Genomic DNA, 144,179 nt, shown 5'->3' with positions numbered 1-144,179 from the left:
TCTTTGGTTCCCAATTGATTCAATCTCATATATGTAGAGAGAGGAAAAGAAGCATCCAAAATTGAAAAATAGAAAGGCTTGTGCAGAGTACAAAAAGCATTTATTACTTACACATAGGTAAGGATCAGTCAACTGGGGGCAGTTTTAAATTTGATTTTATGCTGACTTTTAATTTTTTCAGCATAAAATCAAATTTAAAACTGCCCCCAGTTGACTGATCCTTACCTATGTGTAAGTAATAAATGCTTTTTGCACTCTGCACAAGCCTTTCTATTTTTCAATTTTGGATGCTTCTTTTCCTCTCTCTACATATATGAGATTGAATCAATTGGGAACCAAAGAAACATCAGAGAGCCACAAGGAATCTTGATATGCCCTGTTTTAACAGTTAAAGTTTGGATTGACCCATATTTTGGTTACATGTCTATAAGGAAGATTTGAGGATATCTTCGGGTTAAAATCCATGATTTAGAGGAAAGTTTTTTATTTATTTACAACACTTGGTGTTATGTTACACTGGTGAAATTGTATTATCACTGAATCTTATAGTGAAAGAGTTTTGTATTTTCACATCTAGCAACTACGTGCTGGATTGGTGCTGAGTGCCTGTTCATGTGCTGCTTTGATTAGTGCCTCGGTGCTTTTTTTTCAATCCCAATTTTTCCAATGACTGATAGGATTTTGGCATGTGAGCCACATCCACTATCTGCCAATGATACATCCAATGGAAATCACAGGTAACTGTCAAGCCCTCAATTTCTGCATATGGTGCAGGGTTTTTGGGTTACCACAAAACCTGGTCATCTGGTCTCCATATTTCAAAATGTGTCCAGTTTCCTATGGGACTAGTGAACGTCCAATTCCATTGTTAGGAAATCTAAAACGTCTGGTACATATGTTGGTTTTATTCTCAAAATATTTTGGTGTTGCATGTGCAATTCTCTCATCACTTCTCCACAATTCTTGGTTTACCAAATACTCTTACCTAAATTGCCTTTAGATTTTACTTACAATGATGTCTACAGAAAACTTCCCTGGAATAGTAAGCCCACAAAATATTGGCAAACAGTCACATAGGAGAATATCTCACAGTAATTATACTGCAATGTTTTTATCAATTACTACATTTCCCTTTAGAGTCTAAGTAGCATACCATGTTTAAAGTCATTTCTCCACTAGAGGTCACAATTGTGCCAAATGATGAAGATCACAGTTGTATTCAAAATCAAGGCAGATTCCATCACTACAATATGCTCTACAGTCAACATGATCATTTATTTATATAATTATTATTTCTATAGCTAAGTGGATATGAAGAATGTCCAGCTCAAATGAGCTTGCAATCTATGAGCTAGTATAATTTCTACACATAAATAGGAAAAATAAATTGCTATGCCTAGCAAGCCCTAGCTCATTGGGGAATATAATCATATGGATAAATAAAAAAGTAGAAAAAAGCAAGTTAATATGCTGCTTCTCGGGTTTATTTACGAAAAAAATAATTGTGAAAATTATGAATTATGATTTTTAAGCTACAGTAGTTAAACTGGAGAAATCTCTAAATCAAGATTTGTTTTGTCTAGTTTTGGCCTATTATTATTATTATTGCAATTTATATAGCGCCAACAGATTCCGTAGCGCTTTACAATATTATGAGAGGGGATTTAACTAAAGTACTTGTAATCCCCAGCATTTACGGTTTAATGGATAAACTCTTTAAAAAGGGCGACAGGAATCAGCTTCTTCCAATAGTTCCAATGTAAAGATAGTTATTTTTACATCTTTACTCAGGAGATTTTAATGAGATTGAAATGGAATAATACATTAAAGGCCCAAATCTACCAATTTGTTCTTACTACATGACATTTTGACAGACATGTTATTACTACACTCTTTATTTGGAGTTTGGATTATTCAATATTGGGTGCATTGTTTGTATTTGCTTGTATGCACCTGTGTTGCATCTCAGAATTTCTTAGCTGAAAACTTTGAGGAACCTGTCTAACCACATAAATTGCTACTTTCCTTAGAGGTATGCAGAGAAACCACCAAACCTATTGTGACTTTCACATTCATTGTTTCCTTGTAATTTGTTAACACAGCCTAAAGCAGTAGCCTTATATGCTTTATACACCTTTTATTTCATCCTATCTCAAGGGCTAAGTATGTGTCAGAAGGTAGAAACCATTGCCAATGCTTGGGATTTAAGTTTGGGCATTTTACGTTTACAGTTCTCCACTCCAATATTATCAAGTTATAGCCACGACTAGGGATCTTTGGATGTGCCGGATAACATTCTCCCAACAGTGAACATTTTGATAGTTGAACATAGAAAATAAAGCAACAAAAAGATGCCAGCGCCAAGTAGTTTTAATCTAAGTCAAGCCAGAGGTAACATATGTGATCACTTACATGCTGATGTAAATATGTTTCTGCTCAACATTACAAATAATGTGAAGAACATGCAGATACTGCAAACAAAGCCGAAACTAAGGATCGAACCTGGCACCTTTAGATCTTCAGTCTAACGCTCTCCCAACTGAGATATTTCGACTTCCTGTTGATTCAGTGTTTCACTTTTGGATCGGCGAGCATATTCCAAAAAAAAACTAACTCGGATCAAGTTTTGTGACTGCAGAACAGATATTTACATGCTGATGTAAATATGTTTCTGCTCAACATTAGCAATAATGTGAAGAACATGCAGATAATGCAACCATGCTTAAAATTGAATCATGGGACACTGCAACCAATGCCGAAACCCAGGATTGAACCAGGGACCTTTAGATCTTCATTCTAACGCTCTCCCAACTGAGAATTTGTAATCTAAGTCAAGACAGAGGGAAGATATGTGATCACTTACATGCTGATGTAAATATGTTTCTGCTCAACTGAGCTATTTCGGCTTCCCGTTGATGTAATTTTTCGCGTTTGGATCGGCAAGAATATTCCAAAAAAAAAACTAACTCTGATCAAGTTTTGTGACTACAGAACATATATAAGTTGTGCAAGCTTCAACATATACTGATTTACAGTGATTTATTAGAATGTTGAACACACTGATGAGATCCCAATTTCATTGTTGAAGAGGATAACTAATGTGTGGAAGGTTTAAAGCACGTTTCCCAAATAAGAAATATCCTGGTCTTCACGGTAACGCTGTCAAAACTGAGATATTAAAAGAGACAGCGGATCTTAAAAGGTGAGACTAAGTATGTGTCAGAAGGTAGAAACCATTGCCAATGCTTGGTATTTAAGTTTGGGCATTTTAAGTTTACAGTTCTCCACTCCAATATTATCAAGTTATAGCCACGACTAGGGATCTTTGGATGTGCCGGATAACATTCTCCCAACAGTGAACATTTTGATAGTTGAACATAGAAAATAAAGCTACAAAAAGATGCCAGCGCCAAGAAGTTTTAATCTAAGTCAAGCCAGAGGTAACATGTGATCACTTACATGCTGATGTAAATATGTTTCTGCTCAACATTAGCAATAATGTGAAGAGCATGCAGATAATGCATCCATGCTTAAAATTGAATCAAAGGACACTGCAACCAATGATGAAACCCGGGATCGAACCAGGGACCTTTAGATCTTCAGTAAAACGCTCTCCCAACTGAGCTATTTTGGCTTCCTGCTAATGCTGTTTTCGCTTTTGGATTGGTGAGCATATTCCAAAAACAAACTAACTCGGATCAAGTTTTGTGACTACAGAACAGATATAAGTTGTGCAAGCTTCAACATATACTGATTTACAGTGATTTATTAGAATGTTGAACACACTGATGAGATCCCAATTTCGTTCTTGAAGAGGATAACTAATGTGTGGAAGGTTTAAAGCACGTTTCCCAAATAAGAAATATCCTGATCTTCACGGGAACGCTGTCAAAACGGAGATATTGAAAGGGACAGCGGATCTTAAAAGGTGAGACTAAGTATGTGTCAGAAGGTAGAAACCATTGCCAATGCTTGGGATTTAAGTTTGGGCATTTTAAGTTTACAGTTCTCCACTCCAATATTATCAAGTTATAACCACGTCTAGAAACTTTGGATGTGCCGGATAACATTCTCCCAACAGTGAACATTTTGATAGTTGAACATAGAAAATAAAGCAACAAAAATATGCCAGCGCCAAAAAGTTTTAATCTAAGTCAAACCAGAGGTAACATATGTTATAACTTACATGCTGATGTAAATATATTTCTGCTCAACATTAGCAATAATGTGAAGAACATGCAGATAATGCAACCATGCTTAAAAGTAAATCATGGGACACTGCAACCAATGCCGAAACCCGGGATTGAACCAGGGACCTTTAGATCTTCAGTCGAACGCTCTCCCAACTGAGCTATTTTGGTTTCCTGCTAATGCGGTTTTTCGCTTTTGGATCGGCGAGCATATTCCAAAAAAAACCTAACTCGGATCAAGTTTTGTGACTACAGAACAGATATAAGTTGTGCAAGCTTCAACATATACTGATTTACAGTGATTTATTAGAATGTTGAACACACTGATAAGATCCCAATTTCGTTGTTGAAGAGGATAACTAATGTGTGGAAGGTTTAAAGCACGTTTCTCAAATAAGAAATATCCTGATCTTCACGGTAACACTGTCAAAACTGAGATATTGAAAGGGACAGCGGACCTTAAAAGGGGAGACTAAGTATGTGTCAGAAGGTAGAAACCATTGCCAATGCTTGGGATTTAAGTTTGGGCATTTTAAGTTTACAGTTCTCCACTCCAATATTATCAAGTTATAGCCACGACAAGGAATCTTTGGATGTGCCGGATAACATTCTCCCAACAGTGAACATTTTGATAGTTGAACATAGAAAATAAAGCAACAAAAATATGCCAGCGCCAAGAAATTTTAATCTAAGTCAAGCCAGAGGTAACATGTGATCACTTACATGCTGATGTAAATATGTTTCTGCTCAACATTAGCAATAATGTGAAGAACATGCAGATAATGCAACCATGCTTAAAATTGAATCATGGGACACTGCAACCAATGCCGAAACCCGAGATCGAACCAGGGACGTTTAGATCTTCAGTCTAATGCTCTCCCAACTTTGCTTTTGGATCAGCGGGCATATTCAAAAAACAAACTAACTCGGATCAAGTTTTGTGACTACAGAACAGATATAAGTTGTGCAAGCTTCAACATATACTGATTTACAGTGATTTATTAGAATGTTGAACACACTGATGAGATCCAAATTTCTATTGGCAGAAAACCAAAGGCCATTCTAAAATAGAAGGTGTTGACAAGGATGGTAATGACTGACAGAACAAGCAGCCATCAATGGTGAAACCCTAAACATTGATGATCTTAAGGGTTCAATTCATGTTGAAGCCATAACTAGACGACAGGCTAGAGATAATGCCGACTTAAATGTCGTGCAATGGAATCAAGAAGCTCCTAGTGAGGACCTGATTACCAGTCAAAAGAACGATCCCGTCATAGGCATATTCTATAGACATATAGAAGACCCTACTGCCAATCCCATCACAGATGAGGATTGCAAAGATAATGAAGATTTACGAATCTTGATGAGATATAAAGTCCAATTTAGTATCATGGATGGGTTGCTGGTCAGAACTTCTAAACATGGTATTAAACAATGGGTAGTCCCAACTGTATACCGAGGGTTAATGCTCCAACACTCATATGATGCACCTATATCTGGGCATCGTGGTGATAAGATCACATATGAGATATTGCGTGATTATGGATATTGGCCACACATGTTAAGAGATGTTAAGACATACTGTCAGGGATGCTTGATTTGTCCGCAATATCAACCCCATGGTCCAACCCATCGTGCACCACTTCAGAAGAGGGGGGTGTCATTACCCTGGTCTGATATTCAAATTGACTTTATAGGTCCTGTAACAAGATCTTCAAGAGGTAACAAATACTTGTTAACCGTTACACATATGTACACAAAGTGGATAGAGTGTTTGCCTTGTAAAGAGAACACGAGTACCGTGTGTGCCACTTTGTTGATTAATCATGTCTTTTCCAGGTTCGGTCTGCCTCAAAGAATTGAGTCAGATAGAGGTAGTCATTTTACCAGCGAAGTAATTGCTAAGATGTGGAAAATTCTAGGTGTTAAACGAAAGCTACATATTGCATACCATGCTGTGTCTAGCAGGGGGGGGTAGAGCGATATAACCAGTCTATCGTTAATATTCTGAAGAAGTATGTTAAGGAGTCTGGTAAAGACTGGGACATTAAATTGCCCCTAGTTTTAATGGCGATTAGAGCTACACCTAGCACTGCCAGCAAATTGTCACCTTTTGAATTGATGACAGGAAGTAAGATGGTTTTACCACAGCATTTACTATATCGTACTTCGGATCATAACTTGATCAATGCTGCCACTACACATCAGTATATCGAAGATTTGCGCAAGCATTTACAGCATGCGTAAAACTTATTATGATTTAAAAACCACAAAAAAGGAATATGAGATCACAGATCAAGTCTATCTGTATAACTTTGCGTGAAATCAAGTCAAGGAAAATACATTTTTACCTTCTTGGAAAGGGCCATATGTCATCATTGACAAAATTTCCCTAGTAGCGTATAAGATAAAAATTCCTAAGGATGGTGATTTTATTGAAAAGTGGGTTCACATTAACCAGTTGCATGCTGGTCATCCTAAATCTCAATAAGGATTATAGGTGTGGATTCAGACGCAGAAGGGTGGACGACTAACCTGGATGAATGCTTGATTCACATGGTATCGTATGAGGTGAAATGTTGTGATGTGCCATGATCTCATGTACGTTCATGTCATTAACCATTTCCTTGCCATCGAATAACTACATTTTCTAAGCAGGTTACTAGCTTGTTTAACTGCTATAGGCATATTGCTGAGGAGTCAGTAATAAATGTAGTGAGGGATGAAGTTATAAAAATAGAATTAGAGAGAATACACATGTTGATGAATCGTAATAATGTGTTGTCCTAGGCCAAATGATGTCACACTGTTATAAGTTTGTATGCTTAACAAACCTTGAATCATTAGTAGATAAGTCTGAAACGAGTTCCTGATCCGTGACTGTCAAAAGATGTCCAAGAAGGATGTGGCATGTTTCTGGATCGAACTGCTCCTGTGCCAAGAGCTACGGAACGACCCGATCGCAGAGATGGGACCATCCTCCGGCATCCTGATTCAAGAGATACCAGGGTTCATCTTGACAGAGAAGAGGATCCTGACCTGACGTGTGTTCGTCAGCTTGGACCCCAAGATTTCCATTGAAAAGGCATACAACATTTCATCGATGCCGCTTCCTGAGTTACAGACTTGGTACCAGATGCACCTCCAAAGAGCACAGGACCGTGTGCGAAACATCTTGGAGCAAGCCCGAAAACCATTTGTATCCAGTACTATTTTGATGAGCAACCAACCCAAAAGTTTCCTCACCGCCATAATTGTTGCATTAGTTTGTGCCACTGTCGGTGCAGTTGTCGCAACTGGAATGTCTGCAGCCAACTCTATTACTGTCCAAAAGCTGGATATGGAAATCTATGCACTAAAGCAACACATTAACAATATTCATCAGGTGATAAAACAGCCAAGAACACTTCTCCAGGACGTGTTAACTATTTTGGAAGACACAGTTGTTACAACAAATTTGCATTCAAAGTTAATTGCCAAATCCACTGAGTTGCACCAAAGTCATGAACTTCTATTTCTGCATGACCCAATATTGTTCCACACACTTGCTTTTCTTGACGAAGTGCAAACTGGAATGATCAAATTGGCAGTGGGACGCATACCTCTGTATTTTGTATCCAAGGATATTGTTCATGCGATGCTTGCCAGTGTGGATGGAGAAACAATTGAGCCTATGCAATTAAATCTGGCCTTTGAGATGGGGAGCGCTATACCTCTCTTAATTGATCTGGAACGCATGGAGATTTGCTTTTTATTGGCCATACCATATGTAACTCCCAAAAACATTTTTCAAATGAAAACAATTTGCTATGACAATAATGATATTATGGTTGATTGTACTAAGTGTAAAATTCAAAACTCTTAGAGGTACAAAAATGTTCATTCCACGCACGGGCCTATGTCAGTAGAAATGATGTGAATGCACAATATGTCTTGTAACTTCTTTAGTGATTATTCATAGACTAAATTATTCATTGCTATTGATATTCACTAAGGGGGGTTATGTCAGGATATTTATATCGGCAGACATTTTGTGCTAAAATAGAAATTAAAAGTGTATATTGCCAGAGTCACTCAGAACAGAGCAGACTCCATTTTTCTATTTTCAGGCTATCAAAGATAAATAACATTTCTATCCCTTCTGTAACCAGCCACTGAGTCTGAGCTAAGGAATGCATTGTATAAACAAGCCAAATGATAAGCAATGAAGCAGGGGGATGGAATGCTCTGTCTAAATGTTAATGAAATAGAAATAATTCTAAACACAGACATTAGTGACAGAGAAGACAAGTAATTAATATTACTTTCTAAATTTTACAAGGTCCCATTGTAAAGTAAAGGTGAAATTTAGTTTACAACTGTCAATTTTAGAAATGACAACAGGAATTGTCGACGCACTGTCTGGAGAAAATCCAAAGAAACGCTTTGCACTGACAGAAAATTTCAGTTATAGGTAGTCATATAGATAAGCTAAATGACGTCAAAATCGTCATCAGGAAAAGTTAACTGTTTCATGGATAGGAAGGTTTAGTGAGGCGAGACTGCCCTCTATAGACCAAATACCTAAATTGCAATCTGCAGGTTGACCACACCTTCAGTTTCCTATTGGCCTTATCAACTAATGACGTACAGAGAGTCTGGCCCTTTAAAAGTTAGGACATAGGGAAGAGAGAGGTTAGTTAGTTGGAGTTGGAAGAGTTGGAGGAATTTGGGCTTTCAGATTCGGACATGCAGAGAGATCCATGACAGATATTCACTCTGGGACTAACATTCAAACACTCTTGGACCCAACTCAAGAAACATTCCTTGTCACTTAGCTACCTAAGAACATCTGATGAGAACATCTACTTAACTGGTAATTATGCTGGTTTTATTTAATTAACCTAAATTAATCAAAAATCTAATAGCATGATATATGATTGGATAAATCACGGTCAGATTTCAATATTTAGAAATCTTTGTTAACTAAAGAATATATAGTTATGAACATTCCATTCTGCAGGTGGAATTAAGAATAATTATATATTAGTGTGATATTATCACGTGTTAGCATACCGATGTTTTTATCCAGGTGTATTGATTTGCTCTAAATAAGATAAGATATCTTTTTAGGCAAATTAAAATTCGGCTTATAGAATCTGTAGATTATTCTTGTTGGATGGTTCCAGGAAATGATTAATGAGCTGGTTTAAATGTTATTTTAGTAGAAAATTACACGAGAATAGGATAGTATATGCCTAGGAGGATCTAGCCAGCATTGAAAGGGTTACTCAGTTGATCTAAACTGTTAGCCAAGGTTTTATGGCTTTTCGCTGGAAGTTTTACTCTGTGAAGTACCCCCATAAATCTAAAGACAGTTGATGCTGTAGCTTTGATGCTGTTAGCCATTGGAATGTGTTTTAACATTGCCATTGTATGCATACTTATGTTATACTAAATATTCACTGATTATTATCATGCATGCTGCCTAATATTATTATTTTATTTGTCACAATAAATTATATCTATTTTTATAACAAATTGTGATTTTATTTGCATGGAATACATTTCACTTACATGATAACGATCTCTAAGATCTGAGAGAATTGAAATAGTGGGCAATTCTCGACTGTTTAATATTATCATCCCATAAATATCCCCACATCACTGTTGGGAGAATGTTATCCGGCACATCCAAAGATCCCTAGTCGTGGCTAAGACTTGATAATATTGGAGTGGAGAACTGTAAACTTAAAATGCCCAAACTTAAATCCCAAGCATTGGCAATGGTTTCTACCTTCTGACACATACTTAGCCTCACCTTTTAAGATCCGCTGTCCTTTTCAATATCTCAGTTTTGACAGCGTTACCGTGAAGATTAGGATATTTCTTATTTGGGAAACGTGCTTTAAACCGTCCACACATTAGTTACCATCTTCAACAACGAAATTGGGATCTCATCAGTGTGTTCAACATTCTAATAAATCACTGTAAATAAGTATATGTTGAAGCTTGCACAACTTATATCTGTTCTGTAGTCACAAAACTTGATCCGAGTTAGTTTTTTTTTGGAATATGCTAGCCAATCCAAAAGCGAAAAACAGCATCAACGGGAAGCTGAAATAGCTCATTTGGAAGAGCGTTAGATTGAAGATCTAAAGGTCCCTGGTTTGATCCTGGGTTTTTGCAGTGTCCAATGATTAAATTTTAAGCATGGTTGCATTATCTGCATGTTCTTCACATTATTGCTAATGTTGAGCAGAAACGCACTTGTAGGAGGCTTCCCTGGTGGACTAAACATGCTCTATTCATATAACAATGAGGCCCCAGGGAAGCCCTTAATGTCTTACCTGTTCCTAGGACATCAAGTAAAATATGTTCTTATTGAGTTGCAACAGGGTTGCAGCTCTTTCAAACAATGTCCTGTAACACTGCATCATCACCCTAATGAGATCAATCGGTACAACCTTTCAACAAAGGTGAATAGGAAACTTAACCCCTTAAGGATGGAGGCAATTGTCCAGGCTTTAAACCAAAACAAAACCTAGATTTTGAGCTATATATTTGTTTAACTATAATTTACCTCTTCATATTAAGAGCATCCACCCACATTTATATAATTTTATTCAGGATGAATGAGGACTTAATTTCACATCAAATATTATTTGTATTTTTTTTTTAAATCTTTTTTTATTGAGATTTGCGAAGACAAGTAATTATAGGCACGCGGGCCGCTGTATATGCAGGCATTTCAAAAATACAAGTGTATACATTTTACAGGAGTCCAATTACTGTGTTAACTCTCTGATAGTCGCCAATGTGCAGTCCAGAACCACCAGATAGTGGAAAATAGTATATTACCAAGATATGTAGAGCGTTCCCCAGCATTAGCTGCTACCTGAGTTTTCCCTTAGTACAGTAAGTGAGCCAGTGCTATGTGGGGAGTTCAACCCTTCCCTCCACTTATCATTAAAATAAGGCCTGTTAGAAAGGACAGCGTAAAGAAAGAGTGTGTAAGTAGATATGGAGAAGAGAAACAAGAAGGGTTCCTGTACCCGGGCGATCAAGCGCCCCCCACTCCCCCGTGACGCCTGTCTGTCCAAGCATCACACATCACGCGCCATATAAACAAACCATGGTTGCCAGGCCTCCACATGTCTGGAACTCACCCCGAGCAGAGAAGCATGTAGCGCCTTAGCTGCCTGTATATCCTCAACCCTGCACAACTAAGCCTCCTTAGTAGGAATCTCAGTCTTTTTCCAAAAAAACACATTAAGCAAGTGGTGCAGGATGGATTTCTTATAGACCAAAATAGGGTTTGAAGACATGTGTAGCAGAGCGAGCTCCCCCAACCACTCAACCGAATTCCCGAGAAGATCAGTCACCTCCTCCCTCACCATGTCCCAAAAGGGGGCAATTGCTGGACATTCTATCAGCCTGACATCTCCAGCAAGTGGGTGGCACACTAGGTAATATCCTGTGGAGGAGGGTCAGTGTCCTGTACCAGAACAATATTAATTTGTAGTTAGTTTCCTGGTACTGTGAGCTGATAGAGCTCTGGTGTTGCCACACTAGCACTTTGTCCCATTGTGTTGCCAAAAAGGATTTACCTATTAGTCCTTCCCACTGTCTTTGGAACTTATTGTTCATGGGGCTATTCCCAAACAGGAGGTGTTGATAAAGTGTCTGTATTGCCTTCTCAATCACCGAGCCCCGCCAGCAAAGCTCTTCAAACCATGTGAGGTTCCGATGCAGCTTATCTCTCTGCGGTAATGTATGAACATATTTCCATAGTTGAATATACCGGAGAGTGATCAAGGGAGTTCGCTGTCCACCCTCCAGTAACACATCCAGTGCATGGAGCTGTCTGTCCCATAACGCCCTATGAATAGGGATGTATTCTCCTTCCCATAGAAACGGCCAGGCCGATGGTGCTAATCCGCCACCAAGTTTGATATTATTAGACACCGCAAGAGAGGGCTAGGCGTAGGTGATACCTGAGGTAGTTCAGGTACAGCCCTCCACATACGGAGCATTTGCGCGACTGGCACCATCTTATCTCTGTTCTCCATATCCTCCGATCCCCACAGTCACACAGCTGAAGACACAGGCACTTCCATACTACTCCTGTCCAATGTTACCCATGGTTTTTGTGGGGATAGCAAATGCCAATCCAGTATATTCAAATGCCAATCCAGTATATTCTGATATTTTTTAAAGTCAGGTAAAGCCAGGCCCCCCCTATGTCTGGGCAAACAAAGCAAATCATGGCGCAGGTGGGATCGTTCCCCCCGCCAAACATTTTCAAAGAGGAGAAAAATGTAGCCAGTGGAGTGAGAGGGACTGTCTGGAAGAGGTATAACACCCTCGGGAGCACGTTCATTTTAACTACAGTGACCCTACCATGCCAGGACACATGGGGGTATGACCATTTGCGCAGATCTGCCTGTATTGTCTTCAATAGGGGGAGAAAATTGCATTGATAAATCTTGCAGGTCTGCATAAGCAGCGACCTTTTGTTCCACCCCTGCAAGGCATAACCTCGAATATCAAGATTCTGGCAAAGCGCCTGAAGCAGGGGTTCCAAAGACATGGCAAAAAGCATCAGAGAGAGCGTTGCGAACGTTAAAGTCAGCTGTTAGAGCTCCATTCACCTGCACCGATGCATGAGGCTTACTATATAGGGCAGCCACCCAATTGAGCAATCTCGTGCCCAATCCCATATACTTCAGTGTGGCCATCATATAGGGCCAGTTAATGCGGTAAAAGGCCTTCTCGTCATCAGTTGACAACAGGAGCATGCGTTGTTTCATCTTTCTCGCATGTTCTTAAATAGCAAAAAGTCACAAAATTCTGTTCCGTGCTTCATGCACAGGGATAAAACCAGTCCGTTCCGCATGAATCAAATGTGGCAAAACCAACTGCAATCTAGTCGCCAAGACCTTTGTGAAAAATTTAGTGTCAACATTGAGCAATGAGATTGGACGGTAGCTGCCACAGTGTTCAGGGTCCTTTCCCGGCTTAAGCAGGACCGCAATTGAAGCCGCCAATGATTCTGCTCCAAACCCCCCCATCCACTACTGCATTCAGATCTTTCATCAGCTGCGGTATGAGTGCTGCCGAAATCATCTTATAATACCCAGCAGAAAACTCATCTGTATCCGGTGCTTTGCTAACTTTAGTCCCTTTCAGGGCAGCAGATAGTTCTTCTTCAGTGATTGGACCATCCATTTCCTCCGCCACTGCAGAAGATATGGTTTTTGTAACATACGTCCGCAAGTAGTTATCGACCAATGCTGATCTATTCGTGTCCAATTTGTTTGGCTCGTACAAGTTATACAAAGAACTATAGAAGGATCGGAATTCATCTGCTATATCATTCGGGAAAGGTGACGTCCGCCCAGAAGACAGCCTCAGCTTACGAACCTGTGTACATGGAAGTGGCCCTTTCAGTAACCGTACAAGAAACGTGTCCCCTGTGTTCGCGTGGGCATAAAAGAAGTCTTTAGAGTGTTGGAGTGATCGAAGATGACGATGCGTGAGGAGTTCCGTCAATTGGCATCTGGCCTGCAATAATTCCCTGTAAACGTCCACCATTTGCATCTGCTTGTGTTTAGACTCCATGAGAGAGATGGTAGTGTAAAGGTCAGTCATCTGCCGAAGCATCTCTTTTTTTTTTGTAGATGCTATGCGAATGAGCGTGCCCCTGATAATGCTCTTGTGAGCTTCCCATATCGACATGGGAGATGTGTCAGCCATCTTATTGTCTTGAAAATATAGGTCCAAGGCTTGTTTAAGTTGTTTCCCTAACTGCAGGATCCTTAAGAAGTGACTCATTGAGCCGCCAAATCCTGGTTGAAGGCCGAAATAATGGGGATTCGAGCGCTATTTGGACTAGGCCAAGGTCTGACCACGTCGATGGTCCGATGGTTGCTCCCAGGAGGCATGACAAACTCTCTTGTCGAATGAACATGTGACAAGACCAATCTCACCACATTGCATTGGAGGAGCCTGGTTGCCCGCCTGCTGCCTTTGGATTATGGACCGGCAGTTAAACAGTTAATTTTACTGTGCAGAAAGATTTATTCCTTCCTTTCTGCACAGCTGTTCGGTAGATTGTATCTACTGAACAGCCTTTTTTCAACCTCCCCAGAGCCATGGGAAGCCGGCCGGCGCTGTTAATGGGCCACCCAGAAGCTGGCGTGTGCCCTCCATTTACCTCCCTGAAGCCGCGATTAACCGCGGCTTAACGAGCGTGTGCCGCAGCTTAATTGATTGCTACTGGGTGGTCGCGGTTACACCTAGCCGCCACACGATGGCGGTGTTCTGGAGCTCCCCGGGCAGCCAGTGCTTTTCTGCCCGGCTTTCATGCACTAGAAGCGGACACATTTGCGTGCAAGCACCGCTGAGCCTCCAGCCCCTGGTTCTAATTCGTACTGATTTAACGAATGCATGTAAAATCGGTATTTTATGTTGGAGGAATGTTTTAACCCAGATAGCTATGCCATGGAGCCTGTTTGTGGAATTAAAGACTTTGGCTCCATGGCAATTAAACTGTATTCGTGTGGTCTGAGTGCCATTCACCTAATAATGTGCACTCAGACCTGAGCTATCTGGGTATATGTTACATGTATATATTTACTGTATCATTTGTCCCATTACATATTTTAAAGTTATAGTCTGTCTTTGTGTCCCCACGTGCATAATGGCGATTTGCCTTTGTCCTGGGAGATAATTGAATTACTTCTCAATTATCTCCAGGGCAGAGGGGAGGAAGCCAGGATGCATTGTGGGGATGTTTTACTTCTGTATGTCCTGAAATGCTACTTGTCTGTCCGTTGTTACAGTCTTCCATCTGGTCCCCTAGGGGAGTGTCCACCAGGTGGGAGACCTGCATTAATACAGGGGCAGGTAGCCCTCAATAAACAGACCACTGCTTGACCCTCAACACGGAGCCTTGTCTCGTTCTTGGGGGGATTCACTGTATGCTGATAGAGACTGATTGCCAGGAGTGTAAGCCGCAGAGGAGCTTTTCCTGTTCGTCTGCTAGCAGCTATTCGTGAGGTTCCAGTTCGGGAGTTTGGAGTGCTACCTTATTCCCTTGTATGCAGTTTGGGAGTTTGGTGCATTCACTTGTATCCAATTCGTGAGTTTTGGTGATTCTACAGTAGCTGTGCCTGTCTTTGAAAAGGGGATTATCGCCTAAACGATTTTAACCCCTTGTCTGCTGAAACGGTCAGTAACAGAACACATAACCAATACGGGAATATCTGTCGTGTAACGCTAAATAGTGTGTATAGTCCTTAACATCTCCAGCAATCTGCCAGTCTCATATCACCCAAAGTTTTGTGAATAGAGTCCAGAGGAAGAGTCAAGTAGTGGATCAAGAGGAGCGTTAAAGTTCCCCCCCACAATCAGATTTCCCTCCGCAAAACCCTTACAATTTAACCATAGTTCCCCTAATGAACTGTGCTTGTCTACGGTTGGGGACATATAAGGAAGCTAATGTATATGTCTTATCGGCAATAACACCCTTCAAGAAAAGGAACCTGCCTTCCTGATCGGTCAAACTCCCAATTTCCTGAAACTGCAGATCTGCTGCCAGTAAAATAGCAACACCTGCCTTACGGGCCAAGGGGTGATTACAGAAGTAGTTAGTTGGGTAGCAACGGTCACAAAGTCTAGGGGATGCACCCTCCATAAAATGAGTTTCTTGCAATAGTGCCACTGACACATGGTCGTTCATCAAAACTTTTGATAAGTGCGATCTTCGTTCCAGAATATTCAGGGTATAGACAGACAGGGGCAACGGGCGATAAGTCATGGTCACACGCGGCTCGGGTCCATAGACACACAGAGAACCCCACTCAAATTCTGTCTCCCACACTTACCCCGGCGCAGGATCCGAGGAAGCACCCACCCCCCGGAGGGAGCCAGGAGAAGTACGAGAAAGAAAAACAGGGTAGAAGGGTCCCCTGATCTCGCCCAACCTCCAAGAGGGAGAATTGAGGGCAACCAGGGAAGCCACAGAGAGTACAATAGAAAGAGAAGAAAAGATGAGTTGAAAGGACGTTCCAGAGGGATGACAAAAAGTGGCTCCCCAAATGGGACAAAATGTGCCCTCGGAACCCCCCTAAAAATTCAGGGGGGACCCATGTGATGGTGAGAGTCACTGGGACCAGACCTGGAAACAGCAACCCACGAACACCCCACCAATAAAAATATACATGAGCTGTAGTGAGGGAAGCAATTCAGACTCCTCTCCGCAGCTATACAGTAACTATATATAGAATCAAGCCTGCCCGAGTGTGCGTCCCCATTAGGCACATAAAAGGAAACTTCAGTAGCCACATAAAAAAAACAGTATCATAATCATACTGCAATCATCAAATTAACAGAAAAACATTAATGATGGGACCCGATCCACCCGCAGGATCCGAGGAAGCACCCACCCCCCGGAGGGAGCCAGGAGAAGTACGAGAAAGAAAAACAGGGTAGAAGGGTCCCCTGATCTCGCCCAACCTCCAAGAGGGAGAATTGAGGGCAACCAGGGAAGCCACAGAGAGTACAATAGAAAGAGAAGAAAAGATGAGTTGAAAGGACGTTCCAGAGGGATGACAAAAAGTGGCTCCCCAAATGGGACAAAATGTGCCCTCGGAACCCCCCTAAAAATTCAGGGGGGACCCATGTGATGGTGAGAGTCACTGGGACCAGACCTGGAAACAGCAACCCACGAACACCCCACCAATAAAAATATACATGAGCTGTAGTGAGGGAAGCAATTCAGACTCCTCTCCGCAGCTATACAGTAACTATATATAGAATCAAGCCTGCCCGAGTGTGCGTCCCCATTAGGCACATAAAAGGAAACTTCAGTAGCCACATAAAAAAAAAAACAGTACCATAATCATACTGCAATCATCAAATTAACAGAAAAACATTAATGATGGGACCCGATCCACCCAGCAAACCCCCCTCCCCGCCCCCAAGGACCCCAATACCTGCGTTTTTACATAGTTCACCAACCCCCCACCCACCCACCAGAGCCCATGTTCTCAGCACAGGGGAGGCAATACGGGGGGATAATAAAAAAATAAAAAATAAATAAAGATAACAAGAAAGAGTTATAAATGTGAGGGAGTGTGCATATCCACTAAACCATGACACATTAAACATTGTCCAACACATTTGTTGTCCCCTCTCCCTTCCCAGCTCACCCTACTCTTATACAATTGTTAAAAGAACATATGCAGGACATTATGTGAAACAGAGGATGGGAGTCGAAATCGTTGCACTCTCAGCAATGCATTAACATGTACTGCCCAGGGTATTATTATGATGTTACCAAATATGTCAATATATACAACATATACATGAAAACATAATCAAAGAAAACGATATATAAAAAGGAAATAGCAACACCACCCGATATCCTGGTAAGCGTCCCCGGATACAACAGAGTCAGGCATGCGGATAACAGGGCCGGACTGGGGATACAAAGCAGCCCTGGAAAAAAAAATCTATGCCAGCCCCATAAGTCATTGCGCCATATATTGTCGCATGTAATATGTAAGGATATGTCTTGCCACCCCAGATAATAGAGTATATATATTGCTTTTTCTAATATAATATATTGGTCCTTTCAGAGTAAAACATTTAATTATACAGTAAGCATACTCACATGCAGACACAGACAATCTCACTGACACACACAAGCTCATTGATACACAGCCTCATAGACAAACAATTTCACTAATATACATAAGCTCATTGACATAAAAACACAAGCTCACTCACTAGCAGGCACACACACACACACATACACATGCAAGCAAGCAAGCTCACTAGCAAGCGCACACACACACAGCTTAATGTAGTGGTTCTGGTGTCTATAGCCTGTCCCTGCAGGCTTTTGAATGTAAACACTGACTTTGCAGAGCAAAGGCCGTGTTTACATTGCTTCCTAGTGACACCTCTAGTGACAGACACTCAGACGGTCACTAGAGGCGCTTCCTGTGTCAGTGCGGATTGGCTGAGATCATCAAGCTTGATGATCTCAGTCATAGAGGCCGAGACCAGCACGACGTTGGAAAAAAAAAAAAGGTGAGTAAAACATTATTTTTAAAAACACACACAGACACCACGACTGACACACACACACACCATGACAGACACACACACACACACACACACCATGACAGACACACACACACACCATGACACAGACACACACACCATGATACAGACACACCGTGACACAGACGACACAGACAGACACACAGCGTAACACAGACAGACACACACACAGCGTAACACAGACAGACACACACACAGCATGAAAGAGATAGACACAGCATAACACAGACACACACACTGCATGACACAGACAGACACACAGCATGACACATACAGACACACACACACAGTGTAACACAGACAGACACACACACAGCATGACACAGATAGACACAGCATAACACAGACACACACACTGCATGACACAGACAGACACACAGCATGACACAGGCACACCACATGACACAGACAGACACACACACAGCATGATACAGACACACACACAGCATGACACAGACACACACACAGCATGACGCAGACACACAGCATGACACAGACAGACAGACACACACAGCATGACACAGACACACACACACACACAGCATGACAGACAGACAGACACACACACACAGCATGACAGACAGACAGACACACACACACACACAGCATGACAGACAGACACACACACACACTTTTTGGTACCTGTGGATGGGCAGACTGATTGCTGTGCTGGCGGCCACAGGGAGAACTTGAAAGGCGGCCGCAGGGGAAGCTTTTCATGAGGCCACTGGGGGAGCAGGCTCTTCTGTCTCTGCTCCCCCTCCCTCGCGCGCAGCTTAATGAGACCAGAGCCGGAATATGACGTCATATTCCGGCCCCGGTCTCTTTCTAGCGCGCGAGGGAGGGGGAGCAGAGACAGAAGAGCCTGCTCCCCCAGAAGAGCCTGCTCCCCCAGCGGCCTCATGAAAAGCTTCCCCTGCGGCCGCCTTTCAAGTTCTCCCTGCGGCCGCAGGTCACCCCGGCCCCAGGTGCCGACGGCCCACCGGGAAATTTCCCGGTATCCCGGTGGGCCAGTCCGGCCCTGGCGGATAATGTTGATGGCACTTCCAATCATCAGGTGCGCATAAAAAGCCCAACCCGAGGTTGGACCAAGGAGAGCCTCCATGCGCCTGCCACCCAACAAAATAATGCAGGAGGTGTCCCCCATTAGATAAGCCCCCAAAAAACAAAAGAGAAAAAAGAAGAAAAAAGAGAGAGGCAATCCCATCCCATATCATAGTAGGCCCCCCTGGCATAACCTAGTAAGGCTCATGATGGTGCCTCCAAACGTCAGGAGCTTAGTAAAGGCCCAACACGTGGGTGGATCATGGAGAATCTCCACATATCCACCACCCAAATAAATGGAGAAACAAACAGAGTGGAGTAATGAGAAATGTACCTCAGGCCCGGGGTGGTCACCATAGAGTCGTAGGTGGGTGCACGCAAACAGTCCACTCTGAAGACTCAATCCCTGGGTACAGCAGGTAATGGGCGTTATCGGGGCGGAGATCCACTTCCACAACATCTGGGAGCTCTCTGCGGCCGAGGCCTCTGCTCCAAGGGTCTGAGCACCCAGTTGATGACAGTAGTGGGGGGCATCCCCATCTCTTCCAGGAACTGTGGAACGTCTTCTGGCCATTTTATGGAGGCCCAGCCATGCTGATGTCGTGCCAACAATGCGAACGGGAACCTCCACTTATAGTGGATGTTGCGGTCCCGCAAGGCTGCAGTCACAGGCCTCAGCATATGCCACACTTCAAGCATAAGAGGAGAGAGGTCATTGTACAGGGATACCTGAGCACAGTGGTATTCCCATGTGGGTCTATCACGGGCCTTTCTCATTATTGCATCCTTGACTGGGAAGGAGTGCATGCAGCATATGAGATCCCGAGGTAAATTGTCATCTGTGCAGGGTCTTGCGACTCTATGTGCCCTTTCAAATTCAAACTGTGCTGGCGCAGTAGTTGTCAGAAGCACCCTGAACAACCCGGTGAGCGTCTCCTCCACATTTTCCTCCCCATCCACTTTGTCTACCCCACGTACCCTGATGTTACTGTCAGGATCGGGTCAGGGATCCAACACGCAGAGTACAAAGAGTAGCAGATACGTATACCGGTCCTTAGAATGGCCGGACTGAACGTAACTACAATAGAATGGTCAGAGACAAGCCGAGGTCGAGGGAACGAGAGGACAGGTAAGCGAGAGACAAGCCGGGTCAAGGATAACAGAAAGGCAGGAGAGTAAACAACAAAGCCGGGTCAGAACCAAAAGACAAGTGAATAACAAAGCACTGTGTGACTAGGCGGACTAGAACCACGACAGGGCAATGAGTGAATGAGAGAGCCACTGTTAAGTATCCTGGCTAGGGAGAGAAGACACGCCTCCGGCGAGTCCTGATTCGTCTCCCGAGATTTGAGTGACAGGACGTTCCGGGTTGGCGTCATGACGTCTACCTCCGGTCCTCCTGTTATAAAAGGAAGTGACTCCCTCGCGGCCGGCGTTAGCAAGACCGAGTGAACCGCGGGAGGCCGAGGAGACATGCCGTCCGGACGGATAAACTTCTAAGTCTCTACCTCTCTCAGAGGTAGAGACTTCAGGTACCCTGACAGTACCCCCCCTCTCAGATACGCCCACCGGGCGGAAGGAGCCGGGGCGAGATGGAAAGCGGGAGTGAAATGCCCTGCGAAGACGAGGAGCATGAACATCCTCTTGTGGTACCCAACTCCTCTCCTCAGGACCATATCCCTTCCAGTCAACTAAATATTGTACTCGCCCCCGGGAGACACGAGAATCAATAATGGAGTTAACCTCATATTCCTCCTGACCCTCCACCTGAACAGGGCGCGGAGGGGCGATTGTGGAGGAGAATCTGTTACAGATTAGAGGTTTCAGCAATGACACGTGAAAGGAGTTCGGGATGCGTAAAGTAGCTGGAAGAGCTAGACGATATGCCACTGGGTTAATTCGAGTCAAGATCCTGTAGGGACCAATATAACGAGGAGCGAATTTCATGGAAGGAACTTTAAGACGAATATTCCTAGTACTCAACCACACTCTATCGCCTGGAACAAAATTCGGAGCCGCCCTTCTACGTTTGTCAGCATGTTTCTTAACCAGTACAGAATTGTGTAGAAGAATCTGTCGAGTCTGATCCCACAACTTCCTCAAATTGGCCACATGGACATCAACCGACGGCACTCCTTGGGAAGGAGAAACCGGGGGAAGAATAGATGGATGAAAGCCATAGTTCATGAAGAAGGGGCTTGAATGCGTAGAGTCACAAACGAGATTGTTGTGCGCAAACTCCGCCCAAGGAATCAAACCGACCCAATCGTCCTGGTGTTCGGAAACAAAACAACGTAAGTATTGCTCAATCTTCTGGTTGGTTCGTTCAGCAGCTCCGTTAGACTGAGGATGATAGGCGGACGAAAAATTCAATTTGATGCCTAATTGAGAACAGAACGACCTCCAAAAACGTGAAACAAATTGGGAGCCTCTATCAGAAGTGATCTCCGAGGGAATCCCATGCAAGCGAAAAATCTCTTTAGCAAAGACTTCCGCCAATTCAGGGGAAGTCGGGAGTTTAGGCAAAGGTACGAAATGTGCCATCTTGGTAAACCTATCGACTACGGTGAGGATAACAGTGTGTTTTTTAGAAACAGGCAGATCCACAATAAAGTCCATTGCCACACAGGACCAAGGTTTGTCAGGAATTTCCAGAGGTTGTAGAAGGCCACAAGGAAGCGAATGCGGTAGTTTAGTTTTAGTACAGACCACACAAACCCCGATAAAATCCTTAATATCCTTCCGTAACGACGGCCACCAGAAATCCTTGGAGATCAAAGAATACGTCTTGCGAACACCCGGATGACCAGCCACCTTACTCTCGTGAAGACACTGTAAGAGCTCCAATTGGAGTTCAGGAGGGACGAAAAGTCTGGAAGCCGGAGTCAGTCCAGGTGCCAGATGCTGCAAGTTCCTTATCTGACCAAGTAGCGGAGAATGAACTTTGAGAGTAGTGTTAGCGATAATGTTACACTTGGGTACTATAGAGGACAAAACCGGCTCAGATACGGCAGCAGGTTCATATTGGCGAGATAAGGCGTCGGCTTTAGAATTCTTAGAACCTGGCCTATATGTGAGTACGTAGTTGAAGTGAGTGAGAAATATGGACCAACGAACCTGTCTAGATGATAGTCGTTTAGCCTCTCCAATATAGGATAAGTTTTTATGATCTGTCAAAATAGTAACAGGATGCAAAGTACCCTCCAATAAATGTCTCCACTCCTTCAAGGCCATTATAACCGCTAGTAGTTCCCTGTCACCAATGTCATATCTGCTTTCAGTACCTGACAATTTTTTGGAAAAGTATCCACAAGGATGTAATGGTTTATCTACACCCAACCTTTGGGACAGAACAGCACCTATACCTGTCTCAGAAGCGTCAACTTCGAGTAGGAAAGGTAGAGTAGTATCAGGGTGAACTAAAATTGGTGCGGAAGCAAACAGCTCCTTGAGTGTCTTAAAAGCCAGAAGTGCTTCAGTAGACCAATTCTTAGTCTCAGCCCCTTGTTTGGTCATATTGGTGATGGGAGCAATGATAGAGGAGTATCCCTTAATGAAACGTCTGTAGTAATTAGAGAAACCAATGAATCTCTGGATAGCCTTGAGGCCCTTAGGTAAAGGCCACTCTAATATGGATTGGAGCTTCTCCGGGTCCATTTCAAACCCTTCCCCAGAAATCACATAACCAAGAAAGGTAGTTTGGGATTGGTCAAAGCTGCATTTCTCTAGTTTGCAGTATAAGCCATGCTGAAGAAGTTTGTGTAAAACCCTTCTGACTTGTCCGTGATGAGTCTCAATATCCCTGGAATGTATAAGTATATCATCAAGGTATACAATCACACAGTCATCTTGAAACTCCCTAAGAACCTCATTAATAAGGTCCTGAAATACCGCCGGGGCATTGCAGAGACCAAAAGGCATTACAGTATACTCATAGTGCCCATATCGAGTATTGAATGCAGTTTTCCACTCGTCACCGTCGTGGATTCTCACCAAATTATAAGCACCTCTAAGGTCTAACTTAGTGAAAATTTTAGAACTTTTTAATCGATCAAAAAGCTCGGTGATCAAGGGAATCGGATATACATTTCTGATGGTTATCTTGTTAAGGCCTCGGTAGTCAATGCAAGGTCTTAAAGAACCATCCTTCTTTTTAACAAAAAAAAATCCAGCCCCAGCAGGAGAGGAGGATCTTCTAATGAACCCCTTGTCTAGGTTTTCACGAATATACTCTTCTAGAACTAAGTTTTCATTCGTAGACAAAGGGTATACATGACCCCTGGGGGGCATGGTACCAGAAAGTAAATTAATTTTGCAATCAAAAGGCCTATGTGGTGGTAAGGTATCAGCCTTTCTTTTGTCAAATACTGCCTTTAAATCTTGATACAAGGACGGTATCTGTACTTTGGTAGAGTCGGTAGCGTTATTAAGTGAGTTGACACTACAAAGAGGTGACACTTTCTTTAAACAATTCTCTTGACAATTCTGACCCCACGAAACTATTTCCCCTGATCTCCAATCTATAACGGGGTTATGTCTCTTAAGCCAGGAGTATCCCAGGACTATGGGAACAGAAGGGGATGAAATGAGTAGTAGGGATATTTCCTCCTTGTGTAGAATACCAGTAGTTAAGTAAAGAGGTGTGGTCTCCCGGAAAATCACAGGCTCAACTAAAGGTCTACCATCAATGGCTTCAACAGCCAAGGGTGTCTTCCTTAACTGGGATGGGATAGAGTGTTTGGTGAGAAACTTTTGGTCGATAAAACTCTCAGCAGCGCCGGAGTCTATCAATGCCATAGTCTCTAAAGTTCCCTTCTCCCAAGTTAAAGAGACCGGTAATAGGAGTCTATGTTCTTTGTAGTTATGAGTAGAGGACAAAATCGAAACACCCAAGGTCTGTCCTCTAGAGAAACTTAGGTGCGAGCGTTTCCCGGACGGCTGGGACAGCTCAAACGTACATGACCTCTGGCCCCACAATACATACACAGTCCCTCTCTTCTCCTGTACTGTCTCTCCTCCTCTGAGAGACGAGTAAGGCCTAACTGCATAGGTTCTGAAACCTGTGGATTTTTGGTTTCAGAAATTTGAAATGATGGTGCTAGTCTAGAGGAAGATTTAGCGGTTCTATCTCGAGTATACTGTCTCTCCCTTAGACGTTCGTCAATACGAGAGATAAAGGAAATTAAGTCCTCCAGGTTCTCGGGAAGCTCTCTTGTCGCTACCTCATCAAGTATTACATCAGATAATCCATTTAAGAATACGTCTATATAGGCCTGTTCATTCCATTTTACCTCTGCCGCCAAAGACCTGAACTCTAGTGCATAATCCACAAGTGTTTGGTTGTCTTGTCTAAGGCGCAACAGTAATCTGGCTGCATTGACCCTCCTGCCAGGAGGGTCAAAAGTTCTTTTAAAAGCAGCTACAAAGGAATTATAGTTATAGACTAATGGATTATCATTCTCCCACAATGGATTAGCCCATCTCAGAGCTTTCTCAATGAGTAAGGTAATAATAAATCCCACTTTTGCCCTATCAGTAGGGTATGAACGGGGCTGTAGCTCGAAATGAATACTGATCTGGTTCAAAAAGCCACGACACCTCTCAGGAGAACCAGCATAACGTACAGGTGGGGTAACTCGGGAAGAAGCACCTACAGTAGCTACCTCTAGCCCCGAACCCACAGAAGAAGCAGACGTATTACGCATCTCCTCAGGTGGATTAATAGGGCGAGACAGCAGCGCCTGTAGTGCTAGAGCCATCTGATCCATCCTATGATCCATGGCGTCAAACCTAGGATCAGGAGAACCAAGCTGACAATTTGTACCTGCAGGATCCATGGCCCTGTCGTAATGTCAGGATCGGGTCAGGGATCCAACACGCAGAGTACAAAGAGTAGCAGATACGTATACCGGTCCTTAGAATGGCCGGACTTAACGTAACTACAATAGAATGGTCAGAGACAAGCCGAGGTCGAGGGAACGAGAGGACAGGTAAGCGAGAGACAAGCCGGGTCAAGGATAACAGAAAGGCAGGAGAGTAAACAACAAAGCCGGGTCAGAACCAAAAGACAAGTGAATAACAAAGCACTGTGTGACTAGGCGGACTAGAACCACGACAGGGCAATGAGTGAATGAGAGAGCCACTGTTAAGTATCCTGGCTAGGGAGAGAAGACACGCCTCCGGCGAGTCCTGATTCGTCTCCCGAGATTTGAGTGACAGGACGTTCCGGGTTGGCGTCATGACGTCTACCTCCGGTCCTCCTGTTATAAAAGGAAGTGACTCCCTCGCGGCCGGCGTTAGCAAGACCGAGTGAACCGCGGGAGGCCGAGGAGACATGCCGTCCGGACGGATAAACTTCTAAGTCTCTACCTCTCTCAGAGGTAGAGACTTCAGGTACCCTGACAGTTACACAACCGGCCTCTGTTGTCCAAATCCTCCAGATGGCATCTCATGGCAAGTAGCATCCCACCTTGATGAGCCACCACCGTGTCAGAGGGTTCAATATGGGCCGAATGGGCCTCAGCCAAGCGCTCCAGTGTGTGGATGCAGGCCCGCCACCTCCGCCCGCACCGCTTCATGAATTGTGGTCATGAGGAGCTGAAGGTCGGCCTTGGTGGTCCTCAGTTCTTCCCCAATACTGTCAAGTGCCGTGAGGTCGGAACCCGCTGGGGAGGCCGGTGAGACTGGCGCCATCTTGGGGCTCTCCCCTCCTCCACATGCCCCAGACGGCGTGTGAAGGAAACCGTCCATAGATCCGGTATGAGGTCCTGGCTGGGAACCTCCCGTGGTCTGGGAAGGCTCCGGGCGTTGGGTACGTCCCATTCTAGGCTCTGTGGCTATATTATTAGTACTGTATAGGGGACAATTGGAGCCCAAACAATGCCCCCACATCAAATAAAAAATAAGAAATTATATTTTCCAAGTTTTAATTGTGAATGTTATAATACTGTTAGCTTTTACTATAATTCAGTATTTACACATTGCAATTTGCCAGATTTGTTCACTGGGCTTATGTTGCTTTTAAACATTTTTGGGCTGCATATGGCAGCCCAGGAATGAAAACTATCCCCATCATGGTATACCATTTGCGAAAGTATACAACCCAGGGTATTAAAAATGGGGTATGTCTAGTGTGTTTTAGTAGCTATTTAGTCACAAACCCTGACTAAGTTTAGTGTTCATATTCGTTTTTGTCATTTTTCAGTGCAAAAATAGGGACAAATATATTACAAAAATGAACCAAATGTTAGCTTCTCATTTAATCCTTTTTCAGGCTTTTGAATCAAGTTCATGTATCCAGAATATCTCTATATTAATCAATAAAGTTCCACGATCATCCACTCATCTTGGTTTTGGTATATGGTCTATATCTATAAACTTCAAGGATAATAATGGATGACGAGATCCAAAAAATAAATAAGAGGACATTGCTCAAACATATGTCAACATACAGAGATGGAACAACAGATAAACCTGTGGCCACAGGTTTATCTGTTGTTCCATCTCTGTATGTTGTACATATGTTTGAGCAATGTCCTCTTATTTATTCATATAGGGCTGTTTCCATTTTCTATATATATATATACCAACTAACATGAACACATCAATTTATAGATTACGTGATCAGTTTTACATGTTATATCTTATGGTGTACTTCTTTCCGGCATGAGAATGAGTGAAGATTTTCATCCTGGACATAAATCACCAACGTTTTGTTGCGGGTTTGACTAACTTTGAACTGGGTTCATGTGGACCAATAAGTCTTGCAAATTCCTATTTAGATAAAAAAAAAATATCCTTGTGACTAATGGAATTAATTACCTATCCTGGGGAAAGACCTGACCAGGGACTGAAACATCAACATCTCTGTACAGACTTGCATTTACATCTGTGAAGGAATAAAGAAAATATACAAGACCTTGAGTACCGATATATCTATGTAAAACTGTAATTAAGGCAAGTATCTAGCACCCAGCATAAAAAGTGTGTTTTGGCAAGAGTGCAGGTTTATACAGTTAATTATATACATATTTCCTGGCCTTATCTATGGCAGCACAACAATAGGGTAGCTCCTCCCTATCCCTAATTAGACAGGATCCTAATTAAAATAAAAGGTATAAATACCCCCTCCTTCCCCTCTGGCCATCAGTCTTTTTTGTTCCTGTCTTATCCTTATAGGACAGACTCTGTCTCATTATAGAAATTTTAAAAAATAAGTTTGGCTTATCTGAAGGTCATTACCCTCTGACCCTCTGCCAGGGAGTTCAGCCTCTCTTCCATGAGAAGTCTCAGGATACAGCCCAGACTAGGGGAGAACTTGGAATAACCTTAATGGTAGCAAGTATGTTATGTTTTCCCTCTGTTCTGCAGTGACCAAAGGGGTAGCAGGGTTTGGCATGCACATATTACCCGTCCAACCTTTATTTTACAGTGTTGGCATATGTAATATATTCTTCTAATACTTTATTTTGTATTTTACCTGGTTGATCCCACTGTTATTTTTGTTTACTGCCCTTTGCAGCAGTTTAGCCATTTTGGCCATGCCCCTCCAACATTTGCAAGGCTGTTCAGACAATTACATTATTAATGTATCCTGTTTCAGGAGTTTATGTTCATCTTCCCTATTGATCCTGTGGGTTGTAATGACATTTTTGGCATTGTCACCATGTTTTGCACCTTTTCTTGATTGTACTGGGCTTCTGTAGCCACCAGGTTTTCAACGTCCGGCTCATGCAAAAATATGACAAAAGTGAGAATTGACCAAGTAAGAGTAATAGGTAAGCCATTCCCATTTTTCGTTACATCTGTGTAGTTGTTGGTTTCTTCTCAAACAAAAGCATGATATTAATTATTCCCTATCATGATAGTTATATGGGAAGTATCTATGGGAAGTATCTATGGGAAGTATTCTATGGGAAGTATGGTCAATTCTCCTTGACCTGTCTGCGGCTTTTGACACTGTTGATCATCAACAGTTTCTTCTCATCCTCCGCAATATCTACAAGATAATACAAGATATTGCTCTCTCCTGGTGCTCCTATTACCTCTCCCAGCGCTCTTTCAGTGTTTCTTTCTCTGGATCTGCTTCTTCTCCCCAACTCCTCTCTGTTGGCGTCCCCCTAGGCTCAGTCCTTGGTCCCTTACTGTTCTCCATCTATACTGCCTCCCTTGGTAAACTCATTAGCTCCTTTGGCTTCCAATATAATTTCTATGCAGATGACATGCAAATCTGCCTGTCCTCTCCTGATCTCTCCCCGTCCCTCTTGACTAGTGTCTCTGACTGCCTCTCTGCTGTTTCTAACTGGATTGCTTGCCTACTTCCTTAAACTAAACTTGACCAAAACTGAAATTCTGGTCTTTCCTCCCTCAAGTGTTGTTACTCCTGTGTCTGTCTCCCTCCAAGTCAACGGTGCTACCATCAGCTCCACCACGCAGGCTCGCTGCCTAGGTGTTCTCTTTGACTCCGACCTCTGTTCAATCTATCGCCAAATCCTGTCATTTCCATCTCAAAAACATTGCGCGCATCCACCCCTACTTAACGCCAGATGCGACTATGGTGTTGGTCCATTCCACTGTCCTTTCTCGCCTTGACTACTGTAATCCGCTTCTCAGTGGTCTTATGTGCTCCCAACTTGCGCCGTTACAGTCCATAATGAATGAGGCTCATCTTCCTGTCCGCCAGCACCTCCCATGCCTCACCCTTCTGTCAGTCCCTACATTGGCTTCCTATAAAATATAGAGCTCAATTTAAAATTCTGGTTCTTGCTTTCAAATTTCTACATAATGCTGCTCCCACCTATCTATCCTCCCTTATACACAAGTATGTCCCGTCTAGGCCCTTACGATCTGCTGAAGACTTACGTCTATCTTCTGTCCGTACTCCCACCTCTGATGCTCGCCTTCAAGATTTCTCGAGGGCTGCACCGTTCCTGTGGAACTCGCTTCCCTCCTCTGTTAGATGCTCACCCAGTCTCCACTCCTTCAAAAAATCGTTAAAAACCCACTTCTTCATAAAAGCGTATCAATTAAACTGTTTATAGCTCCCAACTGATTCCTCTTCTGCAACTGTCACTAGTCAAATACTATCCTTACCTTTTGTGTCATTTTACCCCACTCCCTCTAGCATGTAAGCTCATTGAGCAGGGCCCTCAACCCCTCTGTTCCTGTGTGTCCAACTTGTCTGGTTACAACTACATGTCTGTTCGTCCACCCATTGTAAAGCGCTGCGGAATTTGAAGGCGCTCTATAAATATCATAATAATAATAATAATAATAATAATAATAATAAGTAAATCTTCTGGCTTCTGGATTATCTAAAGTGAAGTCTCCCAGCAGTTCCTATGCAAGGCATGTATGAGAGAGCACTAGAGGGGAAGTGTCTCTGCACAGATTGACTGAAAGCAGCACTAGGACCCTCCACCTCTTCTCCAGAAATTATGGATTAGATCAAGAAATTGCTCAAGGAATCATGGAGACTGTGGAAACTTACAACAGGCCAAGGTATCCTGATCCCTATGTATATTCACAAAAGAAACGTATTCATTAGGATTGGTCAGAAAAATAGAAAAGGCTGACAGCACAATGTAGAATTTCTCCTCTTTATCCTTTTGTAAACACTGATGCTTGCTCTTGGTACTCTGCTCCTAATGTGGATGCTGCTGTGGTAAGGCTGGCTAAACACATCACCTTACCCGTAGACAATGCAGGTTCTCTAAGAGACTCTATAGACAAGAGAATGGACTTGATCCTTTTCTAAAGCCTATGTGGTAGCTGGCACATGCTTTCATCCTGCTGTGGCCCTAAAATTTGATTATCGGACCCTTAAAATATGGATGGCAAATTTGGAAGGTGACATCAGAGTCGACATATCACAAGACATTAAGCTTGCAGTACTCTTCATCTCAGAGGCTTTGATTGATTTGGTTAATGCCTTAGCCAGGAATACGGCTCTCTACGTTTCTGCTAAGAGGACTCCCTCGCTTAGAACTTGGACTGTAGATACCTCTTCCAAAAAAAAAAAAAACAGTCTCTGCTCTCTTCCTTATCATACAGAAATACTTTATAGCAGGAACCTGAACGGGTATAACAAACAAGTGTGCCATGATCTCAATGCCATACCTATGTTATGCTTGGTTGATATCATGCTTGACTTTGCCGTCATGGCTTAGCAAGCTGCTATGTTACCTTATGCACATCAAAATAAAGAATTTCAAAAAAAGTATTTAAAGTGGATCTGTCACTTTGCATAGTTTGCAAAGACCCCTGAAAGTAACAGATCCGGTGTGGGTTTGGTAGCTGTGGCAAGTTTTTCTTTTACAAGCTGTCCATCACAGCCGCCATAATCTTTGTCTTGAAGATCCTCTTTAACTTCTGGAGCTTCAGTTGCCAGGAGCTACATTAGTGCTGTAGTCTTGCGCATGCATGAGAGTACAACACTGAGGTCTATGGAGAATCCTGAAAGTCCTGAATCACACAGCTGTTACTTGTTGCAGCTGCTGGGATTGGACAAAACTTGACGACAGAGCTCCCGACGTTTCTTTGTTTTCTCAACCTTAGGCTTGTCCATAAATCAAAGTAGCCCTAGAAATTCCAGCTCAGTCTTGATTAGTATTTCATGTCTGATATTATGGAATACTTAAAAGTGACAGAACAGCTCTCATCTAAAATATATCTCTATCTTTATCTTAGCGAGTAATTTGGCTGACATATGAAAAGAAAAATATAAGCATCCTGTAAACCAGAACTCTGTCATATTTGCCATAAGAATATCTAATTTGTGAAATTTGTTCCTCTGGTACAATTCATTTAAATGATCTCACTGTGCATGTTTTGCTTGTTTTCATGGATTTGACAGAATTAATCAAATCTCTTCAAAATGAGCTGATCCAGCATTGAAGTCAAAAGGCAATCAGTACACATTTGTGAGCGACAATCTGCTCCCGCCAAACCATTCTGCAATACAATAACACACCCAGATAACACACATTCTAGCAGCAAACCTGCAAACAGAAGCTCTGATGTGCACACAAATGAATAAATGGCTATTTGTATACTACAAGTCTGCCAACATCAACTAAAACGTCTTGGTTTTGTTTCTTGCTTTGTAACAGGATAATGGAAAGTGAAAATACATTATAAGTGATATCAGTTGTCACATGTAGTGCACTAGGACTGAAATTACACTTTTAAAAAACAGAAAATTACCTCTATTAAAATGCAGGTTATCAAATCTACACAAATGCAATTGGTCTTTTAATGTTTCTAGGTAATGTGTCATGTTTATTTTCTTGATGTTTACCAATCTTTCTGTACTAGAACAGTTCTCCAGAAACAGTGATCCAGATGATCTGTATGTATTATTGCGTGTGGGGGGGCCACTGTGTGAGTCTTTGTTTGTGTGTATGGGTCAGTGTGTGTGTGTATGGGTCACTGGGTCTATGTATGTGTCATTGTTTGTATCTGTCAGTATGCATGTCAATGTGTATGTGTGTCAGTAGGAATGTATATCTGTGTATGTGTCAGTATGGGTGTGTACAGGGCCGCCATCAGGGGGTGACAACCGTGACGGTTGTCATGGGCCCGGCGGTCCTGGGGGGCCCGGACTGCTTTGGCAGTCCAGGGCCCCACAATTACACTCTGCACATATATATAGCGATCATCGCTATATATATGTGCAGCCGCGGGCCCCCCCGGCTCCCTGTATTTGCAGAGGGGGCCCAGCGGACTGCAGGAACACTTTCCAGCATTTCCCTGCGTCTAACTCCCGCGAGATGTGCTGTCGGTAGAGCGTTGCCATGGGTTACCATGGCAACGCTCCGCGCGGCGCGCACACCACATCTCGCGGGAGTTAGACGCAGGGAAATCCTGGAAAGTGTTCCTGCAGTCCGCTGGGCCCCCTCTGCAAATACAGGGAGCCGGGGGGCCCAGAATGCCACCGGACCGGACCACCAGGGATCAAAGGATCTTCCCCCCTCCCTGAACAAGGTAAGAAACAGGGAGGGGGGAATACCTTTCATTACATTACATACATACACTAATAAACACACTAACACACACACACACACTGTATTCATTACACTAACACACACACTGTATTCATTACACTAACACACACACTGCATTAATTACACTAACACACACACTGTATTAATTACACTAACACACACACTGCATTAATTACACTAACACACACACTGCATTAATTACACTAACACACACACTGTATTCATTACACTAACACACACTGTATTCATTACACTAACACACACACTGTATTAATTACACTAACACACACACTGCATTAATTACACTAACACACACACTGCATTAATTACACTAACACACACACTGTATTCATTACACTAACACACACTGTATTCATTACACTAACACACACACTGCATTAATTACACTAACACACACACTGCATTAATTACACTAACACACACACTGCATTAATTACACTAACACACACACTGCATTAATTACACTAACACACACACTGTATTCATTACACTAACACACACTGTATTCATTACACTAACACACACTGCATTAATTACACTAACACACACACTGCATTAATTACACTAACACACCCACTGCATTCATTACACTAACACACACACTGCATCCACAACACTAACACACACACTCTGCATCCACTACACTGACACACACTATGCATCCACTACACTAACACACACACTGCATCCACTACACTGACACACACTCTGCATCCACTACACTGACACACACTATGCATCCACTACACTAACACACACACTGTATTCACTACACTAACACACACACACTGCATCCACTACATTAACACACACAGTCCATTCACTTCACTAACACACACGGCATCCACTACACTAACACACTGTATTCACTACACACACACACTGCATCCACTACACTAACACACACACACTGCATTCACTTCACTAACACACACTCTGCATCCACTACACTAACACACACATACTGTATTCACTACACTGACACACTGCATTCACTACACTGACACACTCTGCATTCACTACACCGACACACACTCTGCATTCACTACACCGACACACACTCTGCATTCACTACACCGACACACCCACTGCATTAATTACACTAACACACACACTGCATCCACTACACTAACACACACACACTGCATCCACTACACTTACACACACACTCTGCATCCACTACACTAACACACACACTCTGCATTCACTACACTAACACACACACTCTGCATTCACTACACTGACACACACACTCTGCATTTATTACACTAACACACACACTGCATTAATTACACTAACACACACACTGTATTCATTACACTAACACACACTGTATTCATTACACTAACACACACACTGCATTAATTACACTAACACACACACTGCATTAATTACACTAACACACCCACTGCATTCATTACACTAACACACACACTGCATCCACAACACTAACACACACACTCTGCATCCACTACACTGACACACACTATGCATCCACTACACTAACACACACACTGCATCCACTACACTGACACACACTCTGCATCCACTACACTGACACACACTATGCATCCACTACACTAACACACACACTGTATTCACTACACTAACACACACACTGCATCCACTACATTAACACACACATTCCATTCACTTCACTAACACACACGGCATCCACTACACTAACACACTGTATTCACTACACACACACACTGCATCCACTACACTAACACACACACACTGCATTCACTTCACTAACACACACTCTGCATCCACTACACTAACACACACATACTGTATTCACTACACTGACACACTGCATTCACTACACTGACACACTCTGCATTCACTACACCGACACACACTCTGCATTCACTACACCGACACACACTCTGCATTCACTACACCGACACACCCACTGCATTAATTACACTAACACACACACTGCATCCACTACACTAACACACACACACTGCATCCACTACACTTACACACACACTCTGCATCCACTACACTAACACACACACTCTGCATCCACTACACTAACACACACACTCTGCATTCACTACACTAACACACACACTCTGCATTCACTACACTGACACACACACTCTGCATTTATTACACTAACACACACTCTGCATTTATTACACTAACACACACTCTGCATTCACTACACTGAAACACACTCTGCATTCACTACACTGACACACACTCTGCATTAACTATACACACAGCATCCACTACACAAACATCCTGTATTCACAGTACACACACTACATCCACCACACATTTAAACATTCTGCATTCACTATTCAGAGACACTGCGTCTAAAACACACACTACATCCACTAAACACATTGCATCTAGTACACACAAAAACTACATCCACTAGACAAACACACTACATCCACTACACACACTGCATCCGCTACACAAACACACACTCTGCATTCACTGCACAAACAGTATCTAATACACACAAACACTACATCCATTACACACATTCTAATTCCACTATACACACCACATTCAGTCCTGCATCATTGTCTGCGGACTAGGTAAGAGTCCTGTGGGCGGACTCGTGGGTGGGCCGGGGGGGGGGGGTGGGGCGGGATGGGGCGGGGGGCCCAGACCTTGTGCTTTGTCAGGGGCCCCAAAATTTCTGGTGGCGGCCCTGGGTGTGTATCTATGTGTGTGTCAGTGAGTATGTGTATCTGTGTCAGTATCGATGTGTCAGTACGTGTGTGTATATGTACGTGTGTCAGTGTGTGTATATTTGTGTGTCAGTATGTATGCATTAGGACAACCCAATAGGAAAGCATTAGGATAATCTAGAAATTTTAATCTCCTACACTGGTAATAGTCTTCTATAGGAGCGTCCTTTGTATGAATCTAGTTAATTTTGAAGAGCCTGCAAATAAAAACTTCTAAAGCAAGTTAACCTCCGATTTAAAAGGAAACCATTTTTTTTAATGCTGACTGTGTCAGTGACAGCCATTAGAGATTTTTTTCTAGGGCTGCATAAACAGAAAGAAAAGTGATATAACATCTAAATGGCAGAGAACTGAGCAGTGAGACTTCCTGGCATGATCTATACACCCAAACTACTTCATTAAGCTAAAGTTGTTTTGATGCAAATAGTATCTGTTTAATGCTAGTAAGAATAAAACAAAGGTAATTCAAGCTATTCAAGCATGATCCCTCCTCCCTTATTGTTGTTTAAAAATAAATACATTAAAGCATATGAAAAGCATTTGCGAACCCCCCCTCAATGGTGACCTCGCGGCGGGAGGTCTGGTGGCCAGGGGAATGTAAAGGTGAGATTTACTTACTTGAACCGACATCTTCCTTCGTCTGCTCCTTTTCAGCTGCTGATGGTTAAACGCACATGCACAAGAGTACAGCATTAAGGTCTATGGAGGGTTCCACAAGACCGAATGGTCCTCCATCAACAGAGTCAATTCCCTCCACACAATTCCCTGGTGATGGCTGTTGAGATTGATCTACCCTGAGTCTAAGAAAGTCAGGCAGAGGAGAAAAAGAGAGAGACAAAATAGTCCCTTTCACAAAGATTCTACCTTTATGACATATTCACTTTTCCGAGTGGGGAGGGCGGTTATAGGGCCACTTTAACATGCAAAAATATATGTTTTGCAGGATTCTGCATCTTAACCGCGTCTCCTCTGCACCTGTGCCACTTTTCTCTTTCTGAAATACATTCTTATTTATAGTGGCTGTACCTGTTTATACATCCCTTTCAGTCCCTCCCTTCTATGCAGCATTTCTCCTAAAATGCAGTTGTAAATGTCATCAGGAAGCAAACAAAAAAGTTATTTGTCTGCTTTCAGTACAAAACCCATGATCTGAGTGGGACTGAGGCTTTGCATAGAGAGCTTGAACACTATTGTGCTGGGTAAATTATGTCTAGCAGTTTAGACTCTATAGACAAGAGTGAGAGGTTCCTGGTTGCTCATCATAAAATGGAGTAGCTCAAGGCAGATGATGTAATGCATTGGAAACTGTTATCTTTCATTAATTTAGATCAGTTGTTTCTGCACATTATCTATACAAAAAAAATCTATAAAAAAAGAAATATCAGTTTCAGATTTTTTGTAAATCTTTCTTTTATTATGGCACATGCGTTATGGGGTACAGAATAGAGAGAGGAGGCATTGCAGGGTAACACAGGTTAATAGTAACAAGAAGGTACATAGTGCACTCTGCAGAAAGATTGCCATATTTTGTGTTTTAAAGAACATTGGGGTACAAGCTTGATAACAGTAGTGAATCATGTTAATTCAAAGAGGATACTTGATGTTTAACAAAACTAGTATAGTAGACATATTTGTACAATCAGTAACCGTCAGATTGAAAGCGACCCTATTCGCTGCTTCTGGTTAGGCTTGGCTCTCAGGGTTTGATATACAAAATAACATCGCAATAAAATGATAATGAGAATAATTGTCATTCCCGAAGATTTAACAATAGGTTACTGAGCTGGTTACGTTAGCCATGCTAGCCCAAGTATACGTTTGATGCGCTACTCGTGAGGAGGTTAAGTATGGTGAGAAAAAATGTTTCATCTGGATGAACTGGGCGGGTGGCGTTTACCCGTGCTTAGTTAACTGCGCTAGTGCAACTCTGGGGGATAGGGTGAACTGTTGTGATTTACAGCATGCATATTAATTGCGCTAGGCTACCTGCGCTGAATTATAAGTGTGAGCATTTTGAATCGCTTTAAAGGGTTAACCTAGGTCAGCAACAAGTTATACGGCATGCGCGTGTTGTACATGGTAAAATGCTAAGCGAGATACACATTATTAATAGACATAACAGTACATTGCATCAAGATCGGTTGTCTGTCTCAGAGAGGTCAGGCATGAAGTTTATCAGGACATAGTCCATTGCAACTGCGTAGCTGCGGTGGCGTGGCAGCGGTCTAGGCCGCCGTGCAGCAGTGATAGTTAATGAGAGTCACCCTATGCCTGCAGTCGGCATTGGCAAGGCACATGTTGAATAGTCCCAAGTGTAGGAAAGGTCAGCACAGGGCGCGGGCCCCCTCCAGCCCCAGGCCCTCTTTGAGGGTGGCATCTTCTGACCACTGGCTGGATGTCTCCATGAGGTCGAGGCAATCCCATTGTCGGTGCAGTTGGTGCCGGATCTCTTTCGCCGCCAGCGGCGGGCGTTCCTCCTGCAGGGTGGCCGATGCTTTGGGGGTATTACCCTCCTGGCCTCCGGCCTGGGCGGGCTGCGTGTTTTCGCGGTTAGCCTGTGGGTATTTGCTGTGCCCGGAGTGGGACATCTCTTCCCCGTGTCTCTCGCTCCATGCTTGCGGCCTGGCCTTGGTCGCGGCTGTGCTGTTCTCTGCACACCGTGAGGTCGGTTCGGTCGGTATGCTGCCGGTTCGGGTGGCTTGCTCGCCATCGACGCTTGAAGCCTCTGCTCCAACCTGTGCCAGAAACTTGCAAAAGGCTGCGTTTATGCGTTGGTGGATATCGCAGAGCTCCCCTGTTTTAGGTAAGCGGTTCAATACATGAGGATTGCTTGACGCCGCCATTTTGGATTTACCATGCGGTAGGCTGTCTTGATGTTGCGGTGTGCAGGGCTGCATGCTTTGGTTGTGCTCGTTAATCCAGTCGCTTGGTTTGGACCGAGATGTCCCCCATCGGTCCATAGGGGGGGGGGGGGTAGGAGTTGACTCTATCGAGGGATCTTTGTCCGGGTCGGTCAGGCTGGGGAGCGGCCGTCTCCCTGCCGTCCGATCTCCGGTAGGTCTCTGGGTGTGCTGCTCGGTCTCCGGGTGATGGCTGGTCAGAGTTTGGTACCGGGCGGTACCCCTGAGTGTCCCCAACATATTAGGAGCCTTCCAGTTGTGCTCGTGGCGATATTTGGGGGGATTATCCCCGAAAATTGTCGGTTGTAGCGGGAGCCGAGGCACAGCACGACCGCTCTGTCCGGACGCTAGGCTCCGCCCCCCCCAGTTTCAGATTTGTGCATCCCTTAAGGGTTGCCTGATATATATATTTTTTTTATTTTTTTTAAAAAGCTGTGGATGAATATGTGTGTGTACTAACAGGATATGAGTTTATACAGCCAGAACTCTGCATAGCTTAATATTACTACCATTAAACTATTTAAAACAAATGTCCCAAAATGAGAGCTGAGACCACCTAACTGCAACCAGTGAACTAGTATAACATTTTTAACATTCTTTACACACATTTTTGCACACATGATCACACATAAATGTTAACAATAATGGATATGTGAATATTTCTGATCTATAACGTATTCAAAGAACATATGCAGCCACTGGCTAAGTATACAAGTTTAGTAATCTAACATATCTATTTAATGGTAATGCAACTCTAAACCAGATGGTATGAGGAAATTGCATTACACAACAGCATACTCACTTTTCTGAATCTGAAAATTCAATGTTAGTTTCCGGTTAGATTTTTTTTTTAAAGTATTTTTATTTTTACTTATTTTATTATTCCTAAGGTAGCAAGTATAATGTCATAAACGATTATCCATGATACTGAGACCCACTTAAAGGGTCAAAAGGCCTTTGCTGTGCTTCATTATGGGCAAGGCCTAAAGTAAAAAATGTCAGTGAAGCTGAGTTGGTGTCCAATTAGTTACTGTTACTGTTCATAACGTCTCTCAGGGATGAGTTACCCTTAAATTGATGTCAAAAGATCAAATATAGTAGGAAATATGTTCCTATGAGTTAGGACTACTGGTAATGGAAAGCGTTACAGCTGAATCTTCCCCCGAAGGTGCAGTTCCTCATGCCAATGTTGTTCATACTAATAAAGCTGCAATTGTTTGTTTTCTCTTCTGGGGCATGGTGTTTTTTTTGTTACCAGACCAGTGTTTTCTTAGGTTAGGAAATATACTAATTTACTCCATAAATGACTGTCAAAATATATATATTATCTCAGATCTGCCAACCAAATGGTGAGTCCTGTTAGACTGAGGAGAAAAATCAGGGTAACATTTTAATTAGGACCAGGGGGCATTCCCCAGCCTCATCTCCATCATTATGACTTCTTGATGTACAAAAGACAACCTTTGTTTTTAAATTTGTGTTGACTGCATATAAAGTCTTATTGGTTTACAAAGCTCAGGAATTAGGCGTAGTGGCACAAGGAATGAGATGTCTCCTAACATTAATGGTTTATTGATTTAATAGGTGGAAACACGTATTTTCATTATTACTAGAAAAAAAAAATTGGATAATGGCAGCACTCATTCTACTATAGCTACATCAATTTTGTTCAACTTTTCAAAGAATTAATTGGCTAAGAGTATCAACCAATTAATTTTCGGAAACGTTGTGCAAAATGACGTAGCAAAAGAAGGATGAGAACTTTAGCCACATGACATACCTCCCAAGTGCTCTAATTTGGAGGGACAATTTTGGGCCCAAATCACTCTGACCCACTTTTCTATTCTCATGTCCCTCTTGTCTAGAAGCTCCTCATTGTTGTTGAACAATATAAAAGAGCTCCACAGCAATAATATTCCCAGTAATGTACCTTTAAACTACAATGCATGTGTTTAGAATTCAGTCTGTGTAAGTAAGATAAATTGTTCTTGTTTAAAATTATATTTTTATTGCATATACTGTTATTAATCACCTAAAACTTCTCAGAATAGCCATAAAACCATACAACCATACAAAGCATAACATTAAAGGACCACTATAGTGCCAGGAAAACATACTCGTTTTCCTGGCACTATAGTGCCCTGAGGGTGCCCCCACCCTCAGAGTCCCCCTCCTGCAGGGCTCTGGTGTGAGGAAGGGGTTAAACTTACCTCTTTTTCCAGCGCCGGGCGGGGAGCTCTCCTCCTCCTCTCCGCCTCCGATCCTCTCTTGGCAAGAGCTGCGCGCGCATTCAGGCTGTCGCATAGGAAAGCATTTACACTGCTTTCCTATGGACGCTTGCGTCCTCTCATTGTGATTTTCACAGTGAGAATCACGTAAGCGCCTCTAGCGGCTGTCAGTGAGACAGCCACTAGAGGATTTGGAGGCTGGATTAACCCTATTATAAACATTGCAGGTTTATAATAAAAAGGGTTAATCCTAGCGGGACCTGGCACCCAGACCACTTTATTAACCCCTTAAGGACCAAACCTCTGGAATAAAAGGGAATCATGACATGTCACACATGTCATGTGTCCTTAAGGGGTTAAGCTGAAGTGGTCTGGGTGCCTAGAGTGGTCCTTTAAAGTGCCCCTCTTTGTCTATTAGAAATTTAGGAAGGTAAGACATAATGAAGACCGGAAGCATAGCAGGTCCCGGGGGATAAGGTGGGCTGTAGTGGTTATGGAGCTTAGAGCACCCCTTTAACACTATCATTTGGATTGCATTCACTAAAATGTGAAGTTTTAGTGAATAAAGCTATTTGGATCGTTTCCAGTTTCTTGTTAATACCTTAGAGTAAATTGCAAACCACTGTAAAAAGGGGCTATATAAATGCTAATAATAAACTTAACATTATTTTAGGTCATCCATTTTCACTAGACGAAAAGTGTTTTCAGTTACAGCAGAGAAAAGGGTTCTTTTATAGTAAGTTCAATAAAGATGTGCAATTTTCTGCCAAAGCTGTCATTTTATCAGATACTGTAGTTATGTTTAAAAAATAAAAAAAAAAATTCTTTTTCCAAAAAATACATTTATTTTTTAAACATAACTACAGTATCTCATAAAATACAGATATAATTAATATGTATAACAACATGTTGGTGATCCAAGGAGAAATCGGATTGCCATTGTGAAGTCAAGAGGGAATTATTTCCCTTTTTTGGCATAATTGCCCATCACTTCAGATTGTTTTATTTATTTATTTTGGGGGGCGGTGGCAGGGGTGGGGGGTTGCTCTCTTATGAACCAGCAGCAGAAATGATGTAACAACAGAAAAAAACAGGTTACGCCTAACAGAATAATGCTAAGTTGTAATACATCAAAAAGCAATATGTGTTATAACAATAGTGTAAATAGTAGGAAACAATATATATATATATTGATATAAAATATGAGATTTCTGGCGCTTGTTTAGGACCGATGAGGCGGCTTGAACTTCCCAAACCAGAGTTTCTTTTATCTGGCCGTGAGTAGATATTGTATAGAAGGGATGCAGGGAAGCAGCCCCTTAATGGTATCCTCAAATATAAGAAGGGGTGAGGTAGTATGGAAAACAACAAGCAGAATATAGTTCAATCATTCAGGTGAATTAAATTAAATAAATAAAATTTTCTGGAACTTATGATCATCTCCAGATGTGTATGCCTGGATGGTACAATCCCCATCTGTGGGTTTGTCTGTGGTCATGGTCCTTTGATGGAGAGTATTTCAGGGCCAGTGGATGACTTCTGACAATAATCGTTTGGGGATTGTCCCCTTAAGTGCACAGTAGTGTTACAGCAGGAGTTCAATAAAACAGGGCTTTTCAAAGTGAGCAAAGTGTGTATGATATCTCCAGAAAATTGTACGTTTATTTATTTTATTTAATTCATCAGAGCTATTAAAATACTACACTTTATTCTGTTCCTTATTTTGTTGTTTTCCATATTACCTCACGCAGTGGTGTATTTTGGATCTGTGCTGCACTTGGCATGACGGAACTCGGGCACCCCTTATTTAAATTTGCCCCACCACACTGTCAAGGACACACCTCTTCCTGTTAAAGACTAACACACACTTTGACTGACAGACATACACTCTCAGATATACTGACATACACACACTCTCACTGATTTGACACAATCTGACAGGCACACACAATCACTGACAGTCCTTAAATAGGATTTAGAATGCAGCATATAAGAATTTGATTGGAATTGTTTGTAGAATTGCAACAATATTTAAGTAGTAACAGAGTCCTTAATTACTTGAATAGGAAGTAACATGCAGCATATAAGAATTTGACTGGAAATGCTTGTAGAATTGCAATAGTAATTAAGTAGATATTTCTTTTGATAATTAGAAGTAGATCGATTAAGAAAAAAATAGTGATACTTATGGTTTTCCAGGAATATCCCAAGGATGATGTTCTTGAAGAGTTTAGTCCAGCTGTATTATTAAAGAAGGTTCATCTTGTTTGATAGTCTTGTGGAATTCCAGTGTCAGTCCTGGTCTAGGAAAAGGAGATGGCAGTGTGGTTGAGGTCCAAGTATTAATTTCAAGGAGTTGGGAAGGCAGTAGTCAAGTTTAACAGATCCGGTTCTGAACACGAGAGGTGAAATGCCGGCAGCGTGTTGTACGAGATTTTCAGTATACAATGAAGTATGTGGGAGCTCAGCGTGGTGTCCGAGGATAGGACAGAATTATTGAGCACTTTGAGTTTGGAGCGGCTTCCTTATAAGGCAGGTAAGTATAGCATCACATAGATGGGTGGAGCTTACTTCCGAACGCAGATGTAACCTCGGGGGAACGGAGTCTCTGTAAGTTATGACAGACACACTCACTCACAGACACACACTGACAGACACACAGGCTTATTCACAGACACACACTGACAGACACACACAATCACTCAGACACACATTGATCGACATACACTCACTCACAGACACACACACACATACACTGACAGACACACACACTCACAGACACACACCCACAGATATACAACACAGACTCACTGACAGAGAGACACACACACTGACAACAAGACACACACACAAACACTTCCCCACAACACTCACAGATAAAAAAAATTTAATTTAAATTTAAATCCACCAGCCTCCTTTCCTTGGGGAGAGCTAGGTGGATTTTTTACCTGGGGTCCAGTGGGGCTGCTGGCCAGGCTGTCTGGGCAGGAAGGCAGGTGTGCAGGCAGGCGGGCGGGCAGCCAGGTAAGGTCCAGGCAGGACGTCATATTCTGGCTCCTGGCATCACTCTGCGAGCTGAGCAGGGAGAGCTAAAAAAGCATTGCTCCCTCGCTGCCTGCCTGGACCTCAACTGGCCGCCTACCCCGAGGCTAACAAGGCAAGTTTGCCTCGTGGCAAATACAACGCTTACTTCACCCCTACTTGGTTTGAGGATACCATTAAGGCACTGCTTCCCTGCATTACTTCTATACAAAAGTAAACAATATATGCTAAAAGCAAAGCAATTTTCAATAAATAATAAACAATTGTTATGAATAATATTATTACAATAATAAAATAATAATAATAATAAAATAGGATATACTGAAAATAAAAACAGTCCCAAAGTAAATTACTTTCCTTAGGGAAACCAAATTAAAGCTTCTTATGGTAGCTTGAATTCGTAGCTACCGATAAAAGAAAACAAAGACAAAGAGGATCCAATAGTGCAATACGACAAATCAGATAAAACACACACAACACATATACATGTGATTGCCAACTCACATGGAGTGAAGTTAAGACCAGCTCCAGTATATGCAGCATACAGTATTATGAATCCCTAATTATGGATGTCTAGATGTCTGCATCATGGTCTTCAGCAACAGCATGGTGATAATGGACAGGGCTGCCACCAGAAATGTTGTACTTTGTACTCGCTATGTATATATGCAGATTGAAGGGCTGGGGGCCCGGGCATGCAGTGGATTACCTGTGTGCTCCGGGCCCCCCAGGACCGCCGGGCCCGTGACAACAGTCATGGTTGTCACCCCCTGATGGCGGCCCTGATAATGGAGTCCATACAAAATATGATAAAGAAACAAAATAGTGCTCTCAACCTAGGTAGGTGTAGAGAAGGTAATGAAAACCTTACTTACAATTGTAAGAGCAGTCAGACCACTCTCTGTATATAGTGTGGGTGGTACAGAGAAAAGGCAGTGTTTACATTAATGCCTAGGAACACCTTGGGTGGCTGTCACTTATAAAGGGTTCAGTTTCTCCATGCTCTGCATGGAGATGCTGACATTTTCTTCTCAGCATTGATTGATGCAGCAGAGCATTTTGCCACATGTGCGCATTAGCCTCACCATGCTTTCCAATGGAAAAGCATTAGATTGGATTAAATTGACAATTCTGATTATCTCAGCCAAGAGGGAACGGTCCTGCGTGGGTGGACATGTGCGGGGATTGGGGAATAAAGGCAAGTTTTTACCTTTATAAGGGAGGTAAGGGGGGGAAGTGGTCACCTAATGTATTTTTAACACTATAGTGTCAGAAAAACCTAGGATTAAGGCAAAGTTTTTGGTATAGACTTTAAATGCTTAAATATGGGGAGCTTAAACTTGAGTTTCCCTAAGTTTATGGTTAGGGAAAGAGATTTTTTAGAGAATGTGGTTTTAAAGAGTTAATTGCAAAGTAGTAAGTACTCATCTTGCTATGTCTTCTGTAGTCCAGCCAGCCAGCGCATCACACAATGCTGGTGGTGGTAATGATTATATCACTCATTAATCCACCACTACAGATATACAGGGTTATTCACTAAAATGAGAATTCAAAGTGAATTTCAAATTTAAGGCCAGAGTAGTCAAACTAAAGAGATCATGTTCAGAGCCTCCAAGAAGGTCAATTTGCAGTGTGCAAATTGTGCAGCAACAAAGTGAGTTCTAAGGGGAGAGTAATATATCATCTCTCTAGTGTCAATATGCAGAGACTAAATCTGCAAAGGCACCACAAGGCAGAAGAAGCAGAAAAAGGAACTACTAGGGCAGAGAGCAAGTCCACTGGTGCTGTATCTGATTCTGCACAACAACCTACCAGTGATAGGTCTATACTACCTCCCTTAGGCAGAGTGGGGGGCATGTTGAGGATAGGTAGTGTAGTGGACAGGGACAGTAGGACTCCTCATCATCTTAAAGGTGTGTTTACTCCTATGCTTGTGCAATTGTTTTTGTTTTGTTGGATTTCAAATAATTACCCACCTGATTATCTAATCGCTGTAGGGATAGCTTATTTTGCTGATGGGAGGGGAGCCCTTTAAGCAGATGATACAGGCCCATGCTCTGGAATTTGTTATTCCCTTGTGATTCACTTTCAGCAGGAACATTGTTTTATCACTGTACTGTTCCTGAGTGCTGATATTGCCAGCTGGCTAAGTCTGTAGGTCAGTAGGTACTATTCACCAGAGATTTATGGAGTGCTCCTAGTGGCCATCATGCCTTCTTCTCCTTGACAACACTCTGGGGGAAGTCCATGATGCCTGGGTATGGTGTTCGTAGTGAAGGAGGTCCAACTTTTGCAGCATGCCGGGCTGGGAGTGCATCTGTAGGGCAGCACAGTTATCAATCTCTCCTGCTATATACTGAAGAGATGGAAGAAAACCACACCTCAGATAACATTTTGCAGGTAATCAGATGAATAGTGGCAAATTAGTTGGGAGAGCAGGCAGGCACCAATGTGCACTTGGGTTTCGTGGTCAACAACAGAGCTGCTAATATGGTTAAAACTCTATAAGATGGTTCATTTGTAGGTGTTTGTGATTCTGCACACATCCTACATCAGGGGAGGGCTGGCAGCCTTAGGCCTGGGGGGCAAAACCAGTCAAGTGGCCCATTGCGCTACCAAATCAGTTCACCATCCATGCCCACCTTTTTCTGGTTTTATAACGGATATTGATGTTATGCTAATCAGTAGCTCTTTGCCATACCCGCTCCTTCACGGCTCTGACTTTCAATGTTGTCAGAGCACAGGCTGAGAATCTCTGAGCCTGTGCTCTGACTCACTAACTGAGCGCCGGAACCACGAGGGAGAGGATATGATCTGACTGCACCTACTGCTGGTGCGCACCAGTGGACCACCAGCGAATCGTTTAAATTAAATATGTTGGTGTACCCAACTTGTGAGCTGTGTTGGCCGCCGGGCGCCTCTGTTGTCATGGCACCCTGCGTGACCGCACAGCTTGCCCACCCCAACGGCTGGCCCTGCTGACACACACTGATGTTACTACTTAGACATCCCTCAATATTAATACAGAGATGAGAGTAAACACCAATAAACTGTGGAAACAGAGCTGATCCCCCCAAATTTATAAAGGTTTGCTTAGAGGATTTATTCAAGATTAAATCATGCCTCCTCCTCTCTCCCCCATGCACTGCTCTGTAGGCTGGGAGGAAGTGAAGAGTAATCACAGTCTCCCAGCACAACGCCACCTGTGGCTGCATGGGGAACAGCTGTTTAAGGTAATGCTTGCAGGACGGCCAGCTGCCGCAGAACCTCTTTGTTTCCGTCTCTGCAAAGGGCTCCAGGCACTGCTTGTTGTGAGTGTGAGCCACTGTAAATTAGGGGCAGAGGGCACTTGCACTGCGGTCAAGACAGGTCTGGGCAGGAGGAGAGTGCAGTGCAATCAGTGCACTCCCCTCCTGTGGGTCACCAGTAGACTGGTGCACCTGCCCAGGATCAGAGCCAGTGCAAGGATTTTTGCCGCCCTAGACAAAATATAAATTTGCCGCCCCCCCATGTGACATCACAATGCCCCACCCATATGATCTGCCATATGAACTAACGCCAGTGCTGCACACAGTGTGTGTTTACATTAAAAAGCCTGCAGGGACCAGCTATAGACACCAGAACCACTTCATTAAGCTATAGTGTCCCTTTAATGTGAGGTAAATTATAGATTAGTGTCACTAATAATATACTAGACTGCCTACTTACAATTAGATGAGGATGATGATGGGCTGCAGTTTGGCTCCACTGGTCTGGTATAGAACAGGACCTCTGGAGGCTGTTTGCAACTGTGGTCACAAAATTCAACGTTCTGGGAGAATTGGAAGCAGCTCCATTTTTTGGGGGCCTCTTACACAGCTCAAGGTCTGGGCCCCAGTGCCTGACGGTGAGTATGCCCATAAGGCCCACTCATAAGTCCACTTATATGTTCCACCCACCCATGAGCTCGCTCACAGGGAGTGGAGTGTGTAGGGGATGTGTTATGTGTTATCTAATATGTGTGCTTATGGTATGTAGTGTATAGGGATACCAGTTTGTGCAGGTGATGCAGTGTGTTTGTGTGTAGTGGAAGCAGTGTGTATTTGTGTATAAGGGATGTATTATGTGTTTCTGGTTGTGTGTGAGGGATGCATTGTGTGAATCTGTGTTTGTATGCGTAAGGGATGCAAGGTGTGTGTCTGTATGTGTGTGCATTGAGTGTAAGAGATGCATTGTGTTTCTGTGTGTATGTAAGAAAAACAGTGTGTGTGTTTGCATGTGTGTAAGGGTTTGCATTGTATGTTTCTGTGTATGTATGCAAATGATGCATTGTCTTTGTGGGTTGCATTGTGTGTGTGTGTGTAATGGATGCATTGTGTGTTTCTCTGTGTGTAAGGGAAGCATGTTCAGTTTCTGTGTATGTATAGGAATGCATTGTGTGTTTCTGTGTATGTATAGGGGTGCATTGTGTGTTTCTGTGTATGTATAGGGATGCTTTGTGTGTGTGTGTGTGTGCGCGCGTAGTGTTAAAGAGCTCCCTGTCTTGCCCCCTGTCTTATAGAGCTGTCCCTTCTGTCCCTTAGAGCTCTCCCCTGCCCCTTAGTGGTCTCTCCTCTCCCCCACCCTCCCCTAGCGGTCTCTTCTCACACTCACCCACCCTCCCTGTGCTCTTCTCATCCCCCCTCCACCCTCCCTGTGTTCTTCTCACTCCTCCCTCTGTGTGTTCTCACCCCCCCTGTGTTCTTCTTACCCCCCCTCCTCCCTGTGTTCTTCTTACCCCGCCTCCTCCCTGTGTTCTTCTTACTCCCCCCGTTCTTCTTACCCCCTTCTTCTTATTACTCCCCCCTTCTTCTTATTACTCCCCCCTCTTCTTACTCTCCCCCCTCCCCTCTTCTTACTCTCCCCCCTCCCCTCTTCTTACTCTCCCCCTAACCTCTTCTTACTCTCCCCCCTCCCCTCTTCTTACTCTCCCCCTCCCCTCTTCTTACTCTCCCCCCTCCCCTCTTTTTACTCTCCCCCCTTCCCCTCTTTTTACTCTCCCCCTCCCCTCTTTTTACTCTCCCCCCCTTCCCCTCTTTTTACTCTCCCCCCTTCCCCTCTTTTTACTCTCCCCCCCTTCCCCTCTTTTTACTCTCCCCCTTCCCCTCTTTTTTCTCTCCCTCCTTACCCTCTTTTTACTCTCCCCCCTTCCCCTCTTTTTACTCTCCCCCCCTTCCCCTCTTTTTACTCTTCCCCCTTCCCCTCTTTTTACTCTCCCCCCTTCCCCTCTTTTTACTCTCCCCCCTTCCCCTCTTTTTACTCTCCCCCCTTCCCCTCTTTTTACTCTCCCCCCTTCCCCTCTTTTTACTCTCCCCCTTCCCCTCTTTTTACTCTCCCCCCCTTCCCCTCTTTTTACTCTCCCCCCTTCCCCTCTTTTTACTCTCCCCCCTTCCCCTCTTTTTACTCTCCCCCCCTTCCCCTCTTTTTACTCTCCCCCCTTCCCCTCTTTTTACTCTCCCCCCCTTCCCCTCTTTTTACTCTCCCCCTTCCCCTCTTTTTTCTCTCCCTCCTTACCCTCTTTTTACTCTCCCCCCTTCCCCTCTTTTTACTCTCCCCCCCTTCCCCTCTTTTTACTCTTCCCCCTTCCCCTCTTTTTACTCTCCCCCCTTCCCCTCTTTTTACTCTCCCCCCTTCCCCTCTTTTTACTCTCCCCCCTTCCCCTCTTTTTACTCTCCCCCCTTCCCCTCTTTTTACTCTCCCCCTTCCCCTCTTTTTACTCTCCCCCCCTTCCCCTCTTTTTACTCTCCCCCCTTCCCCTCTTTTTACTCTCCCCCCTTCCCCTCTTTTTACTCTCCCCCCCTTCCCCTCTTTTTACTCTCCCCCCTTCCCCTCTTTTTACTCTCCCCCCCTTCCCCTCTTTTTACTCTCCCCCCTTCCCCTCTTTTTACTCTCCCCCCCTTCCCCTCTTTTTACTCTCTCTCCCCCCCCCCTTCTTCTTACCCCCTCCCCTGTAGGTGGCCGAGCTGCACTCCAGTCCGCGGTCCCGGACGGAGTGATAGGAAGGTGCTCAGTGTGCACCTTCCTGTCAGTCCGGCCGGGTACAGGAAACAGAAACTCCTGTTCCGCGCGGAACAGGAGTTTCTGTTTCCTGTACCCGGCCGGACTGACAGGAAGTGCACACTCAGTGTGCACCTTCCCATCACTCCGGCCGGGACCGCGGACCGGAGTGCAGCTCGGCCACCTACAGGGGAGGGGAGGGGAGGGAGGGGAGAAGCAGCTGCAGCCGTCTGAGCGCTCTTTACAGAGCGCTCGGCGGCTGCAGCATTTAAAGGGCCGGCCCGCCACGGCCGGTCCTAAAATAATTTCGGGCGGCCTGGGGGGCAATTGCCTCCCTGCCCCCCAGCCCAGCCCGCCCCTGTCCTACATCTTATAGAGAAGACTGCAATTATTGATTATTGCAGTTGGATTGCCGTGCATTTCCACCATAGTGTAAAGACTCACCAGCTCTTAATGCAAGAGAGAAAAGGGCTTCCCACACGTCTACTATGACAGGCACCCAGTCAAACTCAGCTTAGTGGAAATAATTTTGGATCAGCAGAGGGCAATCCATAGTTGACCTTCTGACCAATTCATTGGCTGTACAGTAATTGGGCAGATACTGTCAGCTCTTAAGCTATTTAGTGATGTGGTAGAAACATTGAGCCACAGTAATGCAAGTTTGGGACAGGTCATTTCCTTGTTCACCTGCCACATAAACAAAATGGCTGACTTCTTGGTGGAACACTAAAGATCATTGTAGCAGTAGTGGTCAAGAGGTTGAAAGATGTAGTGAAAGCTTGGGAGCAAGTGAAGCACCAAGCAGGTAAAAGGACACAGAATTAAGGTCAGACATTCTACATACTGGATGTGTTTCTGAAAGGTTTGTTCTCAGGGTGAGGTGAGTGTTTTGTCAAATGCTCTGTGCCCATTTTTTTTTTTTTTAAATTTAAACATGCCCTTGTTTCAAATGAAATTACTGCTGCTGATGCTCCCTAATTTTTAAAATGCCTTTGTTCTAGTGGTTATGCCTTGCTTGCTTGCTGAACCTCATTTTTCCACCATGCACATGTCTACTGGCAATCTTGTCCTCAATCTGTCATAGAATGCAAATTACACCTTACGGAAAGTCATGACATGAACTGCAAGATTAATGGAGCAAAAATTGAAACACTCTATGTTGGAAGGGAGGAGCAGAAAAGCTGAAACGATTGCTAAAATAAACCCCACCAGGTATAATGAAATGCATGCAAATTACTGTAGTTCAAAATGTTTGAACATTAATGGTACGCAGCATACATAATCATGATCTTCATGAAAAATTTTAAACTTAAAAGAACTTTTATGATCAAATAAATTTTTATCCATAATTTTATTATAAGCAAAACATACGTTATAAATAGTAATTCTAGGAACATTTCTTTTCTACGTCCCTCGGAATGCCCTAACCATATTTTGCAGGTATGTGATTGTTTAGAAATGTAATACTGTAATTTTATATTCCATTTTATATGCCAAGGAGGGTATTCAGCAGTAACAATCAGATTGCAAATATTTAAAAATAAAGATGAAATAACAGAGAAACAAGTGTGATTGTAGTCATTTGGGTAAATTGAATTCTCTCTATGTCCTTGAAAGAAAGAGTACATTGTACTATTCTAGAATTCACGTTATTGGAAGCTCAAGCCACAAAGGTGTCATTCGAGGCAATCACTCACCAGTGATCAAAATGACTGACAGTTAATGATATAATCCTAACTTTGAGAAAGGTGACCACTGATATTCCTTTTAACACAAGATTCTCATTGAAAGGTCACTGTAAGAATCTCAATAACCTGTGCTCAAAGATAAGTCTGAATAACCGTTAATTTACTATTTATTTTTTTTACCACTCACATCTTAACCTACATGACCATTCCCCCTAAATAATGCATTGAACTAACTAAGCGGAGACAAATCTGTTTCTAGCTCTGAATGGTATACTTACCCACATACTAAATCTCAAACAAACCCGAACTGTCACTAAAACTGTCCATTCACCAATGAGGCAGATATGCACAGCTGGAGCATGCAGTGTTCACCCAAGCTGTACAAATACTTGGATAGTTCCATGTGGATGTGATAAGAGATTTAAAAGTAAGTATTCAGGCCAGGGACAAGTTATCTGCACTACAATAATCTGTAATAGGTGTGTGCTTGAAGTGCATAACTCCCGTCATTGGGAGGGAGTTGATTTAGGGCCTGTCAGTGCTGTAGCTTGTTTACTTGGAACACACAAATGAGAGACCTAAAAAGAGGATTAGCCAATATAAGAAATAAATGCATGCCAGGCTGACTGGCCTCGTGCTGTCCAGCCCCAAAGAGGACAGAAGATATTTGGCATGCTCCATGGGTTCTCAAAGGAGTTTGCACTTTATGGTGATTTTGCCTCTGGTTTTCTCAGTAGTGGGATACTAGGGCACAACCCAGTAAGTTGGTACAGGAACCTGAATTCAGTGCCAATAGAATGCCGTGCCTATACAGCAGAGGTGCAATTTTGCAAGTTTTTATTTATTTATTTATATTTATTAAAAAAAAATGTATTTTTCTTATGAGAAGCATGACCTTCGACAACATGCCACCAGAGAGAGTGAGACCACCAGGATCTAAAAAGACATACAGGAGTCACTGTATGCCCCATGCTGACAGAGCTTTGACAGATGTCAAGCACTAATTACTGTGTGATCAGCAGAGACAGCATGCAGAAGCTGCAGCGTGAGAGGGAGATCACTCACAGAGTACTCTGTATTGTGTGAACTGGAACACCCCTCTGCTGATGAACTGACATCAGAAGAGAAAATGTCCTATTGTGTGAGGTAAGTGGTGGTATTAGGGGCTGGATTAGGGATAGGCTTAAGAGTAGGATTAAGGATTGAATATGGGTAGGATTAAGAGTTAGGTTAGGGGTAGGATTAGGGGCATAAGTATACATGTGGGGCATTACTGTACTCAGAAATAGTAGCAGAAAACAAATATTGTAGCGGGACACATGTGGTCTGTGAATTTCCCCAAAATAAAATACATTTGAGAAAATACAAAAAAATAAAATAAAGGCAGCCAAACCATTTTACTTCAATAAAGTAGTCAAGGCAAACTACCCCTGTCAATTTAGTCCTGCAATCTAAAATATTCAAATTTAGTAGACAGAACAATGTTTTAATATCTGGGCTAAGCACAGGCTAGCAAATAGAATATACTTCTGTCACAATGACGAGTTTGACTCAGTTGCCACCCAGGTGCTAAGGACAAGACTTATGATAATAATTGATAGGGAGCTAAAACTGAGGCACCAGTTGCAAGATAAAGAGGTGTGTATTTATAGATTTGATTTGATTTGCCATGCCTTTAAAATACATATTTGTAATAAAAACAAAAACCTGGGAAGTAACATTTACCCTTAAGTTTCATTTCTTGAAGTGCTCTGTCATTTTGTTTCTACTGCACAGTGTTAGTCATTGTGATATTCCAGACATCGTGATAATAAACATTCCTTTGCTCTTTCTCAATAATGACTGGGTGGGTACTTGTTTTTTTTTTGGTTTTTGTTTTTTCGTTTTGCAGGTGTAACTGGAAAATAATGGTGTAAACTTTATTCAGACTCCATTTATTTTTTTTTTTTTAATTTGTTGCAGCCTTATGGAGCCTTTGTTTATTTATGTATGTATGTATTTATTTATTTATTATCAATCTCTAATTAGTATTTAATAAAGAAATTATATTCATAATTAAAAAGCAGAAACCAGATTTTTGCAAAATTGAAAATATTTTAAACTGAAATAATACATTGGTATAAGTACTCAGACCCTTAACTCAGTACTTGACTACATCTTCAAGTCTTTTTGGAATGATGTGATAAGCTTTACACATGGAATTTGGGTACTTTTTGCCATTCAAACTCTGTCAGGTTGGATGGGGACTGTCAGTGGAGAGCCATTTTCATGTATCTCCAGAAATGTTAGATTGGGTATGCTGTGTTGGCTGAGTGCTTAGGGTTATTGTCCTGTTAGAATGTAAACCAGAGGCCAAGTCTAAGGTCCTGAACAATCTGGACCAGGTTTTCATGAATTATATCTCTGTATTTTGTTTTGTTCAGCTTTCCCTCAACCCCGAGCAGTCTTACAGCCACCGTCACTGAAAACACACCAAAATATGATGCTATCACTATCATTCTTCACCATGGGGATGGCATTACTTAGGTGATGAGCGGTGTTTAATTTTCTCCAGACATGATTATTGGAATTGAGGCCAATCAGTTCAGTCTTTATTTCATCAGACCAGAGAGTCTTTTTTCTCTCACTATATTCGATGCATTTTTGCAAATTCGAAGTGGGCTTTTATGTGTCTTCTAGTGATGAGAGGCTTCCATCTAGTTAGTCTACCATAAAGGCAAGATAGGGGAGTGTTGCAGTGATTATTGTAATTCTACAGGTTTCTTCCATCTCCACACATGATTACTGGAACTCACCTAGAGTGATCATCTGGTTCTTGGTCACCTCTCATACTAAAATCCTTATTGTACGATTGCTCAGTTTGGCCAGACTCCCAGAGAGTACCAGTTGTTGAAAACATTTTAAGAATTATAAAGGCCACTGTGCTCTTGAGAACCTTCAAAGAGAATTAAAATATTTTTGTAGGCTTCCCAAGATCTGAGCCCCAACACATTACTGTCTCTGAACTCTGCTGTCCGTTCATTTGACCTCATGGCTTCGTTTTTGATATGTATTTACAGCTGTGAGACCTTATAGAAATAGATATGTACGTGCCTTTTCAAATCTTGTCTAATAAATGAAATTGCCACAGGTGGACTCCAATCAAAATGTGGAAACATCTCAAAGATGATCCAAAGAAATGGGATATGTCTGGGCTAAATTTTAAGTGTCAGAGCAAAGGGTTTACATACTTAGGTCAATGTGATATTTCAGTATTTTTATTTTAATAATTTTGCAAAGATTTAAAACATCTGAGTTTTTTTTGTCATTATGGGATATTGGGTGTAGGTTGATTTGAAAAAATAATAATTTAAACAATTGTAGCATAAAACTGCAACATATAAAATGTGGGGAACAACATAATCTGGATACTTGCTGAATGTGATCTATGTAACTATACATGTTTACAGTTTTAGGTAAACTCGTGTTATTCTCGAATTCCTTCTGTGCATATACAAAGTATAGAAGCTGCAATACTTGTTATTTATTTTTGTGTGCCAATAAGAGGATCCTGGTTTGTATAAGTACACTGGTAATTGAGACATAGTTCTTACAGTGAAATGTAATCCCCTGCTATAGGGTTTTCAATAGATTTTATCCTGGCTGAAAAGACAGTGTCGGTAACAAAACAACCAGAAGGGGGCGACCTAGCTCTTCTATGGTCCGGGCAGTAACAGGAGCCCGAGCTGCGGTAGAGGCGTGGTGAGGTGATACAGGCGGGTCTCTGACACAGGAGACTGAGGAGAGGCATGATAGGCGCTCAGAGGAGGAAGCAGGGCACCAGATCAGGGACTGCTGGGGTATAACGTGGGTACAGCCTGCCCTCTGCCAGACACCTGCTAGACACCTGCTCCTCATGCATTGCGCACGGGCTCTCCATCCTGCTCACTCTGCACTAGGGATCGGACGGTGACTCCTCGCCCCCAGCTGCTTGCCCAGGGATTACACGGATATTAAAGAATCTGCCTGTCCCCGCACAGACCGGAATCAATGGGTTTAACACCGGGTGCCGTGTGTGCCATGCTGCTCAGGATTGGCACTGCCTGGCTGCTGCTGTCTGCAGGTAATAAACCTTAACTTTTACTGCAAACTTCCTCCTACCATCACTGGCTGCCGGGGTGTGAGCTATATGAACAGGTGGCACAGTGTGTGCAGAGTATGGGCAGTCACTGGCACACTGCTTGGGGGTATCTACACCATCTATGTATGCCTAAACATTCTATATTTAGAATGACTATTTCATTTTATACATAAACTATATCCAGACTATAAAAACTATATTCTACAGACAATATTTTTATATAAATAAATACATACATTTATTTATTTATTGTTCTGTTTAATTTTCCACCCTTACATATAGACACGTATATGCAACCTATTTATATCTAAAACGCGTTTTCTATTTCTACCTCTTTCTATTTCTACCTGTGTATATTTGTTTGGCTGGGATGGTAGATGTATGTACACACACACTGGCTAGTGATATGCAGTCTAACTTTATACACTTTAGGGAGTGGAACTTGTTGTTCCTATATAATGTAACAGTATACGTTATTACATAATCGTCAACGTCTGTAGTGACAGTGCAGAAGCCAGGATTGGAACAATGAGTAAACGCTTGCGTGTCATCTGTTTGTACAGCACTTGGACTTTTTTTGTTTTAATTGTGATTTGTTTTTGGTCTGTAAATGGGGACAATTACATTAGAGGAGAGACCAACGTGGGACATGAACACTGTTTTCTCCTTCCGCTCTTTGGTAGTAATTCTAGTATTACAGGTCTGACATCTTGATTTCTTTACATTAAATGACTCCAGGGTTTTCAGGGATTTTCGCTTTTTTTTAATTATTTCATAATTGTGTTACATGATGGTAACTTTTAACGTAATAATTTAAGAATGTAAGGATGTTCATTATTGGCCTGATTGTGATAATAGCAGTGCCACACACGTATTCTGCCTGTGTACACGTTTCTTACACATGAAGCACAATACAATGGATTGCACGTGTATTCTAAGGAAAAAAAAAACATCATGTAGACACTGTATTAGGCTACGAGTCTGAATTTTAACTTGATGGACAGCAACAGTTATGAAGTCACTGGGTCCACATAGGTCAATTATTGCAATTATTGCAGATAACATTACCTCTGTCATAATATCACTATCATGACATAAAATCATGTGGTATTAGCTCTGTCAACCAGTCATTATAGTGAACAATCATATTTAACTACCTCTGCCTGCCAATCAGTATAATGAACTAACAATCATACTGTAGTACTACTACCTTTGTCACCCAATTAACAAGCACCATGTTCATTGAAGCTCATTTTATACAGACTTGCTGGACATGTTTTCTCCTGGAGGTAAAAAGACAGTTGGCAAACTGGAGGGCATTCAGATATCAACTTCGTCACTGTTTGCAAAACAAAGAAAATAAAAGACGGCTAACTTTTGATAGAGAATAGGGTAGCAAATAACAGCAATTATTTAGCATATTAATTACTTTACAATGGGTTTAATTTCATACGGTTTCTCTGGTGTGATGGGTTAAAAAGTCTTTCATCTTTCTAATGCTAAATCGACTCACCATTTATTGTTCCTTCTCAAAGTCAAAAAATAAATAATTAAATATATATATAACTTTTGAACTGACAAGATAATGTGAATTTTATTTGAAATATAGGCAAGCTGTAAATACCTGAGTTGGAAATATTCTCAGTTTCGTTTCCTTGTTTTGACATACAATCTGCAATTCCCCTGTTAGTAGGCAACAATTCCCAATTTATTGAATAAATCCCTTGGTAGTTATTTGCTACGTTGTATGTATCCACGAATGTATTTATTGGACAGAAAGCAATAATGGGGTTTATTTGGCTAAACAGTTTATTGGCTTAACAGTGTTGGCAGCTCACCACAGCTCGGCATGTGTATATATTTTTAATTTAATGTATGCTGTTTTATTTGGAGCATGAAGTTGTATTAATCATAGGCATAAACTGGTTTGTAATATAAAGGAATATTTTTTTAGGCAGGTAATAAATTAAAGAAGTCATTTGTGCATCATAAAAGCTTCATCTCATTTAAGTTGTTATGGTGCCTGAAAAATGGTGGCACCATTGGTGGCACAGTCTTGCCTTTAAGTGTTAAACCGTTCTCACACTAAACATGTGTCTTCAGGTGTCGGTCTCTCCCTTTCTTCCCTTTCCATAAGTTGTTATGGTTCCTTTAGGCACTATTTGCACATTTTTAAATGCTGCACTAATAATGTAATAGAAGTACACATAGACGTAGACATAGAAATGTTTATTATTGATGAAGTACGTCTAATGTCTTCTCTTCTGCCCAATATAGGCCTGATTTTATATTTGAAGATAAACCTTTAAAATGATTTAAAAAATTATTATTTAATTTTTTTTTATATATTACATTATGAAAACACTTTAGCTTATATTAAAAATATATCAAAGTATTACAATATTAAAATATTTTTCAAAATATCAATATGTTTTAAAAATGTATCCAAAATTATTAAATAATTTGAAAAGCTTATACAAAATTATTAAATAGTTTAAAAAGCTTATCAAAAATATGAACTCATGGCCTTTAGAATTTGTAAAAGGGTACCATTTCTTAGTTCTGATGAATCTAAGCAAGCAAAAAAAAAAACTTGGAAGTGTGACATATATAAGATAATATGACAAAGAAATAGGGAACATTTGAATATATATATATATATTTAAAAGGTGGGATAAATAGCTATCACATAAACCGGATACAGCAGCAGTTTTGTTTATTGATTGCTGATATGGATTTACAAAAGTGTCAATTATGTAAATTTACGCACTTATAAATGTCCTTGATTCTTACATAATTTACAGAAAATTTTAAGCGAAAATATAGTATCACTCATTTTGCACTATTTCAGGCGGAACCTTAAATATTAACATAAGAGCTGAAATGCTATATTTGTCACAGTACGTGTCACGACTAGGTAAATAAAAGTTATCATATACCCTGCTTATGTATACTTGTAAGAATCCTAATGGCATTTGTAGGAATGCAGCTTCCTTCAACTTACCCCAACTTGGACAAATAATGCCAATATGGAGGCATTATGTACAAAACCTCTGTGCAATACAGGAAATTACAGGTCTCCTACGCAGAATTCAGCTATGTAGTTTATTATTATTATCATTAATAATCTACCATATATTCTTTAGTGCTTTACCATTTTACAATGATGATATCAAACAGCAGATAACTGTCAAACGAATCAGAATGGAATCAGTTTCCCTACCGGGTTAATACCAGCATGGGTAGCAATTTACATTTTGTAGTTAAGTTAGCATATTTTTACACATTATGAGGAGGGTATTTGCTTATATCTTAATTGATGTATTTAGTGTGGGCCTTTATGTTGCATAATGCAAATGCGTCATTGTTTGCTTTCTTTAACAATGATTGTAAAATACTCTAGTTAAAACACAGGAGTTGGGGCAGCAGTAGTCCTTCAAACCACAACTGATTTTTTTTAATAATTAGCATGTCTTCAACATTTTGTACACGGAAGAAGAACCAAAGTTCAGTTTTCCTGGGACAACAATACTGCTTTGGCAAGTGCTGCTCCTTGCTAAAACTTTCTAGCTCGGCAGGCTGAACAATTAGAGAATTTTGAAAGTTAAGTGTCCATATATCTTTTGTCTTAGGTGCTGACAGATATCCCTGAAAATTCTGACATTATTCACATACATAACATAGTACACTATATATATATATATATAGGGTGAGGTAGAGGCAAAAAATGGCTACAAAATTAAAAGTATAAACAAAAAAAATTAGACCGGTGCTGCAGATACTCCACACTGAAGTCCCAACAGTGTATATACAACCAAAAAACAAACAAGAGTCCTGTGCATCCAGTATAGGTGTGCACACCCAGGTGCTACCGCAATTTATTTGAGGACAAAGTTGAAGAAGCAAACATTTCGGGCAGCAGCCCTTTCTCAATGCTAATGTCCTCTACCTGGGTGTGCACACCTATACTGGATGTGCAGGACTCTTGTTTGTTTTTTTGGTTACATAACATAGTACCATCTTATTTTAAGTTTATTTTTGGTTCCCTTTTTTTGTTTTATTAAGATATCAGTATGTGGTCCATTTCACAGATGTGACAAGTATTTTAAGCAAAAAAACAAAACAAAACACACATTTTTGGATAATACTCTATGGCAACACTTGTGATTATATCAAACTGCTTGGTGCTAGAATTTGAGACTCAAGCTATGAATTATAGCAGTTTTTTTCATGTTATTCTAGAAATTCATATATGACTTTTTTTTTAGCAGAAAATCCTGTTAGTTGCGTGACAATAATGCAGCTCAAGTTGTGTGGTATTTCATGGGAACTGTAATATTCTCCAATAGGACCCCAAAATGTATCTGGGAAGTCTATGATTAAGAAAATTGTAAAGGGACACTATAGTCACCAGAACAACTACAACTTATTGTATTTGTTCTAGTTAGTATAAATATTCCCTTCAGGCTCTTTGCAATAAACAATGTCTTTTCAGAATTTTTTTTTTTACATTACAGCCTAGGGATACACCCACTGACCACCACTCTGGTGGCTACTAGAGGTGCTTTCTGGGGCCCTACTGCCATTCATTGTCTCCACCCTCTGCATGGAGACACTGAGCTTTCCTCATAGAAATGCACTGATAAGAAGAGCACTCACTCGGCATTAACAATATGACAATACCAAAGATTGTTAGCACCCATCTGTACAACCATATGATGACAAATGCATGCATTTTGTATTGTTGAAATTGCAAATAAGATGACGGCAATCCAAAAATAAAAAAAATGCATTGATTCAATGCATTTCTATGAGGAGATGCTGATTGGCTAAGGATGTGTTTGACTTGTGCTGACTCTACCTCTGAACTGCCTCCTTGACACTCTCAGTCAATCCAATGCTTTCCTATGGGAAAACATTGTGATTGGCTGAGATCACCACTTCTGATGATGTCAGCCAAGGAGGCAGATCAGTGGCAGAGACAGCAGCAGCAGACTGGAATAAATGTTTTTTTTTTTACTATATTTATGGGGCAAGGGGGGTAGGGTTCAAGGGGGCGTTGATAGTGTTTGTGTTCCTGACCCTATAGTGTTCCTTTAATAACTTGTTTTCAACTCTAGATTTATGGAAAGTTCTTGTCATGTACTATTATTTTACACATTCTATTTATTTTACTTCCTCCTTTATAACACTGAAGAAAAACAGTAAATGGCTGTGGTTATGATGTGGTTATGTAACATGGATAAAACAAGCTTGTTATAAAGCTTTAGATTGGGTAATAGGAAGATTTCATACAGAGTTAAACTATAATGTGTCATGTTGAGGGTAATGCACTCTACTTTAAGTTGTCAACTGACGTTGAAGATAAGATTGCAGGCAACAAAAGTTAGTTGGCTCTGGGGGGTGGAGCCTAACCACAGAGCCGACCAGACGTGCTGTAAATCAGCTCCTACAATAAACGACGAAATCGGGGATATAAACCCTGACAACGGACACAATCTGGAGCCTGAGTGCACTCAGCGAGTCAGGGTAACCACAGGGCAATGAATGCACCAACAAACGAGTCTCACATTGCCCGGGAACCCGAACAACGTATATGGGGCCCACCTGCGACTGAGCCAGGGAGAGACGGCCGCTCTCCTGGTTGGTAAAGCCAGATCTCAACCCCTTCATGCACTCACTTCCATTCCCCCCCTCCGCTGGACCGGTGGGGGTTATGCCGGTCCACACTCGACTCCAAAAACACACAGCCGAGAAGACAACATAAGCATGACCCGGGCATGCTAACCAGCAGGCCCTCAAAGAGAACAACTAAAATGGCGGCCGGGAAAGCAACCCGCATGGTGAATATGACACCATCACCAACACCATGGAATGCACCCCTACAGCAACTAGAGGCGATCCTGTTCCACTTCTGGGACTCACTTATGAGGCGGCAACAAGCAGCCCGACCCATGACACCTTCACCACCGATGAAGGGTGAGCGGAACCGTGAATGTCGGGGAGTGGAGGGAATACCCGTGGGCACAAAGTCGTCTCATCTACCCATCCACGCACAACCTAGCCCACCCGGGCTGCAGGTCATAGGGCGAAGAGCCCACAAGCATCGTCCACACTGGCGGAGGAAGAAGCAACGCAAGCGACGGACAACGACCTGCTCCTCCGTCCCTCCCACAAGTGGAGTAAACCCGGACCCCAGCGGCAACCGAGTTTGTGGCAAGAAGATGCAGGCCTGCACACCAGCCTGGGGCTGGGGGGACACCCTCAATGACACCCGTACTGCAGTGGGCCACAGGAACCCAGCAACTGACACGCACCGCCTATACAGAGAAGGCATCGGGTGAAGGAGAACCTGATGGGGGCCATGTGTACTCGATGATACAGGACACTGTCACACTGCTAGCCCTGCATGCCTTAACATGCTCTAACAGCGAGACTGCGGGCCCTGCCATGTGGTTGGACACACTTGTGGACAATATGATTAATACTATGCATGCCTTATACCCTGCTTCGCAGGTAACATGTTTCGTGTCATGACGAATATAATTTGCTTCCAGCGAATAATTTCTAGAGCTTAGACAGAGTAGCGACACAGACACATGCCTGCCACCATGCCTACTACGCAATCGAAGGCACACGCTCACATGCACTTGAGTCAAACCCAAGGAGCATATATACATCGGTGACCATATTACTTGTTTAACGTATGAGCATTATACTGTACAGACAGGGAACCGTTACATATTGGAATATTATTGATGTTTTTATGTTTAAAACCTTATCTTATAAGCAATAGTCTACCTGTGTGATCCTGCTGGAAGGGATGCGCTAGACACTAATAGAAGACATGTTGCATTTAGATTAGCCCATGCAAAGGTCATACCTGCCTACAATCTGTGAATATCTGCAACGCTGCTTTGGTTGTATTTTGTTATATTTTGTTCGGTTATTCTTGGTACGACTTCAGCTGACTCACATTTTATTTACTTAATGCATGTCTACGAAATTGCATAGTATATTGGTACTTCTTTAATAGCCTATCTAGACAGGCATCACTCTTGGTTATAATATGTTTTTGCTAAACGACAAGACAAAAAAAAATAAAAATGAGGCATCGCTATTCCGGAAATGTAATCTCTCAAAGCTATCAATGTACGAACCTTTTACTGTAAACCATTTATACGTTTCCCTCTTTTTCTTATGTACCCTTTCTTGTATGCTTCAATAAAAGAAAGATTGACAAGTAAAAAAAATTAAAAAAAATAAAGTTAGTTGGCGGAAAGTAAACAAAAGTTACAAGCAGGCATATGATTATAAAAAAATAAAGTAGATAAAATCGAAATGAAAAAATAAAACATGAATTAAATTTGGTCATAGTAAGATAATGGTAAAAATAAATAAATGGGTGTCCATTTTTACTCTCTGACATGGTTATTTACTAAGGTGAGAATTCAAAGTGAATTTAAATTTAATTTTAAATTTCAGGCCAGAGTAGCTGATCTAATATTACAGGTGGCTTATACAATGTTTTCAGTTTGGCTATTTTGACCTTCAATTTGAAATTCACTTTGAATTCTCACTCTAGTGAATAATCCTGACTATGTTTTGTAGGTGGAAGGTGCACAATAAAAATATATCTCTATTTCACAGGGGAAACCAAGAAAATTGTTTATTTCTACACCTAATCCATGTGCAGGTGTTTATATTATAGGTGATCAGGATGCTCCCCCACTTCTCATCCCTTATGTTAAAGGACTCCTCCATACCCATAAAGCACTTTAGTTTTCTGAAGTGCTTTATGGGTGAGAAGTATCCCTTTTTTAACTATAGTTTTTAAAAATGCTGATTTCTATTAGATACCAGCACTTCTGAGGAAAAGGGAGGGGGCTTGCATAATGGCTTTTGCAAACATTTTAAAGATATATCCCAATAAATACATGCACGGAAAGGGGGTATATCTACTAAACAATGTCCCTTTAAACAATTACAGCCATTCACTGGGTCCCTCTTATTTTAAGGGACATTTAATTGACCAATGCCTAATTTTAGTGGAGATTCTTTCTTTGTATCACTCACATGCCGGGTTCCAAATTGCATGCCTTATGCTTCTAGTCTAAAAGTTACTAATCACTGCAAGCCTGCATGGTACTTGACACACCAGAAGCGGTGTATTACCACACATTTCTGCTCATCAGGGCTAAATGTTCATTCACTAATGGCAAGTGGATAAGTGGAAATGTTAAAAATGTATAATACTACTAATAATAATAATAGTTCTAAATGGACAGAAGTGGGTTTGAATAAGAATGGAGGCCACTTTGCGTAAATGGTCAAAACCTCTTTAATGAATTTTTTTTTATTTGGAAATCTGTTAATTAGCTCCCATCAACTTGCATGCAGAGTTATGAAGAGATCATCCTGCATATTCTTGGTTGTATTATTATTATTATTATTATTATAATATTATTTATATAGCGCCAGCAAAATACCGTAGCGCTGTACAATGATACACAGATTGTGTAATATAAATAACATCATGCGCTGTCTACTTGTTTGATATCAGACACCATTCACTCGACTATAGTCTTTCACCCATGTAATCCAAACCAATCCAGGCCTGGTTATTAACGTCTATAATTTGTTGTTATTTTGGTTGTCAAAAGTAATAAAAGATTTGTCGCATCCCCACCGCCTTATCTCAGGATCAAGTCAGCATCAAATCAGCATCTCCTCATAGAGATGTATTCAATTAATGGGGAACGTTCAGTGTCTCTATGCAGCATGTTAGACGCTGAATGCCTGTAAAGCACTGACCCAGGAAGCACCTCTAGTGGCCATCTGAATGACTGCCACTAGAGCTGTTACTAGGCAGTGTTTATACTAAAAAGCCTGCAAGGACAAGCTCTATACCCCAGAACCATGACATTAAGCTGTAGTTGTTCTGGTGACTATAGTGTTTCTTGAATGATTATTAGTGTTTCTTATGTAATGTTATAGCTAAGCTGTTAAAGATCAAGCTTATTGAAAAATGGTTTTACATGTTTTAATGGAACCCTTAAATGTTAGACATACAAACCTGTATTCCTAATGTTTTACTGTCCCTGTCCCTCGTTGTAGAATCCCCCACTATGTATGTGATAAAGATAATTACATAAAGGTTTCAAATGATCTTTTTCCAGTGCTGAAGCTTTTTCGGCGCTGTTTACCTCTCCGCTATAGCTGAACTCCCTGTACCCAAGCTGGGTGCCTCCGCCAAGGAACGCCTCCTAGCTGGAACAGGGGAAAACCTCAGCGCTTCAGCCTCAGTCGCCGTGGTTTGATAGGGTACAAGCTCTATTCACTTCTAGGGACTGGACGACACACAGTCCTGGGAGCTGTAGTCCTTACAAGGACTTTCCTGGCTGAATCCTCCATGAGCTGGAAGAAGGTGCTAAGCAGTGATTAGCCCCTTCCCCTCCCAGTAACTAGACAACACATAGTTCTAGGAGTACAGCTGATTTTAATGAGCCAAACTCTGCTTTTTATGCACAGACCCCAGCAGCGGGGCTCCATGGTATTCAGCACAAGCCCTTCCAAGGAATCTCTGGGCCTGGGAGATAATTGCGTTAAAGACCGGTAAGCTAACTAAGCTTCCACACTCCTCCACAAGTCCTTGGCAAACTTATGTGGGAAGGAGCGTTTGTCACGTCTGCTTTCTGCAACATCATTGAGGAAGTATAGCCAATCCAATGCCGTGGTGGAAGTATAGCCATGCCAATGCCACAGAGGAAGTATTGCCAATCCAATGCCATGGAGGAAGTATAGCCAATCCAGTGCCATGGAGGAAGTATTGCCAATCCAATGCCATGGGGGAAGTATAGCCAAACCAATGCTCCTTATAGAGGAGCATTGGAGACCTTAGGAAAACATTGAATTATTGCTTTCCTATGGAGGCTTCTGTGTCATGTGAATGAATTTAATTCAGTCATTGCAGCAGACACACCTCCTGTGGCTATCAGTGTAACAGTCACTGTAGGTGTGTTTAAGAAGTCATGGTAAACATTGCAGAAAGGCAATATTTCACCTTGAATGGTCAATTGACAGGACCACTGAACTCAGGCCAGGTTATGGAGACTGAGTTGTGCTTATAACATACCGTATATACTCGAGTATAAGCCGAGTTTTTCAGCACATTTTTTGTGCTGAAAAACCCCAACTCGGCTTATACTCGAGTCAATAGTCTGTATTATGGCAATTTGCATTGCCATAATACAGACTGGGGCTGTGGGGGCTGCAGAGAAATGTTACTTACCTTTCCTGCAGCTCCTGTCAGCTCTCTCCTCCTCCGCCGGTCCGTTCAGCTCTTCTGTCAGCTCACAGTGTAAATCTCGCGAGAGCCGCATTTACAGTGGGAGCTGACCGAGGTGCTGAACGGACCGGCGGAGGAGGAGAGAGCTGACAGGAGCTGCAGGAAAGGTAAGTAACATCTCTCTGCAGCCCCCACAGCCCCCTCCTACACAGTGCCCATCCACTGGACCACCAGGGAAGGAGAGCCCCCCTCCCTGGCCAGCTAGCAAGCAGGGAGGGGGGACGAAAAAATTTATATATATTAATAATAGTAAAAAAATAAAAATAAAAAAATAATAAAATAAAAATAATAATAAAATAAAAAATAATAATAATAATAATAAAAAAAATGTAATGAAACAAAAAAAAATATTAAAATAATAATTAAAAAAATAAAAATGCCCACCTCCCACCAAGGCTCTGCATTACACACACACATACACACACACTGCACTCATACACACACTGCACTCATACACACACTGCACTCATACACACACTGCACTCATATACACACTGCACTCATATACACACACACTGCACTCAAATACACACACACTGCACTCATATACACACATACTGCATTCTCATACACACACACTGCATTCTCATACACACACTGCATTCATTATATACACACACTGTAAATAAATATTCAATTAATATAATTTTTTTAGGATCTAATTTTATTTAGAAATTTACCAGCAGCTGCTGCATTTCCCACCCTAGTCTTATACTCGAGTCAATAAGTTTTCCCAGTTTTTTGGGGTAAAATTAGGGGCCTCGGCTTATATTCGGGTCGGCTTATACTCGAGTATATACGGTAGATTTTTTTTGCTTACTTGTAGTATGATACAGAAACTGCAGACCTGCCACACAATAGAAAAAGCTATATTTATTCCAACAAGAGAGCCTGTAAACTTTCAAACCAAGCTTACATAAAGGTGACAATAAGGCCCAAATTCGTACCTAGCCCAGCTATTTTAGCCTAAAATTCCCATGCTAGTTTTCAAAGTTCAGTACTTGTTTTTTAGTGAAAACTATATGTTTTGTTAACACATATACAGTCTTAGTGAGATAGATTGTAATTCTGATGCACAGATTGATGCATTATAAATATAGCATATCAGTGAAGTGGCCTGGGTGACTATAGTGGTCCTGTAAACTATTCATTGTGCAAATGTATATATGAAAACATATACTTGGAATTTGCCTCCTCCTCCTCCAATATATTTCTCAGAAATGGGCAAAGTGACTAGAGTTGAGCCCTGCTGAACTACTAGATGGAGTGGTTGTGGTTCATACAGCTGCCGGTGGATTCTATATCTGCAGTCCTTACAAACTCAGAAGAAATTGTATTGCCTGACATTATGCATCATCTCATGATTGACATTGTATCCAGAATAATACTTTATGGTAATGCTAAAAGTTAAGTTTATTATAGTATTTTGCCTACAATTTTTCAAATAGACAGACTGATATGGCTCCTAAACAGGTATGCTCTACTACATTTTGTACTAATGTGTCAACCCTATAAAATGTTTATTGGTACTTACGATCTCAGATGTGATATTCAATGTACACATAATTATCTTTTCTCTAAATAGTGCCAGATTTGCATTTTTGATGAATATTAGTAATGTGTATTTTAATGCTGCACAGCTTCAGGTTTAACCCCTTAAGGACACATGACATGTGTGACATGTCATGATTCCCTTTTATTCCAGAAGTTTGGTCCTTAAGGGGTTAAAGGGACACTCCAGGCACACAGACCACTTCTGCCCATTGGAGTGGTCTGGGTGCCAACTCTCATCACCCTAACCCTGCAAGTGTAATTATTGCAGTTTTTATAAACTGCAATAATTACTTGCAGGTTAAGTCCTTCCAGGTTCTTAAAACACGAAAAGTGTTTTAAACTACACTGGACGTCCTTACGCTATGCATGAGGACCTCTAGCATCGCTTTCCTATTGGGAGGTCTAATGCCCGAGCGCGGCCATTGCTGCACATGCGCATTAGGTCTCCTCCACCGGCTGACGGCAGGGGAGGAGCGTGAGCAGAGCCTGACCCAGCACCAAGGGACATCGGTGTGGATTCAGATAAGTCACTGAAAGGGTTTTAACCAATTCAGCAACATGGGATAGGGGGTGTGAGGGAGGGGGGTGCAGCAGGATTCTGCAGTACCAGGAACATGGGTTTGTTTTCCTGGCACTGAAGAGTCCCTTTAAGGTATTTTTAGCAACACACTTGCAAACATATCTGTTCTGCAACTTAATCTACAATGCACACATAAACCTTCGGTTACTTCCTGTCCTCTGCTCCAGTTGTAAAAACATGTAAAGATTTACAAAGATTAAGAAAATGTGAGGTGATATACCATGAGTGTAAGGCACAATAAATATAAATACATATGCTTATGAAAATGATGTAAAGGGATAAATACATTTAAAAAAATCACTAAATGATAAGGTACTTTCTCTTGATTATTCTTTTTTGGAAGTTTGTCTAGCATTATTTTTCACCTTCTGTGTTTCACTTACAGAAACCTACACCATTTCCTATGTGTTATATATGGTCCATTATGCTTCTGATAAAAAAAACAAAAAAAAACCTAAATCAATGAAAACCGATTCTGCAAGTTAATGAAATACTAGCCACGGCTGCATTTTAAAGAACTGTGATTACTGATGCAACTCAATTAACAGAGAACTATATGAAACATATATTAAACTTTCTTAGTCCATAAATCCCTTCACATTTAGGAAACATTTATTGTAGAGTTTGTGTTAAACCTAAACTATTTTTATAATCAAATCTCTACCATGTAATATATTAGGGAGACAAAATGTAATACACAGTTAACAGTTTTTATTATACTAACCCTGCTAACATCAGACCCTACCACTTATCTCTTTATAAGCTAAAGTATAGCACAGTGATATAAAAAGCTATAAAAGTCCTTCAGCTGTTAAAATTATGGGGAGTTTTTCCTTGTACCACCGATATGTTCATGCTCTGATGCATGTAATGCATTATCTACAAATAAGGATTTTCTTTTTGCTGTAGCTGTAAAACCTCGTAAGGTTGATATTTTTAACTTGTTTAGACTATTGTTAGCAGTGTACTTTCCTGTATTAATACATGTTATATTTAAATAGACTGTTGTGCTTAAAAACTGCCTTATAGCAGTGAGTTCTGATAAGATTAGAGTCCTCAGTGGATGATTTTCACTAGATCAGCACATGTTCAAAAGACCTGTGTAATCTGAATCTGAACAAGCAAAGACAAAGAGCAGATGATGTAAATGTGAGATCACACGACCTGTGTTTTCTAAACATAAACAAATCCCATAGCTGACTTTGTTTACTAAATACTGAACAAAAGAATAGACTACCAGCAAAAGCAAATCACCTTTACAAAACATTAGGCAGTAAGGAGACATTAAAGGAACACTATAGTTTTATACAAACATATATTTCTGACACTACAGTGCTGGAATGCAGCATTAGGTCATTTGGCCCCCTCTCCAAAGATTAAACGATAATAGCACAGAAGACTGGGCATCTCCTGGGTTCTATAGAGGGCATAATTGGAGCCAGGAGATGCCCAGTTGAATTACTTTTCACCCCACCACCAATAGGGTAAAGGATAGGTTAGGAGCTACTGATTAGGCCTTTTCCTTGTATACGTATTGTTTTAAAAGTTTAGTTTATGTATTTTGTTTTACATTTTTTTAATAGAGAAATCTCTTTATCTGAGCAATTAGGTTTATGTGAGCAGATTGGTACGTTGTGTGAAATGCATGGGTAATTGTCTTCCACCAGTCAAGAGGCAGGTCAAAAACCTCATTGAGTAGAGGTTGGTGTCTCCCTTTATAATCTGTGGAAACTGTTAACAGTAGCTGCAGCTGGTAACCCCCTGTCGCTAATGGTGAGATTTACCAGTTTAGAAACTACCACTATTCGCTAACATTAGCGACAAGCTGTCAGGTAAAAATGTAGCATGAAGGTTGGATATGAGCCCTCTAACATTAAAAAATGCATTTATTTATACTTAACATTAGCGTGTTCCTTCAAGATAAATCATGCACATAAATTGGGGGGTTAGCAAACAAGTTAAAGGACCGCTATAGTGTCAGGAAAACAAACTCGTTTTCCTGGCTCTATAAGGTCTTTGGGTCCCACCACCCTCATGGCCCACCTCCTGCCGGGCTGAAGGGGGAGTAAGGGGTTAATCTCTTACCTTTCTACAGTGGTGGGCTCCCTCTTCCGACGTCATCCGCTGAATGCGCATGCGCGGCAAGAGCCGCACGCGCATTCAATCAGTCCTGGCGTCTTCTCACAGAGAAGCGCGGAAGCGCCTCTAGCGGCTGTCAATGAGACAGCCACTAGAGGCTGATTAACCCAAATGTAAACATAGCAGTTTCTCTGAAACTGCTATGTTTACAGCTCCAGGGTTAACCCTAGATGGACCTGGCACCCAGACCACTTCATTGAGCTGAAGTGGTCTGGGTGCCTATAGTGGTTCTTTAACTATCTTATTAAAATACTGTTTTTTTTTACTATAAAGGAAATAAAAAATAAAAAAAAGGTTTTATATTTCAATTGTTCTTTGCTTTGAAGAATGAAAATGATGCCACACACAAAATAATATCTGTATTTACAGTTTTCCCCTGACCATGCTATTCACTTGGCCATCTAGGTATGCTGTCTCATTATGTATAAGGTCCATTGGGACCTCAGATTTTATTTTTGCCATTGATTTTAACTGATTACCACAACATTCAACCAACAGTTGCAAGAACTCTCAAATACCCAGTTCTCCTTCATCTATCTTCACATGGAAGTTAGAAAGTTCATTGTCAGTGACACTCAGTACACCAGAGACAGCAGATGATTTATGCCCTTGAGAAAGCTTTGTTATTTCCATTCCAACATTCTAGAAAGTCTGACATAATCACCATTACACTAGAGGTTGTGTGTTTTGTTAATGCAGACAGTAATGCTATAATTTTAAGATATATCAGATACAACAGATTAACAAATCTCCATTGTAGAGAAACACAAAGAACACACTATTTTCATGACACTTCACCTCATCTATATTTTTATACTTATGAGCATTATACATATTTTTTCATACATAAAATGTTGAATTGTAGCAGATTGGTTATGCAATACTGCATGCTTTACAATGGCACAATCATTAAGATGCCTTATATGGACACTTCTTACCCAGTGGATTTGCCAACAGAAGGGGGCTGGTAATATGACAATCGGCTTCTTCACATAAGATGAATATCTTCTTGCAGATGCCCAGGTGAATTTATTTTAAAGGGCCCCAAAAGCCCCACATCCCAATGAAGTAGTCTAGGCACAGCGAACCTTTAGTTTTAACCTTGCAATCTAAAACACTGCCATTCAGTAGATATAGCAATGTTATAATTGCATGGTTAACATATCTGCAGTGGCTGTCTTCCTGCCAGCCTCTAGAGGCACTTCTACATTGAGAACCAAGTCAATCCCCGGTTCTCAATGAAATGCTGCTCCTAGAGGAGCATTTGATTGGTACAGTGTGGCAATTTACCAGATATGCATACTCTCCTTCCAATGTTTCCCTGTGGGGAAGGATTGGATTGGGTAAAATCATCAAGATTGGTAATCTCAGCTGAGCAGGGGGAGCAACCGTGGTGATTCCAGCAGGCCACAGGTAGCATATAACATGTTTGTATTACTAAAGCTATAGTGTTCCTAGCAAATAAATCAGGTGCTAACATTTTATTAAGCAATTAATATATAATTTATCATAGAGATAACTAATGAAATGCTTGCTTCATCACTATATTTCTCAAGTCAGCTGTCACTCTCAGTCAATGGATAAACTCTAAATTTGCAAAAAGTGTTATTGCTAATGTGGAAGTATGAAATTCTGCTTTGGCACATCAGTACAGACTTTGAAACTATGCTCACTAGATAGACAGGTACATGTCAAACCATTTACAAAGGGTTTGATAGCAAACTTTTAGACAGCACCTGGGAACTCCTGGCACTATAATTACTACAGCACATTGCAGAAATGGTGGTACTAAGAGTATGCCATTGAAGGACTCCCTTTTTGGCTAAGAGGCAGTTATTCTCGTTTCAAACCGTTTCCATTCTCCTTAGGTTCTGAAAATCATTATTTATGAGTCAAAGTCCTGCTAGTACTTACATTAATTGTTTCTGCACTTGCAATCCTTGTCTATGACACAGCTACTCACTGCAAAAATGTCTACAGTCAGAAATTGTATCATTGCTGCTGATGTCCTTATGTCATGTCATATCATCTTGAAACCTAACGCCTAGAATGAAATAGAAAAAGTTGAACGTCATGACTTATTTTTTTTTTTTATCAGAATTTGCTTATCAAATATATTAAAAAATGTCTCCAGTCTGTACTCACATTGCTAGACACAGTACTCACCAGCAATCATCAATATTAAAGCTGTGTCAGCCCTCAAGTAGTAGATGAGATGAAAATTAAGGATTTCTGACTAATCACATGAACAGCTAAATTAAATATTCCAACTGCTTTTAATGCATAAGATTTATAAAATATAACGTATTATCAGTACGTCAGCACTGCAGATTCAAATTAGCAGACCTCATAGGCAGCAAAGGAGCTGCTGTAATCAGTCTGTACACTAACTGCACAGCTCCCTTGCCACCTAATAAAGAAAAAACTGGTAAATAGCAATGCTTTCCCAAACATCTGCTTAAAGCATGTTACTGGCCCTCCCAGCCTTATGACTTTACTGATTTGCCTAAACGGGTTGAAAGGTATACTGACCGGGGCCTAATTTCCAATCTTGTTGGTAGATAGCTGCTGTAAGCGGTCACAACAGCTGGTAACTAACAAGTAGCAGAGGCTAATTACCAACTGATTTCCAACCTATAGTCACTATTTCTTACCGGATGAATATCTGCTCACAAAGATACTGAACACTCTCCAAGTAGCTGCTTGTTGATCAAGCACAGAAACACATGTTGTGTAAGTTATCACCGTATCAAATGTCCCCAAGCCGGATAAATCAAAGCAGAGTGTAGGCAGACTGGAAGACACAATGGTCTAACACCCACAAAGCTGTAGGAATGGTGGCACTGGACCTGAGGGGAGATATGTTCACATTTCAAAATTTTCCAATTAATATACAATTTATGTTAAAGGATATATTCTGTGGTGGGGGATTCTGTTAAAGTGAATCTGTCAGATGTCAGTGACAGATTCACTTTAAAGGGACACTCCAGGCACCCAGACCACTTATGCCCATTGGAGTGGTCTGGGTGCCAACTCCCACTACTCTTAACCCTGCAAGTGTAATTATTGCAGTTTTTTATAAACTGCAATATTTACATTGCAGGGTTAACTCCACCTCTAGTGGTCACTTCCTCCTTCATAGCACAGGTTTTCTGTGCTAGAGCGTCGCTGGACGTCCTCACGCTGTGTGAGGACCTCCAGCGTTGCTCATTTCCCCATAGGAAAGCATTGAAATTATTTTTCAGTGCTTTCCTATGGGGAGACGTAATGCGCCTGCGCGGCATTGCCGCGCATGCGCATTAGGTCTCCTTGGCCGGTGGACGGGATCAGATTGCCCACCGGCCGACGCAATGAAGAGGAGGAGCGTCGCGGAGGAGGAGACAGCGGCGAGGGACATCGCCGCTGCCTCAGGTAAGTGACTGAAGGGGTTTTCACCCCTTCAGTAACCAGGGATTGGGGGGTGGGAGGGAGAGGGACCCTCCAGTGCCAGGAAAATGGATCGTTTTCCTGGCACTGGAGATTCCCTTTAAAATATAATTTGTATTATGACTTGAGACATGCAAAAGTAAATAGCAGAGTATAGAATGCTAGAGAACACTAAATATTTACACAGGTGGAGCACCAAACACAATTATAGAACTGTTTATGTAAATAATATCTAGATTCAGTGGTGTACCTACCACGGTCGCAGGGGTCACAACTGGATGGGGCTGAGAAAGGGAATGAGACAAATAGGGGGGGGGTGAGAGAGGGAATTATGCAAATGGAGGAGCTGGGGGAATGAGACAAATGGGGGGGACTCAGGGAGGAGCGTCAGAATGAGACACAAGGAGGAGCTTAGGTGGAGAGAATAAGACTCGTGGAGGGGCTGGGGAAGGGACAGAGTCACATGAAGGGACTGGGAGAGGGAAGGAGACACATGAAGGGACTGGTGGAGGGAAGAAGACATACGGAGGGTCTAGGGGTTAATGAGATAACTGGGCGATTAAAGGGGGGGGGGACAAGAGACATGGAGGGATGGAGGGGGGGGAGATGATACACATGGAGGGACAGGGGAGGGAAATAAGACACATTGGGTGCTGTGGAGAATGAGACACATGGTGCAGCTGGGGGAGGGAATGAGACACATGGAGGGGCTGGGGTGATGGAAAGAAACACCTGGGGGGGCCGCAATTTTCGCACCGGGGCCTGGTGGTTTCTAGTTACACCTCTTTCTGGATTATGATTAAACAGTAAAACCTATGGAAAATATACTTTAAATACGGGACAATAGAGATGGATGGGAAACACAACAAAATTAGTTGTGTAATCATGTGTCCACTGGCCATCAACATATAATCAATTAATTAATTGCAAATCTATTCTCCATTTTCACTTTGTTGTCATTTTAATACTATTTGGTGCTAAGTGGATAAACACAAAAGTGTTGCTGAACTTGGTAGGAAGATGGAACTAGGGTATTCAGTAATAGCATAATTTTCTGAGACTAAAAACACACCATATGTTAGGATATAAAATTTCACTTAAACATATAAAAATTATGCTGAAATGTAATAGCTAGGAAGAATAATACAGTGTCAGACGAGATCTTGTTTAGCCACCTGAGAGCAGAGAGTGTGACAGAATATCAAGTGAGTAGTCTGCAGTGTTATCTATGGCGTCAGCAAAGATACTGAACAGACTGTGTAACATCACAATACGTTCTGAAGCAACGTGGCAGTGTATGCAAACTCTATAGTAAAAATATACTCATTTGACATATATTTGAGGCAGTTCGCGGTATCATCAGGAGTAAATATCCTGGGCTAGTTCATTAGACATTCTGTCCTCTGAATTGAGCTGTATTAACTCTGGATTGGAGCTCATCCATACCAATATGAATGGCTGAAAAGAGCCCTAAATAGCTCAGGAAGTGATTACCCAAACAATTCCCAAACTAAGCATGAATAAGTCATTTATTTTCTCTTTCAACATAGTTGTTAACTATTATTATTCTCTTTCAGTATGGTTGTATGAATATTTGTTTGCTCTAACATAAAAATCGCCATTAACTTATTTAGGCTTATTTTATATAAATAACCAGACTTACCATATTTCCTTTAGTAGTTTTTTGTCTTTTGCGGCCTTTAACCCCTTAAGGACACATGACATGTGTGACATGTCATGATTCTCTTTTATTCCAGAAGTTTGGTCCTTAGGGGGTTAAAAACATCTTAAAGCAAATGGTTATGTCTTTGACATATAAATCAATACATTTAAAAAAAATGTAAATGGCCTTTAACTGTGTTTGTGCTCTGTTTTCATATATATTTACATTAAACATTTAACATATGACATCATAATACAGTTCAGACAAGGTAAAACCAGGGCAAACATTGCAAATGATGAGTATAAACAGAAACATTGTTTAATTAAGGACACAACTTCTGGAATAAAAGGGAATCATGACGGAATATATCCGTCATCTGTCCTTAAGGGGTTAATGTATGCTCTTTTATGAGTGTTTTCTCTATGCTTACTGCCGGGTGCAGATGCCAGAGATTTTAACAATGACTGACAGGTTACAAAGATGTAAGATCAAGAGGTGTGGATTCTTAAATTTAATTGTATTTTTCACACCTCTTATATTTGCTAAATGTAGAAATTTAGTAAATATAATACTAAGAATTAAGATAAGTGACAGTTAACCTTTAAATATAATAGAACTCTATATCAAACTCAATCTATTTTTTTTTGGTTTCCTTTTGTATCTGTATTTATTGCTGGGCACTTGTCACTTACGCCCCCTGACCCATTTTTTATCTAAACCATGTAAAAGAAAACTACCTTGAACCAGCTACTGCCAAGTCTTCTCCGATCCTTTCCATGCCTTCTCCATTGTCATGCGGCTTCACTTGTTCCCTCTCTCAGGTGCAATCAAATGTTTCTTGTAGAATCCAATGCTTCTCTATCTGAAGAAGTGAATAAACCACACATGTATATGGCACAAAATCAGCAATATCTCTGTATAAGCAGCATTTCATCTTAAAATGCTGCACATACAGGTTGCTTCCACTTTGAAAAGCAGATGGAGATTGGAGTAACCCTTTAAGAAGAATAATCTAAAAGCGATACAACAGCTACTTTATCTAATGGTTTCTTCTGTCTGAAGACCAACTTGGGCTTAGTCCTGGCCCTAGTCATGAAATCACCTACCAGTGCTTAAACAGAAACTGTAACTTATCTGAAAGTGACAGTCCTTCAATTCCTCACACTAGTAAACACTGTGGTTCTGGCAATGCTGCAATTTTAGAGAAGTAAATCATAGCTATTAGTTTATTGAGAAATTTGACTTCAACTATTTGGCGAGTTGTGCTACACCTGGAGAACCTCAAAATGAGAAGTTCCTTATTGATCATGCCTCTTCCAGGTCAGGAAGGAGTCAGCCTGCTGCTCACATATGCCTGACAAAGTATACCATCTTTAGTAACTTTAAAGGTATGGATTTAAATTTGTTTTCTTTTCTTTGTTTAATTGTTTATTTTTTTTGGTATATTTTCTAATACATAACAGAATTCATTAAAAAATTTAGTCGAATGGTCAGTTTCTGCCAATTGTGTCCTTTAATGAAACATGCCCTAGCACCAAAACATGATGACATGTTTATAAAAATTGGCAACCATACAAAATACAATTTTTAAACAGGCCTCTTAATTAGTTGAAGTTAGTATTCTCGCCTTAGTAAGTAAATGGGAAATTATTCTTGCACAACAGGAAGTACTCTAGTTTTATAGCAGTTTGTCAAAGAGTTTAACATAAACCACTGTTTTGTTGGTAGCGTGCTGTGCAAGAACAAATTAAACACCAGGGGGTTTATTGCAATTATGAAATGCTTACTGCAGAGAGAAAGGTTTTTCATCCATCCAAGGCTTAAGAATCCCAGCCAGCACATTTTGTCATGGCATTAAATATTAATGTAACTATTTCTGTTGGTGGAGAGCATGAAAAGACAGTGACCTGCATTTATATGTAATCCTTGATTTTATCTTGATTAGCTATGAATATCAGTTACTAATAAAGGTGTAGATAAATATATTAGTTTGAAATACCCAGAATGGCTGTGTTGGAGTTTCACTGAAGTTCCAATGTAGTCAAATGATATAGGTAATAATTTGTCTTAGTAGTTTCCCTCCACTTGACAAAACGTGACATGAAGTTTTGTCATTGCCATCATCCATCTCTAGTGTTGGTTGCATGGAAAAAGGCATACAACCAAAAAGAAGCATCTCCATAGACCTCAGTCCTGGGTTCTCACATATGCAGGAAAGTGCAATACTCTCATGTGGGCTCCTGACAGCTGAAACTCAAGGAGCTGATGAGGACCAGCAGGAAGACCATGGTGGTGGGTGCAATGGGCAGGTTTAGTTAATCATAACTCACCTTCCACTGCACCTTGTGGCCACCAGACAGTGTTGGGGGTCTTTAGAAATTATGTAAAGCTCCCAGGGGGAGACAGGGCCATTTTAAACAGTTTTGGTTTATAGATCATGTCTCTCAATGCTCAGTTCTCTGCCATTTGTGAGTGAAATCACTCTGTTTATGCAAACATAAGAATGGGTATGAATATAAATGTGTCAAATTGATCCATATCCATTTAGTTGTTAATTAGCACTTCAGATACCCATGTGAACAGCTACAAAGTCCAAGCACTTCACTTTAGTAAATACTAAGGGGACATGTGAATATAGATTGACTTATGATAATGCAGTATTAATATTGAGCAGCTGAAGAGCAGAATGGCAATATGATTGTATTCCTTTTTGTTACCTTTGTAACAATTTAAAATGAATTTTTAGGTACTTACAATCGTAAACTATGTATAAAGTAATAAACGTATCCTCAATGTTTGTTGCAACTTCAGTAGTTCACACTAGAGAAAAAGAATATTGACTGGTATTATAAAGAGTCCTTCATTTGATGAGGAGGATCCAGTAGAGCATACAAAGGGTTAAAGTGAAAGTCTGTGCAGAAGTGCTACAGTTAGTTCTGTTAGTAGCAGGCAAAGCTTGGAAAGTTAGAGCTATTGGTAAGTCCATACAATTTTAGCCATGGTCAAACCGAGAAATCTGTCCATGAAGCAATAGCAACAGTTTAATGTGTGCATGCTCAATAGCCTCCCAATGCTTTCCTTGGTGAAAACATTGGATTGGCAGATACCGTTAAGTTTGATGATGTCATATAACGGGGCAGAGCATGGGCGGGGCAGCTGCAACGGACCTGTGTGGCGCTGAAAGATAGGTGAGTAAAATCACCTTGCAGTTAGCTGACAGGGGACCAGGAGCCTGAACTATGCTTTCATAGTTATAGTCACATGAATACATGTTTAACAAAGGTTAAAGGGGCACTCTGGATCCCTAAATAAATGTAGCTTGCTGAAATGCTTTATGTGTAAAAGTGTGTCATCTTTTTGTCATTTTACAAAATGCAGATTTCAATACAAAGTGCCATTTTTATAAATTAACCTTGTTACACAATCCTGACTGTCAAAAAAACAGTCCTGTTCGGAGCGCGTGGGGGCTAAGCGGGTTGGGCAATAGACATAGTAGACGACACACAACCGGAACTATAAGAGCTAGAGAGACTAGCGTTGATAACAATACAAAAGAGAAGGTAAGGAGCTAGACACCCCGGCACACATAGCAGAATCAAGGAGAGTCTTCATATTTAAATCTATGGGGATTGTCACGCTAACAAAATAATCCCACAACAGGCGTGTGCTTACTAGGCCACTGCCACTATGCACTGTTACACACATGCGAATATTCAACATGGGACCAACCTTCACATGACTCATACAACTCACAAAAATAAGTCGCACAACTTGTGAATGCAACAACTGATTTCTAAATGTTAAAGCTAAACATATGTAATGCCTCCTAGTATGTCATGTTAATTGTACCCCTGTGCCCCTTCCCTCCCTTTTTACTTTCTGTACCCCTACCACCACCTCTTTTATTTTATTTTTTTTACATTTACATTTATGCCCATCCCACGCATTCTTAAACTCCTTTACTGCGTTCACGTCTACCACTTCAGCTGGAAGGCTATTCCATGCATCCACTACCCTGTCAGTAAAGTAATACTTCCTGATATTATTTTTAAACCTTTGCTCCTCTAATTTAAGACTATGTCCTCTTGTTGTGGTAGTTTTTCTGCCTACCTTTAAGTCATCAGAAATAATCACCCCTAAATCCCTTTCCTCAGATGTTTAGGTTAGGACTCTATCAAATATTCTGTACCCTGCCCTTGCGTTTTTACTTTCAAGATGCATTATCTTGCACTTATCCACATTAAATGTCAGTTACCACCAACTGGCTTATCCCTCCTGGAACATCAACCCTGTTACATATTTTTGTATCATCAGCAAAAAATAGGGTTCATCAAAAATAGAGGATAGCAGTTAAGTTAAGTAACTTGAAGACTGGTGTAAATAAAGAAGTGAATATGTACCCAATTTCGATTCTGGTACATCATTCTGAAACTAAGACTCCTTCTGATGACTTTTGTAAGGGTGATTCTAAAATTAGATTAACAGCTCTATATAGAGGCTCTATCCAAGATGGTTCCCCGGTTCTTTTCTTCAGACCTGCACACTATATATGATGGATTCCTGTCCACTTAAGTGATATTGTTTCACTTAATAATATCACGTTAACACCCATGCAGAATTCATAAAAGGAATTCATAAAAGGAAGGTTTGTCACAAAAAAGTGAAGTGTGAAATGGAAGGTATAGGAAACCCATTTAGAGAAACCATATTATGGTACTTGACACCAAAAATATAGTACATGCATCAAATACAGACACATTGTTAAAGGGAAACTCCAGTGCCAGAAAAACGATCCGTTTTTCTGGCACTGGAGGGTCCCTCTCCCTCCCACCCACCAATCCCCGGTTACTGAAGGGGTGAAAACCCCTTCAGTCACTTACCTGGGACAGCGGCGATGTCCCTCGCCGCTGTCTCTGCCTCCGCGACGCTCCTCCTAGTGATTACGTCGGCCGGTGGGCGAGACTAATCTCGCTCACCGGCCGAGGAGACCTAATGCGCATGCGCGGAAATGCCGCGCATGCGCATTACGTCTCCCCATAGGAAAGCATTGAAAAATCATTTCAATGCTTTCCTATGGGGTTTTGAGCGACGCTGGAGGTCCTCACACAGCGTGAGGACGTCCAGCGACGCTCTAGCACAGGAAACCTGTGCTAGAACCCAGGAAGTAACCTCTAGTGGCTGTCTAATAGACAGCCACTAGAGGTGGAGTTAACCCTGCAATGTAAATATTGCAGTTTATGAAAAACTGCAATATTTACAGTTGCAGGGTTAAGGGTAGTGGGAGTTGGCACCCAGACCACTCCAATGAGCAGAAGTGGTCTGGGTGCCTGGAGTGTCCCTTTAAATATTTTAAAAAATGGAGTTGACCAGTATGAGTTATACATGTCAGTGAGAGGCTTATTAATAAAACTAAACTGATCACATATCTCGTTAAGCAGAATAACCTTCAGCTGTCCTCCAGTTTGGGAAAAGTCAAGTTAATAGTTACAACTGGCATTGCTGAGTAGTGAATGCTCACTATTTATAGACTCCACATCACACCACAGATACATAAAGGAAACCAAGACTATACTCCAGCACTGTCAAAGTGAGGGAGTGTAAGAATGGGAACAAAGTCAGATTTATTTACATGATTAAACAATGAATATCTACAAAAATGAATAAAAGCTAAATGACAACGTTAAAAAGGGTGGCAATTTTTGGTTGAAGGAATATTCTAAGGTTGCCTCATACCCAGAAATGTACATTAGGTTGTGGTTTAAAATTATTTCAAAGTTAACGATTTTGTAATCAAAGGTAAAATAGTTTCACCTACCTGCAGTACTATTTGGGCTTTCTTTTATCTTGTTACAGCCTACGATCTAATTCTACTGGGAAAGTTATTGCTCCTAACTATTATAATTACAATAGTAAATGTAATGAATGAAAATAATCATGATAATTGTAAAACCCTCTAAAGCATTAACACAATGAGCTGTTATAATGAGGACAGCATGCATACTGTGATGGAGAACAGCAAACAAGTCAATGGCTCATTATATTAAAAAGTTAACCTAAATCATGTAGTTGTGTAAACACACTGTTCTAATAGCTTTGGGGGAAGTCCATAATGTAAAATCTTCTGGCTAGAGATTTGGAGGAGAGGTATAATGAGATATAATACATTAATTGTTGTAACTCTATTTGTGGTGGTTTATAGTTTGGGATATTTTGGAACCTTCAAGATGGCACGTGGGATCATGCATGATATATCTGAGAGAATTTGTTTGAAGTTTGGTTTTAAAAGCTACATTTTGCATCTCATCTATTTTTGCATCTTATCAATATCTTACCTCCAAACTGTCTCCAGGTGTACGAAATACCCTAGCTTGGACATAACTAAAAAGGTGAAATGAAATAGGGTGCTTGAGCCCATATGACATCCCGTAAAAGCACTGCTGAATAGTAATGCCCAATTTCATTTATCATGAAATATACCGTTATATACTTTGTACACTTGTGACTTCACAGTTCTAGTAACCGTATATTGACCTGTAGAAGATGGCAGCTTTTTTGGGGCTGATTATGACATGAAATTACATGATAGCCTTAATCTTTTCATAAATGAAAGAGCTAATTTGTAAAGCTGTCCAATTTTTCATTAGAAAATACACTGTGCTTTTAAGACTTGAATGAACACAAATAGTCATTACAGGAAATGATTTAGTCTTATAGGGTCCCCAAGAAAAAATATTAAGGTGGTCAATGTCTAATGATAAATAAATCATGTTCACTTTTTTTTTATAACATATTGTAACGATGTAACCTCAATATATATATTTACCACGTTTGCATGAATTTGTTCAACATGTCATCTAATAAAGATGTCATAGGACAATGGTATCCCTAATTGGTATATACACGCTTTATATGCTAACACCACCATGTTTCTACCTATTGTTTGACCTCTGCATATGCCACATGGAAGAGATCCTTGTAAATTTTACTAAAGTTGGTCACAGAAAAAGGATGCTGCTTTAGCGTGGTTGAAACGTTACACAAGTTAGCACAACAGGACAATACATGAAATGTCAAAGCTTCTCTCATAAGACATTTTTAAATCCTGTTAGTTGAATGTATGTATTGATAGTCAAGTGGTATACACAGCAAACATAAGAAGAACATTTACACTGTAGAACACAAATCAAATTACAATGAGGCCCTAACAAGAGATGGAAGAATCTAAAAATTCTCGTAGTGAAACACCCATAGTGGACATAGAACGCACAGGCTTTATATTGTAACTAACTGATGAATATCGCTGGAATATTGCACTTCTTTACTTAGTTATATGCTTCAGACATATATTACATATAAATATAAACCAGGAAGCGCATAGTGTAAAACTGTTTATTACAATCAGGTTAAAAGGTAAGAATCAGTGCTCACATTGTGTTATGCACCATAAAACTGCTAAAAGTTCACAGTACAAATAATATAGACAAGTGAACTCAGCTAGAATGCCTCACCCAGTTAAGATATTTTTATGTATTTATTTACTATGCAAATCTTTTACCTATGAATCCTTTTTTGCAAAGCACAAACTTCCCTGTAAGTACTGGCTAGTAATCAAACAGATGCTTCTCATAGAGAAGCATTTTACTCTTAATGAACATAATATAACATATTATCAACATTTTAATAATAGTTTAGTACATGTACCCACAAACACTTTTCAAAACTCTGATAACAAACATGAATGATGATGGCCAAAGTCCGATGAATGTGTACAGCACTGCCCTAGAAACTTCTTGTGGGCATGTCCATTGATTGCCCAATGGCGATGAGCACTCTGTGATAAGTAAAACTGGAAATATATCGCTTCGGTACAGAGCTAGTACAAAAGTAGTTTGAAAACTGAGTGGGGATCAGCTTCTACTTTTAATGCATTATCTATAACAGTGGTCCCCAAACCAGTCCTCATGGACCACCAACGAGTCCAGAATTTGTGTGTTTCCCTTTTCTATTCAGATGGAGATACTGACAAAACCTAGACCATTGTTGGCCCATGTGGACTGGGTTGGGGACCACTGATATAAATATAACATCTATATAACATAAATAGGGGCTAATATTTGCCCATAGTCTCCTTTTAATCGTTGTCACTGTGCAATTACTTTGAATAGCCTTTGGGATATTTGGTCAGCATGCACGTTTCGCTTGTAAAATGTAAACTGGTTTGAAATGTTCATACAGTATACCGCGTTATCAATCAGGCATACATATAGGTTTCTGTCCAGTTTAGTATGACAAATGATCATGTCTTATTCTATTTATCAAATGTACAATGAGAATGTATACTTACTCCTTTTCCTCTTTAAATATACGAGGAGCAGTGATATAAAGCTGTTCGTTCTTGGTTTTTTGGTTGAACGTGTAACTATTAGGTGTTACCATAGCAACGTTTGTTGGCCTAATACATTCTAGTGTCAACAGTCATTTGAAAGCCTTTATAAATGCACAAAGATATAATCCATATCAAGATGCTCTTGCAGCAGTATTAATGATTTTACATTTTTGGCAGCAGTAAAGAAAAAAATAGCAGCAAAATGCTGTTTCAAGCTTATAGACTTTTTGGCATAAAATAAAGTACATTTTCATTAGCACTGGCACAAATTTTGTAAAGTATGCCAGGTAATCTTGTGTAATAATGCATGTCTTGTTTTCTCAATAGTCTACATTAGTTATGTTCTTAAAATGTTAACAACTACTCAAAAGTTTAAAGGACCACTATAGTCACCCAGACCACTTCAGCTCAATGAAGTGGTCTGGGTGCCAGGTCCCTCGGGTTTTAACCCTTCAGATGTAAACATATAGTTTACATTGCAGGGTTAATCCAACCTCTAGTGGCTGTCTTCCTGACAGCCGCTAGAGGCGCTTCTGTGACGCTGGATGCAAAATTTGCATCCAGCGTGCAAAACGTCCATAGGAAAGTATTGAGAAATGCTTTCCTATGGACTGTTTCAATGCGCGCACGGCTCTTGCCGCGCATGCGCATTCCGCTCCACTCGGGAGACGACGTCGGAGGGGGAGGAGAGGTCACCAGCGCCAAGGGAGCCTGGCGCTGGATTAAGGTAAGTACCAAGGGAGGGGGGCCCTGATGGTGGGGGTCCTAAGGATGCTATAGTGTCAGGAAAACTAGTTTGTTTTCCTGACACTATAGTGATGCTTTACCATAAAAAATAAAACAATAAATTAACATGCATGTGTTTGACATGCATAACTCTTTGTTGCTTTTAAAACAATACATAGTTTTTGGATTGAGTCATGATCTATATTGTCTTTACAAACTAAATCAATAAGAATAATTTTGTTGTGGGAAAAGGCCTTTTTATTTACATTTTAATGCACATAAGTGTCTTTACATGCACTCAAAGAGTCACTTTCATAAAGCACTTGTTTTGTGTTGTAGTAACCTTTGCTGGCATGCCTCCCCTTTATAAACAAGACAAAAAAACAGATTAAAAAGCATTTTGTTTGTAAAACTGAGCTTCATCATAAAAAAAAAAAGCTTTTTTTTGCACTTTTTTTTCTCTTTATAATTTCATTTAGTCCATTGCTAAGAAATGCAGTATGAAATTTAAATTACAATGTCTGTCTGTGGAAATAGAGTATATAATATGAAATACAATGCCTGTCTGTATTCACTTGTGTGTCAAACTGGGAACTAGACTTGCACTCTACCTTCAAATCAAATGGCTTGGTACTGTCCAACACTGTATATACAAAAAGAAGGAGGAAAACTGGCGTGCTCTCAGTGGTGTGTGTATATATGATGAAGAAGCACACTTGAAGGACTCGAATTCAAACAAAGCACAGACACAGAAGAAAAATTGACGTTCAGTCTCCACTGTTTTATTGTGGAATGCTATGCCACTGTATTGCCTTACAGTTCTATATTGCATTACATGTTAACTATGTAGTGTTAATTTATTTTTATTCTTGCCTTTTCATCTTCGTACTACTCTGATTTTTATGCTACAATCAGACCTCTAATATTGCTTTTTTTGCAACATAATACAAGATACTCACCTCTTTATGATGTTTTTGTAATTTTATTAAAGACACGGAGGCTCATATTATGCATAACTCTTTCTTTATTTCCTCAGCAGCAAAGATAGAGGAATATAAATATTGTCAAAATGAAAGAAAAACTAAACAGGCATAACAGTCAGCCAATCACATAACAGAGGAAGTAGCTATATAAGTCCTGTGTCTCCCACAATCCCCCTCTTTCTTTGCTGCTTCCTCAGACAGCTAAGTATCCATGTTTAGCTCTCTTACTTGTTATACTTTGATTGTGGTATTTCTTGTTATTATTGCCATTTACTGATTTTACTTTGGTATTGTGGTTATTGATGCATCCCTTGTTTAAATGTATATGCATCGTTTTTATTTGTTGTGCTCTTAGTGTGCCTTGGGGATCCCTGGGGGTTTTTCCCCTTTACCGGGAGATTTTTTCTCTCCCTGCCTTTCCCTTGCTCCCTCGCGGGTGCAAACTGTGATTTTTGCCGCGGCCGGTCCTTGCTTCACGACCGCGGCTACGTGCACTTTCCCCTGCCCGCTCACGGTCTTACCGCGCGGGCAGAGTGCACGCGCCCCTTCCCCCGACGGGTGCACGGCCGCGAGCACTCCCTCGCGTGCGGCGGCCATTTTGGACGGACCTCCATGCGGTCTGCCTCCTAGTTGCCGTGCAGTCGGTCGCCTCGATCCCTCCCGGGCACACTAACGGTCTGACTATTTTCTTATTGCTTTTTCTCTGTGGGTTACTCAACCCTTTTTAGTTCCCCCCTGCCCCATTTCGTTAGTCTAGAGTTGGCTCTTGCAAACTATAGCCAACATGCAGGATAGGGATGATGGGCCTGCAGATCCCTCAGGGGACTTTACCATGGAGACTACTGAGAGTGCTATGGCCTCTCAGGAATTTCAAACATTGCTTGAAGCCACTATGGCTTCCTCCCTGCAGAAGGCTATTGCCTCAGCCATGGGGGCTGTCTCCTCCTCATTTACCCACTCCCTGCACTCGATGGTTTTACCTACCGTTACCGCCCCAGCTTCCCAGGGTGGGGGGTCCCCTTCCCCTGCCCAGACAGTGCCTGGGGCACGTAAGGCTAAGGCCAAATCCAAAAATGTCGGCTCCCACTCCTCGATGCAGGTGCTACCTGCCTTGAATGACTCGCTGGAAGCGGTCACTGATAGCGCGCACCCCACGCGCAAAAGAGCCCCTGGCCGGGCTAAAAAGGCTAGACTATGGAAAAGGGCTAGAGCCCTGGATAATGGGTCGGATACCGACCGGAGTGTGGAGGATGAGTCCGACCATATGGGATATGACTCCTTCGATGAAGGTGAATCTGGCGAGGATTTGCCCCTTACGGGCGTGACCCCCTCGGGCTCCTCCGCCATGGCCAGTGGCCACTTATTAGACGCCTCTGGGGACACCAAGGCGATTCTTGACCCGCAGGGTAACCCCCTGTTCGACCCTGATGACCTGCGACACCCCAGGTCCGCTGAATGGGTTCCCCCAGACCATATTGCCCAGTACGTGGCTAAGCGTATTCGCACCCCGCTCTCTAAAGAAGGCCGCAATAAACTGCGCGCCGAATGCCCGAGGCCTTCCCTCCCCGGCGCCGCCGGCAGAACCCCGGATATTGATCCCCAAATTGCCCAATTTCTCAATAAGTCGGGCTGGAAGCCCAAGAAGGGCCTCGACCACTCCCTGAAAGGGTGCCAGGACAAGATCCTGGATACTCTGGGGCCCCTATCTAAATTATACGAGCTTCTCGAAGCTGCCAAATCCGGAGACTCAGTTTTGGATATGGATGTGGCCATTGGATGGGTCCAGCGGGCTATTTGCCTGCTGGGCAATGCTAATACAGCTATGTCCTCCGAGAGGCGTAAGGCGATCCTCCTAAAGATCGACCCTAAACTGGCCGCTATGACGGTGACAGAACCTGACCCGACTGAGGAGGGCTTACTGTTCGGCTCCTCCTTTGTCAAAGACATGGGCTCCTATGTGAAGACCTTTACCGCAATTGATAAGGCGCAAGCGAACATGAAGCGCATGTTCGCGCCCAAGGTTTTTGGAGGGGCCGGGCGTAGCAGGAGCCGTCCGCCTGGCCGCGGTTACAGAGGCTCATTCCGAGCACCCAGGGGTTCCTTTTTTCCGTCACGAGGCTTCCAAGACCCGAGAGCACCCACCTTCTTCCCAGCCAGAGGCAGGGCTTGGGGCTCCAGATACCCCCGCAGTGGCGCTCCAACCAGACGTCCTTACGGTGAGTACCCCTTCTTCCCCTCCCGCTCAGGTTCAGGTAGCGGGGAGGTTAGCCTTGTTTTACCACAGGTGGGTGGCACTGACATCAGATGCTTGGGTACTACAGTGTGTAAGGGGATATCGCCTAGAGTTCGTTTCTATGCCTGTCCAGTTTTGTCCCCCCAGAGAATTGTCTCTTCCACCAGATCAGGACAAGATGATTTCCGCGGAGGTCGTGGAAATGTTGTCCAAGGGCGCAATAGAGGAACTGCCGTTCGCCGCAAAAGGCTTTACGAGCAACTTGTTCCTAGTACCAAAGAAAGGGGGCGGAGTTCGCCCCGTGATAAATCTTCGCCCTCTCAATGCTTTCCTGCGTTACCAACATTTCCAGATGGAAGGCATACACTGCCTCAGAGATCTTTTACGCCAGTCGGACTGGCTGGCCAAACTGGACCTGAAGGACGCTTACTTCACGGTTCCCATTGCTGCGGACTGCAGGGACTACCTGCATTTCACTTGGCATGGCCGACGATGGCGCTTCACCTGCCTGCCTTTTGGTCTCTCTTCGGCTCCTTGGTGCTTCACCAAGCTCTTGAAGCCGGTAGTGGCATTCCTCCGAACCCGAGGGGTCCGTCTCATTATTTACCTGGACGACATTCTGATCTTGTCCCAGTCAAGGGCGGACCTCCTACTACACTTAGAATGGACGACCGACCTTTTACAAGGTTTGGGATTCCTGATCAATTGGGACAAATCGGTCCTGACCCCCGCCCAGTCGATAGAATTCCTGGGCTTCAAAGTGGACTCCGTCCAACAGTTTTTATTTCTACCGGATTCCAAGATGAAGGCCATTCGGAAGGAAATCCGGAGGGCTCTTCGTGTCTCGGACTTGTCAGTAAGACAATTGGCGAGAATTATTGGCCTCCTCGCAGCCTCTATTCAGGCGATCTTCCCGGGCCCACTACATTACAGAGCCCTCCAGCGGCTCAAAGGTTCACACCTTCGGCTGGGTCACTCCTACGAATCCCGGATACGCTTGGACGCGGAATCCAGAGACGAGTTGGAATGGTGGTTGGCACACATGGAGGCGTGGAACGGGAGAGCCATTTTCGGCTCCGTCCCGGACGTAGTGATAGAGTCCGATGCCAGCTTGCACGGCTGGGGCGCTCGTTGTGGAGACGTTTCCACAGGAGGCAGATGGTCCGACGTGGAGAAGTCGTTACACATCAACTGCTTGGAACTCCTGGCAGGGGCATTCGCGATCCGCAGCCTTACCCCAGGGCGGGCGAATTGCTGTGTTCTGCTCAAGATGGACAACGTGTCGGCGGTCCGTTACATAAATCACCTGGGCGGCACGAAGTCCAAAATGTTAGCGATTCTAGCGAAAGATTTCTGGCAGTTCTGCCTCTACAACAACGTCTCAGTGACGGCGGAACACATTCCGGGTCTGGACAATTCGGGAGCGGATTGGAATTCCAGACACTTAAGAGACTCTGGCGACTGGCATTTACACGCTTCAGTGTTCCAGGGCCTGGACATGTTGTGGGGAAAATTCCAGATGGATCTGTTCGCATCTCGGCTGAACACTCAACTGCCGAAGTTCTACAGTTGGAGGCCGGACCCGGCGGCAGTGGCGACAGATGCCTTTCTCCAAGACTGGCCGCAGGGTCACCTGTATGCCTTTCCCCCGTTCAACATGATCGCACGCACGATCTCGAAACTGGTTCGCCACGATTGTCGTGTGGCGTTGGTCACCCCTCTCTGGAGATCTCGACCATGGTTCCCTCGCTTGATGGAGTTGTCAATAGATTTCCCTCGGCTGATACCAGTCTTCCAGGACCTCCTTCTGGATCCGGATGGGAACTCACACGACCTGGTGTTGCAACACCAGTTGCCCCTGATAGCATGGTTCCTTTCAGGGGACCCTGGGTTGTCTCAGACGTTCCGCAGACAACTCTCCTGCTCCTCGATAACGCCTGGGCCCCAGGCACACGAACAGCTTATCGAACTTCATGGAGATCGTGGTCTGGTTGGTGCATGGAACGGGCAGTGGATCCCGTATCTGCCCCTCTACATTTGATACTGGAGTTCCTCACGTTCTTGTTTGACTCGGGCAAGGCGTACCGCACGATTAACCTATCCCGCTCGGCTATTTCAGCCGGACACAGGGGTTTGGATGGTTCCCCTGTCGGCAGACATCCTTTTGTATGTCGCCTTCTCAAGGGTATTCGCCTTGCCCGTCCTCCTCGGCCTCGTTTCTCTGCATTTTGGGATGTCAACGTGATGTTGCAGTTCCTCTCATTTTGGTACCCTAACCAAGAATTGTCTTTAAAACGTTTGTCATCCAAGCTGGTGATGTTACTCTGTTTGATCTCTTGCAAGAGGATCTCTGACGTCAGGGCCCTGGATTGGGACGCCGTTGCATTCACCCCAGAAGGCGTTACTTTTGACATATCCAGGAGGACGAAATCCGCATCCAAGTCGTTTACTTACCCGAGGTTTTCTGGTTGTCCGGCACTCTGCCCAGTGGATTGCGTCAAAGTTTATCTAGATGCTACACGTTCCCTTCGCTCCGCTGATCTGCATGATTTGTTCTTATCTTTTAAGTCACCTCACCGGCCAGTTTCGACACCTACTCTGGCACGTTGGGTGCGTTGGCTACTGTCTTCTGCAGGTATAGACACCTCTGTTTTTACGCCTCATTCTGTACGGGGCGCGATGGCTTCGAAAGCATCCTCAGTCGGATGTCGTCTAGAAGACATTATGCGAGCGGCGGACTGGTCCAGAGAATCGACCTTTCGAGATTTCTATTTCAGACCTATTGAACACATCGCATCTCGAGTAGTGGCACAGCTTTGAACTTGCATAATATGAGCCTCCGTGTCTTTAATAAAATTCCCAGATTTTACTAGTAACATGACGTAAAGTCATGATTTTATTAAAGACACGGAGGCGAGTATTATTCCCGCCCACCCTCCCGGTGTGGATTCTGGGAAATGAGATGCTTCGGTGCTATTCAGGTATGCCTTTCAATTAGGTCTGTATTTATTTCATGTATTTATATCATATATTTGCATCATGTTTTTGTATGATCTTGACCATTTTATGCTGGATCCTAATTTTATATATTTTCTATTCCAGAATACAGTTTTTTGTATGGCTCCTCACGGTTATGTTTGGTAAGTCTACAGTTTTGAGTTTGGAAATTACCATATTTTTCTATCTTTTTTAGCTTGAAGTTTTCGTATTGTTTCCCGTTTCCTGTTTGGATCAAGTGGGACATCGTTATCTTACCTGGTCTTCGGTTTTCGCAAGAAAGAGGGGGATTGTGGGAGACACAGGACTTATATAGCTACTTCCTCTGTTATGTGATTGGCTGACTGTTATGCCTGTTTAGTTTTTCTTTCATTTTGACAATATTTATATTCCTCTATCTTTGCTGCTGAGGAAATAAAGAAAGAGTTATGCATAATACTCGCCTCCGTGTCTTTAATAAAATCATGACTTTACGTCATGTTACTAGTAAAATCTGGGAATTTTTGTCACTATCTGTAGCTAATACCGTTCTGTTACATAGTTGCCATTTTTATTCTCTAAATAACATTGTGATGCTTATGCGTATGCCAGCTAATTCCTGTTAGATTCTTTTCCTATTGAAGCTGATTGATTTCAATCAGATGTTCAAATGACTTGCTAAAATGTGCTTATCTAGTTTTTGGCATATTTTTTGTTCTTTGATATTCAATTTTAAAATGCAAATTGCATTATGTTGGCTTTCAGCACTATTATCATTATCTGTTAGTTCCGTTACTATCATGCACAGTGATGTCACATGTTCAACCTCGGTTTTGTACCCTTTTTTTTTACTTTACTTATTCGATGTATTTCTTGTTTCTTTACTTACCCATTCAACATATTTTCTGTTTGCTTTGCACCCTCTTTTCATCTCTCTCTTTCCGCAACATGACTTTGCAGAAATGGCACCCAGTGGGTCACATTAAGTAAGAATGGAGTCAGCTATGTCTGGTCTCCATTTCCAGTTGACCCTGTAACTTCCCAAAACACCATAAAACCTGTACATAGGGGGTACTGTTTTACACGTGAGACTTTGCTGAATACAAATATGTGTATTTTATTGCAGTAAAAGCAAACAGTATTATGACATTGACAGTTAAAATGTCATGTAGAACTAAAAAAAAAACCACATTTATTTTTTCCCATTTTTTTCATATTAAATTATGTTTCATAGCTAAATATTTGATATTAAATGAAAGCCCTGTTTCCCCTGAATAAAATGATATATAATAAGGGGGGGTGCATTTAATATGAAAGAGGTGAATTACGGTTGGACAGACATATAGCGCAAATGCCAGGTTTTGTTTACGTTTTGTTTTGTTCACAACGTGTACATTTGGCTCCGTCCTTAAGGGGTTAAGGGGTTAAAACATACATTTATAAAAACATTAGCAGGTGTACAAAAGGCCCTGTTTATGACATCACTTGCTGCTCCAGCCTGGCACAGGTCAGAGTATTCTGGTGGTTGCCATCTTCAAACGATCGTATTTTAAAACCTATACATCCTACAGCTAAGAGTTTTATATTGTGAAAATCACAACACCCAGACCTACATTTTGATGCATAGTATGTCTCTGAAGTATTACAAATGAAGGCACAGTCGCAGTTTACAAATTGCCCTTCAAATTTGAGCTGGCTATAGTGGAGTTTCAATGAATGTCAATGGACGGCGTGAGTTGCAAACAAATGGTCAAAAACTACCAGGACTATGGCTTAGCCCTGGACATGTTTAGTGGCAGCAGGGATAGCTGAACGTTTTGATATAATATTTGTGTAGGTGGTCTTGAAAATGAGGGAGTGGTGGCAGTTTAGAAATCATGTCCTGATTTTTCAGCTTTTGCCAGCTCCCACTCTAGTTTTGAACATTTTGCCATTCATTCCTATGGGACCAATTTCGCCACAAGAACGACGATATTCCGTGAACCATTCAGCGAAACGTTCAACAAAGTAATAGCAATCCAATTGGGAACAATCCGCACGTTTTGCTATATTTCTGTCTATGTAGTGTAAAAACTGTGGGAGGAGTTAGGGTGTTAAATTTGGCTATAATAATAATAATAATAATATATATGTGAGATAACATTAAGTGGTCTTGCTATGCAAGAACACTTAATGACACAGCATGACATTTCTTGTTACATAGTTACATAGTTAGATAGCTGAAAAGAGACTTGCGTCCATCAAGTTCAGCCTTCCTCACACCTGTTTTTTGCTGTTGATCCAAAAGAGAAAAAAAAACAAAAAAAACCCAGTTTGAAGCACAATTTTGCAACAAGCTAGGACAAAAAATTCCTTATTGACCCCAGAATGGCAGTCAGATTTATCCTTGAATCAAGCAGTTATTACCCTACATTGAAAGATTATATCCTTGAATATTCTGTCTTTGCAAGTATGCATCTAGTAGCTGTTTGAACATCTGTATGGACTCTGATAAAACCACTTCTTCAGGCAGAGAATTCCACATCCTGATTGTTCTTACAGTAAAAAAACCTTTCCTTTGCCTTAGACGAAATCTTCTTGTAATCTTCTTGTAATATACTTAAGAAAACATCTTAGTCTCATGGACATTTAGAGATTGAAATAAATTAGAAATGGTGTACTGTGGAAAACTTCCAATTTTTTTTATCTAAAGTACATAGCAAATAAAACACAAACACTTATTACTTGTAACTTCTAATTGGAACTGTTGTTTGTCCATTGATTTGTTGGCAATGTAAATATATTGACAGTTAAGCATGTTTTTATCCACTAAAACAGTGCTTATTCATCCTTCTTCTGTTCATCGTGAATAATTTAATATTCCTTTAGCATTCCGCTGAATGAATAATGATAATGTGAAACTGAGCCTAATACTAAGTATCTGCAAGGTTAGAAGATATGTGTTCATTTGTTACTGTAGAAAATAGACAAAATCAAGAAATGAAAACAAAAGTGTCAGCCACTCAGTGAAGATGCAACAGGAATTTTTTTATTACTCTAAAATGATCTGGGAAGTTAGTGAACATTAAAGCTCAGTGGGCTAATGCATCATCAGTAGGATCTGTTAAACCATTAGGGGTCACAGGCTCAAATCCTGGTAGGGTTGACTCAGCCTTTTATCACTCCAAGGCAGATAAAATGAGTACCATTAAACTGGATAAAAGTAACATCCCCTGGATGTTAGCCAAATGTACCATCACCAATATGTACTTGGAAACCAGAGTAAACTGAATGTACAATTTACTGTTTAAGTACATTATTATTATTAAAAAAGGTTTCAGAGCTTCTTGTTACAGTGGCACATACACACAGAAGTATATATTTCATTGCCATGAACACAATTAACATACAGATACATAGTACATAAATTATATCTTGCCAAGATATCCTTTGATTAACATAGATCTGTATAATGTATAAACTATTGGTTTAAAGGAACAGTGAGGGCACCATATCAACTTCATGTAATAAAGTTATTGTGCCAGGAGGTCCATGGTGTTTCCTCACCCATAGGTATTAGGCTGTTCACGAATGGTTTATCCCCAATGTTGGTTGTCCAGTGATGTTTCTTGCTTCCCCCATAGACATCTGGTGTTTGAAATTCAGCTGGAGAAAGCACAGACTGTTGTCGAGCAGAGGTGCCGCTGATTGACTTAGAGAAGTCAACTGATGCTCTAGGCAAGTCAATCAGTAGCTCCCCATTAAATTTAAAAAACAAACAAAAAAAAACAGGTACCTCTTTTATCCCTGAAACTTCAAACTTTGATTCACTTCTTAAATACATATATAAAAGAATCCTAGAATCAACAGAATGAATATTATTTTAACTACGTAGACCAAAAAGACAAGTTTGGCAGGAATTACAGAGATAGCTATTACAACTATTCAATTTCTATTGCAACTATTACATTTTTCTTACCTAATGGTTAATCAGTCAGATGTTTTGTTTTACCATACTACTTACAATGAAGACAGTTTTGATATTTACTGATGTTAGTGACCTGATGTTTTATTTCATCTATCAGAGTTATTCACTACAGTGATAATTCAAAGTGGATTTAAAGTGAATTTCAAATTTAAGTTCCAAAATAGCTAATTGGAAAAATGTGCTTAGTCAGCTATATGGTACTAAAAATTGAAAATCACTTTGACTTCATCTTCAATTCTCATCTTAGTTAGTGAGTAACCCTGTACAAGCATAACATGTGAGCAGCTGTTTGTGCAAGAATGGTTACTAAAAACAAGACCTGCAATATATGCTTTAACATAAAACAATAAAAAAAATTGCTATTGGTTTAACAGGTAACACAAGATAATTTTTATTGTATTTGTATTACCTCCTAATGTTATAACAAGAAATTAAACATATTAACAGGCAAATATATTGCTTACTGTGTGAATATACGCATGCAAAACCTTTTCTGCAGTCAGAGCATTTGTCAGGAAAATTACGAAGGCCTTACACAAAGTATACATTTGCATGAAAAAACAACCTAACTAGCTGATAAAGTATAAAGCTCTCCCTTTTATTGTTTATTGATTTCTTGAGCACATAGTAGTATTTTATTTAACTATTTCTGTGTATGCTTTGTAAGTTCGTATAATTTTCCACATTGGTTACTGGAACCCGTGATTTTGAATACCTAGTATTCCATAATTAATTATATGCTCTAAATGGCAAAGCTTCTGTTATATTTCCAGGGCCTTGATTTTGCTGCTGATAGTTGTACGGAATGTTTGCCGTCTGGAAATTTTAGATGTTGTAATTCCCATTATTATCAGTCTTGCACTGATTAATGACATACTAAATATAACCAACAGATGTGACAATTCCAATTGCTCAGTACTCTGACCTCTGCCTGTTGTACAGTTTGTGATTTTTCTGCTTGTCACTATAAGTGTCTATGATCCTGGGAACATTCCTCTCTCAAGTAACGGTTATAGTAGAAAACTTCTAGTCACATGCCAGAAGTCTTGTTTTATACATATAGATAACCAGCATTATACAATTTAATAGATCATGTTCTTTTAGATTTTTGTCTTTGGCTTTTAGCATCTGACCATTATGTTTGCTGCAATGACCATACTACCATATTTGTGTAAGCAGTTACATCAATATATAAAGCCATCTTTTCCGGAAAGCTTATGGCCTCCCAGATTAACTTCTATTTCACAAACCTGTCTCTTGCTCTCTCTTAAACGGACACGCCTTTCTCTAACTTCCAGTTCTGTCACTTTCCCACCTTGTCGTTTGGTTGATATCCCCCATAATGCCTTTCCTGTAAGCCCGTTTAAGCAGGGTCCTCATCAAACTTTTGTTTCTGTAATTGTTATATATATATAACCCCTATATATTCAGTTTAAGTACTCCATGATGTTGATGATGATTTTTTCTTGTAACTTCAAACGCAAAACTTACTCTTTTACTTTATATAAATATAATCTGTCAGATTGACTGTATGTGAGGTGGGATTACATTTGGATGTGAAGAATCAATGTCAGAATCAATCTATCTATGTAGCTCTCTGACTCTTTCTCTATCAGTCTATCCATCTATTGTGAAATGTGATGTGTTTCATCTTCCAAAAAGCCCACCTTGCATGAAGCAGCTCTAAAAGATGTTTATACAGTTTACTCAGAAAGCCATGGTGAATATGTAAATGAGCACTAGCAGCTGTCACTCTTTTGATTTTACAGCCCAGGTTTCATTACATCACTGCTTGATGTATGGTGAGAGTAAAGCAAATCACGTATAATCTAGTGTATGTAGAATATCTGTATATCATTCTAAAATTCTATAATTTTATTTATCAGGTTTACATGCAGACTCGTCAACAACTGCAAGCCTCACTGAATCTGACCACACCACAGAGCAAGCGAAGATCACGGTTGCGGTTTCTCCTACCACATTACCTATTAGTCCCACCCATGTTTCAGAACCACTTAATAACACCACACAGCCCGTTATAAATGAGAATACCACATCAGTCAAACCTACTGATAAGGACATGACTAACAAGACAGATGCCCTCATAAATACTCCTCATGTTGTAGAAACCACTTCTGTTACCTCTCCAATCACAACAACAGTATCAAGTAATGAGACTACAATCTCACAGAACAATACAACTGCAAATGAATCAAACACGTCGGCCAATACTACAACTTCAGTAAGCGAGACAGTCACTACCGTGTCAGCTACCACAGCTTTAACAATGAATTCAAGTACTGTTCCTTCAGATGAAAGTTCTCAGTTGACTACAACAGAGAGTACAACTAAAGCAGAATCAAACACTGTGCATTCAGTAACTACTGAAAAAGAAAATGTAACTCATACTGTCACCACAACAGCAAATGCAAATATTACAAATACTGCTCAAGTGGACAGCACTGTACTGGTAACATCCAAGACACAACCAACACAGAAATTGCCAGATGCATCTACGAAGAAAGAGGAAAGCAAACCAACCAATGTCCCAGCTCCACCTACAAGTCCAAGTACAGTTACATCTGCCATCAAACCCGTTAACACTGATGGAACTCCTGTTTCATCCAATGAAGAGCAAGTGAAAGCTCTAAGTTCAGGTGAGTAGTGGGAAATGGTGGTGATGTAATTTCATTATGTTTAATTATTTCAAATTATAGAGTAGAATACATGTGTTCGATATGCAAATGGTGCATGCGGACCTCCTTCATTAACGTTGAGCTGCACATGTTATTAATGCTTAATTTCTGCAAAATACATGAAATACTTGTCTTTTTTCAGTTTCACATACACCAAACTCCATTTGTTTGGCTAGCTGCAGTACAAGGATTAACAATGGCCTGCGATGTGGTACCTCGTCATGGCTTTGAATAGTGTATGATGTAGTGGTCATTGTCAGCACTTTTATAAGTAATTATGTTATGTGAGTGCATTGTTTCTTTTCTATGTAGATTGTTTCTTTATATGTATTATATAGGAGCAATGACCAAAAATATGTAGCTGATCCCTGTCACAAGTACCTCATTGCAGGCCCTATTTAAACCTTTTAGAGAGTCCCAGCAAGATGGATATCCAATTTAAGTGGGTTAAACACATAAGAGCTGTCTTTAGTGTGTTATAGAGTAGGACCTGACATTAATGAGTACATTGAGTTTGAAGCAGGCTTCGTTAATGTATGATCATATTGTCTCACTAAATCTCCATTATTTTACCTACATTGCATAAGCCTGCTGCAAGACTAATGTACCCCGTTTTGCTGCCCTCTGTGTCACAAGTGCCTCAATCCAGGGAGATGGATTTTCATTGTATGCGGGTAAAGAGACACCTCAGACCCCTAAAGCACTCAGTATGTGCGAAGAGTGTGTCCTCTTTTTTTCCATTTTACAAAAAGTGCAGATTTCAATAGAAATTGTAATTTTTATAAATTAACTTTGTTACACTCCCATGGCTGCCAGACAACAGGCAGTTTGTCTGTCCTGTTACTTCCTTGTTGGTTCGCTCAGTGGAGAGACACTCGAGAGACAGGCTCAGTTTACCTGTCTTTCAAAGACTTCTTATTGAGATGCATTGGGAAGTTTGTAATTGGACAATCATAAAAAGTATGTGCTGGGTTAGAAGTTAGGAGTAGAGTTTTTTGCTATGAACAGTATCTATAATTTCTTGCACCAATATACCAAGCAATTCCTTTATTTATGAGGCAATTAGTATTTGTTACCTTAGACATGGCTATGTAACAATAAATAACATACATGATAGATTTCATTAACTACACAACATTTACACATATTTACAACACCCTCCTTACAGCAAGGCCCATAGTTTATTTATAAGAGCTGTCAATTTTATCGGAGCTTTTACTTAAGCTTCGGTTAGATGCCAATGTCCATAGTGTTCAGACAGCATACTGTGAAAATGTCATTTAACCTTTGTGGAACTAAACATACGAAACAGGTTTTATTGCGTGACCTCTGTTCAGTTCCTCTGATTAAATATTATGACACAGTATTGTTTTCCCATGACATTCTTACTGCAATTAAAATAGCAAGAATGTGCGTATGTGTTTGTGTCACACAGAAGTATAAACGGAAAAATGAAAAATAATAATAGTATAGCGGACACAAAAACACAACTAGGAATTATTCCATTATTATCCAGTGTTAAGGCTGCCATGGGAAAGAAAGAATTGCTGAGAAAACCACTTTGTAGAGTCTGAGAAACATTTCATACTGTGACAATTAAACTTTACATGAGATTAGTTCAAACTAAAATATGGCTGTGCCCTCCGGAGATTTCTTGGCACCACTGTTGTTCAACAGTTTTTGGCATCATATGATTTTTAACGGCCATGAGTAGATAAGCAGGGAGAGATAGCCAACAGAAAGGAGAGAATATTTTGCAATTGTGTTATCAATAAACTGTTGTTCATGCATCAATGTTCTACTTGTAAATATGCAATTAGAATAAAATCGAGAATTATAGTAAGTCAAAGAAGTCCTGTAATTTGCATGAATGATTCCTTTGGATGGTTTCTCTATAGTGAATGCTTTAGTACCAGGTCTACTGAAGATCTCCATAAAGACCACAGAATTTAATCTTCGAGAAGGTTTAGAAAAATCTGAAATGTCAAAAAGAGCTAACAAGAAGAAACAACATGCTAATAAAGTATTCTACTATTCGATTGGCTATTAAATAGCTTAGTACTTTATATTATTTAGCTAATAAAATACTTTTGCATCATAATGAGTTATATATATATATAATGAAAAAAAATGACCTCATAAGGATGAAACGTTGAGTTTTTTGGGCCTGTGTTAGTAACGTTTTGGTCATTTTGGAAGTCTTTTGAGTGCAGTTGATGCATTTTTTTCCTATTTATAATTCTGCTAGTTAGCACCTAGGCAAACTGCTGTTTATTATTATGAATATATGTGTAGTGATGTCCCGAACAGTTCGCTGGCGAATAGTTCCTGGCGAACATATGCGATGTTCAGTCCGCCCCCTATTACAGTTTAAAAAAAAAGAAAGGGTCCCCCCTCCCTGAGCGGGTGGTGGCCCTAAAGTAAAAAAAAGGGTGAGGACCTATTGTCCTCCCCCATGGCCCCCACCCCTGAGCGGTGAGTGGGGGCCCTAAACACAAACTGGGGGGGGGACCTAATGTCCTCCCCCCTGGCCCCCACCTCTGAGCGGTGGGTGGGGGCCCTAAATACAAATTGGGGGGGGGACCTATTGTCCTCCCCCCCCCGGCCCCCACCCCTGAGCGGCGGGTGGGGGCCCTAAATACCAAGAGGGGGGGGAAACTATTGTCCTCCTCCCTGGCCCCCACCCCTGAGCGGCGGGTGGGGGCCCTAAATACTAATGGGGGGGAACCTATTGTCCTCCCCCCGGCCCCCACCCCTGAGCGGCGGGTGGGGGCCCTAAATACCAATAGGGTGGGACCTATTGTCCTCCCTGCCGACCCCCACCCCTGAGCGGCGGGTGGGGGCCCTAAATACCAATAGGGGGGAACCTATTGTCCTCCTCCCTGGCCCCCACCCCTGAGCAGCGGGTGGGGGCCCTAAATACCAATGGGGGGGAACCTATTGTCCTCCCCCCGGCCCCCACCCCTGAGCGGTGGGTGGGGGCCCTAAATACCAATAGGGTGGGACCTATTGTCCTCCCTGCCGACCCCCACCCCTGAGCGGCGGGTGGGGCCCTAAATACCAATAGGGGGGGACCTATTGTCCTCCCTCCCGGACCCCACCCATGAGCGGTGGGTGGGGGCCCTAAATACAAATAGGGGGGAAACTATTGTCCTCCCCCCAGGCCCCCACTCCTGAGCGGCGGGTGTGGGCCCTAAATACCAATAGGGGGGGACCTATTCCCCCCCCCGGCCCCCACCCCTGAGCAGCGGGTGGGGGCCCTAAACACAAATTGGGGGGGGGGGACCTAATGTCCTCCCCCTGGTCCCCACCCCTGAGCGGTGGGTGGGGGCCCTAAATACAAATTGGGGGGGGACCTATTGTCCTCCCCCCTGGCCCCCACCCCTGAGCGACAGGTGGGGGCCCTAAATACCAATAGGGGGGGACCTATTGTCCTCCCCCCCAGCCCCCACCTTTGAGCGATGGGTGGGGGCCCTAAATACCAATAGGGGGGACCTATTGTCCTCCCCCTGGCCCCCACCCCTGAGCGGCGGGTGGGGGCCCTAAAAAAATGTTCCCCCCCAGGTGACTAGGGGTCCCCAAACCCCTAGTCACCCCCTCCACCCCCCCAAAAAAATGATCCCCCTACCTACCATTTAACTAAGAACCTGTAAAAAAAAAATAACTTACCATTCAATGTTTACTTTCTTCTAAAATCTACTTTTTTTCAGCCCCAAAAAAGGCCAAATAAATATCCATAATAACCGACGCAATAAAAAAAAAAAAAAATGAGTGCAAAAAAAAAAATCCATCTTCACCCGGCGAGGGCTCCGCGCAGACTGACCTCTGCAGGGCGGGGGAAGGCTTATAAAGCCTTGCCCCGCCCTGCAATTAGGCTCAGAGCACTCTGATTGTTGGGTTTAAGCCATCCAATCAGAATGCTCTGACATGTAAATGAAGAGACTGACAGGTAAGTCTCTACATTTACCTGTCACAGCACTCTGATTGGTTGGTTTGAAATCCACCAATCAGAGTGCTCTGTGTCATTTTAGACAGTGTGGGAAAGTTCTGTGGAATTTCCCCACGCTGTGTAATTTGACTCATAACACTCTGATTGGTGAATTAAATACAGGGGAATATTCAAACATTGTTATATAGGGGAATATTCACTAAATACCAAACATTGTTATACAGAGGAATATTCACTAAATGCCAAACATTGTTATACAGGGGAATATTCACTAAATACCAAACATTGTTATATAGGGGAATATTCACTAAATGCCAAACATTGTTATACAAAGGAATATTCATTAAATACCAAACATTGTTATACAGGGGAATATTCACTAAATGCCAAACATTGTTATATAGGGGAATATTCACTAAATGCCAAACATTGTTATATAGGGGAATATTCACTAAATGCCAAACATTGTTACATAGGGGAATATTCACTAAATTCCAAACATTGTTATATAGAGGAATATTCACTAAATACCAAACATTGTTATACAGGGGAATATTCACTAAATGCCAAACATTGTTATACAGGGGAATATTCACTAAATACCAAACATTGTTATACAGGGGAATATTCACTAAATGCCAAACATTGTTATACAGGGGAATATTCACTAAATACCAAACATTGTTATACAGGGGAATATTCACTAAATGCCAAACATTGTTATACAGGGGAATATTCACTAAATGCCAAACATTGTTATACAGGGGAATATTCACTAAATACCAAACATTGTTATATAGGGGAATATTCACTAAATGCCAAACATTGTTATACAAAGGAATATTCATTAAATACCAAACATTGTTATACAGGGGAATATTCACTAAATGCCAAACATTGTTATATAGGGGAATATTCACTAAATGCCAAACATTGTTATATAGGGGAATATTCACTAAATGCCAAACATTGTTACATAGGGGAATATTCACTAAATTCCAAACATTGTTATATAGAGGAATATTCACTAAATACCAAACATTGTTATACAGGGGAATATTCACTAAATGCCAAACATTGTTATACAGGGGAATATTCACTAAATACCAAACATTGTTATACAGGGGAATATTCACTAAATGCCAAACATTGTTATACAGGGGAATATTCACTAAATACCAAACATTGTTATACAGGGGAATATTCACTAAATGCCAAACATTGTTATACAGGGGAATATTCACTAAATGCCAAACATTGTTACATAGGGGAATATTCACTAAATTCCAAAAATTGTTATATAGAGGAATATTCACTAAATACCAAACATTGTTATACAGGGGAATATTCACTAAATGCCAAACATTGTTATATAGGGGAATATTCACTAAATGCCAAACATTGTTATACAGAGGAATATTCACTAAATGCCAAACATTGTTATACAGGGGAATATTCACTAAATACCAAACATTGTTATATAGGGGAATATTCACTAAATGCCAAACATTGTTATACAAAGGAATATTCATTAAATACCAAACATTGTTATACAGGGGAATATTCACTAAATGCCAAACATTGTTATATAGAGGAATATTCACTAAATGCCAAACATTGTTATATAGGGGAATATTCACTAAATGCCAAACATTGTTACATAGGGGAATATTCACTAAATTCCAAACATTGTTATATAGAGGAATATTCACTAAATACCAAACATTGTTATACAGGGGAATATTCACTAAATGCCAAACATTGTTATACAGGGGAATATTCACTAAATAGCAAACATTGTTATACAGGGGAATATTCACTAAATGCCAAACATTGTTATACAGGGGAATATTCACTAAATACCAAACATTGTTATACAGGGGAATATTCACTAAATGACAAACATTGTTATACAGGGGAATATTCACTAAATGCCAAACATTGTTACATAGGGGAATATTCACTAAATTCCAAAAATTGTTATATAGAGGAATATTCACTAAATACCAAACATTGTTATACAGGGGAATATTCACTAAATGCCAAACATTGTTATACAGGGGAATATTCACTAAATACCAAACATTGTTATACAGGGGAATATTCACTAAATGCCAAACATTGTTATACAGGGGAATATTCACTAAATACCAAACATTGTTATACAGGGGAATATTCACTAAATGCCAAACATTGTTATACAGGGGAATATTCACTAAGTACCAAACATTGTTATATAGGGGGATATTCACTAAATGCCAAACATTGTTATATAGGGGAATATTCACTAAATGCCAAACATTGTTATACAAAGGAATATTCATTAAATACCAAACATTGTTATACAGGGGAATATTCACTAAATACCAAACATTGTTATACAGGGGAATATTCACTAAATGCCAAACATTGTTATACAGGGGAATATTCACTAAATGCCAAACATTGTTATACAGGGGAATATTCACTAAATGCCAAACATTGTTATATAGGGTAATATTCACTAAATACCAAACATTGTTATACAGGGGAATATATAGGGGAATATTCACTAAATGCCAAACATTGTTATATAGGGGAATGTTCACTAAATGCCAAACATTGTCATATAGGGGAATATTCACTAAATACCAAACATTGTTACATAGGGTAATATTCACTAAATAACAAACATTGTTATATAGGGTAATATTCACTAAATGCCAAACATTGTTATATAGGGGAATATTCACTAAATGCCAAACATTGTTATATAGAGGAATATTCAATAAATGCCAAACATTGTTACATAGGGGAATATTCACTAAATGCCAAACATTGTTATACAGGGGAATATTCACTAAATACCAAACATTGTTATATAGGGGAATATTCACTAAATGCCAAACATTGTTATACAGGGGAATATTCACTAAATGCCAAACATTGTTATACAGGGGAATATTCACTAAGTACCAAACATTGTTATATAGGGGGATATTCACTAAATGCCAAACATTGTTATACAGGGGAATATTCACTAAATACCAAACATTGTTATACAGGGGAATATTCACTAAATGCCAAACATTGTTATACAGGGGAATATTCACTAAATACCAAACATTGTTATACAGGGGAATATTCACTAAATGCCAAACATTGTTATACAGGGGAATATTCACTAAATGCCAAACATTGTTATACAGGGGAATATTCACTAAATACCAAACATTGTTATACAGGGGAATATTCACTAAATGCCAAACATTGTTATACAGGGGAATATTCACTAAGTACCAAACATTGTTATATAGGGGGATATTCACTAAATGCCAAACATTGTTATACAGGGGGATATTCACTAAATACCAAACATTGTTATACAGGGGAATATTCACTAAATGCCAAACATTGTTATACAGGGGAATATTCACTAAATGCCAAACATTGTTATACAGGGGAATATTCACTAAATGCCAAACATTGTTATATAGGGTAATATTCACTAAATACCAAACATTGTTATACAGGGGAATATATAGGGGAATATTCACTAAATGCCAAACATTGTTATATCGGGGAATGTTCACTAAATGCCAAACATTGTCATATAGGGGAATATTCACTAAATACCAAACATTGTTACATAGGGTAATATTCACTAAATAACAAACATTGTTATATAGGGTAATATTCACTAAATGCCAAACATTGTTATATAGGGGAATATTCACTAAATGCCAAACATTGTTATATAGAGGAATATTCAATAAATGCCAAACATTGTTACATAGGGGAATATTCACTAAATGCCAAACATTGTTATACAGGGGAATATTCACTAAATACCAAACATTGTTATATAGGGGAATATTCACTAAATGCCAAACATTGTTATACAGGGGAATATTCACTAAATGCCAAACATTGTTATACAGGGGAATATTCACTAAGTACCAAACATTGTTATATAGGGGGATATTCACTAAATGCCAAACATTGTTATACAGGGGAATATTCACTAAATACCAAACATTGTTATACAGGGGAATATTCACTAAATGCCAAACATTGTTATACAGGGGAATATTCACTAAATGCCAAACATTGTTATACAGGGGAATATTCACTAAATGCCAAACATTGTTATATAGGGTAATATTCACTAAATACCAAACATTGTTATACAGGGGAATATATAGGGGAATATTCACTAAATGCCAAACATTGTTATATAGGGTAATATTCACTAAATAACAAACATTGTTATATAGGGTAATATTCACTAAATGCCAAACATTGTTATATAGGGGAATATTCACTAAATGCCAAACATTGTTATATAGAGGAATATTCAATAAATGCCAAACATTGTTACATAGGGGAATATTCACTAAATGCCAAACATTGTTATACAGGGGAATATTCACTAAATACCAAACATTGTTATATAGGGGAATATTCACTAAATGCCAAACATTGTTATACAGAGGAATATTCACTAAATACCAAACATTGTTATACAGGGGAATATTCACTAAATACCAAACATTGTTATATAGGGGGATATTCACTAAATGCCAAACATTGTTATACAGGGGAATATTCACTAAATGCCAAACATTGTTATACAGGGGAATATTCAACAAATACCAAACATTGTTATATAGGGGAATATTCACTAAATGCCAAACATTGTTATACAGGGGAATATTCACTAAATACCAAACATTGTTATATAGGGGGATATTCACTAAATGCCAAACATTGTTATACAGGGGAATATTCACTAAATGCCAAACATGGTTACATAGGGTAATATTCACTAAATACCAAACATTGTTATACAGGGGAATATTCACTAAATGCCAAACATTGTTATATAGGGGGATATTCATTAAATACCAAACATTGTTACATAGGGTAATATTCACTAAATAACAAACATTGTTATATAGGGTAATATTCACTAAATGCCACACATTGTTATATAGGGGAATATTCACTAAATGCCAAACATTGTTATATAGAGGAATATTCACTAAATGCCAAACATTGTTACATAGGGGAATATTCACTAAATTCCAAACATTGTTATATAGGGGAATATTCACTAAATACCAAACATTGTTATACAGGGGAATATATAGGGGAATATTCACTAAATACCAAACATTGTTATACAATTGTTATACAATGGCTGCTTTAACCTAGAGTGCTCTTTGTAATTTTACACAGCGTGGGAAAATTCCAAAGAACTTTCCCACGCTGTGTAAAATGACACAAAGCACTCTGATTGGGTGGCTTGAAATCCATCCAATCACAGTGCTCTGTGTAATTTAAACAGCGTGGGAAAATTCCACAGAACTTTCCCACGCTGTGTAAAATTACACAGAGCACTGTGATTGGATGGATTTTAAGCCCACCAATCAGAGTGCTCTTTGTCATTTTACACAGCGTGGGAAAATTCCAAATAACTTTCCCACGCTGTGTAAAATGACACAGAGCACTGTGATTGGATGGCTTGAAATCCATCCAATCACAGTGCTCTATGTCATTTTACACAGCGTGGAAAAATTCCAAAGAACTTTCCCACGCTGTGTAAAATGACACAGAGCACTGTGATTGGATGGTTTTCAAGCCATCCAATCACAGTGCTCTGTGTCATTTTACACAGCGTGGGAAAGTTCCAAAGAACTTTCCCACGCTGTGTAAAATGACAAAGAGCACTCTGATTAGCTTAAACCCACCAATCAGAGTGTTCTTAGCCTAATTGCAGGGCGGGGCAAGGCTTTATAAGCCTTCCCCCGCCCTGCGTAGCTCAGTCTGCGCGGAGCCCTCCATGGGTGAAGATGGATTATTTTTTTGCGCTCGGGTTTTTTCTTTTTCATCGGGTTTTTTTGGCGCTCGGGTTTTTTATTTTATTTTAAGTTCGTCTGGTATGATGGTTTTTTATTTGGGCTTTTTTGCGGCTGAAAAATGAAGATTTTAGAAAAAAGAAGACGTCAAATGGTAAGTTACATTTTTTTTTACAGGTTAGTTATTTTATTCCCCTCTCACTATTTTTAGGGTGAGCGGGGTAGGTAGGGGATAGCTTGTATTTGGGTCGGGGAGGGGGTGGGTGACTAGGGGCTTGGGACCCCTAGTCACCTTGATTGGGGGGAATTTTCATTAAGGGGCCCCCACCCGCTGCTCAGGGGTGGGGGCTGGGGGGGGACAGTAGGTCCCCCCCTTATTGTTTTTTTAGGGCCCCACCCACCGCTCAGGGATGGGGGCCGGGGGGGAGGACGGTAGGTCCCTCCCCACCATTATTATCTAGGGCCCCCACCCACCGCTCAGGGGTGGGGGCCGGGGGGACAGAAGGTCCCCCCCTTATTGTTTTTTTAGGGCCCCCACCCACCACTCAGGGGTGGGGGCCAGGGGGAGGACGGTAGGTCCCCCCACCATTATTATCTAGGGCCCCCACCCACTGCTCAGGGGTGGGGGCCGGGGGGAGGACTGTAGGTCCCCCCCTCTTTATTTAGGGCACCCACCGCTCAGGGGTGGGGGCCGGGGGGGACAGTAGATCTCCCCCTTATTGTTTTTTTAGGGCCCCCACCCACCGCTCAGGGGTGGGGGCCGGGGGTGAGGATGGTAGGTCGCCCCCCACCATTATTATCTAGGGCCCCCACCCACTGCTTAGGGGTGGGCGCCGGGGGAGGACAGTAGGTCCCCCCCTCTCTTTATTTAGGGCCCCCACCCACCGCTCAGGGGTGGGGGCCGGGGGGGAGGACGGTAGATCCCCCACCATTATTATCTAGGGCCCCCACACACTGCTCAGGGGTAGGGGCCGGGGGGAGGACAGTAGGTTTCCTCCCCCCTCTCTTTATTTAGGGCCGCCACCCACCGCTCAGGGGTGGGGGCCGGGGGGGACAGTAGGTCCCCCCCTTATTGTGTTTTTAGGGCCCCCACCCACTGCTCATGGGTGAGGGCCTGGGGGGAGGACGGTAGGTCCCCCCACCACCATTATTATATAGGGCCCCCACCCACTGTTCAGGGGTGGGGGCCAGGGGGAGGACAGTAGGTCCCCCCTCTTTATTTAGGGCACCCACCGCTCAGGGGTGGGGGCCAGGGGGGACAGTAGATCTCCCCCTTATTGTTTTTTTAGGGCCCCCACCCACCGCTCAGGGGTGGGGGCCGGGGGTGAGGACGGTAGGTCCCCCCCACCATTATTATCTAGGGACCCCACCCAGGGCCGGCGTGTCCATAAGGCGGCACAGGTGGCCGCCTTAGGGCGCACCGGCTCTGGGGGCGCAAAATTCCAGTGACCGGCAGGAGGGAAGTGCTCCCTCCTGCCTGGTCACCTCCTGGATCCCCGGAGCTGCTGCGCGGCGTGCGGCTGAAGTTGATTAGGAGGCGGCGAGGGAGCTCTCTGATCTCTCTGACCAGCTCCCTCGCGCGCCTTTTGCTGATGCCGCGGGAGCCGGAATATGACGTCATATTCCGGCTCCCGCGGCATCAGAAAACAGCCTGCGAGGGAGCCGGTCAGAGAGATCAGAGAGCTCCCTCGCCGCCTCCTAATCAACTTCAGCCGCACGCCGCGCAGCAGCCTCACTGGACCACCAATGAGAGACCCACGCCAGCACTCCAGGTAGGGAGGCTGGGTGGGACATTTAAATGTACTTTATTAGTAATTACTTTATTAATTACTGTGTGTGTGCATGTGAGTGTGAGTGTCTGTCAGTGTGTGTGTGTGTCTATGAGTTTGTGTGTGAGTGTGTATGTCAGTGTGTGTGTGTCTGTCAGTGTGTGTGTAAGTGTGTCTATGAGTTTGTGTGTGAGTGAGTGTGTCTGTCGGTGTGTGTGAGTATGTCAGTGTGTGTGTGCGCATGTGAGTTTGTGTGTGTGTGTGTGTGTGTGAGTGAGTATGTATTTTTCTGTATGCCTGTCTGTATGTATGTATGTATCTGTATGATGGTATGCCTCTGTATGTATGTATGTGTCTGTATGCCTGTATGTCTTGTACGTATGTTTCTGTATGTCTCTGTATGAATGTCTGTATATATGTCTCTGTATGCATGTATGTAACTGTATGCCTTTATGTCTCTGTATGTACGTATGTGTGTGTCTGTGTGTCTCTGTATGCCTGTATGTCTTTGTATGCATGTTTCTGTATGTATGTATGTGTCTGTATGACGGTATGCCTCTGTATTTATGTATGTGTCTGTATGACGGTATGCCTCTGTATGAATGTATGTGTCTGTATGCCTGTCTATATGAATGTGTCTGTATGACGTTATGTCTCTGTATGCATGCATGTATCTGTATGTGTGTATGTCTTTGTATGCCTGTATGTATGTATGTATGTGTCTGCATGCCTGTATGTCTCTGTATGTATGTTTCTTTATGTCTGTATGTATGTGCCTGAATGTCTTTGTATGTATGTTTCTGTATGCCTGTCTGTATGTATGTGTCTGTATGACGGTATGCATGTATGCATGTATGTCTCTGCTTGTATGTCTCTGACTGTATGTGTCTGTATGTCTCTGTATGATTATTGCTGTCTTTGTATGACAGTGTACCTGTATGACTTTGACTGTGTGACTGAAAAATGATGCCTGTGTGCATTTTTGTTTTTTTTAATGAGGGTTGGGGGCGCCAAAATGCATCTTCGCCTGTGTAACTAAAAATCCTAGCATCGGCCCTGCTCCCACCCACTGCTTAGGGGTGGGTGCCGGGGGGAGGACAGAAGGTCCCCCCCTTATTGTTTTTTTAGGGCCCCCACCCACCGCTCAGGGGTGGGGGCCGGGGTGAGGACGGTAGGTCCCCCCCACCATTATTATCTAGGGCCCCCACCCACTGCTCAGGGGTGGGCGCCGGGAGGAGGACAGTAGGTCCCCCCTCTCTTTATTTAGGGCCTCCACCCACCGCTCAGGGGTTTTAAAATTCGCCTGCCTTTTAAAGTCTATGGCGGTTCGCCGGGTTCGCCCGTTCGCGAACATTTGCGGAAGTTCGCGAACGAAAAATTTTATGTTTGCGACATCACTATATATATGTATATATATATATGAAGGCAGTGGTGTTCCTTGAAATATGTTAGTGCTTTGGGTGTCCTTTCATAAATCTTATAAAGATTACAAGGCTTAGTGGAACTCTCCTGTTCACAAATGGTGAACACCGTAACGGGATCTCTGCCATGTCATGTTAGTGAGAAAGCTCAATGCTTAAAGGGACACTCCAGTGGCAGGAAAACAAACTGTTTTCCTGGCACTGCAGGTCCCCTCTCCCTCCCACCACCCATCCCAGGTTGCTGAAGGGGACTAACCCCCTTCAGTGACTTACCGGAGTCCAGCACCGATGTCCCTCGGCACTGGTCCAGGGACCGCCCACGCTCCTCCCTCGCTGACGTCATCCGGCGGGAGGAGACCGATTGCGCATGCGCGGCCGCCGGCGGGGTGAGGCCTAATGTGCATGTGCAGCAATGCCACGCACGCGCATTAAACCTTCCCATAGGAAAGCATTGAAAAATGCTTTCAGTGCTTCCCTATGGGGATTTTAGCGTCTAGTAGACAGCCACTAGAGGAGAAGTTAACCCTGCAAGGTAAATATTGCAGTTTATGAAAACTGCAATATTTACAGTTGCAGGGTTAAGGGTAGTGGGGTTGGTACCCAGACCACTCCAATGGGCAGAAGTGGTCTGGGTGCCTGGAGTGTCCCTTTAAGGTTGTAGCTACAGCATTTGATTCTTGACAAAGTTATCTCATAATTTCTACTGACATACTTTCCCTAGAGGATCTGGGGTACAGTGCTATGCATTTTGTGTGAAGATTAACCAATGGCATGTCATCTCAGTTTATGGACAGTGTCCCTTTTTCCTTTTGAGCTATTGTCTCTGTACTATACTTTCACTATTTGTACAGAGATGCAGGGCTGTATTTGCCGCGAGGCAAACAAAGCATTTGCCTAGAGCAGCACTTTAAGGGGGGCAGCATAAAACGCCGCCATAAGTGCCCAGGCAAGTGCTTTGTTTGCCTCACGTCCTGGGGGGGGAGCAAGAGGTGGCCGGCTGGCTCGTAGTGTAGACGGTAGACGGTAGTGTAGAGCATCCTCTGTGCTCTTCCTGCTCCCTTGCACGCCCTTTTATGATGCCGGGAGCCAGAATATGATGTCACTCTGGCCCTAGTGGTGCGCAAGGGAGCAAAGCAGGAAGAGCTCAGTTCCCTCGCGCCTGTCCGCCTACCCACCCACCTAGCCATCCAAGCCCGCAGAAGCCAGCAGCCCCAGGAGTCTGTCCACCCAGCCATTAGCCCCAGCAATGGTGAGTGTATGAGAGAGTGTGTGTGTGGCTGTAAATGTGTGTGCGTGTCTGTCAGTGAGTATGTCTGTGTCTGTTAGTGATTATGTCTGTGTCTATCATTGAGTATGTCTGTGTCTTTCAGTGAGTGTGTCTGTGCCTGTCACTGTGTCTGTCAGTGAGTGTGTCTGTCTGTTAGTGAGTGTGTCTGTCAGTGACTGAGTGAGTGTATGTGTCTGTCAGGGAGTATGTCTGTGTCTGTCAGTGAGTGTGTATGTGTCTTTAAGTAAGCATGTCTGTCACTGTGTGTCTGTCTGTCAGTAAGTGTGTGTGTGTAACTGTCAGTGTGTCTCTGTGAGTGAGTGTATGTGTGTGCCTGTCAGAGTGTGTCAAATCAGTGAGGATGTTTGTGACAGTGTGTGTCTTTCAGTGAGTGTATGTCAGTGTATGTGTATCTGAGAGTGTGTGCCTGTCAGTGACTGTCAGTGAAAGTGTGGGTTGTTTAAACAGTGTGTGTGCACCAATGACTGTGTGTCTGTCAGTGAGTGTATGACAGTGCATGTGTCAATGAGGTAGTGCGTCTGTCAGTCAAAAAAGTGGCCTTGACACGAAGTGGTGGTGCAAATTTAGATTAGGGGGGTGCCTGAATTTAGTTGTGCCTAGGGCAGCACAAATCCAAGATACACCACTGCAGAGATGTGGAATATATTTGCACTTTATAAATACTAGTGATAATAATAACAGTCTGAAAAAAATATATGCTTGTGATACCGGAGAAACTGACGGAAGCCAAGCACAGAGAAGTGGACACAGGTTTCTTCAGGAAGGAAGAGATTCTTTATTCGATTCACCGACCGGGACTCAGAGGGACTAATGTCACCAAAAAACAGCAAAGTCCTGATCATACAGTGTAGGTCCCTTATATAGGCATGTAGCTCCTCCCATAATCAGTTCAACCTACACATACTCTTATCTAATCAACCGAATAGAGACTAAAATCCTGTTTGACCACATGGCTTGCCCAGCACAATGGAGGAGGGGAAATACTCGTATATCCTGTATTCCTACATATGCTCCTTACACTACTGATTGTATCTTAGCTACGTGTAACTAACTAACTGATACATCAACATATGCAAGTGCACATACCACGTGGCAATCTTGTCCTAGTAAATTTATTTTTACTGAGATTCCACCACACTTGCACTGTCCTCACTTTCTGCACAATCTGAACTATATATAGAAATTGCACCTGCAGCGTATTGTATGATAGTGTTATAACAATGCTAGATTTGGAGGTTTTATTAAAGCTGTCAACACTTATCAGCAACTTTAAAGATAGATTTACAGTAATTCATTTTGGGATTTCCCCAAACATATTTACCTGTTAATTTGTTTAATAGGAAAGTAGAAAATGTATTAAATTATATATGAAACTATTTGTGTACAGTTTTCAGACTGAATGCAATAATCTAAATTGTAATAATCAGTCTGAGGAATGTGAGAGTGAATGCTTTTAGTAAAAAGTAATCAAAGCCAAAGTGCAAGCAGATGCTAAATAAATGCAATGACAGTTCAGTAGGTCCCATGTGCCTAGTGGGCGTTGGTTCTGCATGTACTGTTCAAAGGTCCTAGATAGCCTTAAGCAAACCCATCAATTATAACAGTGGCGGAAGAAACGAAGAGAGTGCCCTGGTTCAAGAATTATTTGGCCTACCACAATTACAAAGGTGGCCAAAATGTAGATCCCCATCTATTGTACAACTTCCACAATGCTTTTCCAGCTGGGGATCTGCCATTTGCCCATCCTTGCAGAGTTGTCTTCAGCACTGAGCAGTGTTTGTGTGTTTGATTGTAAGCATATTTTTGTATGGAGTATGTGTATGTGAATGTATGTGTATGTGTGTTTGTATGTAGTGTTGGCATTTGAATGCAGGTATGCATTTTGTGTGTAGTCCTGTTAAATGCAGGGGTGTGTTTATATATAGTGTTTTAATGTGTGTGTTTGTATGCAGTGTTGGTTTTTGGATGCTAGGTGTTTTTGTGTGTAGTGTTGGCATGTAATATATATATATATATATATATATATATACATACATACACACACACACACACACACACTGACACACATGCAGAAACACAGACACACAGATACAAGCACTGACAGACATACAGATACACACTGACACACATACAGATACATACATAAAAACAGTGACACACATACAGATGCACACACTGACACACAGACTGGCACACATACAGATACACACACACACTGAAACACAGAGTTACACAGATGCAAATATACATACTGACACACAGAGATACACACACTGACACATACTAACACACATACAGACACACAATGACTCATACAGATTCACAGACACACAATGATACACATACAGACACACATACTGGTCAAAATTTTAGCCACACTCCAGATTTCCAGATTCCTACCTTTTGGGTGCAGGTGGATGACTTATACTGCTCAAGGCTGTTGGGAGTCAGAGGATGACTGTATTTGTTTGCACACCCCTCCCCTTTGCCTTCTACTTCTTTTGTCTTCCCCTCCTGTGCAGCTCAGTCTGTTAGCTGGGAGGAAGTGATCACTTAGGCTGGTGGTATGAAAGAGGCCTGTTCTCTATGTTAAAGCTCCAGATGGCAAGACCGAGCTTCTGAAGATAACTGTCCATTGGTTAGCTCTAAGTGCATGGGCCATCTGATGGTCCCCCTCGGTGTGCAGTAGTTCCACCACTGAAAGAGCTTCAAAGACTGTATCTAAGCTTATGGGCAGGGCCCTCTCTACCTTTTGTATTTGTCTGAGTTTGTTCTCCCCTAATAGTATAGCGCTGCAGAATTTGTTGGAGCTTTATAAATACCAGTAATAAATAAATAAATAAATACATTTTAAAAGTATTTTTGGGAAACTGAAGTTTAGCACTGAAGTCTGTGTAGCAGCCCATGAGACTGTGAGACCCTCATTAGATCGATATCTGAATCACACAGCCAGCTGTTGGGATTCGACAAAATTTTACAGTGGAGCTCTGCCTTTTTGTCAACTCTTGTCAACCTCAGATTTCTCATAAGATAAATAGTACTTACTTTGTCTTCTAATATCTTTGGAATGTGTTGGAATTTCAATGAAAATTTTTTTTTCGGCCATGCAGTTATAGTGGGTTGTTGTGTTTTTTATTTTACATTTTTGTTTTTTAATTTGTAAACAAAGTTTCCTTTTAGTAATTGTGCCTCTACTTCTTTTACTCACCTTTGAAATTTTCTGTAAAAATTTAATTTGCTGCATGCAAAATTCACTTGATGTATCAAAATACATCAGGCCTCTTTGTGCATTCCCTACAAATTAATGAGTAACCTTAGCAACTGAATTTGTAAATGTGATTAAGTTACTTCAAGATTCAAAGTTAAACTCCATATTCATGTGATGTGTATATAAATCATTGAAAGTATACAAAAAAAACAGGCTTTCAAAACTTTGGTATGACATTAAGGTGATATTTCAGCTCTATAGGCTCCTGTTGAGCTGAGACATTGCCTTAATACTGTACAAAAAATCTCCATTTGAGTGGCTATTCTTGCATATACTAATAATGTAGAATTGACTGCCCTGCTCATTAAGTTTTGGTTTATTTGTCCTATATAGGTACCATGTATCTCTGTGTACACCTGTAGATCCCATCTGTCAATATTATTGTGTTTTTAGTTTGATTGTTTGTTTTGTTTGTTTTGTTATTTTTTTCTTTCTTTCATCGTTGAGATGAATGTACGCACCCTTGTCCCCATAATCCCTAAATATAATAATTTGTAAACACCCAGGCCTTTAACAACATTTAGAATGAGGACTGGAACATTATTTACTGGTAACATGCATTTTGAGAGCATGAAAACCAAGGCACTTCTTCATTAAAACGTTATGCATTTTTTTGTGGTATTTCCAAGGAAGTAGACCTTAATCTCATCATTAGTATACTTCTCGTTCCTGATTCCAAGCAATTCACAGCAAAGGTACATGAAGACAAATTTTGGTTTAACATGAAGATATTCATTTCTTGTCTAATCTCAGTTATTAAATGACAGTGAGAGTGCTGATGTGACTCAATGGTTAAACATTCCGGGAGTGGTTGATGTGGCTGGGTTATCTTGAAAGGAAACTTGGCACTGAGCAGCTACAGTTGCTAATACTAACTTTTCTATTTTTGATAAGTACAGAAGTCTAACTGACCTGATGTTTAACTGGAACAGTGTCTGCAGTGTTGGAGATACAGTATATAAAGTATTATAAATTTCTATTATCAGTTCTAATTTTTATAAACAATTGGAAAGTAATATTCCAGCATATGTTCAGATTAAAAGTAGTGGTTCATTTTACAATGTTGTGTGGGTGTTCCGTGCATGAATACAATGAAAATTGTTTGTTGACCTTATTTCCACTGGTAGGATGTCTACAGTTGAGATAACAAACAGGTCTTGAAGATGATTTTTTTTTTTTCATTTGATTTTTTATTAAACATTTTCGTGCTTGGGTACAGAAATGAAAAGGGGAAGGGAATCGTTTTACAAGCAATGATATTCGTTTGTGTTATATCCAAGTTCCCAAAGGGGAGGGGGTTACAGCATAGCAGGGTATAGCAGTAACATTTGTGGAAACAATTTTTTCCTTGTACAATCAGAACATCAACTTTTCCCGGCAGTGCAATGCCGTCGTGGGTTTTGTATTGCCTTATTCTGTGTACAGAGCTTGCCACTTCGTTTGCTCTCCCTGTCATAACTATTTACATATTTGGTACCTTTATGTCATACTTCCCTTGCTCTCTTTTAATGCTTATGTGTGTGTGTGTCCGTTTTTTTCCCTGTGTTGTGCAGCCGTGATTATTTCAGCTTTTGTTCCCTGTTTGTTCTCACCCCCTTCCCGCTGTCCTTTATTTCTTGGTTCCCTAGGTCTTTATGTCTCGTGGGTCTCTAAAACCTCTTCCCATCTCTCTTTGGCTTGTATTTTATGAGTGGATGTTCCAAATTGGATGTTTAGCTTGGTTTTGTACATTAGATTGGTAGAGATTTGAGACAGTAATTCAGTTCTTTCAGGTCTCGTGGTTTGTTTCCAGGCCCTTGCGATCAGTGTCATGAACAGCAAACCACATTCAGGTTGTAGGGGCGTTTTTGTATTTAGTGTGTTCTGAATGATTTCTCTTTCCAGTATGGTTTTATTTGGCTGTATGTCCACCATACGTGGTACATGGTACCCTCCTCTATCCCGATTGTTTCTGCGGGCACGGTCTTCCATGAGTTTCACGTCCTGTGCATCCATTCTGGCTAAGATGGAGTCCACTGTGCCCACCATGGTGTTATGAGCCGTGTCATAGTCCGCCATCTTGTCCTCCACTCGTGAGGTTCTCGTCCCCAGCTCCTGCACGTCTTTTCTAAGGTCTTTCATTGCGGAATCAAGCTTTAGCAGTATTTTAGCGGACATTTCGCCCAGCAGTGCTTTTAGAGTATTGTGCGTTAGCATAGGTTCTGTTTCCTCCGAGTGCTCCCTGTGGTCCGCCGTGTCGTCTGCGCCATCTTGGGCCTGCTCTTGCGGTGGCTGGAGTTTTGCTTGTCCGGCTCTGGAGACGAAGAAATTATTTTTTTCTGAAATAAATATTTTTTACTGCCAAAAATTATATATATATGGACAACTTGGAGGTCTGTACCTACAAAGTCTTACAGTGATGCAATGTATATATATTTTGGGAAAGGAGAAGGGTAGCAAAAGCGGAAAATGCTCCCTAATTTCTTGTATATTGGTGCTCCTGCAAAGTAATCACTTGACAACTGTCTTTATTAGATTCTTATTAATAGCAAGATATGATCAACTAAATGTCTCCCATAATGGGCAAACAAAAAGATTCCCATAAATATACTTTAGCAGTAAAAAAATCAAAGAAGGGGAAGTATAATGGCTACAGTGTTGCAGTCAGTAGCGCAAGTAAAATAACCCCTTTTGTGTGAGTTATATCCAAAGGGAGGTATGTATTAGAGGACTGCAAAAAGCTCCTCTATATCTTTGTAAAAAAAGAAAAGCTATACGCTAGTCCCTAGTATCCTCCAAACACCTTCGAGGGTGTTCTAATCTATAACTCAATCTACAGACCGATACAGCCTAGTGTGCCATCGCATTCACTGTGAGAACGGCACTGTGTTAAGTGAAAAAAATAATAATGATTAACCTAAGGGTCTAAATACCCATAGTGAAAATGTTTCCCTAAGGTAAGCAAACAAGTGAAAAAAGAAAAGTAACGCGCTGACGCCCGACGAGCGTTTCGGTGTGTAACAACACCTTCGTCAGGGGCTGGTAATGGGTATCTGGTATTGGGTATTTAGACCTTTAGGTATATTGTTTATACCTTTCTTTTTCTTGTATTTTGCACTTCATTGTGGATTAAGGTATTCCACTTTTTGTGTTGAGCTGCTTTTATTCAGGCACTTTAGTATATCACTCACTATCTCAGTAAGGGATAGTTATTGTTTTCTCTGTGTGTTCTTTTCCCTTTAGGCTGTGACATTTTGTAGATTATTATTGTGTTTTCGGGCTTAATTACTCCTTTGAAGCTGTTTTCGGAGCGGAGCTGCTAACACATGCGACCGCTCCGGTTCACAGCAAGGCCACCCATTGAAGATGATTTTGATCATATATATATATATATATAAATAGACAACGAGCTTGAGTTATCAGTAGACGCACAGCTTGTGTTTCCTTTTTTTTTTTACATACTAACCACTATTGACCCTGGCTCTGGGTAGGAGAGGCTTCTAAAGATGATTTCTAAAGTGGCAAAGCAATCTTCTATGTAAATATTCACTGTATAGGAAATACAACCAGGAACCCCCATGGCACAGTATAAAAGAAACCTTTGTGAACACAAAAGTAAAATCTGCTTGCTTGAGATAAAAGTGGGTATGCCAGGGAGAAAGCCCAAACATTAGCTTGTTTTGCCAACTAAAAGCATAGTTCCACCCCTTCTTGCAGTCGCTCTGTTACGCTTTTGACCCACCTTCTCCAGGCTTTGTCAGATTGCTAAATATTTAATTGACATATGATTGAATATTGTTAAGTATTGCACAACACTTATTTGGGGTTTGGATTGTATTTCACTGTTGTGTGTGATTGCAGCTGGCTTGGTTATAAACACATACTGATTTTAGAACAAATACTTTGTTTTGTGCTACCACTTTTTTTCTAACTTTCATTGTTTATTCCCTGTAAGGATTTTGGCCCTCTTCGTGCCTAGCTGTTTTGTTTTTCTTAATTAATTATACAAACTGATTCCTTGAATTGACATTCTATATACTAGTTGTCTTAATACAATAAGCACCTCATTTACCAGGTTCATTTATCTGTTTGTTAAAGTGCTTCACATTAATAAAGTTTTTCTAGATGGGAGAATTAATCCCCCACACTTAAATTGTTTTGTTTTTCTTCTGTGTGGCTCTTAAGGCTTTCTTGTAAAAGAAGCTCAGCTAAATAGAGTCCTTTCAAATTCTTCTCCTATGTTTTTGAATTACCATGCTCTGCCAAGTGCTTCTTAGGAATCAACACCTTGCATAATTGTAGATTATGCTAGCTTTAGTGTACCTATAATCTTAATTTTATTAATGACAGGAGGCGAGTATTTGCTTAAGTCTCTCTTTACTAGAACTCCACAGCAGCACAGAAAAAACAATCAATCAGAAAAAAGTTAGGTACTATAAAACTCCCCTCCCCATGCATCATTTCCTCTTTCAAGCTGCGACAAAACAGAATAAAAGGCAGAGAACATCATGGGGAAGAAACGAAGTCCTAGATACGATGAATATAACGATGTCCACCATCCGAGAGTAACCGTCAAACTAGATAGTGTTGATGGACTGTAAACTGAAACGAGAGAAAAACAGAATCGAACAGGTTGATTATCCAATTAAATGTACTCAGAATAAACATGTAGGTATCCAATGTAGCAACCAAAATTAACCTTAATATGTAGATATCCCAACCCTACTTATGAAAAGAAACACAGACATAATGAACAAGCGACAGGTATCAGAGACAACAAACAGAGTTGCATACGTACCTGATAATCTAAACTATAACATTAAACAAGGGAGGGACAGGAATGGGTGGGAAATACTCGCCTCCTGTCATTAATAAAATTAAGATTATAGGTACACTAAAGCTAGCATAATCTACAATTTTATAACATGACAGGAGGCTTCGTATTTGCTGTTTCAACGCTCAATTCACCAATCCAACGCTGTTTGTGTCGCTGGTATCTATTGCAGGAAATATCAGAGTAATCCTAATTGGACATTCCAAGTTCGATAATTGACAGTAGACGGATAAAAGAAAATGCCAGCCGACGAAGCATCTCAATTACGGAAAAAAGTACCATCCGCTGGTAAATCCATTGTATGTGGTTGCGACTTGTTTCCTAGCAGCCGGTCCATGAGCTGGCAAGCTGACCTATCAGCCACCTTCCTGTAGTTTTTATATCAAAGGTCAAGTTCGGACTTGGGGACGCGAGAAGAAACTGTCACCGTCTCAACTCATGATCCGTAAGGCGGTTCCTCCGATCGTGCCAGGGATATTCGGCGATGCGGTCTTGCAGGTAGATCTCCAATTTCAAGGAATGCGCCCAAGTCCACTACCAAAATCGTATTAGAAACCGAGGAGGAACTTTCGTTCCTTCCTGTCCTACCCGGTGATATGTCTCATCCGAGAATAATTTCATAATGCAGGCAAGAGCGTGGCCAAACTAGCCGTATTCTAAGTGATTCTAAGATTCCAAATGGACTGAGTAAACCTTGAACGCAGTAGAGAAAAGACTCCAAAGGATGTCCATTCAGGGTTCCGAACTGAACTCGTGTGGAAGGACGGTGGTCGACTATACTGGGAATAGCGAATCCTGGAAACCTTCAAAGGAAGGGAAAAGCCAACCGGAACGCAGATATCCATCCAGCAATGCCCTCGTCAAAGAGTGAAAGATGTCTGTAGGAGTCGGGGTACACCAGGTACCTCCGTAAAGTCTCATAGATCCCCTCGATGGTAGTTGAAAAAAAAAAAAGGGGGTAGCGCGAATCCAAAAACAGACGGCTCCCGTGAGGGGTGAATAGAGTATAGACGAAGGGTCCTCCATCTCCGAACCATGTTCACCAGGTATGCGCTCCGATTTTATCCCAAGATCGTAAAGACTGGAGAAGTCAAGACAAACGAGGATTCCTGATTTACGATATGACCCATACGTACGGTTTTACCTTCAGACCGGGCAATAGTCCTTCCTTAATGTTGTTACCCGAGCAAGGCGGTGCCTGTTTGCTCCATGAAGGTCTCCGTATCTCCCGACATCTTGACATGGGGGAAACTTTCTGCTCAGTTTGCTAGTAATGGTCTGGATATCTAAAACAGAAAGCAAACTCTGTATTATATGGTGCCGAATATGCCAAAAACCTGCACTCTCAAAATACCGGAGGACCATCCGTTAGTGTACCATCTCCAGGAGTGTGTGTAAATAAATGGGAGACTCCCCCCCGTTATACCTCTGAGTATTTCTTGCGTGTTTTACAGCAGCCCGGATCCAGTAGATCCATCACGGGAGATAGAATAGTGGGATCTAGTCCAAACATGTAATACTTGCATGACCAGGCAGTCCTCTAGGACGAAGCCAGTAGCGTGGATGGCAGCTCTAATTGAATTCCGGAGGGACGCCCCTCTATGTAGTCATCAATGTCTTGCACAGGCACAAGCCTGTGTGATGAACAAATGGCCGGTACTATAGAGCGTTGAGTGCATGAAAGAGCCGCGCTCTCTACTACTGTGATCGCATACCGTGAGAGCGTCCGGGTGCTAGCCTGAGCGGGCCGCACCCATTAGTAACCAACAGCAGAGTCTACATCCGAGACCGGTTCTCTCTATAAGAATGGGTCCACCCAACTTGTACTTTGTATCCAGCCCAGTATCTGGTTGATGACGAGTGAGGGACTGCGCCCTCTAATAACAAATCAGTATCCGGTTCCATATGAGAGGATTCGCCCACTGCTCCTGAAAATAAATATGCTCGGATCGAGGTGATGGAGGGCCGCACCCTCCTGTGGTGCAAACTAGAGTCCCTAGAGATTCAGGGTGACCAAAACCGTAGGGCGCACCAATTACAAATGTCAGCATAAGGCTGAGGGCAATCTGGGAAACAAGGAATGGAAAACTATCAACCGACTATCCGGATCCCGTGCGCGCGGGGTCCTGGTAGGCTGTTGGTAGTCCGAGGAAGGCTGGAGACGTTCTCCGCAATCCACGAGTGCCCGGGAGGTCGGAGGAGACCAAGTCAGGCCTCACGACGACCCGAGCGAATAGGAAAAGGAAGTCATGAAAAAAACAAAACAAAACAAAAAAGCAACAATAAACGAAGATAAGAGAAAATACACCCATTCTATCTCGGAAGGCCGGAAGGTAAGAAAAGTAAATCCCACGCAGGAAAAAACTACCGAACCTATAGGGACTCCGGGAGGCATATACAGAGTAGATGGTAAAGACAAGGGAAAAACACAGCTTTCTCCTGAAGGAGTCTGAATACCGGTCCCTGCCGGTGCGAAGTTCTCCTTGGAGACGTGCAGTCGCCGGTTTGGAGAAAACCGTGGATGTGTCCGGGGTCTTCATACGAAACTTTGCCCTTCAGGCATGAGGTTTAGGGCCTTCACCCTTCCCGCCATATTCAGATGGCCGTATACTGGTGTCCTCTCGAACACTATGGCAATGGTGTTTGCCCGGACACCTGCCTATCTCCATGTCACTGGTGTGCACTGGGTTTTCCTCAGTGATATTACCCCAGGCCTGCAGCCAAAAGGGGTTCGGTACCAATAGCGTAGGCCCGTCCTTAGGGCATAGTCTCAGCAGGTCAAACGAATGGACACAGAAAGGTTAGCCAAGCAAATAGTCACAGGCATAGCCGGCCATCCAAGTAGGCACCGACATAGCAGGCTATCCAATGGGGCACAGACATAGCAGGCCATTTTATTGGGCACAGGTATTGCAGGCCAATCTTATGGGCCAGACCTAGCAGGCCAATCTTATGGGCACAGACATAGCAGGCCAATCTTATGGGCACAGACATAGCAGGCCAATCTTATGGGCACAGACACAGCAGGCCCATCTTATAGGCACAGACACAGCAGGCTAATCTTATGGGCACAGACACTGCAGGCCAATCTTATGGGCACAGACACAGCAGGCCAATCTTATGGGCACAGACACAGCAGGCCAATCTTATGGGCACAGACACAGCAGGCCAATCTTATGGGCACAGACACAGCAGGCCAATCTTAAGGGCACAGACACAGCAGGCCAATCTTATGGGCACAGACATAGCAGGCCGTTCTTATGGGCACAGACATAGCAGGCCAATCAATGGGGCACAGACATAGCAGGGCATACCCCGGTGTTGTATTCCGACAATAGCAGGGGGTCAATCTGTGTAGAGCCCCCTATATGTGTAATGAAAACCAGGGAACCTAGGGTGAAATAACTCCAATATGCAAACCCCCCTAGGCAGAGGTAATGTGTCTACAGATATACAGGAAACTGTTAGACCTTAATGCTTGTGGCCAAAAATAAGGATATCCTGTTGCAGGAAAACTCAGAAGTACAGGGTGTATTGCCTACAGGCTGATCTCCAGCCCTTGAAGGAATATAGAAGTAAAAATATATAATATATATGTTTGATCACATAATTGCTATATGTCTCTATATGGATATGCACCCTGAGCAGGGTGGGAGGTGGTCCTCCCAGACTGCCAGCGAATTAGGTTGGGGTCTGAATACACCCTGCCTATAGATGGGGGAGGAGAAAGCCCCTCCACAGACCTCCACCAAGAACGGTACTGGCGGGGAAGGAGCTGCGCGTGGGCACACACCCCGCCCCCCCGCGGTCCGCGGGCGGCCGCAGTGAAGCCTCTACGTGGAGGAAACGATCCGACCACCGGGTACTCGCGCTCACTCGCGAGTACCCCTGCGACCGCGTAGAACACACAGGACCCAAGTGGTCCGCGGCGGAGACGGCTGTCGCGAAGCAGCCATGTGGGAAAGAAGATCCGGTCGCCGGGTACTCGTGCTCACTCGCGAGTACCCCTGCGACCGGGTAAAACACACGGGACCCATGGGGGGGGGGGGGGGACGGCTGCAGCGAAGCAGCCACGTGGGAAAGAAGATCCGGCCGCCGGGTGGTCGTGCTCACTCGCGAGCATACCGGCAGCTGGAAAAAACACACTGGGCTGGCGGAGATTAACTCCGCGGTCCCAGATCTCGGGGGACAGAGGAGGCAAATGCTTTGGAGGTAGAAGCAGCGATGAACCGAAGTACAGACACCGAAGAAAAATCCCACAAGGCCTATAACCTACTGCATTTACAGGAAAAAAATCCCATAAGCACAAAACACACTGCATTATAAAAAATAAAATGCCACAAGGCCTATAACCTACTGCATTTACAGGAAAAAATCCCATAAGCACAAAACACACTGCATTATAAAAATAAAATGCCACAAGGCCTATAACCTACTGCATTTACAGGAAAAAATCCCATAAGCACAAAACACACTATATTATAAAAATAAAATGCCACAAGGCCTATAACCTACTGCATTTACAGGAAAAAATCCCATAAGCACAAAACACACTGCATTATAAAAAATAAAATGCCACAAGGCCTATAACCTACTGCATTTACAGGAAAAAAATCCCATAAGCACAAAACACACTGCATTATAAAAAATAAAATGCCACAAAGCCTATAACCTACTGCATTTACAGAAAAAAATCCCATAAGCACAAAACACACTGCATTATAAAAAATAAAATGCCACAAGGCCTATAACCTACTGCATTTACAGGAAAAAATCCCATAAGCACAAAACACACTGCATTATAAAAAAATAAAATGCCACAAGGATAAAACACTGTATATAAAAATAAAATGCCATAAGGATAAAACATACTGCATTATAAAGATAAAATGCCATAAGGATAAAACATACTGTATATAAAAATAAAATGCCACAAGGATAAAACATACTGCATTATAAAAATAAAATGCCATAAGGATAAAACCTACTGTATATAAAAATAAAATGCCATAAGGATAAAACCTACTGTATATAAAAATAAAATGCCATAAGGATAAAAACCTACTGTATATAAAAATAAAATGCCATAAGGATAAAAACCTACTGTATATAAAAATAAAATGCCATAAGGATAAAAACCTACTGTATATAAAAATAAAATGCCAGAAGGATAAAACATACTGCATTATAAAATAAAATGCCAGAAGGATAAAACATACTGCATTATAAACATAGAATGCCCTAAGGATAAAAATATTGCATTTACATGAATACAATCCCACATGGACAGAACATACTGCATAATAAGAATAGAATCCCACAAGGATATAACATACTGCATATAAGAATAAAATCCCCTAAGGATTACAACAATACTGCATTTATAAGGCTAAAAGACTGAATATAAGCAATAAAAACCCAAAGCCACCCACTATAAGCAGGAGGCAGTGGTACTCTGACCTGTACTGACTGCAGAGCAGCAAAGAAAGAGGAAATGATGCATGGGGAGGGGAGTTTTATAGTACCTAACTTTTTTCTGATTGATTGTTTTTTCTGTGCTGCTGTGGAGTTCTAGTAAAGAGAGACTTAAGCAAATACGAAGCCTCCTGTCATGTTATAAAATTAGTAACATCTACTCAGGCTTGCTGATGACTTCAGGGTGACTGAACACAGCATCATGTCCCAAGTATGTGCACTTCACGTGGGAGCCTTACCCGTGTTAGGGTTAAGTATTCTCCTCTGTTACCTCTCCATCCTCACTGTACAGGTGAAGGCAGAAGTTAATATAATATGACATAATAGTCAATAGAAGTTGCCTTCCTGCGCTTTACTGCTATAAAGATAGACAACCTTGCTCCTGCAGACTAGATCACTATCAAGGAGAAGACACCAGATCATCCCAGAGCAATAACAAATTAAAGTATATAGGTGGTTAACAAGTGCTAGGAGTGGAGTTTCACAATGTTCCAGCAGCAATGTAATTTCCCAGTGTTAATAGGTTTTAAACACTCACTGTGAGCAATTCAAATATACAATGTGATGGAGGTCACACTGACAATACAGCTCAAAGGTTTCTATGTTGAGATATAACAGACTGCATCCCTTATGTATTATAATGAAATCATGTTTTGATGAAAAAGATTTTAAATGAGCAAAAGAAACAATGCTTTGTTGTAAGGAGTTAGACAGTATTTGTTTATAAACATTTTTTACAGTAGCAGTCATTGTGTATGGTTACTACCTCAAAACAGTGGATTCTGGGGGTAAGGAATTAACTATGGCTTTATTAATATACTTGTTTACAATGAAAAAATATTTTTTGCTGATTGGGGTCATCTGACAAAAATTTTTGTTTGGATTGTGTAAAATTTGTCTATATAGTGCTCTTCAGTACGATTAATTTCAACCTTGTGATTGTTTAAGATGAAGCAAAAATCACGAAAAGGGGTAAATCAGTGTACTCTATAAGTAGTATTTATATATTTTGCATCACACTCATAGATGCATTTTCCCACAGTTCAGTTCATAGCTCAAGTGAGAAGAAGTAACCAATAGAGGCTAAAACGAGGAGCACTATAAGAAAAAACTATATATAGTATATATTTGACAAATATATAATATATATATATATAAATTTAGTTCTTTTTTCCCTCTATTGGTCTCTTCTCATTTGACCTGTGAATAAAGTCAACACTGTTCCCTAACCATCAATCATCTTTTCTTGGTGCAAACGGATAGAACTCCACATCAAACTAAACTGTTCGTCCATTTTTCAGTTTCACTTGTTTTGTGATACATTCTTATAGCGCTTCCGCTATAAAATTCAGACAACACGTCGATAGCTCAAAATTCAGACAAATCACAATGTTTTAAAAACCAAATGCACTATAAGTATTAATATCAACTTGCCATACTTTACCATAAATCGTGGCTAACAATTACCTCAAACATGCGCCTAGAGCTCTAGATTCCTTGAAGCACACCCATACCATGTCTGCAATGCACTAACCAGGAAATATTGCAGCTCTGACAAGATAGAAGGAATATAAAACTATATACACTGTACACAATATTTTGCACATTAAGGATAGCCAACCAGAGAACTCCTAACACTCTTTGACTGTTGGTCTCAGAGAACTCTATATATACACTCTGGAACTTTATTTATGTCTGCCAGGGTCACTAATATGCAACTGCAGGGAACATTAAGCTTTGCTGGCCTAGTTTACAGTAAATGAGCAGGTGTGTGAAGTGCTGACTAGTCTGAGCCCAGACTTAAAAAAAAATGCTTAGTGTTACCACAATGCATCTTTTCTTTTTATTCTAATAACAGATTTGCCAACGTGTATGTGAAGTGTTACAGAAGATACTTTGATGGATGGCACAGTAGACTACACTCTTAACATTATCTAGCACGAGTATTGTATTTTGATAATGATTTTGTGTTTTTTTGTATTTTACAGGAAGTGTTGCTGCTATTACAGTAATTGCAATTGTGATCGTCTTGATTATTTTTGGAGGAGTTGCATTTTGGAAAATTAGGTGAGTGGCCCTTTCAAGTTTGTATCCCTGATATCAATGTGGGATCTCTCGAAACAACAATGCACCCCTCCACAATAGAATTTGGGGTTAATATTTATAATGTGCCATGTTGTTGTATATTGTTGACACCTCTATACCCTAAACTGATGGCATGTCTCGATGAATGAAAACTGCTTCTGAATACAGACCTGCATATCTCATATGGGTTTATGCAATACAGTACTCCATAGTGGTTATGGTGCATGGGTTATTTCTTTCATTATTTATTTTAGTTTAGTCATTGCTGGTTTGACAAAATCTTTACTATATTTGTCACATTAGTGAATAAACTCTACTGATTGCATTCTAGGGAATCTTCTTGGAAAGTGTTTTTTTTTGTTTGTTTTTTTGTTTCCTGGTCAGCATCTATACTATATATGTGCATCATATTTAAAATATTTTTACCATACTCACTCTGAACAGATCCAGGTAAAGGTTAATTTGCAAAGAAAAATCACCTAGTTTTAACAGGCACACTTAAAAAAAAATGCAACATTTGCCCACTAGCACGTATATTGATTGGGTAACTAAAATTATAGATCAGGGTGGTGCAGTAGACATTGCTTACCTAGATTTCAGTAAGGCTTTTGACACTGTTGCACATAGAAGGCTTATCAATAAACTACAATCTTTGAGTTTGGATTCCAATATTGTTGAATGGGTAAGGCAGTGGCTGAGTGACAGGCAACAGAGGGTTGTAGTCAATGGAGTATATTCGAAGCTTGGGCTTGTCACCAGTGGGGTACCTCAGGGATCTGTACTTGGACCCATTCTCTTTAATATTTTTATTCGTGATATTGCAGAAGGTCTTGATGGTAAGGTGTGTCTTTTTGCGGATGATACTAAGATATGTAACAGGGTTGATGTTCCAGGAGGGATAAGCCAAATGGCTAATGATTTAGGTTAACTAGAAAAATGGTCAGAGTTGTGGCAACTGACATTTAATGTGGATAAGTGCAAGATAATGCATCTTGGACGTAAAAACCCAAGGGCAGAGTACAGAATATTTGATAGAGTCCTAACCTCAACATCTGAGGAAAGGGATTTAGGGGTGATTATTTCTGATGACTTAAAGGTAGGCAGACAATGTAATAGAGCAGCAGGAAATGCTAGCAGAATGCTTGGTTGTATAGGGAGAGGTATTAGCAGTAGAAAGAGGGAAGTGCTCATGCCATTGTACAGAACACTGGTGAGACCTCACTTGGAGTACTGTACACAGTACTGGAGACCCTATCTTCAGAAGGATATTGATACCTTAGAGAGAGTTCAAAGAAGGGCTACTAAACTGGTTCATGGATTGCAGGATAAAACTTACCAGGAAAGGTTAAAGGATCTTAACATGTATAGCTTGGAGGAAAGACGAGACAGGGGGGATATGATAGAAACATTTAAATACATAAAGGGAATCAGCACAGTAAAGGAGGAGACTATATTTAAAAGAAGAAAAACTACCACAACAAGAGGACATAGTCTTAAATTAGAGGGACAAAGGTTTAAAAATAATGTCAGGAAGTATTACTTTACTGAGAGGGTAGTGGATGCATGGAATAGCCTTCCAGCTGAAGTGGTAGAGGTTAACACAGTAAAGGAGTTTAAGCATGCGTGGGATAGGCATAATGCTATCCTAACTATAAGATAATGCCAGGGACTAATGAAAGTATTTAGAAAACTGGGCAGACTAGATGGGCCGAATGGTTCTTATCTGCTGTCACATTCTATGTTTCTATGTTTCTATTGTTAAATAAAAATGCATTAATAACACATTATGACTTTATATATTATTAAGATAAATTTAATAGTATAAATATAGATTTTTTTAATTATTGAAGAATACTGCATTTCTCTATGTATTTAAAGGTACTCTGTAGGCACCCAGACCACTTCATGTCAATGAAAAGGTCTAAGTGCCATGTTCCCTTCATTTTAACTTTGCAAGTGATAACATTGCTGTTCAGCAGGCATGGCTATGTTTACATTTCAGGGTTTAAATGCCTCTTGTCAATCTGACAGCCACTAGAGATGCTTCCTTCTAAATAGCCTAGTAAAACTATTTCCATCTGATGCTCTCATAAAGACCATATGGTTGTTGCAGCAAGATATTTTGCTGCACATGTGTACTGTGATGAGAGAGCAAAGCAGCATGGGAAAGAAGATAATTAGTAACTTTTTAACCCTTGCGGGGTTGGTGGTCACTTAAACTAATCCCTTCTCTCTGTTTGTTGGTGCTGAAAACAGTATTTTGATATGATAGCTTGTATTAGAATTGGCATTTCTCTGCCTTCAAATTTGATCCAAAACAATTGTAGAAATTTGGTTGGGCTGAGTTTGCTGGCAATTATACATACATTCTGTCAAACTATCACTATATTGGAGCCTTTGGTGGCATATTTATATCATTCAGTTCTATATTTCAGACGTCCAGCGACTGTATTGCAGAATTGTGTCACTGGTAAATCTTGAAAAATGCAAGTGGATTTTGCAGTCCAAATGTCCCAGAATGGTACCAGATCATTTTTGATAATCTAGACCAGAGACATAAGGACTATAGCAAAAAACCATAAGAGTGCCCTAGCTTCCTGTACTTTGACAGTCTTTGTGATATCTACATGTCTCTCAGATCTAGGAGATCTAAATTGGGAGTGGAAAGTTGGCTCACCAGACAACAGACTAATCCTGCTTCTCTTGAGACTATTTTAATCGTCACTAGTGGCATGGATACATACTATTATTAGATGTCTTTGGAATCTGGGCAGAAAACTGAAGCCTGTCTTAATGAGAAGTCTGTTTTGGTTGTGGCTAGACTAACAAAGTAAGCACAATAAGGAACAGTAGCCAGTAGTTTAATTAAAAAAAAGGAGAAAAAATACTAATTCACCGACACATATACCCAAAAGGGTATGGTGCCGGGAAAAAGTGGTACAACCCTTTAAAGTGCGCTAAATCGTTAAAAGAAAAAATATATTTATTAGTAAAGCTTAAAAACACTTAGTCTCCTATCAAGTAGATGCTAGAGTTGGGTGGACTTCATAGCAATAGCACAGTTGCAGGTAATTCTCAGCGGTAACCCGGAGGTGAGGATTGAAGAGAGGATATAAACCCAGTGTGTGTGTATCTCTTTAAACACTAAGACACTCAGTCTATGTATAAAACACACAGTCTGCGGTAACCTAATCTCTCTATCTATACCTCATACTGACAACTAGATTCCTACCAAGGGTCCCTGATTACCTCAGCAATGCAAAATGCCAATGCCTACCATACTACTCCATCTAACGAGGGACTAAAGAGAATTAAAAATTCAAAAGTGCTAACACCCACAACCCCAGTGCATGGTGAGAAGAAATCAATTTAAATTAAATCAAATTAAATTAAATAAGAAAGCCCGACGCGCGTTTCGGCGTATCTAGACGCCGTCGTCAGGGGCAAATGCAAACAATCATAGGTACACCTCCAACTCCTTAAGTAGCCGGTACATAATCATGCAGACCAAGATCAGCTGGTTCGTATCCCCGGCGCTTACTCGCCATTGGTCCGGACGAGAGAGCCCGCCCAGCTGTCAGCAAACTGTGCCTACCAATCCACTTCCCTACAGCCCACGTGGTGAGTACATCACCACTGAGTCACGTGAGCGGGGATGAAGAGGGGCGGGGAATGACCGCCGAGACACCACCTACATTACTCGCCGCTTACAATGCGTCAGTAAGACGTCACAGGATGGGCGGGACTTACTCCTACACAATTGACGATATCAAACCAAGGTTACAAGGATGTCATTTAATGGGCGGGGTAACTAATCCCGTTATAGTGTGTATATAGGGAATGAGAGAAGAAATCAAATGAGTCTCTCATTAGTATTATATACACAGTTAACACACCGAGATATCTATCGCCCATATATATCCAGGATGATATACAGTCCTACTGAAAAGTAGGATTACAATGAAAAAGAGACAAGTCAGAAGGCTCAAATTACGGATAACCCAATTGATAATACATGGTTTGTACAGACCATCCGGAGTTATCAGTGGAGATATGCCACATGATTAAATGATCCCTAAATAATAAGCACAAATGAAACAAGAAAAGAAATTAAATTAAAGCTTTAAAAATAAAAAATCAATAAATCATAATTTAGCATTTTATAGCCCACGTAGTTACTAAACATGGATCATTAGTTAAATAAACCAAACGGTCTCAATGAGGGGTTTTCATATACCCCGTTTATTTAACTAATGATCCATGTTTAGTAACTACGTGGGCTATAAAATGCTAAATTATGATTTATTGATTTTTTATTTTTAAAGCTTTAATTTAATTTCTTTTCTTGTTTCATTTGTGCTTATTATTTAGGGATCATTTAATCATGTGTCATATCTCCACTGATAACTCCGGATGGTCTGTACAAACCATGTATTATCAATTGGGTTATCCGTAATTTGAGCCTTCTGACTTGTCTCTTTTTCATTGTAATCCTACTTTTCAGTAGGACTGTATATCATCCTGGATATATATGGGCGATAGATATCTCGGTGTGTTAACTGTGTATATATATACTAATGAGAGACTCATTTGATTTCTTCTCTCATTCCCTATATACACACTATAACGGGATTAGTTACCCCGCCCATTAAATGACATCCTTGTAACCTTGGTTTGATATCGTCAATTGTGTAGGAGTAAGTCCCGCCCATCCTGTGACGTCTTACTGACGCATTGTAAGCGGCGAGTAATGTAGGTGGTGTCTCGACGGTCATTCCCCGCCCCTCTCCATCCCCGCTCACGTGACTCAGTGGTGATGTACTCACCACGTGGGCTGTAGGGAAGTGGATTGGTCGGCACAGTTTGCTGACAGCTGGGCGGGCTCTCTCGTCCGGACCAATGGCGAGTAAGCGCCGGGGATACGAACCAGCTGATCTTGGTCTGCATGATGATGTACCGGCTACTTAAGGAGTTGGAGGTGTACCTATGATTGTTTGCATTTGCCCCTGACGACGGCGTCTAGATACGCCGAAACGCGCGTCGGGCTTTCTTATTTAATTTAATTTGATTTAATTTAAATTGATTTCTTCTCACCATGCACTGGGGTTGTGGGTGTTAGCACTTTTGAATTTTTAATTCTCTTTAGTCCCTCGTTAGATGGAGTAGTATGGTAGGCATTGGCATTTTGCATTGCTGAGGTAATCAGGGACCCTTGGTAGGAATCTAGTTGTCAGTATGAGGTATAGATAGAGAGATTAGGTTACCGCAGACTGTGTGTTTTATACATAGACTGAGTGTCTTAGTGTTTAAAGAGATACACACACACTGGGTTTATATCCTCTCTTCAATCCTCACCTCCGGGTTACCGCTGAGAATTACCTGCAACTGTGCTATTGCTATGAAGTCCACCCAACTCTAGCATCTACTTGATCGGAGACTAAGTGTTTTTAAGCTTTACTAATAAATATATTTTTTCTTTTAACGATTTAGCGCACTTTAAAGGGTTGTACCACTTTTTCCCGGCACCATACCCTTTTGGGTATATGTGTCGGTGAATTAGTATTTTTTCTCCTTTTTTTCAATTAAATCAATTAGGGTTACCCCCTGTATATCAGTACAACCTGGTGACTTGCCATTTTTTTGATTTTGGGTTACCAATTGGAACCTAAATCGACCTATAGACAGTTATACTTTAGGTGTTTATCACCATAAGTCACCATTACCCACTTTCTTTTTTGTTACGTTAATTTATAATTGGGCGTTTCATTTTTGTCCTTCTAACTATGGCAGGGTTTCTTGCCAATAGACCTGATGCTAATAGCTGGTGTGCCGATGTTGAATCTGTCTTTAGCAATGATCTTACCATGCAAAATTTATCACCTCCTAATATTCACTCTCATTTCAATAAATTGAATAAACTGTTTAGGCAACAAATCAGAATGAGTTGGGAGATATCCACTTTACAGAAATATCTCTCCAAAAACATTATACCAAGGGGGTTACGGGTACAGGTACCCCCTGCTAGACAGATGGCATTGGAAGAATTTAATAAAGAATGGGAGGAAGCAGCTACCACCTGCTCGAATACGTTTATGAATATTATTTGCAAGTATGAATCTATGAGATTAGAGACCGTACAACAGGAATTAGACAAGCAAATAGAGGAGGTCCAACAGGTAAAAACTGACCCCCAATTTGAACCATTAGAAGTAAAGCTAAAATCTAACTTAGATAAGTTTTCACATCAGGTCAAGGTTAGAAAGCATCAAAAATACCTTCGGGACGTATCAGACTTTGAAAGGGGAAGGGTTTATCACCCCTTCAAGAGGAGAAATAAAGTTGATTCTGATTATGCCAGCACATCAGAATCTGAATCCACCGACACAGAGACTGATAGACCATCGACCTCACATACGCCTACAGTGACCAATCCACCAAAAAGCATCTTAAAGAAAGGGGTGGATTTTTTAGGTCTACGACAGGCAGAGCTGTCTCAGGGCCCTCGTACGAGGAACAGAGGTCGAGGCCAGAGGTACCGAAGGTAGTACCTAAACCATCCTTACAGATTATTAACCTGTCCAAATCCACTCTCTCTGACGCCCAAATGAGCGTATTATCCAAGGGACTATCTTGTGTCCCCACCCCCACTTTCAATAAATTCACATGGACAAAGGATGTCAATTTATTTGTAAGGAAACTAGCCCTACATAAATATCATGAGCTACGTAAAGAGACTAGAGCTCAGAGTTTGGGGTTGACATCTAAAGATCTAGATTGCCTACAAATGCTTGTTGAACTACTGGAAACCAATGATGGTTCAATAAGGAACCTGGTTCCCCAAACCAAATTAAGATCCAAGAGTAGATTCACTCCACCATTTAAAGACTTTAGGAATCTGGAAGTATTCTTGGACATGGTTTGCAGGGAAATTGCGTCCCTACCAATGGACGATTTCCAACCACAGTCGGGGGGGAACCTTTCAAAGCAGGAAAGGATGGCTATTAGTCAGCTCCAAGCTAATAGGGACCTGATAATTAAGCCATCCGACAAGGGAGGGAATGTGGTAATTATGGACAGGGATCACTATGTAAGGATGGCTGAACGCCTTTTATTGGACGAAATGACATACCGTGTGATAAAGAGTGATCCTACCTCACTTTTTCTGACTGAATTGCGCACACTTTTGATAGGTGCTATTGATATGGATTTCATCTCGAAAGATGAATTTGAATTTATGAATCCCAAAGACCCAGTTATGTCAACCTTTTACTGCCTACCCAAGGTACATAAATCCATGTCTGACGTAACGGGCAGACCGATTGTATCAGGGTGCGGTAATCTCACTCAAAACGTTAGTGTGTTTCTGGATAGGGTCCTATCCCCGATGGTACAAGAGCTACCCTCACATCTTAGGGACACTAAGCAGTTACTCGGGTTTTTAACCCAGACTGAGCTTCCTAATCAAGCTAAACTGTGTAGCCTGGATGTGGAGGCATTGTATAGCTCAATCCCCCACGAATTAGGAATTGAACATTGTAGATTTTTTCTCTCACTGAACCTCGAACTGCCTGAGAGATATATTGATTTTATATCAGATCTATTAAGATTTGTTTTGACCCACAATATATTTCTCTTTAATGGTAAACTCTATCAGCAAGTGAGGGGCACGGCCATGGGGACACCATGTGCACCATCATATGCAAATCTACATTTGGGCTGGTGGTAGAGAGTAATCAGGGAGGACCCTACCCTTAAACAATATATGGACTGTGTCCTACACTGGAAGAGGTACATTGATGACATCCTTATTGTCTGGATGGGTACCTCGGAGCAGTTTGGGGACTTCGTTACAGCCCTTAACGATAATACTCAAAATCTACGTTTCACAAGTGAGATAGGGGGCTCTAACCTATGCTTCTTGGATGTGTCTTTGGAAATAGGTGTCACGAATAAAGTACACACTACCCTCTTTCGTAAAAAGACAGCTACAAATAGTCTTTTAGACTGGTCTAGTCACCACCCTACCCCACTGAAGGCTGGAATTCCGATTGGCCAGTATTTGAGGTTACGGCGCAATTGCTCATCTTTGGATGACTTCAAATCCAAAGCAAGAACGTTAAGACTGTCATTTAGGGAGAAAGGGTATCCTAATAGGGTACTTAAAAGAGCTTATGCTAGAGCCCTCTCAACAGAACGCCAAGTTCTTATTGATGATAACACCGTGAAACAGGAGGGTCAAACAATAAGGTGTATAGGAACATTTGATGCAGGTTGGGCTACAATGATGGGAATATTTAAGAAATATTGGCCCATCATATCTTCGGATAAACATCTTAAGGAGGTAATGCCCACATACCCCTCCATAACGGCACGTAGGGGGCGGAATCTGCGAGATTTACTCATTCCTAGTCACCTTTCCCTGTCAACCACATCAGGACCACTTAGAAACTACTTACCTATGGGCACATATCGATGTGGCCACTGTAGTGCCTGTCCATACATCAATAAGAATTCCAGGGTCTGCTCTAACAGTACCAAGTCGGAGACATTCAGCCTTCGCTCATTCATTAATTGCCGTACCACTGGGGTGATTTATTTACTCACATGTTCATGCGGCTTAATGTATGTGGGCAAGACGTTCCGACCTTTTAAACTCAGAATTAGGGAGCATGTAAATTCGGTTAGGAGACGGTTGGAAACCCCCATATCAAGACACCTACACCTTTTTCATAACCACTCCTCAGAGGGAATACGCTTTATGGGGATTGAACATATCCCTCAGCCCCCACGGAAAGGTGGTTGGGACACTAAACTCCGTCAGAGGGGGGCATACTGGATCTTTAAACTCCAAACTTTATCACCAAACGGTCTCAATGAGGGGTTTTCATATACCCCGTTTATTTAACTAATGATCCATGTTTAGTAACTACGTGGGCTATAAAATGCTAAATTATGATTTATTGATTTTTTATTTTTAAAGCTTTAATTTAATTTCTTTTCTTGTTTCATTTGTGCTTATTATTTAGGGATCATTTAATCATGTGGCATATCTCCACTGATAACTCCGGATGGTCTGTACAAACCATGTATTATCAATTGGGTTATCCGTAATTTGAGCCTTCTGACTTGTCTCTTTTTCATTGTAATCCTACTTTTCAGTAGGACTGTATATCATCCTGGATATATATGGGCGATAGATATCTCGGTGTGTTAACTGTGTATATATATACTAATGAGAGACTCATTTGATTTCTTCTCTCATTCCCTATATACACACTATAACGGGATTAGTTACCCCGCCCATTAAATGACATCCTTGTAACCTTGGTTTGATATCGTCAATTGTGTAGGAGTAAGTCCCGCCCATCCTGTGACGTCTTACTGACGCATTGTAAGCGGCGAGTAATGTAGGTGGTGCCTCGGCGGTCATTCCCCGCCCCTCTCCATCCCCGCTCACGTGACTCAGTGGTGATGTACTCACCACGTGGGCTGTAGGGAAGTGGATTGGTCGGCACAGTTTGCTGACAGCTGGGCGGGCTCTCTCGTCCGGACCAATGACGAGTAAGCGCCGGGGATACGAACCAGCTGATCTTGGTCTGCATGATTATGTACCGGCTACTTAAGGAGTTGGAGGTGTACCTATGATTGTTTGCATTTGCCCCTGACGACGGCGTCTAGATACGCCGAAACGCGCGTCGGGCTTTCTTATTTAATTTAATTTGATTTAATTTAAATTGATTTCTTCTCACCATGCACTGGGGTTGTGGGTGTTAGCACTTTTGAATTTTTAATTCTCTTTAGTCCCTCGTTAGATGGAGTAGTATGGTAGGCATTGGCATTTTGCATTGCTGAGGTAATCAGGGACCCTTGGTAGGAATCTAGTTGTCAGTATGAGGTATAGATAGAGAGATTAGGTTACCGCAGACTGTGTGTTTTATACATAGACTGAGTGTCTTAGTGTTTAAAGAGATACACACACACTGGGTTTATATCCTCTCTTCAATCCTCACCTCCGGGTTACCGCTGAGAATTACCTGCAACTGTGCTATTGCTATGAAGTCCACCCAACTCTAGCATCTACTTGATAGGAGACTAAGTGTTTTTAAGCTTTACTAATAAATATATTTTTTCTTTTAACGATTAAGCGCACTTTAAAGGGTTGTACCACTTTTTCCCGGCACCATACCCTTTTGGGTATATGTGTCGGTGAATTAGTATTTTTTCTCCTTTTTTTCAATTAAATCAATTAGGGTTACCCCCTGTATATCAGTACAACCTGGTGACTTGCCATTTTTTTGATTTTGGGTTACCAATTGGAACCTAAATCGACCTATAGACAGTAGTTTAATTAGTATTCAATAAAATAATTATGCCCTCCACCCACACATTTTAAGACACAGAGATAATTCATAATTTTATAAATCTCACTCAACATAGTTAGGACATATTAAGGATTAGTCTGAGTTTCCTGGCTATTGAAGGGGTATAACTATTAGATTTAGCAAAAATTTGGCTACAGTTTACCTTTAAAATATATGCTGAACAAAAGTATACATAACCAGGCCTTTGCTTGATTGCAGATATAGTGTTGTGGACTGTTTATGAGATTTCAGGCTCGTGGAAGAGTAAAGGGATTTTAGGAAACGTATTCCATAGTTGCAGAGCTTTTTATTACAAACCTGATCTACCTACTTCCATGTACTAATAGAAGATTAATAATACATTTTAAAAATTGCCCCACACCCTTATTCCCATTGTTTTAATATCCAATTCCATTGCTCAGGAGATGGGTACTGCTGGCTGCTCACTAATTTATGCTTCAAAACTGTCCCAATTTCGCAGTCTTGTCCTGCAGTCCCAGTTTAGTTTCATGGTGTTCTGCATTTGGAGACACCAGGTTACTGTCCTCAGCAATCACATTGTGAAGCCGGCATTAGGGCCATGCATGGTCCTGAAGGCCGGCGGTCTGCCCGACATACTGTCAGTGGACAGGTATACCCTTTTTCTGAACGTTGCTAGTAATGCTGGCTGCTTCACTGTGCCTGATTTTATTCTACAGGAACAAAAATCTAGTACAGTAAAGTTTAAGTGAAAGTATTAGATTAGCTTTGAATGCTAATTGTGTGTATTCAGTACACATTCAGTGAGAACTGTTTCCTATATTTGGAGTCAAGCCAGTTTAACTCTGTGTCTATAAATCAATTTTCATTATTTGGCCGTTAGTTTCAATGAGAAGGTCCGTGTTGGGAAATGACTTACGTGGGGAGCTAGGTAGATAGCAGACATAGTAACCTGGTTTGAAATGAGAAATTGAACTTTCCCAGTAGTTAATTCATGTCTAGAATGGGAACAGGAATAATTTATTAGGGCAGTGTCTGGTATATAATCTACAAGTATGACAATTCATCAATCTGGTTGTGTGCCAGTCTATTGACAATAAGTTTTGCAGACTCTTTAGGGTTTATTCATTAAACTTGACAATGCGGAGAACTGACAAGAGCTTTCCTAAAACAGCAAAATTGAAATATCCCCAACTATTTTTGAAACACAGCTATTTTGGCCTAAGATTTGTAATTCCCTTGCCATTTCTCAACAATTCCAATTTTATTGAATAACCATCTGAATGTGAGACTCTGGGAGTGAGAAAGGCAACAGCAATGAAAGATAGTTTGCTGTGACTCTAAAGTACAAATGCTCAGAAATACATTTTATGTCTACATATGTGGATGATATCTGTGGATATTTGTATCAAATATTAGTATGTAAATGGCATGAATTGTGTTCACTTTTTATCCCATATTTGCAGTGGCTTTCAAAATAATTTTAACTATTTATTCAAAGCAAAAAGTAACTATAGCTGGATCAAGTCTCCCATTTATTCATGCTGCCAAATGCAAACAGCTGTTGAATGTTAGAATAATTGTTTGCATTATCTGGAACTACCAGCAGTAGCATAATTTCCTTTACATAGTTTTTTTTCTATGTCAGTTGTTTGTAGTTTCCATCCACCTGTATCAGAGAACCACTTCCTAAACCACATTCACAATTTGAAACACAACGATGAGTTAGTTAAACATAGTGCTATCCAAAACAAGAACAAGCTTTTCTGTCCTGTAAGCCATGCAGTTAACATTTAAAGGGCCACTCCATGCACCTAAAGCACTTTGCTTTACGAATTAAGATTGTGTGCTTTTTTCACGTTACAAAAAGTGCAGATCAATGAAATTAGCACTTTTATATATTAACCTTGTTACTTGTTGGTTTATTTAGCACAATAGAGCTAAACACAAGAGGCAGCAATTGCCCAGATTGTAAAAACTTTTTATTGAGCTGCATGTAGTTGGACAGCCACAGAATGTCTGGATTGGGGAAGAAAGAGAGGGCATGTAAAGGCTTCGGTCAAGAGAACTGCAGCATTTGCAAGCTGTTTTTATATGTACCACCAATAAAAACATGTAGAATTCTATGAATACATGTTTTAATTGTGGGTATATCTACTAAATTGTAATATATATATATATATATATTCATTGTTTTTGGTTGGAGTGTTCCTTTAATTTAGCATTAAATTCCTCTTTTTGCCATTGCAGTATTTAGCAAGCTGGTCTGAAAACAGAGAGTGAGGAATTTTACATTTTACAGTTAGAAATGAGTGTTCCCTCTTCTTTACTTTATAAAAGTAGTGATCCTAAAATAAATCAACACTTTTATAAAGTTCTGAGTTGCAGTCTCCCAGCTGTCAATCACTAGCAGAAAGTGAAGCCTTCTAATGGAAAGTAATAGGTTTCATTGATTCTGTATGAGAAAAATTGCCACATGTGCCCTTCCTCAGCTTCTTTATAAAGGGTAGAGTGGAATTTTCTCTTTCATGCATTAACTTCTTTCAAGAGTTGGTAGAAATTTGACAAAATGCTAGAGGGACCAGTAAAAATCCTAAAAATATTTTTTTTTACCAGTCCATCTGATTAAATCTAAAGGTTAATTTATTTCTGAGATCTCTGCCTCTGTTTTCTGTGATTTTATATTTTCTGTTTTCATTATTTTGATGTTTATATACATTAAAGAACATTTTTTGGGGGGAGCTTATTTGATTTTGCTACACTTTAATTACATTTTTAGTTTAGTTTTCTGCTGTTTCGAATCAGATCGTTTCTTTTTTTCCCAGCCTCTAGTATGCTCCTTATATCTCTGAAATACTAGGCCCTTCAGTCTCAATAAAAGGCATTTCAAAATAGGTTTCTGTTTTTATTTATTTATTTATGGCTTTTTCTTCTGAAATTATTTTCAACAGTATACACGTATAATCAGTCTCGATTGATTTCAGCTTAGTCAAGGCTTTTGCACTGAAATGAAATTTTTAATGCCTATCAATATGGAACAAATAACAGTTTTAAAACTCCAGGCCTGTATGATGCCAGTCCTGATCTCATCCACTATTTTGATACTGTGATCCAATGTTAAATTATTAAATACAACTGTCTCAATTTTTTTCAATTCAATAACTAAACATTTTGTATTTGATCAGATGTCTGGATAAAGTTATTAATTTGGCCTAAGTTTAAAAACAAAGCAATAAATATGTATTATATTCTTATTACTAGTGAGCTTTAATAATAGCATGTATCCTATTAATAAAATGATTATTCTGTGTTTAGTGTTTGTTTCTTACTTTGTAAACTTTTTCTTCTGCAGGCATTCATCATACGGACGTTTATTGGAAGATCAAGACTATGGTTCCCTGGGAAATTACAACAATCCTCTCTATGACGATTCTTGAAAAAACAATGTTGAACAGACTCCTAAAAGACTGATATCAGGATGATTGAGAACACAAAAATGCTATTGCTGTTGTTGTGCAGGCTCAGGCCAGCTAAAATGCTTTAACTATTAATTCTCTGACAAGCTAAAATGACATGTAATGCTTCACGTCTGCCATACAGGGAAAGAAAAAAAATTTATAAATACACACTGGAAATAGAAACTACATTTGTATATGAACTATAAACTACGCAAACGCATACTGCTATTAGTTAACACAATCATTGCGACATAATGTATATCCATTCATCAAAACGCATGAAAAGTAGCTTTGTGCATCACAATGAGCATTATATTAATGATTGTGCCATGATATGATGTGTGAATGGCAACAAAAATATATCATTTCATTTACCATACTGCATTCCTGTACTCTTCAGCTTAATTGATGGCTTTTAAATTGATATCGGTATCAGTAAAGTTCAATTTAAATAAGGACCTGTCAGATTCCCATATTTTCACTTTGCTGCAGGCATCAATTTTGATCTTATCAATACTTGTTTTGGTGGAAAATAATCACCTTCAGAAAAATAAATGAGAAGAAAAATATTCACTCAAGAGAAAAAATGAGTGATTATTATGAAAACATTTTTACACAAGGAATAGCTGAGTTGGAGGTAAAATATTTTTTGACTAATAGCAAATATCTTTAATTTTCTTACATAATCATATTCAAATTAAAAAAGAAAAGTTATTTTAAGGATAGTTTTTCTATTTTTTTTTTCATTTTCTTAAAATTTTAAATAAAAATTAAATGGTATCATAACAATCCAAGGGCCAAACCCGTTATAAAACTTTCTCTTGTATTTAATGAAAGTAGTAATGAATACACAATAAGGAAGAGTAGAAACAACCTCTAAGAAAAAAATAAAAATAAATGAGGTGCACATTCAAACAAATAACTAAAAATAGAACTGATTAAATAATGATACAGAGATACAGAGAGGGCTATTGCGAAATATGTCTATGCTGTATTTCCACAGAATTTAGAACACAGCTTAACATGCAATGTATCATGCAATGATAGAATAAATCTGAAAGAAAAATATATGTTAATATGGTCCACATCTGAAAACTCATATGAAATAATACTTTTACTAGGATGGAAAAACTACTTATTTACAGCGTCCAACAAATAGATTATTACTTTCTTTATTATAGATCACCTCACAACAATCTAATATCAGTATATAAGATGATCTAATAAATGACCACATACATAGACTACTTATAAAACTACCAATACAGGTCTGTTTTATGCCAAAAAAATGGTAAAGCTTGCAAGATGACATGGCTTCCTAATCTATTGTATTCATTTTTGAAATTGTTATCCAAAATATCTGTTAATGTGAGCTTTAACAGCAGCCACAAACATCACATTCATACAACATCTTTTTGCACAGTATCTATCAGTCGCGTACACCACAGGCTGTTATTGCACATGCAATGATCATCAAACATCCCCATAACATATTGAAAACACTGGAAATATTTGGATTACTATATTAGTGTGCCTTGTACATTGAAACATACCTTACATTAAGGGGTAGATTTATGTAGATGCTGAATTTTTTTGCCTTCAAGTATTCTAAGAAAGTTTTGAAAGAATTGTGATTTAAAATGATAATTTCTCCACATTCTTTGTAAAAGCTTCATTTTAAATTAATATATTCTAATTACAATTCACATGAAATTTTAAGTATAAACATTATTATTGTAGTAATGAAACAAGCACGAAATTGAAAAGAATGCATAAAAATGTGACTAATAATGGTCAGTGTGAAGTATAATGAAACTAATTGTGAATATGTCATAAATGGTTTGCCATTTCTTTGAAATTTCAGCAAATAAATTGTTGACACTTATTTTGCTTTTATTTACAATTATTCATTGGTTTTAGTTAAGATCTAAGTCATGTGACATTGTACAAAGAATACATATCAAAATGATTTTGAGGGACATGGTCGAGCTGCCGAGGAAGATGGATCGTAGCACTCTCCAACCTCATGGCCACTCAACCATTTTTTCCCCAGCTTAGACACCTGCTATGGGGAAGACAAATAAAGTCCTGGGCTCCGCTAAGCCCAGGAGACACAAAAACCCACCATCATTCAGTCACTGCAGCAGTACCTAACCACACCAGCTGACCTCACATTATAGGCATACCTCCTCTCGGGAAGCTCTCCCCTGAGATCCCCAGCATCTGACCACGAAACAAATCCACTTCAGATGATCCAGATTGTGTAAGTCTAAGACTGGGTAAACCTAAGGCATTGCCAACCAAAGAGGCATCCATTAAATCTGGTTTGAGGAACAATCTCCGGGGGCTGACTAACATAGTGACCTGCATATAATGATAATTTACTTGCAGCACAATCAGCAACAACAGATACTCTAGAATGTGAAACAACTCAATTAACTTCACTTAGATAAGAAACTTCACCTATAAAAACAGAAGACGTCACAATAACTTATGCTTTCATGGCCTTCCTGAACAGAAGAAATCATGCTCCCATATATGTACAATCCTCACTTGCATTTTTAATAGTATCTGAAAGAAGGATTCTGATACACTAATTAAATTTGTCTGTGCACAAGACTAGACTGAGATGCCCGCCATTAGACTTCATATGATGCCTGGTTCATATAAGCTGTAAATACTATGAACAGCCAGGGAGACTCAAAACCTCATGTATGAGCAACACCAGCTACAACTATTCCAGGATCTGTCAACCTCCACCGTGGGCTATTGAGCACTGAAACCTCTCACAATCTGTACATGCTATGAAGCACATCAGTTAACAATGCCCAACACAGGTCTAGAAAAGTTTGCACCAGACTAGTGGAGAGACAGAACCAATGGGCACAGTGCTTGCACCTTCTTTCCTGGTGCTGTCACTGACTTTTGTTTGAGGCATGGGAGCACGGTCCTCAACTCTCTGTTTCAGCTCAGGTTATTACGGGCTGAGTGGACATCAATGATGCTGGATGGTGGAGGATAGTTACCCCAATATCATGTTGCTCCATCCTGCTTACCCTCGATGTGCAGCAGTGACAGCAGCGGGTGTAGGCTGTGTTTAGCTCCACCCCTGCTGCTGGTTTGGCTCCGCCCTTGCCACAGATTAGCCCCACCCCAGTTTTTTCTTAGTTACAGCTGGTTTTTAAGTTCTGCAGCCCCTGAATGTGTAAGCTGTGCAGCTGCAATGGCATCCTAAGGCCGCCCTGGTCATTGCACCCCTGCCCCCAGTGAGTGGCACCCGGGGTGGACCGCACCCTCCACCCCCCTTTAGTACACCACTGCTTTGCATAAAAGTGAGTTGTTCTGGAGATACACTTTAAAGAGGGTCACTCTCCAAAACTGACCAATCACATCAATAATCTATGCTTCTCAAACAATACCCAGGGCTGTCTTTAATATCACTAGGACCCTGGGCAAAGCATTTTCTTGTGCCCCCTGACACCCCCTACTCCCTGGCATGCTATTGCACCTTTTACATACATACTTACATGTAGACATGGACAGACATACTGACACATACACACAGACAGACATACTGACACACATACACATACACTGACACTCACACATATATACTGACAGACATGCTGACACAGACAGACATACTAACACACCCAGACACAAACACACTGACAGACATACTTACACACACAGACACAAACACACTGAG

General features: G+C 41.2%; 1 protein-coding gene across 1 annotated transcript; it reads left to right on the top strand.

Annotated features, from left to right (window-relative positions):
* Window positions 1–54,731: 54,731 nt before the first annotated feature.
* Window positions 54,732–142,355, top strand: PARM1 (prostate androgen-regulated mucin-like protein 1). The gene is made up of 4 exons (XM_063458662.1): window positions 54,732–55,069; window positions 95,955–96,725; window positions 126,576–126,654; window positions 140,365–142,355. Exons 1-4 carry the CDS (start codon window positions 54,997–54,999, stop codon window positions 140,447–140,449), a joined length of 1,008 nt encoding a protein of 335 aa, XP_063314732.1. The 5' UTR covers window positions 54,732–54,996; the 3' UTR covers window positions 140,450–142,355.
* Window positions 142,356–144,179: the final 1,824 nt, after the last annotated feature.

The sequence above is a fragment of the Pelobates fuscus genome, chromosome 6 (genome assembly GCF_036172605.1).
Source record: "Pelobates fuscus isolate aPelFus1 chromosome 6, aPelFus1.pri, whole genome shotgun sequence".
In the NCBI taxonomy this organism is placed as follows: Eukaryota; Metazoa; Chordata; class Amphibia; order Anura; family Pelobatidae; genus Pelobates; species Pelobates fuscus.
Note: the sequence above shows the minus strand (reverse complement) of the source record. Positions and strands in the feature narration are given on the sequence as shown.

Excerpts from the sequence above, each read along its gene's own strand:
- PARM1 (XM_063458662.1), top strand. The coding sequence starts at position 54,997 with ATGGGTTTAACACCGGGTGCCGTGTGTGCCATGCTGCTCAGGATTGGC. Across the intron at positions 96,726-126,575 it reads AGTGAAAGCTCTAAGTTCAG|GAAGTGTTGCTGCTATTACA; the intron begins GTGAGTAGTGGG and ends TGTATTTTACAG. Across the intron at positions 126,655-140,364 it reads GTTGCATTTTGGAAAATTAG|GCATTCATCATACGGACGTT; the intron begins GTGAGTGGCCCT and ends TTTCTTCTGCAG.